The sequence below is a fragment of the Amblyomma maculatum genome, chromosome 7 (assembly GCF_055883805.1).
Source record: "Amblyomma maculatum isolate TAMU_Amacu chromosome 7, ASM5588380v1, whole genome shotgun sequence".
NCBI lineage: Eukaryota > Metazoa > Arthropoda > Arachnida > Ixodida > Ixodidae > Amblyomma > Amblyomma maculatum.
Genome location: NC_139350.1, coordinates 120,621,985 through 120,746,241, shown reverse-complemented (window position 1 = coordinate 120,746,241; position 124,257 = coordinate 120,621,985). Strand labels below are relative to the sequence as shown.

The window sequence follows — 124,257 nt, the reverse complement described above, 5'->3', positions numbered from 1 at the left end:
CCCTATGCTTCATTATCCCGGCATTTCTTCACCCTTTGGCCTTAAGTGGTTACTTGTGCTCTGCTCAAGGGCTGCGTTCTGCTTAAGGTCTGCGCACGCTACATGTCGGCAGTTTAACGTACTAGCCCCAATGGCACCCAACAATGTCCTTGCCGCCGTTGAGCCGGCATAAAAAGCTTGGACTTTTCTGCTCGAAATGGCAACCTAGCAAAGTGCATTTTTGCGCTTGCTTTTTAGGCTGGTTCTTTCCGTTGTTTTCGTGATTTTACTCTTTGGGTGGCGTTTTGATTACCGAGGAGTATCTGCATCATTCATGCCGCTCAGTTGTCGTCCTGAATGCAACGGAAATTAGAAAACAAGAACTGCGGTACAATGGTTTCTACACCTAGATTCACCCACTGCAGGAAGGCATGCGTGTTGTCGAAAGTTCCCATGGCATCCATACGCGAGGCACAGCACAAATGGGGCTGTCCGTAAAAAAACTGACGTGGTCCACTCTTTCCACTACGCCACTTGTAAGCACCTGTACTTGGCAGCAGCAATGACGTCTAGCATGTCTTACATGGGATCCTCGCCTGTTGTCGGCGCGAGGATTTGTTTTTGATTACGCATACTGTGCGATTGTGTGACGTGTTCAAGTGAGGCAGGTCCATGGTCTAGCGGATGTAAGCAAGAAGGGCGCAGTAGTGCTGGCACAGGCGTACTTTTCAGCATTTTATGCACGCGGCTATCCGACCTCGCACAGTAAGTGCTCACTTCAAGAAAACAAAACTTGGGCGGCGCCTGATCCTAGCCTTAGGAGTGGTACGCTAATATTCCTCGTCGACGCCTTTCCTACTTGTTGTTCCCCACCAACTGTTTCTCATGTTATTGGCTCAGACTTGTTTTGGTCCGCACATGGCTCCTTTTTTTTCTTTTTTGTTTACATTACCATTTGCTTTCGGTTTCAAAGCTGTTTTTCACGTTTATTAGGTCCTAATTATCACACTCTTAAAGTTAACATCCATATATAGGCACATTTGACACACAGTGTAGTGTTAGCGTTGCCCGAGCAACGGGAGACTCCCACCGGCAGTGCACACACGCTCCAACGCGACAGGCGTGCGCTCATAGCTGGCGGTCACCTGGCGACCTCAAGGCGCACTGCCGCGTGTCGGGACCAGTCAGCGCATGCGCAGTGGCGGTGGGCAAGCACACGATACCATTGTAGCGCTAACGGTATTATGGAACACGGTATGTTAAATGCGTCTGATACCTTAAAACATGCCACAAAGGTAAAGACCGCAAAGCATTCAAAAAGTCCCATTCTAGCACCTCTGAACCAGCCTGCGTGGCCTCCGCGTGGCTGCTCGTCTCGCAGCCACAGGTTTTGGCCCCCAGTAAACCCCAATACATTTTTCTATATTATTTTTTCGTCTATTACGCAGGAACTTCCTCACCAATGTTGGATTCATTTGGACCTTTCTCTGAATTCTCTTCAAGGCTCCTCGGAACATTCGGTCATGAACGCCACCGCATACGCTGCCAGGTTTCCCGCGAAACTGATTGGTCCCTATCAGTGCGCAGAAAATTCACCCTTTTATCGTATTTTAATACACTTTATCATAGTAGCACTCCGTTCACCCGGTCGCATATTTTTGCACCCCCTCGTAAGCCACATCGCGTTGATCATGCCCATAAAGTTAACCCCGTTTTTACCCCGACGGAAAAGTACAAACATTCACCATTAATCTTATCAATAAAAGAATGAAACGAACTACCACCCAGAATCGCCACGATAATGGAATCTATTTCAATCAGCTACAAACTTACCTTGAATCATTACATTTCCGGTCAACATATTGGATCACTTTACCAACTCTTTCTCTACCGCTGTATTCTTTCTTATGCATGCATTTCACCGCAATTGCATTGTACTCAATTTCAAGGATATAGTGCTATGGCATCTCTGGGTGCGTTGTTAATGAAGGCTACTTCACCATCAGCATTGCTTTTCTTGTTTTTTGTTTGATTGTATAACAAAGAATTGCATACTGGCTTGCCCCCCCCCCCTCCCTATATAATGCCCAAGGTATCAGAATAAATAAATAAAATAAATGGCGCCCTTACGCTACTCGTAATCCCCTTAAAACAACCTTCACCTCTTTACCTGCTCAGGGCACCCATCTGTCGCGTCCGGCAGGTCGCTCGCTTGCATCGGCGCAAAATGTGTTGGACGACGTCCAGTGGCACACCTCATCATCCTCACTCTTTCATTGAAATCCCAAGTTGGGCAGCGATCATTCATATAATGTCACATTGGACAGGTAGGAGAAATTTTGTGAATCGAACGGTGAATGATCGTTAGTCAGCCCCATGTGATCGTTATAACTATTAAAACGACGTCACCCATTGCGCGGAAACCAGTTGCAATGAACAAGCCACCATACTTGGCAAAATTGCTCCTATTACGCGGATAGCAGGCTTCACTTTACACCACGGTATTTCTAATTACACTGCATCATTACACGGTACGCGAACACCAAAACTAAAGGACGACAACCAAAGGTCACGTGATAGCCTTCCTAACAGCGCTGCTGATGCAAGACGCCAACGATCACAATCAAACCAGGAGGTTCGCTGTGCTCAACTTTGCCTTGAGTCGGCACGTCATATAGAGAGTTGGAAGCGGAAGCCCAGCGTAAATTTTACTGAGGGCAGCATTTAATGTGTACTCCAAAATTTTATTTACATTATTTGATTTTGTGCTCACCGCTTTCTGTAGTTTTTGCGCCTGCGAATCTCAGAGAGATTAAAAAGTCATTGAGGGCATAATCAGCATCACCGCGAAGCGTATTTCACATCTCCTTTAAGGGTACAAAAATAAAGAGCAGGGAGTCTTAACGTTTTCTGAAAGTCTTTTTTATTAACAATGTTTGCTCAACGTTTAACAGTGCCACCGGATACCATTTCCAGCGGCTCCAGTGTGGCAGAAGCTTCGTGTCTTGATTTTGTAGAAGGTACTATAAGAAAAGCATAGCTGTATAGCGTTCTTGTTAAGCCGCTTTGCAAGCTGCGTGTGCTATGCACACAAAGCTGAACCAAACATGTTGCATCATTCCAAACCTGGATTCCAAAGTGCGCACGAATAAATACGTTAAGTATAGAGGCACGCTTAAAAACCACCGGAGACAATGACGCATGCATCAATGGTGACTGTGGGTAACGATACCATATGGCGAGAGTATTGTACAACAACAGTCCGGCAAGTGCACGCAGAAAACAGTGGGCTTCACTTTTTCTTAAGAGCGAAAAGTGCGACGAACTACAAGGAGAAAACAAAGCAAGCGACGCACTAAAAACAACAGGAAGTATGGTACAACAGGAAAAAAAAAAAAAAAAGCAACAAAGAAACTGGTCAGTCCACCGGGCGGTGATCGCAGAAAGCATGTTCGTCATTTCCTAACATTTCAGGTGATTTGATTTGTTAATAAAACAAAAACTCTTTTAATCACGCGCATAATTACATTAAACGGCTATAAAGAAAGTTTATTCAATTTAAGGAATCTTTCGTTATAATCTGTGAAGAACCTAAGAAACTTCTGGCATCTTTTCGCGTCTACAATGCTAAGGTTTCTTAACGAAGCCACTCGATTAGCTTCAATGTGTACAACTTACTGGCCCTGAAGCTCGAAAAGTATAAATTTAGAAACCCCAAGCGCCTAGCTGTTGAAAAAAAAAAAACCAGAAACAAAATTACAATTCCCATTCATTAAGACATCGTTCCCTTATAAAACGAAAATTCGAAATAAAACAGCCCTTTCGAAACAGCAGACGAGTGTCTCGTTTGTGCATAAATCGAGGCAAGCTCGCTTCTGTACAAATTGGAAAGCACAGACGCGTCCACGTACGCTCTGACTCTTCAGAAGCAGCCAAGCGCGCATAGAGCACGTTATTTCATTTCCTCAAGCAAAGGCGTCGACGCCCGAAATTCCTAAAAATGTCCTCGTTCTAGACTTCTTGAAAACCTTCGAATCCCTATGCAGTTCAGTGCCACAGTGGTGTTCCGAACATTCCGCGCGCATTAAAAGCTCTAGAAAGCATTCAAAATCTCTCATTGTCATTCATCTCCACGAAATAAGCCACTACTAGAGGTTATGTTATGGGGCAAATTGGGTAGTACATATTACACGTGCTTTGAAAGGTAAGCATTCTGTCTGTTGTCACGCGTGTGGCTTACGACTCACTGAGTACTGCGACGCCTCAATTCCTGCGCTAATGGCAGAAGAAAAAAAAAAGCTGATTTCCCTTCTCGTGCGCCAACATGGTTAGTTGAGGATATGGCGTGCAGGACGCGAGTCTTTCCCTACTCAGTCGCTGAACGGGGACATCTTCCGGAGCTCTGGAAACAAGAACAAAAAAAGAAGGGAGGTTCTTCGCTCGAGGAGATGAAACCAGATCCATAAGCTGTTGGGCGCCTGTTGCTTGTCCTATAGGCATGTTGCTTCCTACTTCTTCTTGATGTACTGCAGCGTCGGAACGGACGGCACAGATGCCACAAGGCCCGTGTAGTATCGACCGTATGACTCCACCACAGTCGCCCTGCGATGCACCGAACAAGAAGGTAGCAGCGTTAGTCAAGGAGAAGTTTGTTCCACATCTCGCGCGCGTGTGTGCTCGACCCAATGCAAATAATTACTGAGAGAGATGTAAATGAACCGACCGCAAGGTTGCAAGTCAGTTTGGTTTCTTTCGGCAGCGCGCCCTAGCAGGAGTAAGTAGAGGAATAACAATCTGTTATGGCCTGTTCGAATACCCGTCAAGGAATAAATGGCAAATGTCCATCAAATGGGCAGTACGTCGCAATCAACACTCCTAAACCTGCTATTCTACTGTGATGCTACGCTAGCAGGTGCAAGGCGGTTGACCACGAAGTGGTAACGATAGGTAGACGCCATTGCTTGGCGGGCCGCGGGGCATTTGCCACTGCGCTCTTGGCACTGAGTTCGACTAGAGTTTTAGCATCTTCGAGCCACCACAGCACAGTGAGCAGAATGCGCCACAGAACATTAAATTTCAAACCCAGTTTTGAGGCTACCACTTCTGGAATGGGACCGTGTGCAAATGAAGCGGCACCCGACTCAATTTCGTTTCGTAGTTCCAATATAGCAGTGTAGCTCAATCACTCACTCGGGGATACTTGTCTGGAAGCGAGAATTGCCGCCTTAGCGGGAACGATTTCTGACATATACCACTAAACAGAAGTCAAGCATTGCAATCTACGAATAGGGGCGCTTGTATTTCGAGAAGCATCCATAGATGCTGAAGAGACTGTGTTCCCAGATCGACTGAAATGAAACGCTAGGCCCCTTTAATCCCGCTGTGACAATTGTCTCTTAACTCAGGGCAAGGCGATACCCTGTGGCACAGTCATGCCATTGATTCTTGTTCTTTTTTATTCGGTCTAAACGGGGTCTAATTCCCCTGCAGGCGACTGCGCACAGCCTCTTCGTAGCTACAAGCCGCGTTGTGTCGTTTTTACGTTGGTGACGTTCCAGAAGATACTCGCAGCTGCATAAAACAACTAATACCAAATAAGCAGCATTCGCAGCAGCAACTCAAACACGAGTCGTGAGTTTCCTACTCCCTCTCTCTAGAGAATTGTCACCGATTGCCGTGCCGACCGGCCGATGCTATCGATGGCGTAAGCCTGCCTAGCTTCTGCTATCGAAGAGGGGCGGGAAAAATATCGAAGCGCGTAGCAACTAAAAATAAAAAGATGACCATTCCCATTGATATGTGCAGAATCCTGCTTGGTGTTCCAACGCTTTACAAACATCCTGAAAAAGTGGGTTCAAATTATTAAAAAAAAAAATTTTTGCCGGAACAAAACCTCCTCCAAGTTTTCAGCTAACTATCATTTTAATTGCGTAATTTGGGTGGTTAGTCCCAAAGAGGAGTTCGAAACCGTGAACAAGACAATACGAAATCAGTTTTTGAAACGAAGAACTCAATTTCAAAAGCCCTGAAACGCGAAGAAATCTGATGCTTTTTTTTTTTCTTTTTTTTTCAGGATGACACTGACTAAACGCAAGAGATGCGCTGGATGATCGGTACACACGTGACGTCAGGTGATGAAGAGTGCAGTGGCTACGGCATTCAGTTCGAACTGCTACCTTTATTGCGTCACGTCAAGGACTTTATTTTGCCTCTCAACTTGGTGCATGGTAAAGGTCAGTCACAGCCAACTATACGTGGTCGTTATCACTGAGAGCGACGAAGCTAAATTAAATGCATGACAGGCCAGAGTAGGGCAGGCAGTTCGAATTCGGTGCCTTTGACACTGCATCATGTCATCGCCGGACGTCGTGTCGAGCAGAGCTTCCTGCGCACCTCCCGCGGTCAGCTTCGGTTCAGTGCGGAAAAAAAGCGCCCGACCTCTTCGCGCTGCAAGGTTTCAGAAAACGATTTTTTCGTTGCACGAAAAAAAGATAGTAATAAAAGTGTAAGCGTTGTTTCTGCTGCTGTAGCGACACTAGACGTCGTCATTGCTTTTTTGTTTCCATTTTCCTTTTATGTTTAGCTTAATTTTGTATTTAAATTACATTTTTACTTTTATGTTTTATTGTTATTTTCCCCAATGCCCTCCAGCGTCCTTACGCTAGACAAGGAGAATTTTGGACATGTTCGTATGAAGTCAACGCAGAGTACAAAGAAGTAATAAAGCAGGCGCAGAGTAGTGGTTAGCGCATTTGTGTGGTACACGGAAGGTTGGTGATTCGAGTCCTGACGTTCGCACTTTTTATTCTTTATGTCAGTTCGTGGGAACACGTGACATGCTCCCATGACACGTTCTGACGCTCTGATGACCCCCCTCATGAAACAAGAAATGCATTTGCATTAGAACTGATATAGCATTGTCTTATTGACAGCTTCGAAGTCCCCAATAGGACTAACCACCATCCTCCTATAATTAAAAAGTTCATTAGTAGATTTTAGTTAATTACCTGTATTAGCAGAAGAGTTTTATACACACTTTGTCCACTGCGACACAGACCTTGGTCCTGCAAATATTCTATTTTTTTTTTTCTATTCTGAACCCACTCGGAGGAATTTCGAAGGTGTTCGCTGGAACACCGGGTACACTCCAGGCGCAGCCTATAGTGCAGAAAACGGCACGATTCTCCAACAGTCATGGGTCACTTTGCTATGGCTCCATTTTAATTCCATAAAATACTGTCGATCTTTCTCAAAATCCTGTATCATACAAAAAGGGCATTCTGAATTCATCGAATAAGCATACGTCACCCTAACGTCCCATCAGGAGCGACCAAACGATAAGGCCAATGTACTATCGGTCCCTATGAAACGGTGAACTGGCGTATGCGTCTTTCGTACATGGTTCTGGTAAGCACAAAGATGAATTACACTGCAGTCGGATTTTATCGGTGAGAGTAGAAAAAAATATTTTTTTTTTTGTTCACCCGCACATTCGAATTTCATTTCAGCTTGATGGTAATAGCAAAAGTTTACGGAATGGTCGATAGCCGAAAAATGTGTTCGGTGCAACATCACTAGCCAGTCTCCTAAAATGTCTATAACATGCGGGCCCCACCTGTTCAAGTCAATAGTATAAGAATGGTTTGCGAGGCACCGTTACAGTTAATTCATGCCCGAGCATATGGTCCCATAAACCTTTACAGTAGACTGTACTTTTTTTTTTTTCAGGGGTCTCGCAAGCTCCGACGTTCCCTGGGACCTGTTCACACATTGCACATGCGCATGCAGCCCAGCGACGGCCCCGCTGGGGTGGCTCAGGGGTTAGAGCGCTTGACTACTGTGCCCAAGGATAGGGGATCGGATCCCTGCCTCGGCGGCCGCTTTTCACTCTAGGCGAAAAGCAAGGCGCCCCTGTACTGTGCGATGTCAGTGCACGCTAAAGAACCGGAGCCCTCCACTATGGCGTCTCACATAGCCTGAGTCGATTTGAGACGTTAAACCCCACAAACAACAACAGCAGCAGCCCACGACACCACGGACGGCTGGGTGTGACTCACATGAAGGCGACCTCTCCCTCAGGCCGGTTCTGGGGCGGCAGCCAAAGCAGAGACACGTGACTCTTGGGGTGAGCGTCGTTGTGCGTCACGGCGCTGCAGCTGACCGGGTGGGTGCCTTTCACTTTGAGGAAGGAGCCGATGCGCTTCTGGGTGCGCGGGTCCATGGCGGCGATGAAGAAGCCCTTGAAAGGGGCGCCGCCCAGCTCAACTGCGAGGAAAATGAAAAAAAAGGCCATGAAGCCAGGAACAAGTGTCATAGAAGCGCCACGAGAACTCGAAGCCAAAAAAAGATTTTAGCAAGTACTAATGCTCGAAACACGACCCAAATACTCTCCTTAGTGTGCAAAGAACTCGTCGCGGAGAATGCAGGTTAGAAAGCAAAACCTACCCGCTCTTAGAGGCGGAAATACAGCTAGCGCATCGAGTGCTAATAACAAAATAGCATGTCTCCCACAAATATCCCCTAGATTTTTATTCCGAAGCGTAGATTCAGTGGTTCCAGCCGATATGTATGATCGAGAGCCCCCCTCACATTTTATCTCTGTTCAGTTTTGTAGTTTTGTCACTTCGTGTACGGATTGTGGTTACCATTTCATAGCCAACGAAAACCGCTGCGGCAGCCATAACAGAAAACTCTACCAATTTTCCCATTCGCGATCAACGCGCTACTTTTTCATTCTTTCGGCTGTGTGGGTAGCGTGAAAGCAAATACGCGACGGCGAAGCGTCTGGTGCTTAATGCCACTCATTTAGGTCAGACAGAAGGTTTTGATTGTATAGGACTGCAGCGTCTTGTGTACCACGTCACCAAAACCGGTCAGTAACATATGACGATAGTGCTACGCAAGTTACCGGTTCGGTTGTTGTTGTTTCTTTTCTTTTTTTTTCTTTTTTTTTTTTTTTTGACGATGGCCAACATAGAGGCAAAACGAACGGCAATGCCCTGTTGGATTATTTGTGTCGATGCATCTTTTTAGGGTTGGGGCACAACATTTCGGAATAACATTGTCTCTTCAAATGCGCTCTACACACTAAAGCGCGCCTCTTAGCAAAAGAAAACTCTTCGACAACGGTCACACTGAACGAACGCCGCGAGATTAAGACCATTTCAAAAGTACACTTGCCACCGCTATCAAAATGCCGTTAATATCTCCCGAAGATTATTGCTCAAAACAAAACAAACAAAAAAAAAGCACGCGTGATCGGAGTACCCGACCAATATATAGCCTTCCTTTACGGTCCCCATCAGAGCCGAGTGAGGTATATCTACACGATGTAACTGCCCTAAAAGGGACCTAAATTTACTCCGTCGGGTTGTGACTGCAATTGATACACTGCCCCGACGACTCCACGCTGGGAAGCGTCGTCAAAAGTCGAAGCACGTCGCGACGCTCTCGGCAAGTACGGGACGTTCCGAGAAGCGCCGCAGGACTTCGCACTGCAGCGAGCCAGAAGGAGGAAAAAAAAAAACAATACCGGCGAAGCGCTTCGACATCCTGATCGCACGTTCTAACTGAGCTTCCAAACTTCGTGACCGCTCGGTTAAACAAGCTACGAAACCCGGAACAGCGTTCGGCCTGCTCTCGGTGACTCTTCGCTGCGAGACTTATATTCCTCGTGATCGAAATGGCCCGTATGCTATAGTTCGTCCTCACGGAGCACCCCCGCGGATAAGAAGCCTGACGGCAGAAGCAGGCAGTGTCGGAAGACGTCGAACGTGGTCTGGACAGATTGCACTTGCACGAGCGAGGAACGAGGACGAGCGGTTGTTTGCATTCGCTTGCGATTACCTGCTTAAGGTGTTCTTTTTTCTCCATTCGCTATATCTCGCTACCGTCTCTAGACAGGCAGCAGATGGGACGAGAGGTAGCTCTTGCGCGAAGGCAGGCGTGCATACTTTCACCCACGCTCGCCTTTTTAGCTTATGTCCGATGTTCAGAGTCCAGAAACGACCCACTGAATTTGCTCTTGCTTATGCGTTGCTGAACTGCGGGGAAAAAGTCTGCAAAGAGCGTCACTGATAGATCCGCGCTTTGGCTGTTTCGCGCAATACTCTCAAGAACATTAATATTGCGATTGTGGGACTGCAGAGCCAGCAGAAAACCCAGAAGGAAGAGCCCGCAGAGTTCTGTATTCTCAACTATCGTACAGAAATGCCGACTCGTCATGTTTGGGTACATATTGAACTCAGTATCAGGTAGCTAACACCTAGTATACTGTAAAATATTCGAGGACACTTTGGTGACTAAAGTGGTGAAACGCACATCTTTCTTTAAGCTAAGCGAAATCCTTTTGAGGAGTTCCTTCATGACGAAATAATCTTTAGCAGACCGTGTTGCGTATGGCCGCCTCCTTTACTGGAGTTGCGGAATCCTTCCCACCGGCCGTGCGCACGCACTTCATTGGTTCCGACGCGTGGCAGCTTGCCTTCAGGCCGCCAGATGGTGCTAGTTGCCTGTCAGCTTAGCGCATGCCCATTGTGTTGGGACCAATCAGTGCGGGGGCAATGCCGGTGGGAGGGACTCCCCAACTCCAGTAAAGACGAACTGCTAAAGGTGTCTAATTTCGCGCGGATCGGTCCGACGTAAATGATGTTTAGCATTGCATAATTGAAGCAAATATTCGTCATCCTTAGCATCGAAAATCCTAGCCATCCCACTACGGTGACGATGTCTGTGTTTCCAGTGATCATGCAAGACGCACTCGATGCAACACTGTTCCGAGAACGCAGCCTGCGCAGTAAGCAAATCTTCGCTAAGAGCGCTGGTCATCACCGGAAGGTGACAACTTACAGTCTCTTATACTTGCTTTTGAGTCTAACGCTTTTTTATGGCTTATATGGCAGTTGTGCTCTAAAAGAAATGTGGCACAATTTTGTATGAGAACTTCCCGATAGCGCCATAGCGCTCCTTAGCCATCTTACTCACGCCGTACAGCAGCAAATCATCAGGGCGGCGGAGCTCGCTTTTAACTCATACAGGTGCAAGGTATTCGGTATTAAACTTTCCCCATGTTTTCTTTTTTGTTTAAGCACAGTCTGACCAGTCACAAAAGCTAGCATCGCACACGGAGTACCCGTTCATGCGCACAAAAAGTGACTGGATATGTGTTCCCGCAAAATTTTTCATTAACAAAACTAATAAACGACTAGTTGCTGCCGCCACCATGCAACTTACATTGGAAACTGAAGCGGTAGTCCCTTTGATTATTACATTTCGTAGTCATCTTCAAATACACCAATGATCCGAATTTCCAACAAGACCTACGTGACTGCGCAATCATGTTGACGACACGTTCAAGACTGCTAACTGGCGCAGCGCAGCTATTGTTCATGGCGTCTGAACAGTTTCGGAATCGGAAAATAAAACGGGGATAGGTTTAACAGAAATACTAAAAAGGGGCAGATCGGGGAGAGGCGAACATCACTGACTTGGCATGTGTAATTATCCGGGTTAAGTTTGACATTTGGAAGTGAATATATGGGGACAATGGAGTGTGGGGTCGGGGTTCTACAAATAAAATAGTCTAGGAGTAGCAGCACTATGTTTCTAGCATCAACACGAGCACTAACTGCATGTTGTGACTGAATCTTTTGTTAGATGATTTTTCTTGATTTAAAGATTGATGAGGACAGTTATACTCTCCCGCTGTCTCCTCCGTGACCGCATAAGAAGCTGTGTACAAACCCGGCTCGCGTCTACTCACATTAATTCTCTGTTCAAAGACTCTGAGAGCCTAGTTTTGAGCCTCCCACACACCAGAATAAGTTTCTGAAATATTAGGCACCTGCTTCACTTTTATGTTTTATTTTTTGACGTCCGAATTTCAACTAGCGAGGCTCGCGGTGAGATACAGCCAGAGCGCTCACGGTTTCGCAGTGTATAACTGACCCGCTTCTTTAGCCATCGCAGCCATTTTTCCAGATCCAGGTGAAAAACACAAAGCGCCTTCTTCTGCGATGGCGGCCGTCGCATAATCCCATTATTCTCACGCCGCGCGCTCTCTGGCTTTTGTAAACACCGGCGTTGCCCGTCGAAAGCTCTCGTCCCGCGGCGCATCCAGCGAGTAATGAGCTGCCCCGAGGCGGCACATTTTCCGCGCTCTGGCGTAAGCAGCGTTGATGACGATCTCGAGCGTAGCTGCCCTGCTTTTCTCGCCGCCTTTGCGGCTCGCCGTATAGCGCATCCGCGTATGAGGCCGCCGCAGCAAATGACGACGCCGAGATGGAGCTTTGCCGGCGAAACGACGGTGCGCTGAGGGAAAAGAAAGGCGCGTTCTCATACACGACCAGAGCTTCGACGGCCCACCAAGGAACAGACAAAGCCGTCGCCGAGACGCGAACGGCTACGGCAACAATGCTGAGGTGTTCTGCCCGCTATACCCGGAGCCATCTATCTATCATCTAAGCCACGGCGCGTTCCCTTTCGCTGCACGCGCCCAGCGGCGGACGGCGCGTATGCAAATCTTCCCGACCGAGGTCCCGTGTGAACTGGTCCGAAGAATCAGAATCGGCCAGCAGCCGACAAACATGAAGGCGGGACCGCAGCGCGTGAAGTCTTCGGCTTCGCTTCGGCGCTTATGTTCGCGAATAGCCTGCGCGTCTGCAGCGGCGTGCTATTGTCGTCGCCTGCGCGATGCACTGGAATATAAATGCAGTACGCCTCGATCAGCCCGTCCTGCTTGTTGATGAATGTCAGCGAATAGCTAGCAGCGTTTTCGTTATCAGGTTTCTTGCCCCCCCCCCCCCCCCCCCCCCGTTGTTCCTGTTTCCCTGTCGGCACTAGCGCTGTGTACCAACGTTCTGGTCATTCAAATTTCATCTGCGCGCATGCATTTAGCGATTTCCGCAAGCTATACACATGACGAACCACCCATCTGCTTAAACAGGGCGCCAAAAACAGGTTCTAGGGGCCATACGCATTAATTCAGTGAACTTTCGTTCTTCCTTTCTATTTTTTTATTCGGCTTGCCGAATAATGCCGCACACGAGAATATCTAAGCTTCTCGTTTTCTCTTCGGCGAGTCGCGGACATCACGGTGGAAAGGAAAGGTTCCAGAAGATCATCGTGGCCGCCGCGATGCCAGGAAACTGCTTGCTTTCATAACTTTTACTGGGCCCCGCCGCATTAACTAAGTGGTTAGAGCGCTCGACTGATGTTCCCAAGCATTCGGGACCGAATCCCGACCGCGGCAGCCGCTTTTCGACGGAGGCTGGCACCCGTGTGCTGTGCGATGTCAGTGTTCGTTAAAAAACGCAGCTGGTGGAAATTACCCAGAGCCCTCCACTAGGGCTTCCCTCACTGCTTGAGTCTCTTTCGAACGTTAAAGCCGATACACTAAGTGAAAGCATGATTTTCTTGCGCTGTCATCTTTGCTCGTACCTTCTAAAAGTAAGCGAGTCCATTTTGTAGCGGAATAATGTGTACGCTGTTGCTCGTCCAGCTATAGCTGGGCGAAGACAAAACTTGCGCGACCGCGGAAATCCGTTTCTCCTAACGAATTCATTTTTTTTTTCGAGTATCATTATTTTGTCTGCGTCATGATCACCGTAAAGACCAAACCTACCGACCAAAATAAACTGGGAATGCGCGCATATTCACGCACGGAAAGTAGCTGCCTGAAGCGTAACAAGTTTTTTTTTTTTTTTTTTTAAACAAGACATGCATCAAACGAATCAGCGAGAAACGTTTGCGCGTAAGTTTCGTCCCTCGCTTCCTCGTGATCCATGTTGGCATGTAGCTTTCCAGCGTGACTGCACACAGCCATGATGCAAGGAGACGATCATGCGTAGCCTCTCGACATAGCTGTAACGCAATATGTCCCCACGTATCACCCGCTCGCAAGTTTTATCAAAAAAAGCGAGAGACAATGCGCGACATTGCTTCCGAAAGTCGACAGGACGCCGCGTGGAGGAAGCAAGGCGAATAAGAATAAATCGCCACGGACAAGGGTGTCGCGCAATCTTTCCCGGAAATCGGAATGAACCACAAGGCATGCGAATGGTATGCGGGACATGCAAGCGGCGCCAGATTCCGACGGAGAGAAAAAAAAAAAAACGCGAGAAACTCAGTTTTTTCTTCTTTTTTTTTTTTTCTTTGCGGTTTTGTTTCACCGCGGCGCCTGATCCCACCTCGATAAGCAGTGGCGAAACAATGTCCCTAAGTGCGCTTTATCCTCGACGGCATCAAAGTGGCCGATGCAAATGACGTCCCGCTGAGTCCTTACCGCGGCAACAGTGTAACAATGCATGAGGAAACGGTTAATTGGCCAACATGCGCAACAGGGGGACATGCAAGTACCAAGCGAACGATAAAACCGCACTCCTCCTCGCAACAAAAACAAGAACAAGCCATGAGCGGGCGGCCTATCGACAGCGAACTGAACTAAAAAAAAAAAAAAGCGAGATGTGCAACTACTTCTTTTCGCTTACACAGCCTTTGGTCGCGTTCGGTTATATTTCTGTCCTCGAACTATGCTCTGCAAACCGTGATTTGTGATGCATGAATAAGCCCACCGGTAGCTTTCTCGCGAAACCAAAGCATATCTCTGGCCACTATAGTCCGAATGCCCAGTACAACACTTACGAATAACCTTTGTACACAGCCGCGACAAGGCACAAAGTGCGGAGTTTTGCTGGTTGGTTAGCGGTCATAACACGTTTAGCAAAACGTGTGCGAATCAGGATAAACGGACCTATGTCCGCTTCTTCTCTTCTCGCACCTTCTGTGACTCATATGTAATTTACCGTTTTTTAACACCCGAAGAGGGTGACGTCCTTGATGGTCAGAAACAAATGAACGCAGAAGCAGCACTGACTATTTAGTAGCCACACTGAATATAAATTTCAGGGCTCCAAAAGAGCTGGCTCCCACAACTGTTCTTTCCTCCCCTGTCAAATTTCTGTTTGAGCACCCGCGTTCTATTGTCGGTATAAGGCGACACATACAATGACAGTGAATCCGAGCAAACCAGGTAGAGTAACGACTGCTTTATGCAGCTGCGTATACCTTACCTTGATGCCACAACACTAAGAAAACCCTATTATCCTGTTTCGCTTCGCCTTTTTTTTTTCTTGCATCGTCAGTAAGTCGACGTCATGTGCAATACAACGTACTGACGCTTGTTTTGATGTACGTCATGCGAAACCTCACTAGCCATTGTTGAGGCTCAAGAGTGTTTTCGCATGGGTCGATGCGTCTGACCGAGGCATCTGACCAGCGAGAATGTTAAGTCGGCAACAGGCCTTCAGGAACTTTGATGAAGAAAACTGTAGCAGCGCTTTCATGTTAAATCCAATCTCAAATGCGGAGACTCATCTTCTTCGTTACCACCACCACCACTACCAAACAGGCTGCAGCAACTACACAGCAAAGTCGCACCCTTTGATCTCAAGTGTTTCAGCACTGGTCTCTCACAACCGTAGCCCTTCTGATTATTAGGTAACTCCATCGGTAATTTCAGACACTTCCCTCCCTCAGAATGCAATCTACGCTACGCTAAGTCGACATCGCTTGTCTCTGTTGAAGGTTTACAAAAGCGCCCGCTGCCAAATTTGCATTTTCTTTTTCCGCCTGCAATTAAGGAGTTCAAAAGTTTGTGCCGCCTTGAAGTTCCGGAATGATGCAACCATTCCCCCTGCTGCGCTGAGCAGCTCGCTCAAGTCGTGTCCACCAAAAGCAGACTTCAGCCAAGGTACGGCGTCGAGGTACTTACGATTACACCAAGCACCCTGACACGGCAGAAAAGCCCCGAGCGCGGTTAACGCAATCCAGTTTTTAGCACCCAAGCCATTCTTTGAGCTGACTTTCTCGCATTACGTGCGTATTTCCATTTCGCGAAAGTTCCCATTACCTGCACACTACTGCGGCAAAAGACACGGAATGAAACAATGAATGCACTTTTTAATTTTGTTTATTTTTCCTGAACGCGGCCGTGCCGTTACGTCAGGCCGCTCCTCGCAGTGCGCCCATATAACACTCGAAGGCCGCCTGCCGAAACAACACTCGCTTCTCTTTCTCGGCCCCCCTTCTTGGGCGCGCACGAGCGGACGCGTGTAACAGGGTGCATGCGACCGCGAGCCGACGCCCATGCACGCGCGCGTGTCATCAAGAGCAACCTTGCAGCGGTCGGCCAGTAACAACGGAAGCACGTATGCAGCTCGTGGAGTGGCGCGGTGGCGCCGAAAAAGCGCGGCGCCCCCAATCTGCATGTGTACCTCCTTGCGTCGTAGGCGGCCACGAGACGCTCTCCAAGCACTTGTGTGCGAAGTACTGCTACTCCGTTTGGACGCCGGTTTGCACGTCGCAGCGAAGCGACGGTCGCCGGCAGACAGCCAGGGGCAGTTGAAAGGAAAGGCGAAGACAATAAAAATAAATAAATAAATATCCCCCTCGCCCCCCTTCGAGCAAGAAGGCAATTCAGGTGGCGTTTCTTCGCGTTCCGGTCACGAGACAGGTGCGCAGGAATGAACGCCGCCGACACTCGATGGCGGCGCCTTCGCTCGCGTCGCGCGCTATGTGGGCTGAGTTTTCTCGACATGTGGGCTGGACGCACCGAAAGCAAGGAAAGTGGCTGAGACACAGCAGACCGGAAGGGTTGCATCGTCACCCGTCGAGCTGTGTGTGCGCAAGAACGAGTGAGAGGAGAAGAGCATAAACAAGGCCACCTAGGGAGACAGCAGCCGGAGCCGAGGATTCCTGAATGCTTAACTGCGCTGGATACGAAAGAAGTATCTGCTCTGCCGAGTTCCTCACAAGTTGAGTGATGGGGTAGCGTAGTGGAGCACCTCGCGAATTGTGCAGATGGAGTACCGTGGGAAATTATAGGCCGACGATTACGGGCTTAGAGCAGAGAAATGTTTCAATTTGTTTACCTCTACTTCCACTTTATTTTTTTACGTGATAGAGTAAGGAACCCGTTTCGCAAAAAAAAAAAGAAAAAGAACCCAGCATCGGTGATGTTTGTAACGCGACGATCAGCAGAAAGCAAAGAAATAAAATCAAACCTATGAAATCGACATCGGTTATGGGCTTGTGATTTCGTAGAGATATAGTGACATAACCGTTATTCGCACAGCGTTCAAGCTGGTGTCATACAATTTACTGTCTGATTCAGGATTCATCTGATAGTAAATTTGGAGGATTATTTGTAATAGGGATTCAAAACGACGACTCGTGTTTTTCCTACTTTATGCCATTCATTTTAATTGTAGGTGTCCACCAAGAAGGGAGACAGATATTGCGCCTTTTCCTTTTCCCAAAACCTAATTTTCACTCGAACCTTCCTTCCCTTTCTTTGCGGGGCGGGTCAGATGTCCAGAAAACAATCGTGACAGTTACTGCGCCTTTCCTTACCGGTGAACCAATTATATAACGTTCAAAAGAACAAAGAATCGCGGAATGATGAGCCAGTATTAAATGCGCTGTCACGTGTATACTGCTAAGACAAATCTCGAGCGGACCCCTAATTGTTTCTTCTTCTCTTTTTTTTCTGTCGTGCGGGCACACACCATATATGCTACGCCAGAATTTTGATGCTATGTTTTCTGACCTCGCGGTCGAATAAGCTCCGCCTTGTACCCACGCAGCCTCATAGAATTTGTCTGTGCTGTCACGGCATTTCCCCTCAGTGTGGTTTTGAATTTATCTGCCAGGTGTGGAATGTTCAGCGTCTCGTTGCTTTGTGCAAATTAGGAGACATGTCAAATTGTGCTGACGTTTCGCAGCCATATTTCTCTGCCACTCTACGCCTGCCCACTCTCATCCCCAGCACACACACGCGCACTGCCTTTATTTCCATCGGTTTATTGTTTTTTTTTTTTTTTTATGGCACGTACTACGCGATCCTTTCGCACGCTGCACCCAAAGTGTGTCTTTTCTGCGACCAGCAGTAAAGGGCAACCCTGTTTCCCAAGGGGGACGACTTCACCCTTGGAAAGCGGAAGGCAGGTCCTGAAGCAAATAGCACCACTCAGGTCGCTCACCCGTGAAGACAGAGCAGGTTGCGTTACCGAAATATGAACACTATAGTGCCGAGACAGTGGGAAAGAAAGAACCAAGAAAAAAGCCAACGACCCCAGTAGTGTAAATGTACACTTCTAAGAAAAAAAAAAATACGAAGGAAAGAAAAAAATGTGTTTTGTATCTCGTCTATATATAACCAGGAATTTCTTTTTTTTTTTTCTTGAAACTGCCACTTATTTTTTTCCTAACGGGGAAACCGCCACTACACTAACAGCTGCTCAGGGAGTGCAAGCAGCTGTCGGTGGTTGCACGATTCGCGTCCTACTTGTCGCAGCGGTGTTTTGCAGAGAAAATAGAGCACGGTCTATTCTTAGCGGCTCGAATTGTGACACCACTAAAAGTACATTTCCGATAACATGAGCATACTGCAGTTTTACCGACGATAATAACGCACTTTAAACCAATAAACTGCAGCCCATTTCCGCCATGTTCGCCGGACGATAGGAGCGCTCACGTGATTCAAGCTGATATTTCACAAAGTGTACTCACCGCCGCAATCGGCTAAACTCTGGCTCGAACGCCTGACTGAATATGATTATTTTATATTTTTTCTCGTTCAATCCGGCTTATGATCGAGTGATTTCAACTTTTTCTACCATCTCGGGATAACGCTCAGATTTCGTGGAGAATGAAAAAATAATAGCACAATGTTTCTGAGCAGCCGCGGCGCGGCGTACACGGAAAGAAAAACGGAGGAACCGAAGCTTTTGCCTCCTAACCGTTAATTTCTGCTACCAAACTCAGCTGAATAAGCAGCTACATTTCCCCCAGCGATGCGTATTCCGTTGTCCATAGCGGATGCTATACAGTCGATGCTGTTATTCTTGAATGTATATAGTTAACGCCAGTTCCACGCAACACGGTAAGAAACTCGAGCCTTCGATGACTCCGTGTTTGGCTCCTCATTTCCTTGTGGAGTACTCAGTTCTACTCAGACTTCGCTTTCTGTCTTCATCGAAAAGAAATATTTTCCGCATAAATGTATTTTCGCGGTGCCATGCGGAAGGTACCTTCTTGCTTGTCCAGTGGAAATTACCACCGGTCTACGATTCTTTTGTGGGGATATGCAGAATTTCGCGCAAATGTCCATATTTGAAGGAAATATCAATATCAAAATTCAGCTAGTTATCAACTAAACGCACAAAGTATCGTGGAAATAATTTCTATTCTGATGATTCCCCCTACGCTCAAGGATGCGAAAAAAAAAAAAAAAAAAAAGAGCGATGTTACAAACCTGCGGTCAAATGTATGTCTGCATGAAAACGGCAGACGACGTGCTACTACAACGCCGCCTTATCTGCGACATGAGAGCTGCCAAATTACCCTGAAGCGAACAAATCACAGCACTGGCTGCAGCATATTCTCTGAAAACGCCGCGAGTTCGCTTCGTGTACCGTTGTGCTTACTGCGCACGAAAGGGACAACCTCCGTTCAGTTTCTTCCTTTCGGCTCCTGCGCTTTCTCTCCCTTGCTATGCTGGCACAGAGCTTTTTAAGCAGCACATCTAGATATCAGAACGCCACCACATTAAGTGACTGGTCTCAGTTTACCTCAGCTTTAACTAAAGTATTTAGAAGGAAACATTGCGCCCCGCAGAACCTGTTAGGCGGGGGAATGCCGACAAGAACGTGCACTCTTCAGTCTACACATTTTTCTCACGTCATTTCTTTTGACCTACTGCACGGACCGGCCTTCGAATGTGAAAAGAAAGAAAGAAAGAAAGAGGAATCTCTCACGGTGGGAATAGCACCAGTCTTCGTCATCCTTTCCGTTCTTCGTGTTCCTTTTTGCGCTATTGTTTTCATCGTGGACTTCAAAGCGTTCCCATTCACGGCGCCAGTGTGCCATTGAACACGAATTCGGCGCATTTTAATTGTCTCCTCTTCGTTTCAAGACGCAGGCTTTCCTTATACAGCGGTGACGGCGCATTAGCGCCTCACGCTATGGAGATGAGCACGCGTACATCACGCTTTGCTGTGTGCCTCCGAATCACTCCGAATGAGCACTCCCGGCGTCAAGGGCGCGTATATAGGATGGGAGCGATCTCGCCGTTTGCTATGCAGATGAATTTCGCACGCCACCTCGCGAGAAGCGGCTGTGCGATTGATTCGCGCTCAACCCTCTGCGCTACGAACAAACTCCCACGATTCAGACCAAGCGCCTATAGCACAGTCATTTCTCATTTTGCCCGAGATGCTCGTGCGAACGTCTGACGCGCCACTTGGCACACAGTCTAAAAAGGAATGGTTCCATGCGCAGCTTCACCAATGTCTGGCCATAACGAGCACCCACGCTACGAACAGCTCGCAACGTGCTGACTCATCTCAAGTGGGTCAATTACTGACGACGCGCCATACCCGCAGAGTTTGCGCATAGCATTCATGGTATGGTGGCTGCAACGGCTTCATGGTATGGTGGCTGCAACAAGCCATGTCATCGCCAGCAATGATCTCGCTATAATCAACACGACTCGCGCGAAATCACAGCCGTGGCTTTAGTCACTCAGATGTCCATCCTGTCGAGGTCGTGGGCTTCGTGAGGCTATCCGGAATTTTACAAGAGAGCAGCTACTGCGTTAAACAAGCCGCATAGCTGTGCATGAGGTTATTACTGCTAAACAATCGAGTGTCCATACTTGAGTGTGCAGCTTGTAGTCAACTGTCTGTTTTGTCAGCTTTTTTGTTAGATTTTGTTACACTACAGTCCAATAACATTCAGTCAACGCCTTCTTTACTGGTGGCCACGCCTAACCTCTGAACGACGACAGCAGCGCACTGTTAGGTTCATGTGTTGTCGCGTCCATAAAAGCTGTTCCAGTGAGTATTTGCCCTCTGCGTATGTATGGCACCACTAGAATGAATTAAGAAACCTCCGTCTCACACCTACCTGTACATTCTCATCTGCGCCTATTCACGGCAAAATTACGGAACTTATTTTTATTATAGAAAGTCACAGTGCAGCATTTAAACACGCAAGAGACGAGAGGAAAACGGAACTCTACAAAGAAGACTGCCATGAATTAAAAGTGCTATCGATGTCTGTGCCGCAAACAATAAAATGCAATTAACCCGTCGTGTACAGCACAGCAACGTATTTTTCAAAGTACTTAAATTATGCTGCAGCCGACAGAAAATGATGAAGTGGAAATGTTTAAGCAAATAGTGGCTGGAACATTGCTGAGATATCTTTCGGCTTCCAAGCATTCGGGGAACTCGCGCGGCGACCTGGAACGACACCACGGTATTGTATGACAGCGGGTGTGCGGCCAGTTGCGTGTAATTGCCACGGCCTTGTTTTGTATGCGCATTCATTAATAACTGCGTGCCGCGGTTGCCTGCTTCGTTTCAAGGAACCGGGCACCCGTGCCATGCCCTCGAGAACACTGGCGCCCTTGAAAAGGAATTAGACGCTTCGGCCACGTCCAGCAATCACACGGAAAAGGGGGGCGGACACTGCTTGCCTCGCATACGTCACATATTTCTGCCCTCTCGCTAAGTGTTTTTCTTCTCCACTACAGATAAAGTTATGCTTTTCTTTGCCAGACAGTTTGACATATCTCGCGGGCAGCGAGAACAGTGCGGAAAGCAGTGGGTTGTGTGGTTTTGGAGCATGGTATTGCAGCGTTGCAAAAGAGAAAATCGCTATCTTCATCAGAGTCCTTTACGCGTTGTCAACATTTCGGTTTTTTTTTCTTGTTGTTTTTCTTTTCTTTCCACAGGACAGCCAAACAATGAACGAAACTGCCTCACGAGCATGTGCATGTTTGCTAGCAGTGCGCCGCGAAAATCAGCAGTGCATATACAGCCTGCTTTGATTTCTGGGTAGCAACCGTTCGCACGTTCGAGAGCACGCAAAGGGAAGCAACAGGAGCAACGAAACCGACGCGTATAGGCGTTGAGTGGGCTGAGGCGTTACGTGCAAGCCTAAATCCCGTATTTTGGACTCGGCTGGAAGAAATGGTCTTCGCGAGCCTGCAATTAGTGCGACGCGCCTTTGGCAAGCCTATGTAAACCTACGGCTGCGCAATCACCCTCGGCTGTACGCACACCGGCCCCGCGGCTAAACTACGCCAGGACCATCGTCACCCAATTACACAGCGCCCCTTATTAAACAAATGATCAGATATGTTTATGTATAGTTCTCCCGTCCACCCACAGTGAGCGCTGCTGCGGAGCTAGGAGTGACAAGAGGCCCCAGCAGTCGGTGCGCAAGCTGGCAGGCGTGTAAGCAAAGCCGGCGGCGCTTTCGTCAGCCAGGGCGTGATCACCATACAATACGCGTTATCGCGAGCCAACCAGTGCTCCGCAGGGGGAAAAGCGTACAGCCAGGCTTTACCCTTCCCACCCAACAAATCATGCAATGCCAACTCGCTCGTGGCCTCGGACAGGTTCACCACCCCCCTCCTCGCTTCGTGCGGCAGCGAGAGGCCATTTCTAAAGGCTCGCGTATCGCGGCGCCCGAGACACGGGTGCGTATGCACGGCTGAGTGCGGCGCATAACAGCCGGGGCGTGAGTACGCCCGTGCCAGAGCGAAGGAGCGCCGGATTGCTCGCCGTGCTGGTGGCCCATTGTGCGACGTGTTGTTTTTTGCTGTCAGTCCAATGCGTGGCATGGCACCCTGTGTGCAGCCGCCGCCTGTTGTGAAAACAAGCCGACAGGTATCGAAGAAAGCGTGAGGCGGTATTTAAGGTAATTTCGAATAGGGGCCTCAGCCCTCCCTCTCTCTTGCTCCCTCTGTCTGCTTCCGCGAGTTAATAATAAGCCGATCGGGCATATGAGGCAAAATCGAAAGCACGGACCGCCGCCTCGCTGTAAAAGGCCGCCATTGTCTTCGGCGTCGTAAGCTGCTGGACACGTGCACCGCGAGGGCGTGTCTCGTTAAAGGCCATCATTTGTTTTTCGTGCGTTCGTTTCTCGCCGCTAAAGTGAGCGCCTCGCTTCGGCTTTACTCTGGTTCTTTATTTTCTTAATTCTCCCGTGATCGGTAGACAAAGGCGTCTCAGTGTAACAATGGCCTTGAGGAACCACGCCTGCCGACGTTGTCCTTTGTGCAGGAATATACTTGGCCTCCTTCGCGGTTCGCTACGTGCTCTCGGCGTCTAAAGGCTGAGTGAAGTAGCACCCTGTTTTGCGTAGAGAGATTCGCGCCCCTTGATTTGAAACGAATAGACGCGCAAGATACAGCGCCCCACCCGTGTTACACCGATCGGCTGAGAGACGAGATGTTTGACTAATATTTGTTTTGTTGAAAGTTGAAACAGTGAGTTTAGTCGTCCAGAATAAGCGATTCATGTGTTCAACCCTCTGAGCCAGGGTTCCTTTCTTTTGTCTCACTTGACTTCAGTTTTTTTTTTTTTTTTTTCATATGTCGGTGACACCCGTTTAAAAACCATAACCGACATGCTTAGCTTAATAAGTGGGGAGGTTTCAACCGGTTCTGGATAAAAAACGCAACTTCCGCGGTGGCTCGGCTGTTAGCGCACTCGGCTACTCAGTCTGAATACCCGGGATCGAACTCGCTGCGGTAGGCGCGTTTTGCTTTGGGCGGGCATCTCCGTGTGCTGTGTGATGTCAGTGCAGGTTAAAAATTCGCAGCTGCTTGAAACCGCTCCAAAGCCCACCAATGCGGCCGCACTTCCTTCTTTCCCGCCCACCTTCCTTCCATCGTTCGCCGAAAGATGAGACAGTTGCTGCGATATTCACTTCGTCAAAACGAGCTTTCATTTTCATAAAAACACAAGCGTGCTCCGTCCGTGATGTTCCATGATGGAGCCGAAGAATCCCTTCCAGGCCCAAAATTTCCCATTTCAGGGCAGTCTGCCCCGCAGCAGCTTTTTAACCCCACAAGTTTGGGAAAAAGTGGGAACCTTGGTTCTAAAGTGCCTAAATGTTCACGAAAATTCCCTTTTCGCCATCTTTTACGCACAAAATTCTTTGACAAGAGGAAAAACTCAGTGAATTAATTTTTGCAGTATAGCCGCAATTGTAACAGAACAGATTATACATCTTCGTAAGCGATTCAAGGGCGGAAAATAGAGCAGAATAGCTTCAATAGCAGTCGTAAAAGGACCGTTTACTATAATAAAAGAGCATAGAGAAGACGGGGCGAGCGCATTTTTGTGTGGTGTATGCTTCTAATGATGAACTTGATTAATCACGTCAATTTCTGATATGGTATTAGAAAGGTCACTCTTTGGTTAGCTCAAAACCTTTTCAATGTCGAAGAAACAACACTTAATATCATCTAGGGTCGCGTCCCTTGGAATACAAAATACACTTTTTGTTGTTTTTCTTTAACAGCGCCGTTTACGGGCCAGGTTCTGTGCGCGGCTGTATTAATGACACGGATGGGCAGTGTCATGAAATCTGAGCACACTCCAGCCAAACGAAACGTCGTTTTTTAGACGCTCATATACACATGTAATACCAGGGTCTGCTAACTGCATCAAAATACAGACAGTTCCCATCGTCAAATCGCCTCCCCGATGGGTACACCTCAAAATCCGATCTGTGAAATCCCAAGTGGTGCTAGTTTTCTTGTTTGTTCTGTCTTAAAGGCCAACAGGAGCGAGGCTGCTGTATGTCTCGCGATTTATGGTTAATTACTAACAGAGTTAGCAGCCCGCGTGTCTGAGGGGATTTTCGCTCTTGGATTTTTGAAACTTCCTGAAATTCTGGAAATTACGTGCACACTTCCCATTGCAAGCAAACGCTCGAATTCCTACAATTCGTCCGAACGGAGCGATCCGACCTTCGTGTTGTGTAAAAATTCTATCCTTTTCCAATTCATGTTTTGGTGTCTTGGTCATTAATTAAGAAGTACAGTCTTTGTCAGAAGTGTAGAGCGCGCGGGGGGGGGGGGGGAGGGGGGGTATGCTTCTGAGCAATTTCGTGTGGCTTGCAATGTATTTACAGTGTTCCGATTCTCTGGAGATTTTTCGTCCTACCATCTACAATGGGAAGGACTCCTACTAATGCTAAATCAGCGGCCCTACATGGCTCAGAAGCAGACCCCTTGGGTCTCTACACTTTTGACAAAGGCTGTACATATCTCCTTCGGCAACTTCGTCACCAGTCATGGCGTCATAGCGGGTAGTACCTAATAATGGTGTGAAAAAAAGAAGACAAAATGGACAGAAGTTCGATGGAGGGTGTTTGCGGAAGCAAACGCCTTTCTCTTTTGTTGTCGTACGTACATCCTTGTTTCCAACTTGTTCTCAAATAGGCGCCGAGAATTGGGTTCGCCAAGAACAGGAAATTAAAGACTCGTTTCATCAGCCAGGGCAAACTATCAGACGTCGTTAGCATGCGGCCCAGGGGTACGATAGGCAGCGTTACTCGTCCAGGAGCAAACGAGAGGCTGGCTATAAGCATGTTCACAGCGAACTTACCACTCCAGTCACCGCTCGCATCTTGCTATGCTTGATCACACGAGAGAGGGTTGCTCATTCTTATCGCTTTCCGTCCTCCATATTATCGACCAATCTACAGCCTCCAAAAAACGCTGCAAACGGGCGAACGAATATAAATCCGCGCGCAAGCTTTTCGGCGCTTGACAGAGCATGACCGACACTCTTCGATCTCTATGGCAAGTAGCGTCATTTTCTGTCATCGAAAATAAACGAGGTTAACCCAGCCGTCCCCAGTAACCCTGCCGGCCTCCGTACGAAAACAATGGCCCTCAACGTAGTCGCACGGCCTTTGCGTCGCAAGCTTATATGTATATCTCGCCCGCCCGTGCTTTGTCTCGTCCGGTGCACTGCCCTCGGCATACGGCCGCTACACTGGCACTCGTGTAGTACACGTGTAATCTTTCGCCGCGTCGGCCAGTCGAGCGGGCGCGTGCGTGGGGTGGAAGAACTGAACGCGTCGCCCCGTGGCGGCGTTCCTGATCGTCGGACCGTGCACGCCAGGCGCGCGTCCTTGAAGTTGCAGCGGCCGCCGTGACGCTGGTATCTGATCCGCGGCAGGGTCGCGGCCGGACCGCTCTCTCGGACGGCGCCCGCGCACGGTGGGCTTAATGACAAACACACACACACCCCTCGCGTTGCGCCGCTACGTGCCGACTCCGGCGCGCTGCATGAGCTGCACTTCATTTGGACGGGGAGGAAAGCCGCGCCTTCTCTTTGGGGCGAAAAGGGAAAGCAGCGATAAAGTCCTCGAGAAAGATCGGAGAGGAGCGAAGACAACGGCGCGTGGAATCTTCGTTGCCCGCTTTATTTTCTGGATCGTGGCACTCGTCTGTCCTTGCGCCTCCTGTTGTACTACCTGCGTGGGTATGCAAGGCCGGCACGGGGCGCGAGGCATCGGTACCAGAATTCGTTAGGATTGGCTACAGAAATAAAACAAATATGTATAGTAATGGCCTACGCACGACTTCTTGAGATAACAGGTGGAACGTCTCTGCTGCCTACGCACGATGCACCAAAACTGCGCATTTTAAACAGCCTTTCTTGACAATGTATGCACATAACCGGCGGTTATACAGCACAAAAGAACTCGTTCCTGAGGTCAGAACGTTCGCAACCTAGTAAGCCGCAAACCCCACAGTTTCACATTATCACCTTAACAACAAGTGACGCTTCTTAGTGTTGTGTCTTGTGTAGATACGCCACGCGAAGCTAGGTGTATTCGCATTATTTCGTCCTCGAGCAATGGTGACTAGTATTCGGTAATATAGGCGCGGCTTTCAGTCGTCCGTGGAGATGTGACCACACAGTGTCGACTAGATTTCACCACTTACGGCCTATAAGAGCCAATACTGAGCCAGTGCACGGAGCGAGTGGCGAAGGCTATCTTCGACGCGGTTGCCCGCTCACTTGATACTTATGCGTCGGACATCTTGTCACTTAATTCCGGACACCTGCTACTTAGTCTGCCCCGTCACGCTGACATCGCGCCACGTCAAATAAGAAACTAATAATGGGTCCTTATGTAATAAAAGGTTACACAAGACGAAAGTGTACTGTGTGATGAGAAAGTGGCACGCTAAAGAACCCCAGGTGGTCAAACTTTTCGCGGCTCTCCGCTACGGCGTCCCACGTAGCCTTTGTCGTTTGAGGGACGTGAAATCCGGGTTAACCACGCCAATCCAGCCGTCCTTATAAAATATGGTCGGTGGGTGGGATTCTGAGCATACCGAAATACCGCCACTGCTCGGAATACGTCGGATATTTTTTTGCAACAGAGTTCTCTACACAGCAGTGCCGTCACTCGGTGAAATGGCAACGTTATAGTCCTTGAAAAGTTGAAAGCCTTTGGGATGCCTGCCTGTAAGAGGAATAGTAGCAATTCTGTTATCACTACGGGCCAACTATAAAAATACGAAGAATACGAAGAGAAATTAGTAGGAGGGACTTTTTAACAATGTCGAGGTACTTTAGACGTAGTTAAGATGAAACGTACTGTTTTAACTCTTTTTCGCTGAACAAAAGGAAGGTATCCGCTAAAGTGAGAAATGCAACCAAATATTTTGATCTGGATTTCACCTGTGTACGTCTGTCACAGCTCGTGGCCGGTGAAAAGCCCTGCATGATACTGATTGAAAGCGCTTGAACGGGTTGGGGGACTAAGTCGGCCGAACTCCCATTATGAGACCGCCCTTAACGTGACCGCCCTTAGCAACGCATGCAGCCCGATGCCCCAAGCTGCAACATGACGAGTAGTTCTTGCTGCGACATGTGAGAGATGTTTTCAGCTTCTAAACACGCCGTAGAAACAGCCAGCAGCGTTCAACAAGGGGCTGATGCAGCGGGGCAGCTGTTGCCAGAAGTCGAATACTAGAAGGCGAGGAGGAACATAAAACGTTTCCCAAATGCAGCCAAGGAACGCTAGATGAAACTGCTGCTGCTGAATTGATATGTAGCGTACGTGAGACAGCAGTATTTGTAAGTAAATAAATAATGTCACAGTTCCGTGTAGAAGTATTGCACTGGTAGCCTGAAATGCCAACTAACCCGGAAACATTTATTGCCGCATAATCGGGGAGCATCCTACCATTTCTTAGTCGTGTTCATTTTCCTCTCCATTTAAAATTACCTGTTCATCTCTTCCTCAACTCAATTCGACAGTACGGATAATTAATGTTGCTACATACATTGCTGCGACCCACGAAATATCATACATGCTTACAAACGTGTTCTTCATTCAAATAAGGCTTATTATTGTCCATGTGAGCTGCGGCGCAGACACTTCCGCCGCCAAAAACGTAATTCTGCACTGAAAAACTCACATGTGGCCACCGCGCTATGTAAGAGCCTGGCGCCGCTCGGCTGAGCCGTCTCACCGTCTGGATACCCGACGATTGGGAATCGGGCCCTCGGCTAGTGCCGCATCCGCAGTTTCAGAACTGAGAGAAGGTCGCCCAGAAGAGCTGCCCACACCGAGCCGCGAGGAATTCGGGTGTGTTCCCTTATTTTGTACAACGGTCGCTTCCTGATGGATTCGTGGATGCATCGAGGGACAGGCATATTTCGCATCTGCAGCAGATTATGCGTTTGTATCTTTTCGCACGCTTAATTCGGGTTTTGCGGTGCGGCCATTTACCTGCTTAGCTCTCAAATGTATTTTCTACGCATATCACAGCGAGCGTTATCACATTGCCTAACATTGTTTTGGTTCACTACTGGTTTATTCTTTATCATTTTTACGGATGCAGGTCTAGTTAGTGGTTTGTGCGTTTTCAAAACTTTAAATAGTCCTTATTTTAAGTCCGTAAAAGCAGCGAAAAGAATATTATCCACAAGACGGAAAATTTACTCATTTTAACGGTTTTCGTTGGTTTTGCTATGCCAGACACATAAACGAAATAGCACACCTGTATGGTGAGCACCTTATAATAATGGCAGCATCCGCCACTTCCCAAACTCTTTATAGTTATTTGTGCGCGCGTCGGTCAAAGTGTTTCTAGTGGCTCAAAGTTGGCCATTCTCGTCGTTTATATATGGCTTTTATTTTTATGGCTTTTATCCGGAAATTCATCCGTCGAAAACCGCTTGCTCAGTTGGCCTTTCATCTTTCTTTAGAAGAAAAAAAATTACAACAGGCCCTCCCTGTTGGTGGTGCTTCAGCAATAAATACGTATGTTCATAGTATTTTTTTTTTTTCAAGTATTTATCTTGAGGCACGGTCGCTAACGTGAAGAAAGAAAAAAAAAAATTAACGCTAGCACCAGGTCGTGGGATACGCAAGACTGCATATAAATCTGGAGATCGCAGGATTGTCCATTCTCAAACATTGGCGGAGGAGTAACCGTGGTTATGTACGCCTTGCTAGACAGCGTCAGACTGTGGGAGAAATGCCAGTGCTTTACACTTTCATTTTCCTGGAACTTGCTGCTCCACCCGCAGCATGCCCGCTTGACCTCCGTCAAACATGGTCCCTCGGGTGGATGTTTCTGGAAAATTACGGCAGAATTATTTAGCGCAGAACACCATTGAACTTTTCCCTTCTCTCGCCCATCCTTCATATTGGAATGAATGTTGCTTATAAAAGGAATGAACATGCTCGGCATGTTTCTTTCTTTTTCTTCTACTATAGAGCTCCCGCACAACAAATATCCCTCAAAGTAGTTGCTGCGCCACTGTTTCACATTATTGCCCAGACAGCCTATGGCGCGCAGAGAAGCGCAAGTCCACCTTGACGCTTACTTCAGCACCCTGGTCAGTTACTCGGCTGCTATCACTGGCCCAATTCTATACAAGAAGGAAGTAAACTTTGACCCGCAACCTGGTCGCAAAGCAGGGTTCCTGTGCTCTCATTAAAATATGACGGCTGGCGACCGCGAATAACTGCCTCAATTTTGAAACCATTGAACACTTTTCAATGGCCTGTGATGGCGCCTTGGAGATCATATTTATATACAGAGATGGTCAAGGCCAAAGACGCGAGCTAGATCCCGTGCTACCCCTGTGTTCGATAAGCCCTGAGATTTCCAACTCTGGCTGGCTAAGCCCAAAACATTTTCCGCGGTGCAGTCATCTTTCAGGGCGACGAATATAGTGCCGAAAAAGAAGACATTTATGGCCGCTACAGATGCATTATAGTGGAGGCGTGGTCCCAAATGCCCACTAGCACCCCATCCATACCAAGAGATAAGAGAATCATCATAACACCGCGTGAAATAGAGGTAAACGACCGACTGGCATTTATGGGTGACGCCGCTTGCGGGGCGATGAGATTGTGACGAGAATGTCACCGATAGAAACTGTCAACGCGCAGCTTGTTCAGGCGAGGCCATTCTTTGGGCACTCTCAGAAACATATCAGCGAAATAAAAGGAAGGGAGAAGAAAATGCAGCGCGGAAGAAAGAAATAGGCGGCTAATCCGCGAAAGGGGGAAAGTATTTCTGGTAGAATCATTACTCGAGCACCTCGGGCACGTACAAACAGCGCGCTGTTGCAGTCGCCGCCGCTCCCGCTATTTTCAGAAGCCCGCTGAGAAAGTACCCTGCGTACCGGCCGAACCGTGTTTCGTTTGGCGCTATTAATTTCAGACTGGGCGGCCGTGTCCCACGGTATGTGCACTTCGCGCTTGGATGCCTCGTCCAGCAACTTCGCTACAAGGAGGAATCGACAGGCCGTCGTTTGTCCGCTGCTTCGTTCTGCTTTTCCTATACGGTGACCCTCTCTTTTCCCATTTGCCCTGATCTCCTGCATACCAAAAGACACAAATGCAGATGAAACGCCCTAGTTTTTCTTTTTTTTTTTTTCGTCTCCATTGAAGCTGAATGTCTAAGAAAAAAAGAAATCGTTCTCTCTTCCTTGTTCCAAAATTGAAGCCAGAGCTGCAGAAACCGCATTATTCCGAAGGCCGCAGAGGTTTTTACACGTTTGTCGTCGCTGCTGAAGTGCCGACGCCACATATGAAGCTGTTTGGCACGCTTAAACTCCCTAGATATGTCTCTAGGTGGCCTACCTAGGGACATATCTGGAGATTTGAGGCACGCACAGCAGGGAATAAGAACATGAAACAAATGAATGTGGGTAACGCGTACAGCGTTTAACATACCATCACGTTGGCCTCGTGTTGCTGTTATTTTGGGGCAGAACTCACGGGCATACAGAATTATAAAATTCCATACGTCAGAGAAAGTGTGCGTGTTTTCTTTTGATTAATGGGCCAGACAAAACATTCAGCGTGAAAATTTTGGACAACTTTGACGCTTACATTTGATAGCAGACAAATGAAGGAAACACGAGGCGAGTTTGTGGCGTAATATTTTCTTTACGAAAGATAACGAAATACCAATAGAAGAAAAAAACAACCGGCCAGCACTGCCTCGCAAACTGTTTGCTTCTTTCATTTGTGGGTGCGTTTATATATGTATATATGTTTTACTGTGCCACAATGAAACATTTACTGAACGGCCATCTTCTGAGGCGCAGGGAGTAAGTTTTAAGCGCTTAGGTTTCCCATTCTCAAAATAGAGATGAAGTACTGAGGTGCAATTCTTCTCGTTGCTCTTGTTTATGTGCACCATGCTAGTAGGGACCTTTCCATGGCAAGAAGCACATTGCACATCGTCGCCACTGTGCCCGCAGGCGTTGCTTGTGCATGCCAAAATAGCTCGCGGTCGCGAGTAATATGCTTCCTTTCAAGCACTGTTTCCTTTGACAAAAGTCATAAACACTTCTGCTCTTATGGGCTACGCTAAAATACACTGGCCGCTTTCAGTTAGGGAAAGATATAAGAGCAATGACAAAACAACTTATCAATTATTTTTCTCTGTCTTTTATTTTTTTTTATATATTTTTTTTGTAATCAGTAAAGGGGCAACGCCCCGTCGCTCGATGATATATAGCCATGCACCGGCGCAAGAGGCACCGCTGTTGAATTAAATTTTAGCGTTTCGAACAAATATGGCAGAAAATAACAGGAGACCTTCATGACAGTTAAGTGGCGATATGTAGAAAATAATTTCTACGTCACCATGGGTAAACGCGAATGCCGTCAGGCTTTTTATTCGTCGTGTATGGGGCTTGCAGGGCGCAGGCAGCGTAAGAGCATTTATAGACACGAGTGGTTGGCTGTCATTGATAGTTCCCTATGCATTCTCCATGACACATCAACGCGCCTCTCCGCGCTACCTATACAAGTTCGATTACCGTCAAGACATCCATCACGCAAGGTGCAATCCATCTTAACGCTGCCATGAACGAAAAGTTGGGCTTCGTTGTTGTTGTTTTCGTTTTTTTTTTTGTTTTCTTTTTTTCTACGTTTCCCCGCGTGCCCGCCTTGGGTATCAAAAATGGAGCCCTAAACCGCACCATCGTTCATAGCATGACCATTCTCCAAGCGCACATAATAAAGTTTTTACCACCATCACAGCAGCGCTGTGCTTGAAGGCGCGGTTTGCTCAGTTCATATCTCATTGTTCTCCGTCTCGTTTGCAGAGGGCGCGACCTTGAGGCAGTCGCACTTGCCACTGAGAGAACTACGTCGTCATCCGTCACGCGCAAGGGCAGCACCGTCCAATGGGCCGCCAAAGAAAATTTATGCCGTCCTGCGCGCTCGCGGGTGCCACGCCAGAACAATGGCGCCATCTGTTATATGGTCCGCCGCAAAGGGCAAGTGCTCCGTGAGCGCACACGACCAGCGACCTTTTCCGCCCCTCGGACAAGTACTAGAGCAAGAGTTAATAAATGTGCACATACTGTAGTGGACCAAACTTGGTGGCAGAAAGGGCTACATTGGACACTATAGTCTGCCGCTTGTGCTGTCGAAGCCGCACCACATTACATCGTCTCCTTAAAAGCGGTAGCTTATACAGCTCGTTCAGTCGAAAAGCCGTCGGGGTCGTCGTAGTACTTGTCGCCGCCAAGTGTCAGAAATAATCGGGGGCTGCGTAAAAAGACCCTTATCATAGTAATTTGTGCTTTTTGTGATTGATGAATGATGCTGAGTGTTACTGGATGGCGAGTTAATGAAATCATTGTAATAAATCGATCAATTAGGGAAATTAAAATATCGAAAGATAAAAAAAAAGGAGGGTTTAAACGCGTAAAATTCCTTAGAATAAAAAGCCAATGCTTGATGATGCTAAATAAAAACATTTAAAGCGTGTAATTCATCAAATAAGTAAAATAAGTGAAAAATTACAAGTTTTAAAAGGGCGTTCGCAGGTGTCAAGATACTCAGATTGAAAAGGCAATGCTTGATGATGCTAATTAATAAAATTGAGAGTGTGTACTCGATCGATTGATTGAAATATTTAAAAAAAAAAGATGAAAAATATTTTGAAAGGTGTCAAACTGCTCAGAATGGAAATCCAATGTTTGCAGATGGTAAGTATCAGTGTACAAAAATTTAGAGATTAAAAATTTAAAAAAAAATGAAGAAACATAATCCGTGTGTATATGAAAAGCTATCGCACGTCATAACCGTAACGGCGGAGCTTAACTTTCCCCCTAATTTTTTTCTTCTCTGCTGCTATCGTTATCATTCTTCTTTTCTCCTTTCCTGTCAGAGTGCACCACTGTAAAATTCCCTTGGCTGCTGGTGGGAACATCTAATAAATAAATATTCATATATTTTGCGCGGCATATAAGGGCCGAAGAGTCCGAGCGTGTCGAGTAAGGCCTGCCCAGTTTCAAAGCACAACCTTAGCTCTTAGGGAGTCTTTGACGTACAAATTAGAGGCAGCGTATATCGAAAAGTTATATGCTTTTCTGATTTCAAGTTGGCTACGTTCACTAAAAAGACTTTGGTTTAGACGAAAAACACTAAAACAAAACAAAAACAAAAACCTAAATGCAGCCATCATCTCCACTGGTCGTTTCAACAACCGGCCTGCAGTGACGTGATGAGAGCTTTTTTTTTTTTTTTTTTTTTTCGCGGATTTTTAGAAATATTATCAGTAATTTCCAAATGATCTGTCTTGAAGTTGGCTTGCGCTTGACGTGAAAAGTTTCAGTTGACTGGAGATGAAGAACATACTTGCCCCTCCAAACCTAATCTAGTCAGCAATACATGGGTCCTTTGATCTCAAAAAACATAAGCCCCCAGAAAAGGCCAGAGTCCGCTTTTACTAGAAAAGTGACAAATTCGTGCTCAGTGTCCTTTTAAGAAGTGTTATATTGTCCATCGAGAGAGAAAAATGAGAGAAATGACGCTTATTCGCACCTCTGGGTTAGCGGCCTGGAGGAAAAAGCTTTATTCTAGCAGGGCTTAATATCCTCTAAATGCTTAAGGACTCGATGAGAGACGGGATTCGACGGGATGGTGGGGATGGAAATATGGCAACACTGTTCTGGGTCGCCACATTTAGATACTTGTAATGCACACGTGCCATCAACTAGGAAAAGCCACGAAAGAGAGGATCATCTCCCCTCTCTTCCCATTTTGCTCACAACAGTCGTAGTACAGCCGCAAGACAGTGGAAAGAAGTTCCACTGATGTTCTAATGCGCCATTTTTTTTTTTCCTTCAAAAAAGAAAAAGAAGGAAAAGTTTCTTCAAAAACACTTCGCACGCGCGCACACGGAGCGCTTTGTCGGTCCGCTCCATCCATCGCTCGTGAATCCGGCCGCGATGTTTACTTCCGTGATGCTCACCGTTCTCCATCTCCCCTCGCTAGTTTCACAAGAGGTGCATGACGAGACAAGTTACCCCGCCGGGGGAATGGAGGTTTATTACATCACCGACCCTCCGTGACCGAGGCAACGGATGGCAGGAGCCGACCTCAACGCTTAATTCCAGCGAGACAATCGTGAACGGCGGCATAGTGTCTGGCGCACGCGTGACGAAGACGGCAGCCGTTTGGCGACTGCATCGCGGCGGGGGTGTTAAACCGTATTCACCGGTGTTATCCGAATGCGTGTGCACCGCGTAAGTGCTTCGCGCTGTAAGGCTAACGAGTTTTCTTCCTTTTCATTTTCTTCCCGCTGAACCGTGTGGCGCTGAGATCGGTCATTAAAAGGCACGCGTTTGCACGGTGAAGGGACACCGCGTGTGCGCGTATAGGACTAGACCACCTTTCGAATACGCTCTGCTTGCGCCGTTTAAGCACCGGAGCCGATTGCCGAGCGCTGACTCGAAGGCCTGTGAGCCTGGGACGCCTTCTTCCTGCCATTGCTGCGGCGGTGGACCGTAGTGTAAAACTGCTAGCGTGCACCCTTGAACGGGACGTCCTCAAACTAAGCCCTGCCCAACCTTCTGCGCACGAATCAATGCGTGAATACAACAGTAATAGTCGAGAAGGCGCGAGACCAAGGACGACGCGAAATGCGGCGCTGACAACTGAGAACGGAGCAACCATGGCCGTCGCTAATGTCGAGCGGCGTTTTAACCACGCTGAAAGTAGGGAGCGAGAATTACGTAGCAAACATGCGTTCGTTGTGACTTCAGGCAATGACTGAAAGGAAATACGGCGTGCATACCAAACGAACAGCATATCGCTTGCAGTAGAGTTACGCAAGTCAGAGCACCTTCTCAATGCACCGCCTTGCATAGTGCAGAATAAACATCTTGAATTACTTTTTAAATAAACATTAATAAACAGCTTTTAATTACTCTTTTAAAATCATTAAAATGTATTGGAACATTTACAGCGCGTTCAGAAGCGCACAACTCAGTTATTTGCAGCAAGAGGGCATGCGCTGTATTTCAAGCAGGTAGGGGTCATGTCTCGGGGGTTTAGAGATTCAGACCCCATTGACGATTTACGTACAACCAGATATGTGAGCTTGACACTTTACGACGCCCTCTGCCACGAGGTCTCAGCGGTTTGTTATCTTAGGTAAAACAAGTGACAATATGAAACCACGCGCTGTCTAGAAAGCTGACTCTCAAGGTTGCCGTCGACGAACGAAGCTATTGTATTGTTTGTCGTGCATGATGAGTGGGGTGTGAGCGTAGTCTGTGCGGCGACAGAATTAATTGGAGCACATAATCTGAGTAGCAGACTCGCGAAGCCGCATTTGCACGTGTATGGGTGGGTAAATTCGATCCATGACAGGCTGGATTCCACAAAATGGGCAATCACGAATCAAGCACATCTCGACGTATACTGCTAACTTGTGTGCAAACACCTAGAACGAAACAGCTAAATAAGAAGTTCCGTTTTAGTCTACAAAAAATAAGATATAGTCATTAGCCGATCGCAATGAGCCCCCTATAAAACGACGTATGTTTGCGCCTCGACATTTTTGCTTTACGTTGCTAACGGAATGCAACATCCTCATCTCGCATGTATACCGTACGGAAACCCGCCCGCTTATGACAGACGGTGTCATAGAAGGAGAAGGTGCAGACAAAGAAATGATCTCCGTGTCCGCTCTCGTTCGTAATCCCCATTTGTGTGTGTGTGTGTGTGTGTGTGTGTGTGTGTGTGTGTGTGTGTGTGTGTGTGTGTGTGTGTGTGTGTGTGTGTGTGTGTGTGTGTGTGTGTGTGTGTGTGTGTGTGTGTGTGTGTGTGTGTGTGTGTGTGTGTGTGTGTGTGTGTGTGTGTGTGTGTGTGCGTGCGTGCGTGCGTGCGTGCGTGCGTGCGTGCGTGTGCGTGTGCGTGCGTGCATTTATTTCTGCTTTTAAAAAAGCGCTCACCATAGTTTTCTAGTGGACGTTTCCTTAGGCTATAGGCTCTGACAGCTCGTGCAGCTGCCAGCGTACGCGCGTGACGTGGCGACTCGCGATTCCTCAGCGTCGATCAGCGGCACGCGACCTGCGCGTGCCGGCCGAAAGTACACGCGACCAACGCACACACGCACGTGTGTGTCCGTGAGTGTGTGCGTGCGTGCGCCTGTTCTGCGTGTTTGGAGAGCCCCCAGCGCTGGCTAGTTCTGTTTCCCGCCTGTCCCCACCGTGATTTTTCCGCCGTTAAACTCAGCGGCCGTAGTGAGTTCTCGGAAATGGTTCCTTGAGGCGTCGTGTCAAGCCGCCGTGAACAAGCACAAGTGACGCGAGGATGGGTTCTAACACTCGAAGGTCTGGCCTGGCTTCCATACACAAACCGGTGTGACTCGCGCGAAAAGTAAGCGGAACCCGGCTTCGTGATTAAACTGCACTCGAGGCCGGAGGTGTTTGACAATCGCTGGCACTGCATGCTGACACAGATACGCGACGCTAGAGACGCTCACACTTTGAGCCAGACTATGGCCACTAAATTCCATAAAACCGTGTCTGCAGTGAGGCTACCCTTTCAGGACAGCGTTCCGTTTGCTTCTGACGCCACTTGGGAATCCTTCGTCCCGGTAACTATAAGCTCTTTGAGCACACGCCTCGCAGCGTAACTTAGCGATTGTACTCGGCCATGAACGTCCTCGTGAAGCATAGTTCTCGCTCATTCGTATATGGCCTTCTGCAGCGCTGCCATAATTTGGTTAGGTCCTCCTGCTGAAAAATCTTCTTTCCTTATTCGCTGCGATTGCGGTCTCTTCAATTAAGTTGCGGAAAGATTCTTAATGAAGATAACGGGAAGAAGGTTCCCCGTGTATGTATGCACGGAGTAAATTCGCGATCGGTAATGTCCATCCCTAACCATGCATCAGGCCTTTCGAATGACAGCACTGTGTGCGTAGTCATGCTGAATGCTGGAGTCGCATTTTGCAACGATTGTATGTTCCACCCCTGGAGTATGTCTGAGTGTTACTGGTCAACACAGTTTCAAAGTATGCAAGAGCCAACGGGTCGCACTGCTGGCTTGGTACCTGCTCTGAGGTCCCACCAGGCATGGCAACTGATGATATACGCGTAAATGATATACGCGCCCTTCGTTGTCTTGCCTCCACTACGCGTTATGGCGCTCAGCTCGGTTGCGCAACTTGGCTGGCGTCCGTGTGCTCATCGCGTCTCGGGGTACACAAGCGCGGGTGCCCGCATCGACTGAGTGACGTTTCGGCTCAAGGTGTTTGTCGACCCCGTTTCGGATGCCTGCGGCGCTACGCGGCTCTTTCGCAACTTGGTCGAACGAACGTCCAAACAGGCTCGCCTGCAGAGCAAGCAAGGTGGTCCATGTATCCTGAATGAAGTCCGGAAGGAATAAAAGGACACATCGCGTTAAAATATATACGAAAGCCTGCGCTCTATGTGGCACGTCAACATGATTCTGCGTGGCTTCATAATAGAGACTTTTAATATAGCGTATGGACGCTTTCGTACGATAAACGCCAGCAAATTAGAAGACGCTACTCTGTGTGTTGCATCGGCGCTTTTAGTTGACCGTAGGAAAGCGCGAATGCAAACTACGGTGGCGACATCTAGATTTAAAATAACAAAACAAATTTAGGTCTTTTTTTTTTTTTTTTTACTCCCAAGCCAAAACTAGCCAAGTCGCATCGGGATTTGAGCTAGTTTTTTTTCTGTGGCAGCTTCGTTGTACTCCCCAACGTTGGTATTCCCACGTTGAATACTTTTACCTTTTATAGCCGTCGTGGTGAGTACAGGCCTCCTTTCAGCCCCGTACTGCCAAGCATATTTTTATGGATACACACGTGTAAGCAGTCAAGCCAAGGCGATCCGCTTCATGGCGTTGCCACGTCAACAAAGCAATGCTACTCGACAGGCTTAGGGACTGCGCTGCCGCCGTTCAAAATAAAAACAAAGCAAATTATTCACTAAATATTTAAGCTGAATGCTACACAAGGCAAAGCGAAGTCCCCTTGTGCCATTTATAGGCAGCTCGCCCAAAAACGCGGTAACGAATAAAAATTCACTCTGAAGCGGGCGGCCTGGACGCCGCCATCTTGTCAACGCTGATCTCCCATCGTAACGTGAGGGCTGGGCACGATAAACTCAAGTTTCGGCGTACGCTGGCAGATCGTACGAAAGAGCTCGGTCTCGGGTATCGTATCTCGCATGCACAGTGTGCGTCACGATACTTTTGGCGTGCGCTATTCCTCTGCGTGTGTCTGTGTACGCTATACTAAATGTCTCTAATGTCTCCTACTCCACCTCTCTCAACACTTCGTGCGTGTGTGTGGGGGGGGAGGGGAGGAGGGCTGCAAATTCCAACAACACAGCGAGGATGGTATAATATACGTGTTTGTTTCCGGTTCTGGACGCATACCTTGCGCGCCACGGTTGATTATGAGCTGTGAACAGTTTAAAGCAGCAACAAGACAAAAAAGAAAAAGAAAAAAACAAAAAACCATCGGGTTCAAATCGCATACCACAGCACACTTCTGTTTGTCGGCTTTCAGATATACGTGGTATCAACGTCCACATAAAAACGTGTCCTACTTCGTGATTACTCACTTCTCTTAAATATGTTGGATCCTTTTCGACTCGAAAATCGGTCCCATACTTATCTTCCTCTTGCGGTTGAGTATAAACGGTCTCGCACCCCAGCCAAGTTCATTCCTCTGCAAGCTGTCCAGACTAGCCCCACCTTCAATTGCCATTCTTCGGCGTTTCTTTTGAACAGGCAGTTATTTATTAGCAGTACGCGCTGTAGCGTCACCTGGAGCCTAAGCTAGAAACCAAGAACAAATAGCGACATGAACCCTCACGTGCAGATTGTGCGCTGTCTAAGCATACAAAGCATTAAAACATGCAATTTTGTGTTTTTTCATTTGGTCTCGTCGGCTGAAGATTGCGGAGAGGCTCTAGACGAGAGCGTGATGGAGCTTCACACTCGATGGAACTCCGGGCACCAAACCACAGCGGTCGGCACGACTCAATTAAGAACAGCCGGGAGTGCGCAATAGGGACAGCGAAGCTAGAGGCGCCGACCACTGCAGAGAATCGCAGCGGTAGTTTTGTTGCGCCACGGAGCGAAATAAAGAGAAGCGCAACGGTGAATCAATTCGTGGCGATGCAGGCAACATTCCTCCACGTGGCGCCACGCGGGACCTCGGACGATTGGCGCAGCGCTGGCGGTGCATGGTGGGCAGAGCGCAGTAATGCAAAGCGGATGGTGGTGCCAGCCGCTGGCTGAGAGATGAAACAAAAAAAGAGAGCGTACGTGCGAGGAAGTGCAGGGTTCGAATGGCACAGCTGAAGTCACGCGTTCAGTTGGCCGCAACCAAGAAGTCGTTCACCCGTCTTATTCTCACAAAAAAAGGGGCACTCGATGGCTTTCTCTTTCACAGCAAACGCCTGATCTTGCGTCTTTTCGAAAACTTTCATTTTTGGAATGCTGTCACTCTGGATGCTACTTAGGACCCGTGTCTTTGCCCTCTTTCACGTGATTCTGCCTACTTTGAGCTAAGTTTGTGTATATATATATATATATATATATATATATATATATATATATATATATATATATATATATATATATACATACATATATATAAAGAGAGGCTTGTAGAGGCTTGAAGCGTTCGGCGGCTATGTTATAGTAAGAGAGAGAATAAACTTTATTTATATAAAATAATTACGCGGGTGGTTCACCCAGGTCCGGGAAACCATTGGCGAATACGGTCCTCCATACCTGACCGATCAGCTGGCGCTGATCGTATAAGCTGATAGTTCGAGTGCTCAACGTTTCTGTGCGGCAAATTTCACAGTGCCTGGCCTCGAGTTGAAACAACGCCAACAGGAAAGGATGAAACGGGCAGTTTTTCCGTACCAGAGACCGAACCGGGGCGATCCTTGTAACAGGAGTGTAGACTATACTGCACATTAATGCAACGCAGCGCACACGAATCGATATATCGTCAGGAAGTACTTTTCGAATGTGCCCCTTTCATGAACCGCTCTTCTCAGAAATGACGTCTGCAGGTTGCCTTTAGCGCGCCTTGCAGACGCTGCCGTTTGAACGTTGAATGTGCGACAACCAGCACGGCAGTATGAATTTCCGCAACACAAGAAAAGCCGGGTGGCAAAATCAACGATAGCACTTGAGCATGTTTGTGACGTTAGATATTGCTACGAAGCCAATGCATGCACAAAGATAAGTGAACCTTGGGAGGCCAAGGATGCAAGAGAAATTGAGATTTTACCAAATCGAAAATTTAGAAGAGAAACGAGAAAAAAAAAAAACCGAGAAAACTTGAACGCTGTGCGGTATGGACTGCCGAGTGCCATGCGGCGCCAAGGCCTATAGCGTCCCTCAGACGCGCAGAATTTGACTGCTTATGTAGCCTGTCATCACTGGGCTACATATGCATGTTGGAGAACCGCGCCGCATTTCCCACCAATAGTCAGGCCTATACTGTTCCTTTGTTGGAAGGCTTTCAAGGAGCCCGAAACTAAGTAAATAGAGAAAAGAATGCCAAGGACCCGAGTCTAGACTTAATAAATGTCTCGTGCCCCGTGGCGCAACTAGCCAGCCTGGGATACGCCAACTTCTCTCCATTAACTGCCTCTTTCCGCGTCTTACCGCCCAGCTTGCATATCGTGCAGGTGCGCGTGCCGTACGCCCAAAGCCGCTCCGAGCAGAGACCGTGCCCTCGATCTCATGCTTATTAGCTGCCGCAGTGGCTCAGGCCACACAGCCCAGCAACGCACCTTGCTCCCATTCCTATTCCCGCCGCAATTTCTCGTTCTTTTCCCCATTCGCGGGCAATTAAGTGGTGCGCTGAAAGCTTACCCGCGCGTGCACGCCTTTGGCGCAAATGCAGGCTGGCGAGAACATGACGGCGCCCGAATGAAAGCCAGACGCTGCAGGTATACTGAGCGGTAGGTCTTCATTATCTTTGTTCTCGTTTCTTTTTGTCGAGGACTTAGCGGTTGAATGCGCTTTGACTTAGCACAAGCCCATGGTATTCAATTAATGGTGACGGTTTCTTTCACTTAACTGATCTGCCGAGGCAATTGCTCTTCGTCAAAACCGACGGATTTAATGATATATCACGTGACACTTGTTTCATCACCCACTTCCTCGGCATCAGTTCAGCGTAGCTATATTCTGTCGCATGCATACTTCTGATGGGCTTATGTCTGGTCAGTGTCGAAAGCGATACGCCCTGAAAAACTGGATGATTCGGCACCTTGAATGCAAATCTGTCAGGGGCTGAAAAAACAAAGATGGAGGTTGAAATGTGAAAGGGCTCGCCTATAGCAGAGAATTAATAGACGTAAGTGGAAGGGAACGAAACGAAATTAAGATAATTGTACGGTATACAGTTGCTTGCCCTGGGGCGAGGCATAGCAGAAACTAAGAGACAAGTATACCAACTGGTGAACACACATTGACTTCACGGTTCCGCAGAATCTTACCCAGAGACATCTGTAGGATATCGATGGGTTTTTCTGATGGTATTAAGCTTAAACTCTGCTGCGCACACCGTCGTCGCGCAAGCGCGGCTGTCTTGCGCACGAAGCGAACGAAGGTGCAAAAGAAATGAAGGAGGAAAACATATTCCGAAAGAACAGCCTGCAAGTGGCCTGCAAGTCGTTAGGCATGGACTCGGCTGAGAAGTTGCCGACGATCGAGCAAGAAGTTTCGCAAATTCTACACAATTTTGCGTGCACTCAATGCTGCTGCGGCAGAAAAGTGGAAAAGAGATGCAACTGCGAGAGTTTCTTAAAATTTAGAGGATTATTTGTGCGATGACTTAGTTGTAATGTGTTCACAGCCAACCAGTAAATAATTATTTTTAGAACGATGAATGTCGATCCAATCGTTCTAGTCGCGCCAGAATCTAAGCTGTAAGGTATTTGCACGGTGACTGGGATGACGCTGTTTACGCATTTAATGTTGCCTCTGACTTTCTCGAAAGTCAAGGAGCACTTTCTCGTTCCCACCTCCGCAACAAAACTATCGTCCGGAGATTGCCGGAGCGCTGAGAACACTGCTAAACGCAGCGAACTCCTACAAAGTCTAGACGTTAAAAGCGGATACGCCGAAGTACCGGACCCTCGAGCCACAACGCGGCTCTCGTCCCCAGCGCAACGCGTCGCCCCAGCTGCTTATTGAAACTGGCCCCAATTTCTCGCGCCGGTCGACCGGCCACGACCAAGCGATGCGTGAAAATGGGCGGCTACTGAGACAGCAGGCAGGCAGACGCCGCCGTGTCGTCGTCGTCGTTACAGAAACACGGGCTCCTGTGGACCGGGGGAGTCGCATACGCGCCGCGCGCACGCACGCACACAGGAAGCTGTCAGTCGCGCGTGGGCAAATGCGGGCGCCACGGCCGATCGCTCGAGACAACGAGCCGCCCAGCGCCCTTCCGCCGCGCGCATGCAGTCACCCCACTACTCTGTCCGCGCTCATTCGCGCCCTGTTTGCCGTCTCCTCCGTGGCGCTTTTCCTTTTTCTGTGATGCCCCAGCGTGCCTGACTTTTTTATCCGGGTCGACGCGATGCCGCCTAACGAGAAAGCGGCCGCTCTCCCACGTACAGGAATGCTCCCGTGCCAGCTGGGAATACCCGAGTTCGCACTTCTCCGCGCTGTTCTCGCGTCCCACAAGTGTCTTCCGCGAGCGAGCGGACATGAGGGCAACGTTCTTAAAAATGAACCATTTCAGAACCTGCCTATGCGTTCACTCGCTATGGCACAAAGCGGTCTATGGCACAAAGCGGACAGAGAAGATGCGACTATGGTGTAGATAAAATTAAGCTGGCGATCACGCGTTCTTCTTCTTCTTGGTTCGGAGCTTTGAACGTCGCCTTGTCATACGATGTAGCGACCTTATTAGTAGATCACGGACTTTCTCATGCGGTGATGGCTACATGGCAAGTGTTTCTTTTTTGATGCGCTCTTTTATGAACTTCGTTGTTCTAGTGCAACCCATGGGTTGTGCTCACATTTTCCCCATCCTGGCACACTGCGGACAGCCTGTCGAAAGAAACCAGACGGAGTTATCGTGTTTTGTGACCTTGCTGCGCGTCGCAGACAGGATTCGTACAGCGCGGTAAATACTACAAATACTAAGTATACGTATTACACTGTATCTGTGACCTACTGTAAGCACGCAGTAAGCGTATTCCTCGCACATCCGCATTATGTTCTACTATCGCGAAAAATTGGAAGATTTGTGCGGGTATATTTCAACCTCCTATTAAGAGTACTGAAAAAGGGCTGACGGAGAGCCTCAGTCCGTAAGCCGAGGCAACGTTTCGACAGGGAGACTTGCCCAGACGAAGACAAGTCCCATAGTCGCAACGTTGGCTCCCGTTGCGAAACTCCATTAACCTTTTTTCAGTTCTCTTACGCACTACGTAGCCATCTTCTTCTCCTCGCTCTACCTCATGTCCGCACTTGGAAATTTGTAGTCCTTCTTGGCAAAACGAAATGTTTGCACAAATAATGAGGCATTTTCTTTATCATCCGAAGTTGTTCTTACGATGAAAACATCAGTGTTCTTTAGTAAAACATCTCACCGCAGAACAAATGAAAAGCCTTACAGCGCCACAGCTTCCCATGACTACCTCGGCGCACTATAGAACTCCACGAGGTCAGTATTTTTTTTTTCTCCTTTAAAAGCGATCCTAGGCATCTTAATCTTTTTTTCCAGTTATCAAACGTCTGCCATTCTCTTCGCCAGGAACTTCAAAACTACCCCGTATCATTGACGATAGCGGAAACACCCCAAAACGCTGCCAACAAAAGCTTAAAAAGCCGCATCCGCAATCGTATAGACTCAGAAATATTCCAGGAAGACGCTGCTTGCATTTCGCCACCAAAAACCGCCAGCAACGAGTATGGGGCAAAAAAAAAAATAGAACAAAAAAAAAAACACGCTTTGTTCTGTAAGCTTGCGGAGTTCAGCGACCGCATTCCGATGCATTAATTAAAATGGTCTGTGCAGCTCACAACATCTCCACACTTCGTCGCGCGGAAGCGTGTTTTGGTCGGAGCACTGAGCTCCTTTCTCTTTGAGGCTCGTATCTTGCGCTCCAATATCTCGCTCAGAGACCGGTCACAGGTTCAGAGCATTTCCCTTGCCTATGCTGCTTTCATCTGTCTGGTTTTCCCCCGCGGAACAGACTCGCGCGTACGAGTTTGATGGCGACCACCAAGGAGGCATAGAGAATGGATTTAAAACAAGGATAAGAGAGGGGAAGAGGTTTCTTGAGAAGTCCGATTCATAAAACAATCGGAATTCGAAACGGTTCTATGCACTATAGGCCAGTTTCTTTTGTGCTGCATGCGTCCCTGTTCGAAGTTCACTCGGGGTTGCAAAACACCGCCTTTACCGCTTGTACAGCAATCTGCTCCGTAAGAAAGAAAGGATGAACTGCTCTGAAGCATTACTATCTACGACTTGCGCTAGTTTTCGGAATGCGCTCTCGCACGGGTTCCAATACCGCGAGGACTAAAACCATGCCGAGGAATGCCAGCTCGTTCGCGCACCTCCGCATTTCTAAGGCCCCGCGCGCTCCACTCTCGCAACTGATCGTTGAAAGGGAGGGGGGGGGGGGGGGATATAGTGAGCTAACTTTCTCAGTCTCCCTCATCTGCAGCCGCCGGCGCAATGCGTTACGGGGTGGGTAAGGGGAGGGGAGCCTTTTTTTTTTTTTGCTCCGCTTTCGCCGTATATATTAGGACAAGCCACTTGGACGGAAGAAATAAGCCACTTTCCTTTCTTTCCTTCTAACCGCGCCACCTCCATCATTTCCTTCAAAAGAGTCCTTCCCTTTGCTTTTTTTTTCCCCCTTAACGTTCACGAGGGCTAAAGGCACGAGCAGGTGATTCAAAAGCTGTAAAATAAAACCCCTTCATCCGGCACGCAAGCAGACGCCCTGAGCGGAATACGGGTCGACAAATAAGCAATGCGAAGCATGAGAGGCTCTAAAACCACGAAAACCGGGCGGGGTGGAAGGAGCGACTTTAATGACTGCCACGGAATGACACTCCCGCGTGGCTTACAAGCCAACGAAACCAGGTTGATAACGAAAACGAGGACTGCTGTAACAGGCGGTGATTCACCCGTGCTGCACGCACGCTGCTCCGCCCGCTTCCGGTCGCTTTAACCGCTTCAGTAAGAGCCGCGGTATACCTTTGCATGCTCCGGCAGCAAACCCAAATACGCGGCGGGTGCTATATCCGGACTTTTTCGTGCCTCTCAAGTAGGTTCTTAACGCGATCACGTGCGTTCTAGCGTCGCGCGCCGTCGTACTTTACGCGGTAGCCCAGCTCTGACCCCCCCCCCCCCCCCCCCTCCACACACACACACACACATAGAGCCTTCTACAGCAAGGTAGATCTGAATGTGGGTGGGAAAGCGCAGAAAGCCGAAATTGATTTTTTTTTTTCTCCACTGAACGGCGCAACTCTTGGAAAGCATTCGCGCCATTTGAGAAAGAAGGAACGAAAGGACGTTGAAAGAAGTGTTGCTAGGGTTTGCGCTGCTTTCAGCGAGGAGCTTGGGAATCAGGGCGTCTGAATTGGCAGCTCTGTAGATTTAGGTGAAGCAATGATCCAGTACTGCACAAAACACAATGAGAACAGAAATAACCGAAAATAGAGACGCTCGGGGCTTCCAATCCTCACTCTCGTCTTTGCGTATTGAAAATTGCTCTGCATTTTAGTACATTATAATTACAAATAACCAATAAGTTGGCGAACAAGTAGCTGCCGTGGTTATTGAAAGCCAAAAGTTGCAGTGACCGCTATAAGATACCTCGCACTGTAGGCCCCCGGATTAGTTACGACGTTGCATAAGATGCGATGAATTTTGAGCGCACCTGCGTGCTTTTGCATTCCGACCTGCAATCGTGATGCATCCTTCGCAGCCTGAAGCAAGTCTGTCGACCAGACTTCGTGTGACTCTACTACCACTCTTTACAATTCAGAGTTTGCTTTAGCTCGTTAACGGTATCTTTGTGCGTGACAATATTAGAGTTATCGCGAATCAATTGCTCATTGTGCGTGAAGTCGAAAGCTGGACGAAACCTCGTGCTGTGTGGGACAGTCGTATTATAATGCAAAAAAAAAAAAAAAAAAAGCAGACGCAGGTGGGGACTAAATAACAACAAGAACATGAGGTTTGTGACACGCACGGGACTCCTGCTTACTGAGCCCAATTACGGGGGCCGTATCGTATAGCTGCGTGCCTCTACGACAAAATGTTTTTTTTTTTTTTTTTATTCTCCAGGTGCCCGCATGCCGCAGCCGTTATATTATCTTTCGATGTTAACTCGTATCATTTATTCTCTCCAGTGTACCCATGCAGCTGTCTGCAATTAAAGACCGAGTCTTTGACGTCCAGGAGAAAGTGAAGGACAGGGAATTTGCGCTATCAGCGTTCGCACATTTCTCACTCACGTTTAGAACGAGAGAACAGTACAAGACGAGCGTTTTCACTGTCTTTCGCACAAGTTTTTCCATTTATCCTGCATACGCTACAGGTATATACAGCGAAGGGTGCCTCGCGCACTTTGCCTTCAGCACCACAATTAATCACACGCCCCATTCGCAAGGCAGTCTCTCTTTTCCTCACAATCGCGTCGCTTCCTTGCCGCTGCAATTTTCTCTCTGCTTACTCTGCCGCGAATTTCGACGCTGCTGGGCTGGCAATGGGTAAGCAGTCTGAAGATAATATTCCGGGTTGATTGTATCGCCGCGCATTCGAGAGAGACGACTTCGATTCCGCCCGCCCCTCCTGGTCGATGTAACTGTTTGATACGGTCTACTTAGCACGATGACCGAGGCCTCTCGGTCTGCCTTTCGCTGTTATATCCCACAAAAGCCGTGCGGGCCGAATATCATTTCCCAAAGCCCACGGGCTTGCAATCCCTTCAGGGGCACGGCGCGGCTTGACGCTATTCTTTCGCTCACTTAACAGTTCACTTCGCAGAAGACTACCCGAGGCGTATGGTTGAGCAGTGCGTCGGGTAAGCTCCGATGATCAGCCGAACGGCGCGAGAAAGTAGCCCAAGAGAAACAACCAAATTTCAGATGCCCGTTTTCTTAGTCAGACTGGTACGGTACACACGCTCCAATGCCGACAATGCGGGTATCTTCACTGTTACTGATCTCCTTGTCTTCTTTCGACGCCAGCTCACATAGGACAGGTTACGCGTGTGTGTTGGGCGGGAGGGGGGTACGGTTGAGTGTGTGTGTGTGTGTGTGTGTGTGTGTGTGTGTGTGTGTGTGTGTGTGTGTGTGTGTGTGTGTGCTGCGACAAGTTCGTCGGTCGCCACAAGGAAAACGATAACGGAGAGGAAGACATGGAAAAAGAAACGAGACAGGAAAGAAATGAAAAAAAAAAAAAAAAAAAAAAACGAAACGCATCTTTTTTTGCTGTCTCTGCGTGTTCTCCCTTCTAACCTGGTTCTCGCGGCTCCGACACTTTAGTAAAACCGACGTTTCCGGGAAGACAACAGCGGCAACGCGACACGGCGGCCAGATTGTGCGCGCACAGCACGGCTGGCGACTGCCCGGAAAGGTGCCTGCGCGGCCGCACGGTATTGGCCAGTAAAGCGAAAAGGAAATAAGCGGAATAAAAGAAGTACATAAACGCCAGACTTATGGTGCACTCGAAAAGGCAGACATAGCGTGTCGATCTCCAGTGCTGATCGTACGACTTCCTGTCAATGGCGAGCAGGACCGGACAGGCATGCAACCGCCCTCGCGAGTTGGCGCTCGAAACGCGACTGCTGTTCAATAAGCAGCGAAAGGGAAGCTAATTACTCGGAGATCAATCGCGTGGGCGGGCGCTGGCGCACGGCCGGCGGATGGAACGGGGCCTGATATGTTATTAGTTTATTACCTTTTTATGGTATTTTCTTTTTTTGTTTGTTTCTTCGGCATCGACTTATGTTTTAATAATCACCGCAGAGCAGAGCGTGGTTGCCAAAAATTAGCACCTGGCCTCAGTGGCCAATGAAAATATTACCTAGGGGTGGATCGTGGACTAAGAGCTGCGACTTCCATAACTCTCACATAATACGCAAATTTCTCCTAATTTTTGAGCACATTAATTCTTGTTCCGCGCGCTGTCGTCTTCAGTCAGCTCAGCGCCGATGACTCATTTTACAGGCTTTGCTTTTGCTGCCTGCTGTGTCCTCTTTAAAACGCTAAAGGCGCCCGTGTCGCTTGCTTCTGCTGTCAGCCAACGTTAGGGTAACCTAGGTGGCCTATCGCAATCTTCCGCTACGGCGTTCCTCATAGCCCATGTGTTGCATCACTAAGTTATTCAAGCCCCCCAATTCGTTCATTCTTTACTCAATCGATAAATTTGACCACCATCTCGATCCCTGTTTCCCTTCTGGAATGTACTTCTCCACCGCAGCATTCGGTCGTTTTCTACGTTGCCGAGATTATATCTCGCACGACAAACGCACCGCAACCGGAAAAGTATTGAAGATATGGAATAATTTGATGATTTTAGTCATAAATTCAATTTCTCGTCCAACGCCCCATATACGACAACAGAAGGATACACGAGGCAGTAACTAATGGCAGATTTGCGTGGTCGATTCGCCACAGCGATTTCGATCTCACCCGCATAACACGCAATACACCAACCACTCTCGCTTATTCGGCTTCCTCCGAGCTAGTTGGGACTTGTACTAAAGAACGCAAAATAAAACCTCTCACCATCCAGTCGAACTACAACAGGTCTGATACTATAGAACCCACGAGGAGAACAGTAAAATGTGCTGCTAAGCTGTAACGTCTCTGCACGGTACAAGAACGCGTCCTAAAAACGTGCTAACTGCTGGATCGAAGTCTGTTTCCACTGATCTTATCGTCTTAATCTGATATTCTTCCGTCGCGCCTACCCTGCTCAAATGCTCAAAAATCTAGTTTACACTTTACTCGATCTTGCACTCTGCCTAGCGTGTGACCATATACATTATCATCCAGTCGAAATTTTAATTTAGACCTTCTTTTATATACGCTGAGTTAGAATAAAGGTAAGGCTTGCTTTTAATGTTCGTTGATGGTATACAGGTCTCAACACTCGCGATACAATTCGCTGCAAGCTTCTGCAACTTACTTGCGCGCAGAGATTCCCTGCCGCGCAATAGGGGCGAAGAGCGAAAGGAAATAGAAGCAACCTTGTATGGGCTATGAAATGAACTACTTAGACTTCTTTTAGCTCCAAGTTGCGGGAAAAAAAAAAAAAAAAAACATGGTCGGAATTTGCCTCGCTTACTTCTGCAGTTAGAGCTTAGTTGAATTGGCTTTTCGTTAACATTCCTAGTCTGGTGCTTGAGACCAAGAGAACTGCTTTACTCTTGATAACAGGGCCACTTTTAACCTACACCAGCTACACTAGTGTAGCAATACACCTTTGGAGGTTTGGAGATTTGCTACATCGGTGTAGCTTTTGTAGGGTAAAAAAATCAAATGGCCCTAACAATTGTTCCGATGTTATCGCGCTTTCAGGGACATGCGTACACGGAGACGTACAGGCAATCAAGTCCCCCTCCCTTTTCTGTTTTTGCACATAGGCAGACCATCAGTAGTCTCAACCGTGTTTGGAGAGGAGGTGAAAATGTCTTGCTATAGGCACCTTATATTGATTGCAGCACTCATTTATATAGTATGGGCGCCGTACAGTCGTGAGAAAAAGTGGTATACAACACTCAGCCGGGGGCGGAGCTCTGGAAAATCGCATTGCAAGGCCATCTAGCAATAGCTATCTGGGATCAAGACAATAGTGGTGGTGCCCCATTTTATGCATATGCATGTGCCACTGTCGCTGTCCCCTTCGCTTTCGCTAGGTGGCATTTAGATGCAGTTTTTCTGAGCTCCGTCACCGGCTGAGTGTTATATACCACTTTTGCTCACGACTGTACATGTGTTTCAGCGGCTCGACTTATTAACTTCACCTAAATTTACTTCAAGAAATAACTAGCCTCACCGCGTCTCTCAACTTCTGGATCTGGTCATAAACCATGCTCCGGATAAAGTACAGCCACTCATAATCTTTGAACGCTTTTTGCAGATATCTCCTAATATTCTTAAATTCATTAATATTCTGTACTGTTGTACAGCAGCACCATAGACAGAAATATTTTTCCAAACGGCGTTAGACGCTGTCGGCAAAAAGAAAAAGTTAGAAAAGAGATCCTGCGAGCAAACAATATATTAGACATTTTTCTGCCTTAATAAAGCCGATGGGTTGTTATGTTCGCTTCAATATCGGCACACAAATATCCACCGAGTCTGGCCACAACGCGTGCAGCCTGTCTTTAGTCTTCCCACTGTGTTTTGGGGCGATCGTTGAGCAGATTTTCGAATCTTTATTTTTCCGGACTGCCCCAATGGCATTATGGGTGCATAAAAGAGTGCACGAATCAAGAGCTCCAAGTTCTGACAGTGATTAGCAGCTGTATACTCTTGTTGAATCACTGCCTGAACTCCATGCAGAAGAGCAGCCATGTTGGGTTTGTTGGCAGTCCCGAAAAGAAGTGCAGGATAGGAGGGGGGGGGGGGGGGGGGGCAGCACACATAATTTAGGCGGGAAAAGGGGTTCTGACACTGAAACACCCCTCCGCATACGCCCCTGTTGTACAGAATCACAAGTAAACTAGGGTAAGAAAAGAAATTAAAGCCATCCAAGGCGACGAGAACGAAACGAGATTTCCTGAATCGAACACTTCTCCTGTTTCTCACTTAGTTCACTGAGAATCATCATCATCATCAGCCTGATTATACCCACTGCAGGGCGAAGGCCTCTCCCATATTTCTCCACTTAACCCGGTTCTGTGCTAGCTGCATCCACTTGACCCCTGCGAACTTCTTAATCTCATCCGCCCACCTAACTTTCTGCCGCCCCCTGCTACGCTTTCCTTCCCTTGGAATCCAGTTTGTTACCCTCAGCGACCATCGGTTATCCTCTCTTCGCACTACATGTCCTGCCCATGTCCATTTCTTCTTCTTAATTTCGACTAGAATGTCGGTAACTTGAGTTATTTCTCTGACCCACTCTGCACGCTTTCTATCTCTTAATGTTACCCCTACCATTTTTCGTTCCATAGCCCTCTGGGTTGTCCTCAACTTAAGTAGAACTCTCTTGGTTAGCCTCCAAGTTTCAGCCTCATAGGGCTGAAACTGGCTGCTAACCAGAAAGCTGGCTGCTATTGAAGATCAAAATATGTGAAAAAAAAAAAAACCCAAATATATGATGCTTAATCATATCTATTCTAATTATCAGTCGTAGAAGTATGTTTTATTGTAGGCGGTTAATTTGGGTACTGACCCACATTTTGGTGCGGAAATAGCTCTACAAATCAGCTGCATCGGACGTGATTTTCCCAATGTATATAACCACCTCGCTCACTTTCGCCAATTTTTTGACACCCTGTTCTGTGCTCTGACTCGCTTACTTTATCATGTCTCCTAACCTTTCGCGACTTCAATTTAGCTCACGTGGGGCGTTTTGGTATGCCAACAGAGTTTATAGCTATCCCTTGCCACATAGCGCTAAACAAACACGGACACAGCGAGACATACAGGACGGTCCGCTGTGTCCGTGTCTGTTTAGCGCTATGTGGCAAGTCAACAACCAACTCGCCCAAGCTTCCATTCTGGCTTATATCACTCCGTCGTAATTTGCAATAAACAGCGGAGTCTTAAGATTGACCTTAACCGTAACTAATGGTGGTTTAGTTGGCGATTACCTTTATATGTAATCACAAAATGATTCTTTATTTACTTTCTTCCATATAACAAGCTTAATTTTTCATTCCTGCGCCTATCGCGAATACTCTCCCGCTAAACCAGTCCTGCGGTTGTCCTATAATAGGACTCCGCACCAGGGATTCTGGAACACAAGGCAGGAGCGTGAAAATCGACACAATTCACCCAATAATGTCTGGAGAACGGCCTACCCAACTTCTGTGTCCGCCCCCAACTCGAGTTTCCATCGCCAGTCTGAGCCCCTAACCAGCTGTCGATTCACCTGATAGATGTCACTGTGAACCAAACCTGTGCATCCATATCTCGGAAGAAAAATCATAGATCTAGATGACATACAAAGCAGGTCACGCGCTTTACCACTCGTAGCTCACTAAGCGCATCCCTCCTCTTTAATGAACATATAGCCTGATGTGGAACAACTCGGGCATTCAAGTGACAGGCACTTCCTCGCGCCATATCCGTTTGTTAGACGTTTTCGATACCATCGTCTCGATAGATCACCGTGACATATGTCGCAAAGAGCATCCGGATACTTCTGAGGGGTCCGGCTAGCATAGGCAATAAACACATTCATTCTTCACGTTTATTTCTTGCCTCGTTCGCATTGCCTTTTATTTCTGTTATCGCAGTTGGATTTTCGTGCTTCGTTACTTTAGTATATTCTCCCTTTGAATAGTCTTCTCCAGCTACTGAGCTCTATTTCTTTTTACAGGTTTGTTCACTTGCTGCGTTAAACATTTTTATTCGAGTAAAACTTCGCCGCACAGTTTCTATGGTGTGGCGGTAAACGTTTTGCAAGTCCCTCTGTTCAGTGCTCCGCTTAGGATGCTGCAGAACGAGTAAATGAAATCGCGATAGGGAACCGAGCTGAACAACTTCGCAGAGACCATTAGAACAAAATAATGCATACGGAAGCATGACTGCGAACCACGAAAGACACGGCATCGTCGCAACGCCTGGCGGGCAAGGCACCCGGTGGCAGTGCGCATAAAGCACTGGCTGCCCTAATAGCTGCCGCTTCTTCCCAGCCGAGGAATATTAAGCGATGCATTCCGAGGACTCATTTGCAGAAAACTGCATACGCTCCAAGCTGCGCATTTCTTCCTGGAGCAGGGCGGCACCGCTTTCGCCTTGGTAGCAATTGTTCCTTTTTTTTTCTCCCTCTCTTTCCATTCCTGCCGCACATATTCTCGTGTGCCCCGGGCAGCGACTTCCGTCACTTCATTTATCTGACAGTCGGCGCGGAACGCATTTATCTGACAGTCGGGCCGAAACAAAGCGCTAAGGCCGAAATTCTGACACGCGTTGTGTGCCCATTCCAGCACCGACACGTTCCGCGCGCGCATATACTTTCCAATCCGCTCCAATCGCCCGTATCTGCTCTCCCGCCTTCTGGTTCGATAGAGACATTTATTTCTTGCTCATTTTTCCCCTCCATGCGAATGACCGCCCTGTTGCTTCGGGCACCGAATCCCATGGCGATACGCGTGGCATTCTCGAATTTCGCTGGGCACGCAAATACACATTATATTTACACGCACGCACGAACGCACGCACGCGCGTTTTTTCTTTCTTTTTTTTTTTTTTTTTACTTTTCACCTGCAGCAACGCTCTTCTACCGGCTGATTATCTGCAGGGCAAAGTAATGTGTACCCCGAAGGCATGGCCGAAGTGCGCGTTTGTAAAGAGCCGTTTTCCGTACAACTTCCTTTTTTTCTCTTCTTTCCTTCCTTCATTCGCCTTCACCGTTGCAGCGCTGCCTTAGGGTGGTGCCCGCCAGCTGTGGCGGCTGCGTAGTACGCGCGCACTATACACGTAAATGCCCCGCAGGAATGCACTGCAAATCGTTTATCGGCTTGAACACTGTAGGCCACTTTTTCCCCCTCCGCACAATATCGCATGGTATTGTTATATATTTTTTTCTCCTCTCTCCCTCCCGATCCTTGTCTCCCGATGCTTCGATCTGGCGTTTTGAACGTAACAGTACGCTGTCCCGTCGAGCAGGTTGTCTGTCATTGCTCACTATGCCCCCGAAGGCCGGCCGAGGCACGCGGGTGGCGCCGTGCGCTCGGTCGAGCCCACGTCAAGCCAAGGCGAGTGCGCGCCTGCGGACAGGGAGGTCAAATTGATTGTGCGCCGGTGGCCCACTGCCAGCGCTAGGGGCAAATGGGACAAGAACGCGAATCCGATTACAATCTCCGTCGCTACCCTCGTTACAAGTGCGCGGCCCGTTAATGGGAAAACGTGTTGTGCGCAATGAGCGCCGTCGTCGCGCCAAGCGCTGGCGGCACCACTGGAGAGCGTATACGGTGCGGGCCTTCACCCGAACATGCAGACCAGCTATTAAGAAAAAGGCGACATTTTTATCTTACAATATAAAACTGTATCAGAATCCGAACACTACCAGACGTCGATAACACAACATCGAGAAACGGGCCGGTGGAATTAAACGATGACGAAACGACGCACCCGCGTTTTATATCTTGTATATCCTTCAAAAACAAGTAGCCCATGCCTTACGACTAAAATGTTTGTGAGGAGCGAGGTTTGGCCACCCCTTGCACAAATGATTTAGCTGAACCTTGTCACAGTTTGTAATAATAATCTCAAATAAATTGATGACTATACAACGACCTTATATCTAACGTAAACGCTAGCGTTCCTCTACGTATAGGGCAGCGAGAAAAAGACGCACGCTCGTCTCACGGTACGGCCGACGCGCGAAACGCGGTCACTGCGGGCTCCCCCGACAGCTTCGGGCTCCAACGTAGCGATGTGTACGTGAAAGATTGGAAGAATTCTAGAAACACCGGAGGGGCCGGATCGATCAACTGCAACGGTGCTTACAGCGCTCTGACGCAACAAGCAGTGCGTGGCGCATTTGGGCCCAACGCTCCGGCATCATCGTTAGCCCCTCGAGCCAGTACATGGTGCGTAGATAGATACCCACGACGCCTCCATTCTCTTCGGCGGTTCTCCTTTCCTGTGGAGACTCCTCTTGCTTTTCACCTAGAGAGTTGCTTTTTCACGCGGAATCCTTCCCTCCTCCGTCACCCCTGGCTGTGTCGCTACCCGAAAGCAGGCAAATGAGCTGTGTTGCCGCGAGTATACGGCGCGCACGACTTCTCGTCACGGGCAAAATGACAACGGCGTCGCTGCGCCCAGAGCAGCGCGGAATGGGAGCAGCCGGGGCAGCGGCTCGCACGCACGCCGCCCAGGGATCGCTTCGTTCAAGGCACCGGAGAGCGACTGAGTGCGCGCAGTACGCTGGTGCACGCACCGCAGGGACGAGGAACCCGGGGCCACCGTACGCGATATGCCGCGGCGTGCGCTGGACCAAGGAAAAGAGCAAAACGGTGTCGCGCGGGCGCAGAGAGATGGAGACGCTGCGAGAAACGACGACGCTTCTATCGGCGGCGGTGAGCCGTCGTCGCGTCTCACGTCGTGCGGCCCTCCCGTGCCGGCCAATGCCCAACGCACGAACGAGCTTGTGTGCGCTACGAGACCAGTTCGCTCCGCTTGTTTGTTTGTGCGCACGCCTGTTTACCCGCTCGGCGAGGACGCCGCACTCAACCACGGAACTGTTCCTGGTGAGCAATGCGGCGTGATCGCGCTTTCTTCAAAGGGCCCGATGCAGATCTAGCTTGGCCATCACCTCCGCGTTTCTAGGCAGGGAAAATAAAACACGCACGCAGCAGTCAGGCCAGCTCCTCTCTCTCTCGGCGCCTATTAGCGCCACGGACCGGCCCCAGTGCATGCACAACGACGCACGCACTTTCGTGTATCTCTTCTGCTGCACCCGACGCGGCGTTCGACCCCGGCGGTTTGTTCTGTTGCTTCCTAACCAGTCGGCCACCGCTGAGCCAGAAGGAGTGTCGACGCGAATATCGAAAGCGAATGCGGTGAGCCGAGGACGTGGCACCGAGGCTCCCTCTCTACCTGTCCCAAAACAAACGACGCTGTGCTGTAGACAAATCCGGGTTCCTGACTCGGCCGAGTCTTCGTTAAGCGAAGCAGCCGCACGCATTTCACGCGACGCTATAGTCTGCGCGCTTTCGCGAGGTCCGAAATTGAGATGCGTGACCCGTCGCCGCCGGACGGCAAATTGTATACAGCGCCTTATCGCCGCCCCAGCGAGGGATGCACGCAGCGATATCGAACAGAGGCCCACACGACATACATATATATCGCCGCGAACAGCTCCCGATAATGGCACGCTTCGCACGCCTGGTAGCAGACGAAGATATGGCGTTAGCCTACATTGTCTACGATGGTCGTACAATATGCTAAGAACGTTTACCCCTGTGGACCAAATGGTAGATAAGGCGCTGTCCCCTCTAGAGTTGCATATGCTCCACAAATGATCCGGGAAGCGAAAGGCGATTTGCTGAAAGCCACGCCTCTTCGCTTAGGACTCATTTAGCACGAAGCGGCCATTGGACGGTTAGGGAGCCTGCTTGCCTCATCTGGTTATGAGAGGTTTTTCCGTGACAGTTACTATCGGTACAGCAACAAAGAAAAAGTCAAGAACCGCTTGCCGCCAGGGCGGAAAACTGCTTGGAATGCAGCCGTAAAAATAGAGCTCCTGACATCAAATTCGGTGAAACATTAATTAGCCTCTAGCTTTCCTGTACACAAATCATTTGCAAACAATCGCAAGGTGTGCTGCGGCTACAAAAAGCCTTTTTTTTTGCATTTTTATTCTTGCTTTTTGGAAACTTTGCTTTTCACCAGTCTACGTCGTGCCTGTAGACTGCTGTTCAGCCAGGGCTGCACGTATATAACAAACCAAGAAATGTGTAGAAAACACGTGCTGCATAATAATGTTTCAGTGCCATGGAAGCACATCAAACGTAACCAGGCACCTACACAATACCAGCAAATTTTAGAACGAGAACAAAAGTCAGAGTGACACGCATTGATTATGCCGCGAGCGATTCTTAAAAAAAAAACGAAAAAAAAAAGGAAATGTGTTCTGAGGGAACTGGTGCACAGGGAAGGCAGGGGAGACACAGAGCTTTCGCCTTTTGTTATATTCTAATACCCGAGTTCCTTTCGTGCTCACAGGCATATGTCGCCGTGCGAACTCCGCCCCGATAGCCGCCATACATAGACCCTACTACGCAGTATGTATTCAGTTCCTGTGCCACCTACGCCTTCAAGCGTTTACGAGAGCATGGACTGCCTTCGACATGCTCCTTCTACGACTTTGTTTTGCCATAATCCTCCAGCACCAACAGTGTCAGCGACCATGTAGCTGGTGTCATTCGGCGGTCAGCCACTAGTTGCGCTCTAGAAAGCACCATGTAAGAGGAAACGTCAAGCGTCGGTCCCGAATCACGTCATGCCCTGGAGTGTGCCGAGTCCGAGAGTGTTACATGACGAAAGAAAGCAACAAATGGGAACTGTAAGATACTGCTTTAATTTTCACGATTCTTGTTTTATTTTTTCCCCCATTATTTTGCGGTAATTCGAATAAGTTTTAGTGCTGCGAACGATATAAACTTGTCGAACTGGCTTTCTTCTTTTTTTTTCTTTTTTTTTGGAGGGGGGGGGGGTGGCATTGTTTTTACGTGTATTTTAGCACTCTGCCGCTCTAGTCGCGACGTCAGCGTACAAGTCCCGGACCTATAAATTGAACTCTAATAGCCTCAAACATAGAGTGAAAGGCGCACGTTGTATAAAGCACGCCGGTGGGCTTCTGTAGAGATACGTTGGCCTGTTCTGAGGCTCGAAGACTGCGATGGATTACCGAAACGTTCGTAGACCGGGGAAGAACGTAAGCAGATTGTTAGTTGTAGTCGTTCTGATACAAAGCGCTCTATCCGCCTCCCGCCCTTGAAAAAAAATAATAATAAATAAATAAAAGCGACGTTAAGAAAAGGCCAGGCGACGCTTACAGCACCCTTGCTCGCCCTCTCACTGTCGTCCTTGCCATTCAGTGTCTATAAAAAAAAATATCATCGTACCCAGCCTCTGAGTCAACGCTGTTGCACACACCCATCGAGAAAAATTCCTAGCAGCGCACGGTGTCGGTGAAGCGCCTGCGATAAACACAGCGCCACGAGCGCCCGCGCCACCTCCTCGCATTTAAACGGCAGTGCTGTGGGAAGGCACTGTGGGCAGAAGGAGAGCCTACGCCAACTACCGACGACGTGGCAGGCGTTTGCAAAGCAGGAACCAGCCGAAACATGCCGCTGTAGCGAGCTGTGCTTATCAGCTCAAAGGCGACCGGCCCACGGCGCGCTTCTTTGGGTACGCAACAAATAATCTTGAAGCGCAACCGTCAAACTCAACGGACGCAAGACATTATACTGCAAACAACCTGCACAAGAATGCCTAGAAGATATTTTTATTCTCTTCACCCTGTGCCTACTTGGAAGTTATTGAACTGGCGCCGATTCAATTTATTACCACTTCGACGCCGAACGAAACTTGCTCTTAGCAAATCTTCGGTCACGCTAGTAGGCTTGCTCGCAAGTAGTTGTGTGAAGCTAACAGCGCAGGCACACAATGACGAAATAGATAGAACGAAGACGAGCACGGCACCGCTATTACCCGATTCCTGTCACGCAACTACACGTGCGTTCTCTAGCATTCACGGCTGCGAGATATTTCCCGCACACGAAAGCAAATAGTCCGGGCACGAATCGAAGCACCGTTCAGTGCGCAGCGGGCGTTTTCAATAAAACGCAGTTTGTGGCACGAAGCTTCGCTTTTGCAAAATATTATTCATTTCCGGATGCGCGGCAAGGTTCCGAGAATGAAAGCTTCTTCATCGCGTTTCTGATGCTGCTAACCTCGTTCGGATGTTGAATACACCCGGCGTGACGCTCATCGCATTGTTCAGAGTATGAGAAAAGCAGACATGCTCGCTACCTCCTTTAACACGGGCCACCCACGGAGGGCTGCTGTACCACTTGACGAAACATCAGAACGCAAGTCGAAGGCGCTGACGCTCGCGTTAGATACAGCGCTAATAGAGCGGAGGGAGGCAGCAATATCTCAACAGTGAGAAAGAAGACAAGACTGCTAATACGTGGGACGCAGCAGGTCGTGAAAGGCTTTTCGTGCTGTCGGCACTCGCTACACGAAGCCCGAGCCCGTCGTATTCGTACAAACTGTATCTTGCACGTTAAAACTGTACATTGAAGTTTCTCGTGGGATATGAGCCGTAATGACTACGGCAAATCCCAACCGCTATGAGTGTCGTAATTTCGAAAAATTGACCTATAGTGACCGAAAGAGGCAGCGATGCACAAGTAACTGACGAAAGTCATGTTGGGGACTGTAAATGCAGGTGCATTAAGGCTCAATCGCATGCACGCGAAAACTCACGCGAACGCGACGGCGGCACGCGTCGCGCGAACAGAAATGCATGTGTCGCTTGGCTCGTCGCTCGGATCTGCCGAAATAGAAAATATAGCTCGTTCGCTCGGAATTAACCGTACGTCACTGCCGCTCATTTTGTGCGCTTTCTTTATTTTGCTGTGTTGCATTGTGATTGTGCACTACCGCGTAAAGTTTTCGCTTTGTACGAACACTGGTGAATCGTCAAGGATTCAAAGAACGCCTAATCGCAACCGAGGGGTCACGTGACTACTCGTACAGACTACAGTGCAAGTTAACACACATTCGATGCGGTTTGTTGTAAATACATTTTGCTTTGCCATGTTGTCGCAAAATAACTTGCAACTGTTGTTGCATTTGGCAGTAGTTTAGCGGTGTGCCAAGCCACTATGCCAGCCACACAACCTACCCAGAGCGTCGTCGCCGTTTCTCTCTGTTCGCGCTGTCGCGTGCATGCGTCTTCCCCAGTAGGCGACGGAGCGAACCATGATCGCTTTCGCCACGCCGCCTTGTCGCGTCGCTCACTTTTTCGCTCACATGTGATTCCCGCTTTACCCTGGAAGGCGACTGTTCAGGAAACGTTCTCCAGAAGACAGCATCATTGTGTTTGAAACAAAGTCTTTTCATAAGAATATTACGCATCCCCAAAGAGTTCATGCGCACTGTGTGCCCCCCCCCCCCCCCCCCCCGAAAAAAAGTCTGGTTAGCGCCAAACTATTTTGGCAGAGATTTTCCATATATTTAAAATTTCTTTCATGTTGGTCACAAAACGCAGCGAGTCCCATGACTGTTCATTTGATCAGCAACGTTGCTGTCTGCTTGATAAATACGGCTGATCGTTATAGTCGCTCCGGTACAAATACTAGCTCACAAGTCCACGCGCTTTCTTTGCGCGCAGAGTTGTAGAAAGTACATTTCGTTGAACTAGTGCGCAGAAGATATTAACATTGGAACCATATATAAGATTCAGCGTTTTGCGAGACGATGTTCTAAAGCACTGCAACTCAAGAAAGCAGTGCGATTAATGATGCTGTGCTCGCGACGTACTAACACTTGAAAAACGTATTGAGCCGAGTACGAGAGGCTTTTTTTTCTGTTATTTATCATCAGAAATAAAAATCAACATTGAAAAAACGCGTGTAGGGCAAATGAGCATGCTAAACGCTGAGGTAAGTAACTCGCAAAGCTAGACGAAACTTAAGGGAAGAGTATATGCATCTAGATCGCAGAACACTAAGGTCCCATACATTGTAAGGACGCCATTGGTCCGATATTGGCCATTTTCACTGCCAATATTGGTCCAACACAGTCCTGATTGTTATGCTGTACTAAGGCAATATGGCAGGCTAAAAGCCACACTTCCAGGTTTCTTATGTCGTCGTGTTTTTAGGCGTAGCCCACTGCAGTGGGTGCACGTACACACGTTCCTACTGCCTGTTATGCGGGAACAGATAATACTGGCGCTAGACCGATTAACGTAAGAAGGTCACCATTGTTGTGAATTACGATTGAATCACAGCAAAAAAAAAAACAACAACAACAAACAAACAAGAAAGACGCTCCCTTATCTATAAAACAGCGGTGAATTATGTCGACACAGATAATTATCAAACTAAAACTAAACTACAAGGCGAAACCGCGGCACCGCATTCACCCGAAACGCCAGGAAAGAAACGATCGCGGCTCCGAATGTGGTAACAAACACGACTTTCCACAACAGCTCTCAACTCAATGTAGTGCCACTAGAACAGTGCAATCGCTCACCCTGGATGCCATCGACGTTCTGGAAGGAGTAACGGTTGGCAGACGCCACGAATGTGTAGGGCGACTCGTGCGCAGGCTTGGGCGCCGTGTAGACGTGCCTGGGCAGCAGCGAGTCGCAAGACTCGGCAGGGCCCCCTTGCGGGAAGGCCTCTACGCTCCAGTGCGAGAGCGCCGTAGCCAGCAAGAGGGCCAGGGGCGCACAGGCCAGCGCCGAGCAGACTCCAGCGCTGTTCTTCATGGCTGAATCGATGCACCGGCGGGCAAGACGAGTACGTTGGAGAAGACGGCAGCGGAGCAGCAGAACCAAAAACAGAAAATCCGAGAGTTTTCTGTCCTCTGCGTCTTTGGTGTGCCGCAGTAGCTTGCAGGCCTGCTGGAAGGGGCGCCAAATCCTGCTTCTGCTCGCGAGGATGGTTCGTTCCTGGACTGCTGGGATGCTGGCTGTCCCTCTGGCCGCTGACGGAAGAGAGGAGACTACTCTCTCTTTCTCTCTCTCCGAAAGTGAGGCTCCCCTTGCCGCTCCACCTTCTTCCGTCACTTCTGGAGCAACAGTTTCCCTTTTCAACCGCTGCCTCCGTTCCTTCTCCGCCGGCTTTCTCTCTCATCCTCTCGGCTGGACCCGCTTTCCTCGGGAAACGGCGGCCGCGGTGGTCACCTAGCGGCCCCCGCCCTTGCGAAGTCGCCGGCTGCCTGTCGACGCTGCCCTCCGGCCTCCCGCCTTGAAGTCTCGTTTGCTTTTAGTTTTCGCCTGTCGCCAGAATTCGCACGCAACTGCATGCACGCCACGCAGGGAGAATTGCTCCGTCGGTTGGACGTGGTCATTTTTTCTTCCTTCTTCAGTGCAGAGATCTGTAACCGAGAAAAAGAGGACAGAAACCTTTCATGAAAAGAAGGATAGCTCGTCGAGCTACAGGCTAAGCCCGCACAGGCTGAGAGCTTCGACGATCGAGCGCCGTCGTGACCCGCTGTTGACAGTGCATGTCGGCGACCGGTCGCTTTTCTTTGGTGCGCCATTTTCTGGGCTCGCACGATTCGGCAAGGCCAGTTTTGGAGGGGTTTGAAATACTCAATATGCGATGACAAAGAAAATAATCGAAAATAAAAGAACTCCGAGCATAAATGCCAGTCTCTAGGGAGCAAAATCAGGTCAACGAGCGTTATTGATTGTCATTTTTTACTTGCCACGTTATCGGTCTTCGTGCACTTCGTCACACCATCAAAGTATTCATGCTCACTTTTGAGCAGTGCTGGCGGTAACGCGTTAAATATAACTGTTTTACTGTTAACGCGTTACTTGGTAACGCATTACTTAGTAACGTACTCTTACACATTTCGGAACTGTAAAGGGTAACGCACTCACGTTAATATTTTTCGGTAACGTGAGGTGTCACGTTACTAGTTACTTTTTATTACAATTGTCCCTTTCCCTCCCTATTTTTCAGAAAAAAGAAAAAGCGCGGATCATCTAAAGTTACGTTGCAACTAAACAAAATGTGCAGGTGCTCTCGACCACCCTTGTTGCGGCTCGCATTCATGCCAGAAAAAACTGCCCTTGACAACGAACCCCCACCCCCCCCCCCCCAAAAAAAAAAAAAAAAAAAAAGAAAAGACATAATGCCCATAAAGCACGAAACACGTGCCCGAACAGGCATTCACACACTTGTCCTATCTACCTTCTGTTGCCAAACCACTCACACAACAACTTTCTAAAGAGTGGAAGCATGGTGAGCCTCCAGTTCTGGGGAAACAGCAAGTTGCAGTTATTAGAAGTTATCCCTGCGATTCCCTAGCGCTGTCTATCAACTGCGTTTTGAAAATAAATTTAGCTTTTTTTTCTATCTGCAGCTGCGGCTACCTTTGTGGTTGCTAAATTCTCGAGCGAGCCAGGCTGACTTTGCTTCACGCAAACACTTTCGTTTTTTTTTTTTGTTTTGTTTTTGCGTAATCATACAGGTTCAGGTAAAAAAAATTTGTTTATGTGCCCAAATATATTTCTTTCGAAAGTATCTGATCTCTGAATTTCTTTCCTGCTACACAATTAGCGCGTCTATTTTGTTAGAAGCACGTCGGCATTTTGAAACACGGCATTTTTCAGAATTACTGTAAATTTTTTGAGAGTTCAGTGACGTTCTTTTATTTTTTTTGTGAACTTAGAATTGGTAATGAAGGGTCCTTCCATGTCACATTCTGGAAATGGCTTCACCATGTGCCACAAAGTGAGAAGCCATCACATGTAACTCTACAAGTAACTTTAGGCGACTGTAAAATTGCCAAGGTCCTGCTCGTTATATCAGACGATCACGTAAAAGCATTGTTTAGGCAAGATCTCTTACGAGAAATATGAACTTCACAAAACTTTTATTGCGCAGAGAAGACGCCCTGATCAAAATCTAAGACCATGCAGTAACGAAAAAGTAAAGTGCGGCATTGTCCTCGGTGCCTTAAACGCGTCACCTTTTTTTTTTTTTTTTTTTTTTTTTGTTGCTAACGCAGAGGGGTAACGCGTTCCTTGTTCTGTGGCCTAACGAGTAACGTAATAAGTTACTTTTTTCTCCAACGGCGACTTTAGAGTCAGCCGAACGAGACAGTTGTACACTTAATTCATTTAATCGCTTAAGTAAATCAAAACAAAGCTGTCGTGAAGAATTCGCCCTTTCCTGCATTACGGAATGTAATTAATACAGTTCTCGCCTCGCCGTCCTTAGTAACAGCCGGCAGGAGCCCAAAGCCCATTCGTGTATGTGATACGCGCAAGTGCAGCTGGTGCCTGAAGATGAGGGCGCCAGCGCGCTCAATTGTTCGCATAAAACGTGTGCCGTAACATAACGAACTTGATTAAGCTGTCTCTCATAACTATTGGAAAGTGTAAAACTTGAATTAAAAAAATTACTGGTGACACTTTCACATTTAAGGATATGACGCGATGGCGAGAGTGGCTCTCGTCTGCGGTTGCTCTCGCCGTTCATCGTTGGCATGCATGTGTAGTCACATGCACGCGAAACAAGAACCGCAAGAGCTTGTTTATCTGCCATTGTCTTCAGTTGCTCCTCTAATATATGTCACACATTATTATTAGCATACAGGCCTAGTAGCCACGATATTCAGCTACTGCAGGTCCTAAGCCACCACCCGACTTTATAATAAAGACTCGCTTTAACTGCCGTGCGAGCAAACTTGAAATGAGCAACCCCTGGTGGCGGCTGCATCGTTAGTGAAGAGTCAGTGCTGGGCTACGTCACATGGGAAACCACCTGCCGCAGCTATGCCGGCGAGATTTCGTTCATAACACCAACTACGCAGAACGGGTCCTTTCAACTCTGTCGTGTTAAGATACGTTGCTGAGGAAAAGGCAACATCTAAGATATTTTGTGTTTTATGAAGAAAATTTGCGGCAGTTATCTACCTCAGTTTTTTCGGAGTGATCAGAAAAGGCGTCCGCGCCATGTACATAAGTCGTGACCTGTCGCCTAAGTGGGTTCCAGCACGGCAAACAATATTCCAGACATAATACCTATTAGAATATTACCGTCTATCGCCCTTAGAATGGGGTATGACGGGATATATTTAATGGTACACACAATGGCTCGCACTGCGTGGAGTAATGGTGAATATTAGCGGTCTTACCAAAGTTCATGACTCCTGTTTATAGGAACGCCTTCTTTACACACGCTTCATTTACCGATGCATGATAGACAGGGTCCGTTACCGCTGGAGGTGCCACTGCAGGTGCAGCTCTAAGGGTGCTTTTTTTTTAAAGCATGGCATTCTCAGCCGTACATGCATCAGAAGAGAGTTCGAAACATTTTAATTAGCTGATCGGGCAACTAATTACAAATATTTAGTCATTTAATACTTCAGGTTAGATTAAGAGTGGTTTTATGAGTGGCTTGTATAGCCCTCAGTAAATAATACACATACCTGTTTTTAGATTTCCAAAAATGCCAATCTCGTCGCCATTGCAGCGAAATGAACTTGGGTGCCGCACTGGCAAAACCAAAACTCGCAGTCACTCGCAAGGGGCACTGCAAGAGAAACCCGGAGTTAGAAGCAGCAGAGCAGCAGTGCCGGAAAAAAAAGTCAAATCTAGAATACACCACCTTCAATTAAAATAACGAGCGAGAGACAGAGCCAGACTGGCTACTTATCGACAGAAGCTGTCAAACCAGCTCTACTCTCAAACAAAGTTCTGCAGTGAGATCTTTTCGGGCAATGAATTCAGTAATCATACAGAAGCGATTTGGTCTTTGGAGACTGTTAAGACTACTTTCGCCGTCATGTATATGAACCGTTTGCCCACGCAGTAAAACGCCAGACTATCGACTAGCCAAATGACCTACGATTAGAGACATAGTTTCTTCGAAAGGACTGCCTGCAGTCTTTGATGCGAAAGCATCTCTTGCCTCATGCGTAACGGGTGCACGAGAATTCACCACGGCGTGTTCTCACGAAGAATAAAATAAAAAAAATCGGCGAATCCTTTTTTATTGTCATCGTAAGGACGCCGGAGGGCGCTTGGGAAAACAACAGAGGCAGTAAGAAAACCTAAGAAAGAAATGATAGCTATAAAAGTAAAAAAAAAAAAAAAATAAATAAAAGTTCAGAAAAACAGGCAAAAGTAAAATATAAACGATAAAAACGCAAACTGATGCAAACAAGCGGATTTATACGCGTCGGAAAAGCTACGAAACGCACAAGCCCATAACGAAACTATAGCACACAACTCGCAATGCCTTTGCGCTTTCCGTACGCAAGGAGACTCAAATGCGCCCCTGAAAATTTTTGTTCCTTTGAACAAAGCTAATGATACAAGTCAGCAACTGGAAATACGCGTAAAGCAGCAGTGCCTTTCATTTACAGCGGCGCAGCAACATAAGTTCGTCACAAACCTTTGGTATACACGCATCGAGCGCCTTAGATGTTTAGGCCGAGAGAGCTTGGACTACTGTACACCACGTACTTCTAATCACATGTAAATGCTAGAGCTTGTTTGAATGTAACTGGCAAAACGACAACAACAACAACAACAACAACAACAACATCAAAAAAAAAAAAAAACATCAGCTTTGATACACGGGGATGTCCTTGAACTGCACTGTGCCAGGTAAATTGTTTTCGAAAAGAAGAACATATGCATACTGTAATTGGAGCAATCAGTTTTTCGCATCTAGGAAATGCGCTGGGACTTCCTGCAGCTTTTTTCAGTTGCCACTGTTCTATTGCTTGCACTGTCCTCTTCGTGCTAAAATATTTCATGGGAAGCTTCGAACTGTGACTAATGTCATCCTGGATCGCATTCAAAAATAGGATAAGAATATTTCGTATACACATGATGCTAGCGACGTTGAACTAGTACTTTTAATGAAGCCTGACTTAAACTGCCACGTATTAAACCCGTTCAGATATTGTACGTAGATGAAAGACTACTCCACCTCCGCCGCTGTGGTCACGACGCCCGAATGCTGAATCCAAGGGCCCGGTCGCGGCGGCCTCTTTCAGTGCGCGTTAAAACCCCATACAGTCGAAATTTCAGCAATCATGAACTACGGAGTCTCTCATAGACTAAGAAGCTTTATGACGTTAAACTCTATAAGCCAAACTAAACGAAAGACTATACTCCCATACTACAGTGATGTGCGAATACAGAAGCTGAGTTTGGAATGTTCAAAAAACACCTGTAATACTTAAAACGTCCGACGCATTTTTTTTTTCATCTGCTGACGATTAACTTGGCTGTATAGACCACATACTTTTTTTCCTAAGCCGCTCTGTTGAAATACAATCTCCAGCTTTTGAGTGGCGGCACTATTCAAGCGCGCTGTCGCAGTATTTGTCAGAACGAAATGTTCGCTTTTCGTTCTGGGGAGCAGAAAAGGTACATTTATACTTGCTCTTTTTTTTTTCAATTTTGTTATTTTTATTTTATTTTATTTGTTTATTTTTTGCGGAGATCAACCTAACGCGTGCTGCAAGCCGGCCTCTCGCAGCGGGTGAAATTACGGGTGCAGGTCGGTTTCTTCCTCTAAGCATTCACACCCATATTTCTTGGCCTCAGCTGAGGTGCCCACTAAGACATTTGGATGCAGAGAAGCAGCTTTCTCATTGGTGATGCCATATTGAAGAAATTGCGACCTCTTTCGGCTGCTCCGTTCACGAAAGCGCCATGCGACCGGCTGCAGCTGCGTTCAGCAATAGCGGCAGTAGTCGTCGGCTCCGGTGTACGTGTAATCGTGTTATCTTCAGCTTATTTGAATAAGAAGTGCGTCTGTTGGAAATATTCTTGCTTTACAAGGCTCTTGCGTCGCTTAATTGAAGCCGTTATCTTTACTAATTAACGCTACAGGCGCGGCGTACACCTGCGAACGGAAATGTCCGCCGGGTATGGTAAAACGAGCGATTAAATATTAATAAACTACGCGGATTGAAATCAAGGTACCCTTGAAGCTGAATTGGGGGCAGAAACTCTGTGAATGTATGTCGGTAGTTCGCAGCTCTGTACGCGGTACACCGGAAACAAGTAAACAGTGTTCATGCATGCAAAGAACATTATTTGTAATTTCTTGTGAATACGTGCGCGTAACTCTTAGGATTAGTGGTTCTCTGAACGGGTAGCGTACAGGCTATTCGCCTGTCGGTGAACGGTGGTGAGTTGGGGTATCCAGATAAAAGCTGCCCGTATCATCCTCACAGTCCAATTACGGCAGGTACAGCTCGAATTCGCGATATCTTTGTGCACATAATTACAACTTGTGACAAAAACAACTTGGTACGTGAATGTGATAAACGATTGTTTCCATCTTTTCAAGTAAAGCGTCCAGGCAATAGAGAGTGTCTTAAGATGAAACAATGAGATATTGCTTGACGTGTATTATGTTTTATGACGAGAATATTCTTCTAGAGCGTGGACAGAACTGCAGGTGTTTTGCACTCCCCCTGACTTACGTTAAGAGGACGGAACAGCCAGCAGAGTGCTTATTTTAAATGCGCAAACATATTTCTCACGTTTGGCGATTTCTGTAGGTCTGTCGGCGGCTTCAAATTCTAGATAGGGGATGTGTCACGTGTCGATTAAGGGCTTTAGTTATAAATTTCTCTAAGTCCAAAGCAGTTTGCCACCTCAGCAATCCAAGATCAATCAAATGACGTCATCACCAACCGATGAGTGACTCTTAAGAAAAAAAAAAAAATTTACACCGGGAATCGAACTCCTGCCTCTCTGATCACCAGGCGAGCACTTTCAGCGACGAACTACGCCACACAGGGAATGTGGAGAAGGATATCTTATGGCGATTTCCACTGGTCGCTACGGAGCACGTTTTCTTGCTCCGGCACGACAATTTCGAATTCCACTGATCGACCAGGATAGGTTGCGCGTGTTCCGCTGGTCGTTTGGGGCAGTTCGGGACGCTCCAGCTCGATCCGCCGATCGAAAATCAGATCTCGCCGGAAGTCCTAGTCGCTGACGCGGTCACTTCCGGATGCTGCTGGATTCTTTTGGCTGTTTTTTGACCGTTTCAGCGGCATCGACAGAGGACACTGGGCATCACAGTTTTTTGCGCGAATATGTCGAAGTGCGTCTACCGAAAAACGTCTGCAGCGTTGAAAAATAAGAAAGCAAGTTGTTGAGGGCCGCACTCCTGGCTATTTATCAACCTAAAACATTTTGGCGCTGGGATATGCGGCTACAGCTTTCGAAACCGGCTCAGCTTTACTTCCGCCGCGCGCTCTACACGTTCCGCTGGTCGACCAAGGCTGATTCGCTCTGCAGCTCTTTAGGTCGGCTCGGGCGCCCAGCTCCGATCGACCAGTGGAAATCGCCATTAGTTCTCCTTGTCTAGCATTCCTGCCGTCTCCATAGCCACTTAAGAAAAATTCCGAAGCAGCGTTCACCATGGTGGTTTGCCATCCTAGTAACCCATGACGGCTTCCGGCCAAAGATACACCATATGTGTAACGTGGTGCCATCCAAGATGGCGGCCACCCTAAGGTCCGCCCTAGGTCGCGTGCTGTCGGCAAAGATGGCGGGGTTTTAAAGAGCGGCGTTACAGAGACATCACAGCAACACTCACATATTGCTCTCTATCACTATAGGTTCAAGCCTTGCTTAAACCCCCTTAATATTTCTTTTCGCTTTTCTTTTTCTCAGCATGATTAGGCCGGTATGTCCTTGATACACAATCACCTGGAGCCTATGCACGATACCAAGAATCCCGCTGAGCTAGGATGCAATAAAATGTGGAGGAAAGTAACTGGTTTCAAAGCGCAGCACAGGTGCAGTGCAGCTCGCCGCTCGGTTTCTGCGCCAGCCAGCGAGAGGAGGAAAGGGCCTCTCGCCGATCTCTTTCTAGCCCGTCCAATTAGTCTATGCGTTATCGAGCTCATTACTCAGCGGCCGGTGCACGCGTGCTGCAGCGCAGGGGTGACATTGGCACAGGGGCCTGCAGCAGCACCTTCAAAAACGCACTGATCCGATCTACATCTATCATTTTGCCTTCAGTTTCGGAAGCAGGGAATGGGGTGCGCCCGGTTGGGAGAGAGGGTGTGGGCACTTACGGCCGCAGGTGTTCGCCTCACGGCCACCCCCCTTGGGATTTCCTCCATTAGTGTCGACTTGTCCTCAGCTCAGAAGCTGGACGTTCGCAATTTGGATATCGTGCTCGTCGAGTTAAGCGTACCGAACAAATGCCACGGCTCCTCTATAGGGTTGTGCGGCTAAGCTCGCGGGTGTTTCGATTTTTGGCTGCAGCAGCGTAAAATAATGGCGCGGATTTCGAAAACGCCTTTATAAATGTTTTCGACGACACTTTAGGGCATTGAAATTAAAACTTTGCTCACCTTTCTATCTCTCGCTGTCTATCCTTGTCTCGAGGATGGCATACCACTGCTGTCACCAAGATCTGCGACTGAAAAAGAAGTGACCGTTAATTACTTTGACCAGCCCTCATAATTTATAGTAGTCCACTAAAGTGCGCCTCAAGGGCCCGATGCAGATTGTTAGGAGCAAAAGAAAAAAAAATGCAGCCACCGCCGACAGGCGTTGAAATTCAAGAGCGTAAACTGTTATGTTTGAATGATCAAAGGATGTATTATATGTATGACACCTTTTATATTCGGCCATATTCTAGGTTCCATGTTCGTGTACCAACGTGCTGAGAGCGTAACGACGATTCGTTTTGTACCATCCGAGTCCACCTGCTACTACTCGTTCGCCCGCCATACTTGCTACGGTGGCTCCGGGGTTAAAATGCCCGGCTACTGAAGCGTAGTGCCCGGGTTCGATCCCGACAACGGTGGCCGCGTTTCGATGGAGGCGAAACGCAAAAGCGACCATGAGCTGTGCGATGTCAGTGCACGTTAAAGATCCACAGGGGATCGAAATTATTCCGGAGCCCTTTACTACGGCACCCCTTTCTCCCTTTCGTCTTTGATTATACCACCTCCCCCCCTTCCATTCCTTTACGGCGCGGTTCAGATGTTCACAGAGCCTGTAACAGATATTGCGCCTTTCTTTTCCTCTAAACCAATTTGACAATTTATCGCCACGGCCGCCGGAAGTTACACCTCCCTTACTGTTTCAGTGAGCAGAGGTCGTCGGTAGGACTCCCCTCACACATTTTAAAGGTCGACTCGACTAGCAATTTTGTGGGAATTAATGCAACGAAAGGTTTAACTAGGATCTTGGTCTGGGCTAGTTGAATTATCAGGAAATAAACACAGCGCGAAGAAACAGGACACAGGAAGAAGACACATACAAGACAGGACAGGACATGGCGCTGCCAGCGCCAGTCCTGTCTTGGTATTTCGTGATAGAAAGGTTTAACACCGGTCCGAACCTAGAGTGACCAGCAATTAGACCACAATTTTGAACCAAATGCCGCGTAATTCGTAGGCCTTAGCAAAGATATGACCGGCTTGATCAGTGATGGCGGCATCACGGGCTTGTAAGTCCGCAATTACAGCTATTCAGCGGTTTGCACGGGTACTCTGGATGACATATAGCGATAGATTTTTACATGTACTGTAGCTAATTCGCAACGTGTTTTGATTTCAGCGTCCAAACCTTCGCATAATATTCGCCCTTTTGTTTACTCTCGAGCAGAAAAGTTATAGTGAATAAAAAAAAAAGTTAGTAAAATAGATGTTCCTTCTGGCAAATTAGCCGAAACACCCCCTGCTTGCAGGGGAAAAGGGGAAAAAAAGAAGAGCACCAAGCAACTCTGCAGAGAGACTTAATAGTACTTATCTCCACATAAATGAGTTAAAATGAGTTAAAAACAGTCTTGCTTGTAACTAATATGCTGCTCCACCCTGTTACGAAAAAAAAACAAAAAACTCTGAGAGCAGTGTGGAATCTACACGGCTGAAATGCGAAAGCCTAAGGGTTGCTGGTGCACATGGTGAATCACGTTTGCTCTCATTATCATCTAAATGCACCGTCATTATCACTGTCATCATTGTCATTATTAATAATTGCAGCGTCATTGTCATCGCTACTATCATCCTAACGGTAGATAAGGAGAATTATGACGTGCGTTTCACGATCCCGGGGCGTGGCGCAGTTGGTTATAGCGCTCGGTTGGGAATCCGAGGGATGGAGGTTCGATTTGCGGTGGAGACAGGACTGTTTATTTAACCTTTTTATCACATTAGCTATAGTGTGACGGAGGTGTGTGACCGAAGTGTGCGACAGAATCGTATGAGCCTTAAAACATAAAGAGCGCTTCCTGTGTCGTGACGCTGGGGCTATGTCGACCCGGCCTTCACTTGGTAGCGTGCAGAGACTCGGGGTTGAAGAAGGACTGAATCTTCGAAGTTGGTAAAATATGTACAAGCAGGTTTACTGGCACTTTGAGAAAACGTATTTACAAGAATATTTACATGAAAAAGAAGGGTACATCAGCAAAATGACAAGCGTTAAGAGTTCATAGCGAGAAGCGACTGGATGAGCCGTTTACCCAGGGCCCAGAGCGACATTTCGTGCTCTGCAGCGTCCTTAAAACCCCCCTATGTCCAGCCCCTCTCTGAAGATGTTGACCAACCAAATCCAGGGCACGCCCCTCAGGTATCGGCATCCAATCGAACACATCACTGCACTGATGGTCTGAAGCACTGACTGGTCCGGCATTCATTCGTTGGGCGTGATCACTTGTTGGCGGGAAAAGCTTGGGAACGGCGAGGAGAGGAGGTACATTTCTATTCTTCAGCAAAGAAACCACAGGCTGGTTCTGACAAGGGGTTTTACTTCTCAGAAACCCGAGTGCACGTGGCGCCGCATAGGGCTCCCAACATGGTCCCTTTTCGACAATTGCAAATCTTTCCTGCATTCCCGGGAAATCACTTAATGGCCGTATGAGTCATGCTCCTTTCTTGTCCTGCACGTCAGCGGACATGTCACTCTGTCGTCTCCTTTGGATAGGAGGCATTCATCACTGGAGGATAGCACTTCTCGACTGGAAGGGTGAACAAAAGAAAGAAAGCACTTCCTGCTATTTCCCGCAGGGGGACGTTTCTTTGTGTTTTTCCAGACGTTCTCTTGACAGGGTCAATTTGGCATTTGCAGGTTGTCCACAAAGCAAAACATGCTTACAAAACAGGATTCCTGGAAACAGGCTCACTTAGAGCCATTGGACCATCACCACATATTCACAAAACTTATCCATGCCCACAGGCGAACAATAGAGCGCGCAATTGCGGATGCTTGGTCGTAACAGCCTCCTCCCCCGCCAGAAGAGTCTCGGAGGGCAGCAGTCCCAGCTGCTGCATGAAGAGACGACTTAATGGCCTGCACGTGAACGCTTGAAGCTCGCTGTTGCTTGTCGCGTTGTCTTGATTGTTGTAGGCCAAATTGCTCGAGCTGTCTGAAACTCAACCACATGTCGAAGCAAGCACTCGGCTCCCGTCTGAAGAGACCAGGTCAAAAGAAAACTGCCATTGTTGTTCGAGAAAAGCCCACACTCAAGACGTTAGGACCTACGTATTCCTAGAAAACCAAACGTGCTGCTTTACATAGTCACACATATACAAGCGCACGAAAAAAAAAAAACCTGATTATCAATTTGGATACATGGTGAGGAACATCTCGGACCGCTTAGAAAGAGCGGCTAAGCGCGTCCGCATTCCCATTTAACTTCCCCTTTTTGTATCTTATTTCAAAATTGTACTGCTGTAAAATCAAGCTCCACCTAAGAAGGCGACTGTTCTTCGATGTCGCAGTTTGCAGCCAAGCTAGGGGACAATGGTCCGTCTCTACGGTGAATTTGGCCCCTCCAAGATAGCACTCCAATTTTTGAATGGCCCATACAATGCAAGCGCACTCTTTCTCTGACGCGCAATAAGCCCTCTCTCTAGAACTCAGTTTTCTGCTCAAGTAGAGCACGGGGTGCTCATTACCGTCGTCATCTCTCTGGCAGAGAACAGCACCTAGCCCTCGATCACTGGCATCACACTGGACCGTGAATTCTCGGTCATAGTCTGGAGCTCGCAATACCGGACGGCTAATCAGCACAGCCTTCAGGTTTACGAAGGAGGCTTCCTTTTGTTCGTCCCAGACTACATTTGTCGGTTCTGTCTTGCGGAGAGCGTCGGTCAGAGGGCTAGCCAAAGATGAATAGTTAGGGATGTAGTGATTGGAGTATCCCGTCAGACCCAGGAATGCTCGAATTTCCGTCTTCGTGCTCGGCCGCGGGTAGTCTGCTACCGCAGAAATCTTAATCTCGCTGGGTTTCCTGAAACCTTGACCTACATTGTGACCCAAGTAGTCCACGGTCGCCCTTGCCAGGCAACATTTCTCGGCCTTTACGGTTAGTCCAGCTTGACGCAAAAGGCTCAGTACAGCTCTTAGATGTACCATATGGTCCGCCCATGAGTCGGAAAAAACCGCAATGTCGTCTAAATAAGGCACCGCGAATGTTTCACACCCCTTTAAAACCCTATCCATGAGTCGGGAAAAACAAAATGGAGCATTTTTGAGCCCGAAACTCATCATTGTTGGCTGGTAGCTGCCCGTCGGAGTGACGAAAGCCGCGTATCTGCTGGCGCGTTCAGTGAGCGGTACTTGCCAGTATCCTCGAGTAAGGTCCAGCGTAGTCACATATGCCGCTCTACTGACCTGTTCTACTCTCTCCTCAATATTCGGAATAGGATACACTTGATCCCTGGTGAGAGAATTTAGCTTTCGGTAGTCTACCACAGGCCTAGGGTCTTTACCTGGAGCTTCTACTAAGATCATAGGCGAAGCATAATCGCTTTCCGAGGGTTTTATTACTCCCAATTCCAGCATGCGAGTTACTTCCCTATCCAGAATTTCTCTTTGCCTTGGAGAAAATCGGTAGCACCTTGATCGCACTGGCACGTCTGAAGTCAGCTCAATATCGTGCTCAGTCAAATCAGTTCTGCCTGGCCTGTCCACGAAGCAGGCCTCAAACTCTGTTATTATCTCGCCCAGATCGGACAGCTGGGATTTCTTTAGTTCTCCTCTCTGCTCCGTCTTTTTGAGAAGCTCCTGAGCGTTGCTTCCTTTTCCGCTGAGGCAAATCAAGTTGTCCCCCATCTCCTCGGGAAGGTTTAACGTTAGATTTACCACGGCTTCCCTCTGCACATAAGGCTTCATAAGATTGCAATGATAAATGCGCACTTCTTTACGCCTACCGGGAATTTTCACTGCGTAGTTAGTGTTAGAAAGTTTTGCAACGACTTCAGCCGGTCCTTCCCACTGTACTTCGAGCTTATTCTGCCTTGAACTTCTCAGCAACATCACCTGGTCCCCGATACCAAACGTCCTTTGACGGGCTGTCTTATCATAGTACACCTTGGAACGAGCCTGGGCTGACTTCATGCTGGCCTCAACGAGTTCCTTAGTGTTATGTAAGCGATTCAAGAGGTTCAGAATGAATTCTACTACTGTTGGGTCTTCTCCGCGCCCCTCCCAGGCTTCGCGCACCATTCGCAAAGGTGAGCGCAGTGACCTTCCGTACACCAACTCGGCTGGGCTAAATCCAGTGGATTCGTGCGGCACTGACCGCAAAGCGAAAAGCGCTGCAGGCAGGCAGGTATCCCATTCGCGCTTGTTTTCATAGCACAGTCCCCTCAGGACTCGTTTGAGAACAGAGTGCCATCTTTCTACGCTGTTGCTCTGCGGATGATGGATCGAGCTATGCACTACCTTAATGCCGCATCGCTCGAGAAATGAGGTGGTGAGGACACTCGTGAAAACGCTACCCTGATCACTTTGGACCTCGGAAGGGAATCCAACTCGTGCAAACACTGACAGCAGCGAATCCACTACACTCTCGGACGTCACCTCGCGCAGCGGAACAGCCTCTGGAAACTTTGTGGCTGGGCATAAAATAGTGAGGATATAACGGTACCCTGACTCTGTCACAGGAAGTGGCCCAACTACATCTATTACTAACCGGTGAAACGGCTCGGTAATGATTGGTACTAACACCATCGGAGCTTTCCACTTATCTTGCGCCTTTCCAACCCGCTGGCACGTGTCGCATGACCGTACAAAATTTTCCGTGTCCTTAAAACATCCAGGCCAATAGTATTCTTGCAACAGCCTCTGCTTTGTTTTCTTTATTCCAAGGTGACATGACCACGAGCTGCCATGGGAAAGTCGCAGTAAGTCTCCGCGGTACTTTTGGGGAACGACTAATTGGTCCCGCTCTACTCCGCGCTTATCCTTGAATAAGCGATACAGCACTCCCTTTCTCATCTCGAAAGAAATATTGTTTGCTGTCTTAGTGGCGCGGTGGCGCTCCCTTATCTCCTGTATCTTGGGATCATTGGCTTGCTCTATAGCTAAGTCCTCTCGGGTTCCACTTAAAAGTCTCGTGAGATTACTAGACACTGGCGGCAAGAGGTTACTCTCAAGAACGTCCTCATTCCGCGTCTCATCAAGCTCACTTTCAAGTTGACATATCTGAGATGCCTCGCTCTCAAAGTTTTCTGACCTGCTATCTTCCACATCGACCACTGTTTTAACTGCCGTTTCTTCCGCTGTGGAATTTTCTGGTATGAGCAGTGTAGCTAGTTCTCGCGCCCTTGAACGTGTTAAGGCTTGCACAACTCTGTCTCCGAACAGGATGCCCCTCTTTCGCAGTAGCATGTCCGATTTGTTGGAGAACAAATACGGATAGCACTTAGGAAGCTTTCCTGAAACGGCAGCCTCGGTTGTTAATTCGCCGAAAGGGCCCTCGATGACCACGTTCGCGATCGGCAAGCACACACTCTGTTCCTCAACTACCTGTCGGATCCATGCACACTGTCCTGTATAGTCGGAAGGCGATACATACGCCGGATGGACAACATCCATCGTTGCGGCCGAATCGCGCAGTACCTTGCAAGGCTTCCCGTTGACTACTAGGTCATGCAGGTAGGGTTCTAAAAGCTGCATATTTTCATCGCAGTCCCTGACATACGAGAAAGCAATCTTTTCTTTCCGGCAGTTGACGGCAATGTGACCCTGCTCATTACACCTAAAGCATGTGAGCGGCTTCCTAGCCTCAAGCTTATTCTTTGTGTTCTGCACGTTGGTCACTTCCCCACTTTTCTCACTGCCGTCCGTTCTAGGGAATTTGCCTGAAGAAACCTTCATTTCTTCGTTTCCAACTCTAGCAAAGTGCCTTTCCTGACGGTTTTTCACACTGAACTTGGGATTGCGGGGCCTATCCACTGCTGGGTTGCTGAATTGTCGGCGCGAAGCATACTCCTCAATAAGTTCGGCAGCTTCAGTTGCCGACTTAATTTCGCCTCTGTCCTGTAACCAATTTCTTTCTTTTTCTGGGAGGCAGTTATAAAACTGCTCCAAAAGAATTCGCTCCACTACAGCGTCCCTATCACTGTAGGAATCTGTGCTCTTTAGCCACTCGCCCAAATTTACTCTTAAATTGTACAGGAATTCAGGGTAACTCTCGTCCCTGGACTTAGTAGCGTTCCGAAAACGTTGTCTGAACGCCTCGGCGCTAAGCCTATACTTTCTCAGAAGGCAAGCTTTGACCTTCTCGTAGTTGTCCGCGTCCTCCTTGCTTAGCCGCGCGACAACCTCCGCTGCCTCGCTGGGCAGAACCGTCAATAATCTCTGAGACCAAGTGTCTCGCTGGAAGGACAGTTTTTCGCAGGTTCGCTCAAAGTTAGCCAGATACAGACCGATATCCCCTGATATCACATATGGCTGCATGTACTTTGACATCTTGAAATCTGCCTCCTTGTTGAGACGAGGTACCGCTAGCTGGGGACAATCGCCCGACCTCTTGCTCAACTCTAGTTCTAATTTCCGGAGCTCAATTTCTTGGTCCAGCTTTTTTGCTTCTCTTTCAAGCTTCTCACGTTCGTGCTCCCTTTCCTCTTTTTCCCTCTCAAGTTCACGCTCCCTTTCCTCTTTTTCCCTCTGACGTTCGCGCTCACGCCTCTTTTCCTGTCTGAGTTGTTCCTCCTTGTTTTGGGCGATGAGGTTCCATGCTTCACTGAGCTCCTCATCATCGGCTCCCAAATCAGTGATTGCCTTTAAAATCAAGGGTTTTCGTGCCAAACCACTTGTATCAATTCCCAATTCCTCACACAATAGCAACAGGTCCGGTTTCTGCAGCTTTTGTAGGTCCATGATCGCTCCGAGTGTCGGCTACTTCCAAAACAACTGTGCAAACTACCAACCTAAAGGCGTTTCCACACTCTCTTTACCAGTTCTAAAATCTAACCCTGTTCTAGAACCTGGTCCACATCAGAAGAAAAGCCAAGCACTCACCCACACATGCGATCGATGTTCCGAGCTGCCCTCTTGGCCGATTGTTGCTCCTGCTTGTTGCTTGAGATGCCACCTCCGATCACAAGGTGTTGTGGCTTGTAGCTTCAGATCCACCTCCAATCACCAGATGTTGTGGCTTATAGATTCAGATCCCAACGCTGGGCACCAGTCGTTGTGCTTGTAGATTCAGATCCCACCGCTGATCACCAGTTGTCGTGACGCTGGGGCTATGTCGACCCGGCCTTCACTTGGTAGCGTGCAGAGACTCGGGGTTGAAGAAGGACTGAATCTTCGAAGTTGGTAAAATATGTGCCGTTGTCAGGTTTACTGGCACTTTGAGAAAACGTATTTACAAGAATATTTACATGAAAAAGAAGGGTACATCAGCAAAATGACAAGCGTTAAGAGTTCATAGCGAGAAGCGACTGGATGAGCCGTTTACCCAGGGCCCAGAGCGACATTTCGTGCTCTGCAGCGTCCTTAAAACCCCCCTATGTCCAGCCCCTCTCTGAAGATGTTGACCAACCAAATCCAGGGCACGCCCCTCAGGTATCGGCATCCAATCGAACACATCACTGCACTGATGGTCTGAAGCACTGACTGGTCCGGCATTCATTCGTTGGGCGTGATCACTTGTTGGCGGGAAAAGCTTGGGAACGGCGAGGAGAGGAGGTACATTTCTATTCTTCAGCAAAGAAACCACAGGCTGGTTCTGACAAGGGGTTTTACTTCTCAGAAACCCGAGTGCACGTGGCGCCGCATAGGGCTCCCAACATGGTCCCTTTTCGACAATTGCAAATCTTTCCTGCATTCCCGGGAAATCACTTAATGGCCGTATGAGTCATGCTCCTTTCTTGTCCTGCACGTCAGCGGACATGTCACTCTGTCGTCTCCTTTGGATAGGAGGCATTCATCACTGGAGGATAGCACTTCTCGACTGGAAGGGTGAACAAAAGAAAGAAAGCACTTCCTGCTATTTCCCGCAGGGGGACGTTTCTTTGTGTTTTTCCAGACGTTCTCTTGACAGGGTCAATTTGGCATTTGCAGGTTGTCCACAAAGCAAAACATGCTTACAAAACAGGATTCCTGGAAACAGGCTCACTTAGAGCCATTGGACCATCACCACATATTCACAAAACTTATCCATGCCCACAGGCGAACAATAGAGCGCGCAATTGCGGATGCTTGGTCGTAACACCTGCCCCACGCGATAACAATGTGACAATGATTGCTGCTGCGTCTCCCCCCCCCCCCTGCGTTTCTGAATTTACCAGCTGCTCTCACAGGAACGCATATTCTCATAACTGGAACGACACACATACAGTTTCAAAAAATTACCTTGAAAAAAAAAAAAATCTGCGTTGGTCTTAGTGAAGGAAGCGTATTTACAAGGTTAAGCAGAATATTCAATTGGGCAAGTTGGTAGGCGTTCATAATTGTGAAATTGCGCTCGTTCCGTGTCTTTCTCGCTCTTGTCTATTGTTGTTCACGCTGTTTTACAATTATGTATTTACAAGCTGACAGAAAAGCCACGGCGATCAGTACGAGCCTTGATACTAAAAAAAAAAAAAAAAAATGCGTAAAAATGGTAATATCTGAGGACAAAGGACCTTGGAATTCATCTGCGAGTTACAGTTGCGGTGTGATTATATGATTGAGCCACCATGTGAAATGAGATGCGCGACAGATGACGCGTTTAACTTTTCTGCAATGATTAAGACAGAAATATTATTGGAGGGCTTTGAAGAAAGCAAAGCGATGAATAAATTAACGAAGACAACGTATGAAAATGATCTAAAGCTATTATTTTTGCGGTGACAGGCTAAGTTTTCTAACTGAGCACGATGTTTTAAAAAAATGACAATGGAGTGGCGTAAGTGATCAAAAATTATGAAAGGAAAGGTACAGTTTTTCAAGACTTTGATTATACCACTTAAGTATGCTTATTCATGACCTCGAATGACTGGTGCGAACTCTAATTTGGGACATTTTAGTTTTATGCACGCAATGCGCTGCTTTACGTTCACAGGAGCCATTTTAAGCTATGCGTATACAGTGAAACTCAGGAAGCGGTCAGCAAGAGCTACACTTAAATTATGGGGTGATTCCACGCCCACTTCTAGTGAATGTGAACGTCAAGCTTTATATGTTATGGCAAGCTCTACGATTCTGAAATTTAAGACATAATCTATGGATATGAGGGCCCTGCGAGAGAATGACATTAGCTTAATTTTAGTGAAATCGAATGACGTCAACCAGGAAGAATACCGAGATATACTTTTGCTAAGGTTTGACACTGAAGGCCTGCTGTCCGTGTGAGTAGTTATGTTGCGGCGAATCGCACAGTTGTCAGCAAACAACACAAGAAATTGCGAGTTGTGGGGTTTAAAGTTTTCAAGCGATACGAGGACAGATGATGGAAGCCCCTAGAGGAGGGATCTGATCTGTTCAGGTTCAGAGAACCTGATGTCCTTTAACTTGTGCTGACATCGTAGAGTGCATGGCCCATTTTTGTTTTTTATTTCGCTTGCAGTGAAATACGACCGTCGCGGCATCGAACGCACCCACGACCTCTGGGTCAGCATCTAAGCGCTACAGCCACAGGGCCACCGCGGGAGGCCGTCAGCAAATTACGTAACTATAATTCAAGCAAATGAACGAATTGATAGTATAGTATAGTAGGGAACCTAACATCATCGTCTGGGGAGCTTTGAGTGTTATGAAGAGTGTTAAGGTCTCCGCCGGAGTTGCGCAGGGATCAGGACACTCGACTGCTGCGTCCAAGAATGCGGGATCGAATCCCGGCCTCGGTGGCCGCCTTTCTATGGACGAGAAAAGCAAAGCGCCTGCGTGCTGTGCGATGGCAGTGCACGTTTAAGAACCCCAGGTGGTCGAAATTTCCGGAGTCCTCCACTACGCCGTCTCTCATAGCCTGAGTCGCTTTGGGACGTTAAACCTAACAAACCAAACACTCTTAAGAGAAGTGAACTGAATCCGATATAATAAATAATATGGCGCCTATGCGGTAACGTTTGGTGAGTTGTTTACTACATAACATTACCTAGCAGCGTGTGCTGAGGCTAGCTTTGATTAAATTCCTTACAAAAAATTGTATATATGGGGTCAACTCGAAATAAGAAATCCAGAAGAATTCAATTAAAGTTCATAATATGAGTAAAGCCACAAATTTCCTCCGTTCCCCAAGAATGGCGCTAGATACCTTGCCGATACCTAAAAATGGAGTGATGGTTGTTAGGGTACCTATGTGATTCGAGAGTTTCCAGAGAGCGTAAGAAGTTTGAAAACGGTGCTTATTAATGGGTCGGAGTGACAGTGGAGATAAAGGATCAACAGGTCTGGAGATTTATCGAAGTACGATCACAGCTCCTCACGACGTAACCCCTCAGCCGGCCGCCATATCCCTCATTGCTCATGCTCACCTGAGAAGCGTTTCCTCAGTGCTGTTGGTGAAAGCGGTATAGTCCTCGCGCATGTATATTACGGCGCGGGCGCTGCTTCCGCTAGAGAATATTTTCCGCAAAGTTGTCGCTGCAGGGGAAGAAAAGAGCAGTGAGGTAAAAGCGGACGCCAGTCGTTTCCACTCATTCAGACTGCTCGGTTGACAAGAAACGTTTAAAGCGCAGTTTAAAATGGAGGTGCGCAACGCGCTTTCGCATAGTTCGATTAATTAAACGATAAATAGTTGTGCGGTAAACTGATATTTTATTTAGTTTTATCATGAATATTTTCGTCGTGGAAGCCAGCGGCAGCGATTCACCGACGTTCCTGTGGGCTTACTCCACTCCCTTTATTTTTTTTACCAATCGAATATCCTCTTTACCATGCCAAATGTAAGAGAAATGACAACGAATGAAAACATCACTTCTCATTAAAGGATGCATACGAACGGTAAAACAAAATTTTGCGATGTTTTAATGATTTTGTTCTTGTTTTTTTTATATAAATTTCACGCACCTTTCAGAGCTTATACTTCTAATGGAATAACATACTGAGTTGAAGATCACAATATTCCCTTCCGCCACCACTCTCTAACCTTCACATGCAAACAAGCGTTCCTCCACGATTACTTCCATTAAGTGACACCATGTCAAGTGCATGGAAGTATATTATATATATGTACATATACAGGGTGTTGGCTGGAGCTGCGAACAAAAGTTTTCTTGAAGGCACGTATCCTAAGCACTTCCCCAGAGAAGAAGAGTGGAGCACCAGGCCGAGGGATCTTGCACCCTATGGGAAACGGACGAGTACCTGGTGCCACCGGCAACCAAACTCAGCTCTTCCCGAACAGCGAATGTTTTAGCTGCTAAGGTGCCGCTGGAAAATGATTGGCGCAACAGGCAGGAAGAAAGCAGAGTCGGCCAGGAAGCAAACGCGAGTCTATGGCATCCAGGGCAAAATCTGGATAGAGAATTCTCAATGGGCAGGTAATGTATGCGAAAACATGATGATCCTTATACGGCATCAGAATAGATTCCAAGTGAATGCAAGCGTAGCAGGGGAGGCAGGAAGTTAGGTGGGCGGATGTGATAAGGAAGTTCGTGGGTGGCTGGAGCTGCCAGCGGACCGGATATAATTGAATAAAGATGTGGGAGAGGCCTTTGGACTGCTGTGAGCGTAATCAACAATTATGACGGTGACTGGTGCTTGATAGTTAGTGGTGCCGGCTACTCCTTGTCTACAGAGGTGGGCAAAATCGCGTAGCTACAAATATATTCGCCAAACCAGCAATTCTCTCGCACATTAACAACTCTCGCCTCATGATGCAGTGCACCGTATTATTCCATAGATAAAAAAAAATTGAAATTAAAGCGGAGTAACCTTAGACATTTGTTAACATAAGCAGGCGCTGAAAATAAATGCTAAAACTGAAGCATACAAGCCGCGTATATGCAGTCAGCTATATAGATGGCAGAAAGCCGGCACCATATCGTGCAAGGAACGTCGATATGTCACCGAGAAAGCATATGGCTGGTAGCATATAAGTTACTTGAACGTAGTCAACCAGGTATACCGGTCATTAATGAAAGTACTTTCCAGAAGCGCACTGAGTAAAATAGTTGCGCTGTTCTTAAGTGCCGGAACCGGCAACGGATGCAATAACTTTTTGACACAAAAATATTTCATCATGCGCAGTTTAGAAACACACCGCTGGATACCTGAAAGCATTCCTAAGATAATTAGGGCCGGGAGGTTTCGGGCGGCCTCATTAGCGAGCGTGAGCAGGTGCTTAGCATATCGAGACGAATTAAGCGACAGCGACAAAGAGCCTTCTATCTTCATTTTGCGCTGAAGGATTCAGCTTGCCCTTCGGTTGCGAAAAATTCCTCCCGTTAACATCCGTTCGGATTTGCCTAAAAAATTTCTTGGTCTCTTCTGCAGGGCAAAACCATTGCAAGTCCTCTTGACAAGTCACCACGTTCCTAGCATAACCAGATATTGCTCAAAGCTTTCTGTGATTCACTAATAGATGAGGAAAATGGCCGTGTTTGCTACCTCTTTTTTTCTTTAACCACACAGAGAGTTAGAATTCAGGTACAGCTCCGACATCAAAAGCCGCTATCACTGGCTTTTTCTTCTTTTTTTTTTTCGTGACGCGATGAGGTGGGATAGTGCACAGAAAGAGGACGGGTGCACTGACTCCATCCTGACACAGCGCTCATTGATCTCAGGGCGTCCGTATACATGCAGGGAACGTTTACTACCGTATTGAACCGCCGACCACCACGTTAGTGGCAGACGCGCTCAGTCGAAAATACAAGCTGCAGCCTACCTGGTGCCCGGCAGAGAAGCAAGCTCCTGAACTTGTGCTTAACTCCGGAAAACTGGCCTTGAGAGCAACTCGCATATAAACCGGGTTAAAGGGGCTGCAGATGAGGGACAGGGCACATACACTTCTTTCTCTTTTCTTTTGTTTAGGTGCGCCCTCCTGCGTCATTTGCACCAAGGGTAGGGGCTGAAGAAACCACTCCGTGTGCAACCTGCATAAGGCGAGTGTGTGTGGGGGGGGGGGGGGGGGGGGGGGGGGGTGCGGCAACGGCCTCATCAACAGAAGCTAATTGATGTGCCCTTGACAAAGTGACCATTGTTGGTTAACAGGATTTAAAAGCGTGCGATTTATGGCAAACATACTTGTTATGGTTATGGTGTACAGCCAATATTTGTTACCAAAGACTGCGACGAACACTACGCCGGCGGGATAACAGTACGACCGGATGTTTTTTTTTTATGCGTCTTCATATGTACCAAAAAAAAAAAAAAAAAAAAAAAACATCCGCCGTACTGTTATCCCGCCGGCGTAGTTTTTTCTTTTTTTTTTTTTTTATGCGTCTTCATATGTACCCCCGCCGGGGTGGCGCAGTGGTTACGGCGTTTGACTACTGTTCCCAAGGACGCGGGATCGAATCCCGGCCTCGGCGGCAGCTTTTCGATGCAGGCGAAAAGCAAGGCGCCCGTGTGCTGTGCGATGTCAGTGCACGTTAAAGAACCCTAGGTGGTCGAAATTTCCGGAGTCCTCCACTACGGCGTCTCTCATAGCCTGAGTTGCTTTGGGACGTTAAACCCCACAAACCAACCATCATATGTACCGTCTTAACCAAAAGTACCCAGGCTGCATGTTTTGCTTCTCGCTTGAATTCTAAAGCCAACATGGCTTCCCAGAGGATCACAACTTGTTAATAATTGTGAGGGCAGGAACTCGTCTTTACTTTGCACGTATTTACAGCTTCAGAAGTGGTACGAATTCTCTGCTGCCCGACTTAGAAGCGAAACTCGCCGCCTGGTTACTTTTGGCAAAGACGGTACGTTAGCATGCATTCGTGTAGTGTATAATAATTGCTGTTCACAGCCTGCTAGACTGAGTATTCGATGGTGGTCACAAAACGCTTGGCGTATCACAGCGCCGTTTGGTTCATGGCTCGGCTGGTGCTTATAATGAGGAGATGGAGGGCGCCCCAGCGTGCCATTTTCCTCGCTCGATTAGAATCAATAGCGTTATACTCCGTACCTTTCGGACGGAGTCCGAGGTGTATACTTAGTCGCTCCCACAACCATCGCGCATTGCCACGCTCGTGATAACGTTGCCAATTCTGGAACTAACTATATTATGTGGACGATTAAGGCGGCGTTGTTTGATAAGTGATTCCCTCGGTGCATTCTGCGAGTCCGCTCTGTGCCCAACCTAGCGATGCTGTACGGTGGATCGCCGGTTTTTAGTGGCTGAGTGAGGTGGTAAGACGAACGGGAAATAGCATTCAGACATATATATATATATATATATATATATATAATATATATATATATATATATATATATATATATATATATATATATATATATATATATATATATATATATATATATATATATATATATATGTACATATTTGTAGCTGTTAGTCAACATATCCGTCACCTATTTGAGATAATGGTGAAATGGTGCAATACAATAACTTGCAAGGCTTTTTTCGAGAGGAACGTGAAAGAAGGTTACGCTCGCTACCGCGCTTTGCATGGATGGATGGGTGGAATATAGGAGCGTCCCCTTTGAAACGGATACATGGGGTAGCAGCTGCTATCATGCTCGTTTTTTTCCTTATATCTTAATTGTTGTTTTAGATCGGTTAACTATATCATCATTCTATTTAGAGAATTTTTGATTCTACATTAGTAACATTATGTTACTGTTCTGCTTTTAAACCACCAATCTTCCAATCGTTTTTTTGCTAGCTTTCACCGCAGGTTCATTCACCCGGCCACTGGTATCTCTAAACCCCAGAGCTTCAGGAAGAGTGACTGCGCCTGCATCGACTTCCGGATGTATACCATTACATTCGAGTATAACATGGTCAACTGTTTCTGTGGATTTACCACATGTTGAACATGCGTCATCTTCATGATTAAATTTCTTTTTGTAGCTGCGTGTTGCAAGGCACCATGATCTAGCTTCAAAAAGTAGGGCACTGCCTCTTGAGTTATCAGAAAAAGCTTCCTTCCTGATCTACCTTTCCCACTTTCGGTATAGTTCCACACTCTGTTTCTTTTCAATAGAATTTATCCAATTTTCACCTTCTGTGTTTTTCACCTGTTGCTTAACGCTCTTTATGTCTTCGTATATATAGTGCAATGAGTGCTACACAGCGCCAAGGTATATAGTGCGCAGGAGAGGGTTCAAACGTCGAATGCTGCTCCTGAAAAAAAGCTCGCAAGGGCTGAAAGCGAAGGATGCCAAAATTGCTTAGTTCTACCCTCCACGAGCCATCCTCATAGCATTCCCAGCGCGTTGTCTTTTAAATTCATTGCATATCCCGTTCGGTGTCATGAGACTTGACGGACGGATGAGATTAGGAAGCTTGCGGGGCGGTCGCAGCTGCCATCTGACCGAACCTACACAGAAAGAAAAAGAAAAGAGAGACAGTTATTTTCGAGACGATGAGCACGGAGAGATAGATGCACATGCGCTTGTAAACATCAGCCCCGCTTCTCCTGATGCTGTCACCAGATTATTGCTCAATCCTCTCCTAGTCGTGACTTTCAAGCGTTGTGGACGCGAATTGAATGTAGTATAGTGTGAGCTAAGAAGACAGAGCCGGCGTCACCTTTGAATAGAGCGCTCCAGAGGTGCATCTTCCTGCAAAGAAAGCCAGACCTCGCCGCAGCTGTACGTTTGCAGAGGCAGCATTTGAGCGCAAGTAGAGCAACAGAGACCCACAAGCAATGTAGACACTAGCACGTTGTCCGGAAATCGGGGGCTGAAGTTTGATTTCAGCTTTTGTAGCCCGCTATGCCCTTCTCGAGCGCTGTACACAAGGGTGACGCCGACCGGTACGTTAGTGCAAGCTATGATGCAAACCAAGCATTTTATCTTCCCTTAAGACAAGTTCTGTCAGGCCTGAGCGCTTCAGCGAGCCAACCGTCGACGATAACGACGGTGCCCTTGGCTGTCCGCTTGGTCACGGCGTCAAGGCCCTTGCGTTCTCTCTGCTCGCCTCCTCAACTATGCATGGCGCGCTGCACCGCAAGTTTTTTTCCCTGGTGCGCTTTCCCTACTTCCGGTCAAAGGGTGCGCACCGCGGATCTCCGTCCCAGCCCACCGCATGTTTTTGGACTACACAAAGCGGTTTCGTCTCATAAAGCGTGTCGCCGAGACCCGAGGCTTCCTCGTACCGGACGCGGTGTACCTTTATACTCGCGCGTCGCGTGAGTACGCGCGCGTTTCAGCACGCACGCAAACAACGCATCTGCGGCGCTAAGGAGGTAACTCGTTTTCGCCGAAACAATGCGGCCACTGGCTCGCGGAGGTGAATGCGTGCGTGCGTGCCCTCTACGGGAAACGTGTTAAGCGCGACAACAGCGTCGCCAGCCGCTCTGTAGCTGTGCGCCAGTCTTTGTCACTGCGGTGCACCTTTTATTTCTGTTTTCCTGGCTCGTGCCTATGTGGACGATGCAGCGACGGTTCTTAACTGTGGCTTAGCTCCGCCTGGTTTCAACGCGGGCACGGGTCTCCAAATGTCAGCTCAAGGTCGAGTCCGACGCTATTGCACGGCTCTAAATAAAATTGCTCGTAAACGTGGGCTTCCTTGAGAGGAGAGTCGGTGGAAGTACTGTCGCTATGCTCTTCCATGATATGAGGTAAGAAGCAGAGAACAGAAATAGCAGATAGAACCTGTCTGCGACGTCCTTTGTTCCCCTTTCTCCCAAGATGTGCACTGCCAGATATGGTAGTGCTAGGTATCGTCGCAAACAAGTTAGTTGCAGTACGTTATTCTGGCAGACGCGAAATGATGAGGCAACTAGTGCCCAAGTAGGCACTATACTTGCCTCATCAGTGCGGCCGTCGTTCCACTTTGCGCCTGAAAACTTGCCACCAGCCACTTGGCTTGCGGAAAATACGAGACACCTTGCCAAACACTCAAAGGATAAATTTGGCTGGTAAGGTTCCTTGTCTCCGTGCTGATGTAGACCAGTTATTTGGGCTACGACGAGAGCACATCAAATGCGGCTTCGACAGAACCGGGAAGCTTATAACTGCAAGCGAAGTGAGGTGGCGTAGAAAGTCACTGTTCGAGTGAGCCTAAATTATCCTCCTCTCGCTAGCCTATATGGTATGCGCTATGACAGACGTTGCGAACTTCATCGCAGGCTGTCTATAGGAAAGGGACACAAACGCAAATTCTAAGCACAAAAACACTTGCATGCCGCGCAGTTAAGCACATTTTACAGCAAATGTCCGCCTTATTCCATCACAATTGCCGGTTTAAAACTCGTTCATATGTGGAAGGGTCTCCGCATGCTTTTCAATACATGATAGCGGCAAGGTGTTTTAGGGAGGTCCGCCGCGAGCTTTTAAACACACGATTTTCGATGTAATGACATTACTTCTGCGGGATAGCAATGTCAGTTCTGGCGAACATCAGACGACATCTAAAGAGTGCCAACTGGGCACCTGCAAGCTTAATTTCAATACTTTCGTTCTTAACTAGTCCCATCTGCGATTAGAGATTTGTAATTGGTCCCTACAGCAATAGTATCAAAAATTCTTTGAACGCTGTTAGCATTCGCGCTGTGGCTCAACTAAGTTTGACCCTTTCTATCCCAATGCGAAAACTACGCGTGGTATGAGCGCCTGCGCATGACGCATGTGATGGACATCGCTGAACGCACTACGTTTTAGAATTGCGCAAGAAAAGCACAAGACTAGTCGAGCCACAGCGAGAAGTATAGTTTCGTTTTTGGAATTCCGAAACATTTATGGCTGGATTGCTATAGTGGCCAGGCAAAGACTCTAACTTAAACTAGACGCGTATCTGTAATAGTTGTAAATCCAATTGAAATTTCATTGGATTTTAACAGTTACATTTAGCTGCGAAGTTAAGATGATTAATTCGATTTACGATGCCCGACTGCGCTGTTGTTACTACACTCCAAAATTCATCTTTTTACCTCTAAAATGGTATTTATGAAAACAGTAACGCCATTCCCTGAAACACCTGGTATATTTGGAGAGGTAAAAACGCCCCCCCCCCCCCCCCCCCCCCCCCATCGCGGCTGATTTTCACAGATACCGTGTTAATCATGGTAGGATGTGAGTACTCATCTTGACTTCGCAGTGGCGTCCCCCCGACAGTCATGCCCAGAAAAGGTATTTTTCGAGAGATCCTTTGCAACGCTGGAAGACACGTCTCCAGCACGATTTTCACCAGCCACGAAGTCGTCTTCAGGACAGTCGATTGTGTAAGTATCTAAATAGGTGCTTGCATAGTAAACAAAAGCAGCAGCCGCTGTGCATCTGAGACACTCGCAAAGAGTTCGCTCGAAGAAAATAGGGAATATGCGCGGGTGAGTTTCTGCACGCAGGTGCATGCTTCAAATCACCATCCGATTGCTCTGCATGCGAGCAAGAAAAAAAAAATAGCGAGGCGTAACATAACTACAACGGCGACTGCGTAGCAGAGGGGCAGAGCGGTGCAATAAAATAAAAGTATGAAGACGGTAGACAACAAGAGCTGTCACACTTGGCTATTGATAAACACACATATTGCCAGGATGACCCGGACAGAATTTCGCGCGGTAACGCACAACTGCACCTTTCCTCTTTTGTGCGCGCTCATGCTCATATGTGGCTGCGCGTGCCTCTTTCAAGATGGGATTAAGCAGACTATTGAAGGGGTATTGAGGGGCTCGTTATTATTATAGAATTTAAAGGAGTCCACGAGTCCAAGGCAAACGTTGGCGATACTTTTTTTCATGTTTTGTTGTTGGTATTGACAACAATTAGTCTTATGACGATTTTAGGGATAAAGAATATTAAATACAAAGCGAAAAGAAAGGCGCGTTGTTCTTAAGAAGCAGTGCTTTGACCAGTCGTTGCCATCTAATGCAAAACACTTGACTACCACAGTAATAAAGGGACACCTTGAAGATTATCTATTGCAATATCCACGACACGTAGCTATTTTCACAGATGCCTCACAACGAAATGAAAAAGCAGCAATAGGGATTTACTCCAAAGCACTTGATTGGAGTTTTTCTGTACGGATCCCTGATTACACACCAATATTTACTGCTGAATTGCTTGCAATTGGTTTGGCCCTTCAAAAAGTTCCCGGTAATGTTACTCACGTAATCATACTCTCTGACTGCCTGTCAGTCTTAGCAGCATTAGAAAGTCCGAAAATGCGTCTTTTGAAACAAACCCTGATGTTTTTCCTTCCGATACACTTACAGGAAGTACGTTTTCAGTGGGTTCCGGGACACTGCGGCATCGCTTCTAATACAATGGCGGATTATTTAGCAAATTCAGCTCTCAGTGGGCCTGTTGCCAATGTTGTACCCAATATTATCTTGCTAAATATATCCCGTTTTGAACGATTTCAAACGTTAAACTCCTTGAGCCATGAGCCACTCCTTGCGGCTACGGATTTTAACCATTTAAATTTCCATTGGAATGTCCGATGTTGTACCTCGAGGCAATGTGAGGTTTCCATGACGCTCATGTGTTGTAGAATTCCTTCCCTCAATCTTTAATTACGTCGCTCTGGATTCACGCCGTCGAATCTTTGTGCGTCATGTAATGATGTGGAAACAATTGAACATTACATCCTCTCCTGTCACAGGTATGCTATTCAGAGAAGACATTATCTAGAAATACCTCTTACTCGCCTAGGATTGCCATTTACAGTTCCTGTCCTCCTCTCCTTTGGTGCAACCGTCAAAGGGTATGCCCTAAAACCGGTGTGTGAATTACTTCATAATTATAATATTGCTACTGGAAGATTTGTGTGTTAGCGCTGATCTGTCTGAATTGTATTTTCCCTTCTTATTATTATTTTTAGTAATTTACAATTTTATTCCTTTTTTTCATTGCTCTCTATTGCTATCGCCTCAAAATTTCAAGTTATTTCAGCAACACTAGCTCCTAATTATTAGGTTATGTATATCATACAGTCAAATCGACATTATCAAAAATATTATGTCACCTACAACGAATTCTGGCCAATCCTCCACTGTGGGTATGTGCCATTACAACGAGGGAGAAGAAGAAGAAGACGAAGAAGAAGCATCGCTTTCATTCCTGCCACTTGCTTTTGCTGAGTAGGAGATCTCCTTTGCTAGGCTTGTGATTACCGCCCTGCAAGGCACCGGCACATTTCTCGTAGTTAGCAAGCAGCTGGATCAACAGCAACTTCCCCGACCAGAGAATTGAGGGGGAAGTGAGGGTCCATGATTTGGCCACTTATAGGTCGCCCGACCTGATTCTATTAGAAGGTTTATTCAGGCTTATAACAACAGCAACGTCCGCACGTCTCAAGCTAAAGATGTGGTAAAAATCCCCGAAAGGTTTTGCGGAGCGCGGAAGTGCTACAGTCAGAAAATGTCGGGGTGTGTTCTGATACCGATTCTTCCCCCCCCCCCCCCTCCAGCGCTTCCTACGCTACTGGTAACCACAGAAATTTGCGAGACCAGTGTTACAGTTCAAGAAGACGCGATTTATGGCATATGCGGCGATGGAACCCAAACGCTCTTAGCATTGCTTATTAATTCCGCTTCTATAGAAGAGGGGGTAAAAATACGAGGCGGCAGCCGTGATGTCTTTCACCCTGGACAGTTATGATCGGTGACAACGTAATAAATTTTAAGCCAACATTAAGCACGGCGTTTCTTTTATCCCCCAGGCAGCGAGGACAGCTAAAGTTTGATTCCCGTCGCCACCCAGCTGGTCGACGCCATCGACGACAAACGTCGTGCCTCCAAATACAACGTTCGTGGTCGGTGAAGACGGCAGAGACAGTACGCACCCTTTTTGTCGGAACCATTAGAGCCCCTGGGGTTTCCTCCCAGGTCATGCATTGAGGCTAACTGTGCGTCTGCAGAGCTTAAAATCCCCACATTGCTAGGAGATGAGAGCAATGCTCACGCTCGCACCTCCAGAACTTAGGAGTCCCAGGATGTCCCTAGGCTCTAAGGCTCTAATTGGTCTACAAGCCGCACTACACCCTGCCGCTACCGTGCTCCTCCATCCCTTGCATATTATCGTGGCAGGGACATCAGTGCACGCTGAGCGCCCATTTTCGGAATGAGGTGGGAAAAGCAAAAAACTGCTCGATGAATACAGCACAGCGGTAAGTTCTGTTAGAATAAATACAGTAATCAAAATTACGATTGCAACATGCCGCGTACAGGTATACACTTAACAATGCATCGCTAACAAATTTCTTCTCGTGAGCCACCTTGACCGCTACCTGGTTATTTTGTATCCGCCGAGCCTATCACAAGTTCAGGGTGGGGGGGGGGGGGGTGGGGGGCAGCATTAACGCCATCATCAACGTTATTCTTTTATGAAGCTGTAACAATTAAAAAAAAAACATCTTTTTCACCGAACCATGTCAAGTGACTCCCTGAACATACTGTAGCTGAGCTCCTGCAGTGCTGGTAAGTGCAATTTGTGTTTCACTGTGTATTGCTGCTGATGCAACCCCATTCGAAGAATAAGAATTATGTGATTTCATATGACGTAACAATTATTAATCCCAGCTTGCCTTGTCTTTTGCACTCCGCGAGTGTATAGGAGCATTTTTTATTGCGAAATTTCTTGCCATTGGTTTTGCCATCCCAAAAACGGGGGCCTTAGGTCAACCTCCTAAGCCCGCTTTTGTCGCACTGCTCTGCTTCGGTATCGTGTACAAAACAGGGCATTTGTGCCCGCACTGACGCCGACGACGACGACGTCGTGCGTGTGTAAGTGCAAAACGAGACGTGAGGTACGATCTGGAAGGTATTAATACCGTATTCCTATACCAACAAATTCTAGTTGTTATTCCACATCGACCGCATCCCGCGTCGTAAACGAGGCGTTGCACCCCTCGCTGATCCTTAAGTGCCCCAGCGCAGTTTATACAAGTTTCAAGAGCCAGCTGTTTTTTGGTAAAAGTTATCGTGGCGCGAAAGGACACGGAGACCAGACGGCGCTCGTCTTATTCATTCCACTCTAGCGCCCTATTGAGCCGCGTTAGCTTCCATCGCCGTTTATATCGTCGCTAAAAATATTGCAAGGCCCAGCACGGGAAGACAAGTGAGTCAGAGCGGCCTGACTGAGACATGGTAGCAAGGCTCACTGTTCTAAAGGCTCCCCGGCGGTTTTCCGTGCCGACGCGAAATCCTTGCCAAACGTAGTTAAAAATGGTAACTAAAGCGATGTAGCGGTCACGAAGAGCTTTGTGACAACCATCGGCAGGGCTCCGTTTTCGAGTGCAAGGCCGACGACATTACCACGGCAGTCCCCTGATCCTCGCGGTCGCAGCGCGGGCGTTCGAATTTGTTTCGGTGGTGAGAGGGGTCGGAGGATGGCTTTCGGTGCACCGCTGTGAAATAACCCAGAAAGCAGTGCGTTTTAAGCTTCCTAGATGCCAGCGCGTTTCGCAAAGGTCGTTTTAGCATTCGCGGACGCACGCACAGGCAGCGGTACGGGCGCATGCAAAACAAAGGACTCATAAATCTTGGCCGCTCCGTACTCCGAGGCATCCCGGCTGCCGCCAAAATAGATTTCGCTAGGTGAACCAAGTTCGGCGCAGTGACCCGCAGCTTGGCAAGTGAGCCTCAAGCACGGAAGAGTGCACAACCCGATTCTGCTTGCCGACCGACATATCGAAACGAAAATGCGACGGAAGGTTTCGATGCATAAAAAGGTTCCTACGGATACAACTTTCTTTGAGACAAAGCACGGGTTAGAAACTAGGAGAAAATACCAGTCTTCGCCCAATCGCTGCGCAGTGTTTTGAGCTTGAGGCGCCTATACTTGGCCTAGGTACCACTTCAGACCTTGCAAATACAGCTTAGCGACGCAGGTTTATTGATGCGAGCACGTTTCCAAGGAACGCTCACCTGGCTGCTTCTAAGTTTTGTAATCTCTTTGGGGTTTGTCGCGTCCTTGATCGCAACGACACACTGAAATGTGTCACCTGGTTGGTTTTATATTGATGGCGCTAAATAGCGCTCTAAAAGTGACATGGAGCATATAAAAAATTTCTGCTCGTGTCTTCCTTCACCTTTATCTTAATTCGGCTGCTTCTCACAAAATGGAACTTAGGAATTGGCTGTTAGTTTAGCTTGGAGAGGAAAATATATTATCTCGGCCGGCATATTCCATGCTTGATGTTGGCCCCATTATGTTAAGTCGGAAGCGCTTCTTGGCTCATGGTCTGCGGGAATGTTCGCAGGAAGTTTTCGGTAGAAATTCTCGCACGGAGTGTCACTTAAAGAACCGGGCGTGTTTCCAGAATCCCTCCGATCTCCAGCCGAACGCAAAAATCACTACTCCACGGCGGGATTTCCGGCCTTTTTTGTAACGTCGAATTAATTATACTCTTAATGTATATATTTACTTATACTATTTACAGAGATTGCATGAAACGTCACAGATGATACCTCAAAATACGAAGTAACAGCACTAGATATGAGAGGCCGAGCACTTTGCCAAGAGAGGAGGAGGAGGAAAAGCTTTTATTCCATATTTCCTTATCTTCCTGAGTGGAGCCCTCAGTCTAGGGTCCCATGTTCCGCCGCAATTCTGCAGGCCCGCCAGAACAGCTGTCGCTGGTCTTGCGGGTTGGTGCTAATGAAACGGTCTCAGAAAGGTTGGTTGGTTTGGTTGGTTTGTGGGGTTTAACGTCCCAAAGCGACTCAGGCTATGAGAGACGCCGTAGTGGAGGACTCCGGAAATTTCGACCACCTGGGGTTCTTTAACGTGCACTGACATCGCACAGCACACGGGCGCTTTGCTTTTCGCCTCCATCGAAAAGCTGCCGCCGAGGCCGGCATTCGATCCCGCGTCCTTGGGAACAGTAGTCGAGCGCCGTAACCACTGCGCCACCCCGGCGGGGTGGTCTCAGAAAGGAATAAACGCATGTCAGTACATAAGTCCCATGTCCAAGAGAGAGTAACTGTGGTTCAAAGTCGGTCTTTTCGTGCGCTTCCCTGAGTTAGACAATCGTTCCACACTGAGCTCGTGAGAAGCAGATTGCAATTCTCCATGTCTAGCGTAAGTATACTAGCAGAGATGACAATGACGATGCAGTTAGCGATAATGAAATGATGATAGCAGCGATGCTGATAATGACGGTTGGGGGGATTACAATGACGATGCAGTTAGTGAAAACCGTGGCTGTTACCGTTTCCGCTATTAATCAGGCTTAAGCGCTATCCTGCAAATATTTTTTTTTTGCACGGGGGAAAGTAATTTTGTTAATTTTTAGTGAAGCTTAGTGAAGTGAGGGAGGGATAGAAATTGCGTCTCTCTTATACGCCTCCTGTGGCACAAAAAATACGAACGTGGAAGACACCGACAAAAGAGGATGGACCGTATGCAGACAAAATTAAGAAGCCGGAAAACAGTGCTTTTTTTCACAAGACGTCGGCTAGAGTTTAACTGCCCGGAAGAATTTATCAGCATACAAGCTTCCAAGCTGGCCTGCGCTCGAGACAGGCTGAGCTTGCTCTGGAAAACAAATTGGAGAGGCCAATGCTATGCCACCAGGACAGATCCTCGGAACCCCCGAAATGTAAACAGGTTTGTAAAAAGAACCTGTCTTCCTACAAGCCAGAAAGGGCGAAAATTTCTGTTCTAGACATCGGCCTGAATTTCAACACCGTGATCCCGCTTCCGACACAGTGCTTACATGGGCTGCAGAAAGGGCTCTGAACCAAGTCGACAAGTCGTGCCGAGACGAAGCCCGTGCACGCGTTGTCAACCAGTTCTCTAAGCGGCGATCACATTCCTCAGTTTCTCCGCTGACACGTCAAGAAAAATAGAAGCTATTAAGTCTTCGCGCTGATCCAAATATTGTTATACTGACAACCGACAAGGGCCACCGTACTATTAGATAACTGCGACTGCAAAAAGAAGATGTTGACCCTCTTGGAAGACGGTGGCATGTACGCTCGACTGACTCGAGATCCCACGCCAAAGGCTCAGAGAGAACTGCAGAAGCTGCTGGTTGACGCTTTTCAAACAGGTCTGCCACAGCACTGTCCCTGTGCTACGCCCTGTTTTGAAACAATGGTTCAACCTGCGCAATCTACGGACTACCTAAGATTCACAAGCCTGATGTCCCATTGCCCCTATAGTAGATTTCACGCGTTCGCCACTGATAAAATTTCTACACCGTGTAATTTCTCCACTCGTTGGCAGGAGCCCTACACACATCCGCAACTCCAAAGACTTCATCGCAAAAGGTGCGGTGTCTGGAAATAAACAATGGAGAAACCATGCTTTCATTTGATGTAAAGTCCCATTTCACCAGCGTCCCAACACACCTTGTCGCAGGAGACTGTACCGCTGCCCTTGAGGCCGGCCCGACACAGCCAGAGAGAACTCCGATCGACGTGCACGACCTAGTCCGACTTCTCAGCTTCTGTCTGTCCAACGCATACCTCCCTTTTGAGGATGTCCTGTACAGGCAGTTCCACGGAGGGGCTATGGATGCTTTCATTTTCGTAACGGTCGCAAACATTAGAATAGAACAAATGGAAGATCGTAAATCGTTCAGGCCCGCCCCCAAAGTGTTCCTGAAATACGTGGGCGACTGTTACGTTCTTAAAAAAGGTTTGCACAATTTTGTTGTCTCCCTAAACAACTTGGAACCTGTTATATAGTTGTCCGCAGAAGAGGCGATCAATGGCCGCCTTCCCTTTTCAGATGTGCTTGTTTGCCTACAGTCCTTGCATCTAAATTTTAACCTTTTTCCGGAAACCCACGCGCACTGGCTGTTACCTTCGCTTCAACTCTATATACCCTGATTCCCAAAAGCGCTTTGTTCTTTCCTTACTCCTTCGCCGAAAAAACGTCTGTTCCAGACTGGAAAGCCAAGTGGCTGAATCGAGCACGTACGCCGCTATTTGTCCTCCTGTGGCAATCCTGGGTATGCGGCTCGCTACAACGCCAGCTTGGACGTCCGGCTGCGATCAACCTAAGGCACATGAAAACGAGCTGCCATTTCATATATTCCAGGCATCAGAGAAACGCTGGCCCGCATCTTTCGATCTTTTGACGTACATACCGCGCAAGTACCAGCTGAGAAACTGAGGAGTCAGCTGGTGCAAGTGAAGGATAAACTAAAGAAAGAAGCATTTTCCGGCATATATGTACGCAAATCCTTGTGCCAACTGCCAGTATATTGGCAAGTCGGGTGACTAAAAATGAAGATTGCATGATCACCAAAATGACTTCAGGAACCGGCGCGTAGATCAAAATTCACTTGCCGAGCACTCGATATCTGTCACATACAGCATAGACTGGGCAGAGGCACATGCAATCGCTAAAGAAAGGTTGGAGAAGTCGCGACTCTATCTTGAGTGATTGATCATCCAGACGTCTGTACATGCGCTTAATCAGAACGACGGGAATTTGCCCCAATCCACGCAAGATGTCTCGGCTCGTTAATTCAAGAGACTAGTGCATCTAACAAGAAAATGACAGGACGAGCCTAGCCTCCTGTCTTTTTCTACGTCTCTGTCCTTGTTACATGCGCTAGTATTTTTAATTAATGATGACACATTAACTAGCCCACCTTTCTGCCTTGACTGCCTCGGCTCGCTCATGAGCCATGTTTAAAAAAGCGACCCTACTTGCCTCGTTGTGAACAAGACTTCCGAGTGGGAGCCGAACCGTCTTCCATCCTTATTCATTTGGTCAGTGTCTTCCACTTCGTGATGCACTATCCCGACTAGAAGGAATTCCGTCTGACACAACAAGGCCTTCGTGAAGCAATGCTCCGCATGGCTTGGTTTACACAGAGCAACTGGAAGTAAAAACAAAACTACAACACTATCCTTCGTCTTCTTTTAGCCTTTTAGCCAGTAGATTTCAGGAAGTCGGCGGTATTCCTGTATTCTTTACGTGGCACTCACACGATTGTATTTGCGCCTTTTTTCACGCCCGCGACCAATGCGTTTTGGCAGCCGCTAGTGGTGGTGGAATGACTTTTTGCTTCTACGTGGCGTGGATCTCGTCATTTTGATCCTACCTTGTACCTGTTGTGACTTAGGGCCGAGTTATGTCGTCGTTGTCTTCTTAACCATCTTGTGTTGTCTCAGTGGTAGCACAACAGGTCAAACGCAATGTACCGTTTTTCAGAAACCAGGCATTGAGGCGTGCATCTCAGCAGTGTGGCGGAGTCTTTAAAGCACATAAAGAGCAAAAGGTCTTCAAAGGTGATGGTAAGCGGTCTCCTTGCACGGCACAGCCCTGCTGCACAGCTAGCGAAAAAAAAAAAAACAAAACAAAACAAGCCGCTGTGCCTGATTACTTCTGACAACCAAGTAGCCCCTGTCGCCGCTTTGTATGCTTGACTTGGGATCTTAACAAAAGTGGGTATATCAGTGAGCGATGGCGAGAGTCGGAGGAACCATTATGAAGCTGGGACGACGAGGCAATGACAAAGTGGGTGGTTCCTGTCAACAGGACAAAGCACATGGTGCATAGCAGAGCACATGGTGGCCCAAAGAAACTATCGCAGCCTGCTCGCGGTAGAGCGTTTACTGATGTAGCTGCAGAGTCGGTACGCGGAGGGCAGCAACTCCGGAGGCAAGCTCGACTGGGCGTGCGCCTAACCAATGGGCCAAACTAACCTGTATCGCCCAGTGCGCACGACGGCCAAATCTTTGAGACCGTCTGGCACAACGCAGAGACGCATCGCCGCGTGATATCAGCCTGTATGCACGCATAGCGCTGCGCCTGTGTCATCGATCAGCCGTTTGCACGACTGCTTCCGTATCCGTACTGGTAGTGCATCCGGCTTCCACTAGCGGAAAATCCTTGCAGTAAAGATGGTGTTTCCCATCCACTCCTAGTAATTCGGGCCAGTGTGAAATAGCGGTTTTGGACATTCAGATATTCATTGTCTACTTACCGCTAGCATGAAGGCTGGTGGCGGACTGGGTGGAAGGCAGTGTTTATCTGAGTAATACGTGTTTCACGATTGTCGAGGCCGACAATAAACGAATACCTGGCACAAGGCGGAATCTGTTCGCAGATAGGTTGGGTATGTGAATGCGTACTTCGCGGAATCTCGACAACGCGGATTTCGCTCATTGTGCGTTAAACAGCATCCGGGTCCTTACCTCAAGAAAAGCAATTTGACTGCCAACTTGATACCCAGCGGCGCACTTTTATTGTATTTCTTTAATAAGCAGACTCAGTCCTCGCTCTGCCATAGAAAAATGCTAGGCATACTGTTTTTAACTCGGAAACATCATTCGTATGCGTCAGACATCTTGCGGAGGGCTTATCCATGCCACGGAGTTTCCGGTGCCCACTTATGTGGGCATTTCTCATGGCGCGTGTTCTCCTTTAAGGTGATATTTTTTTATCCTTCTGTGCAACGATTGCTGCTCTTCTTTCTCAAGAATGTGCGCGCCAAAGTTTCGCTCAGAGTCACGTAGATTCGCTAATAATGGCATTCACTGTTTTCAAAACTCCTTACTCTCTACCACAGCGAGGTTTCATGCAAACGCGGTACACGCTAAAGGCTGACGTTAGCTCTCCACGACGGAAATGTTGCGTCGTTCGTGGGCGCATCTTGTACGCATACATACGGTGAAATGCCCCCTGACCACTAGAGTAGAAATGGCGTGGCATGACTGCTTTCAAAATGGCGCAGAGAGCTGTGATCAGCACGCAGCGCAATGCCACAGGCACATCAGCAGTTTCCCTTGTTCTCAGAATGCCATCACGCGACGCCTTGTCCAATCAAAGACGGCGGCGCGACCCCCAGCAGCCGCGTGTCGCCGGCAGCGTATTCCTGCTAAAACAAGGTTGCTTTTGCTTTTTTTCTACCAGATTTCAATTTCATATCTGAGTTTCCGACATGAAAAACGGTAGATTACTGCAGAAAGTATGATTTTTGCAAGACGTGCTGCAGTATCCGTTCAAGCATTCTCTTAATGATTGTCCTTAAAATGTTAGCACAGGTTTTGGCAGTGTTGAACATCTTCAGTTTATTTGGTGTTCGGGAAAGAAAGGTTTGGGAAAAGTTGGTCTCATTCCAGTGGAAACATACACTTATAATCAAAGGCATACAATTGGAGGTGCCTGAGATATACATATGTCGTCGGTGCCTGTGGCAAACTAGCCTACAACTTGGATCGCAGAGGGATGAAAAATGGGAAGCGAAATGTTATGACACAACCCTCAACGAGTCGCAAAAATGGCAGTGGCTTAACTCAGCTAAGACAAGATACAAAAAGCGAACGCAGTAGTAGTTGTGGATCATGCCGAATCGCTTCTACGTTTGTGTTCTTGTCGCACAGGTTTCTTCTCCACCGCGTTGCGTCGCCGCATTGCAAGTTCTTGTCTCACTCTTGGGGAGAGAGAGAGAAAACTTTTAATGAGCATATAATCAGTAAAAATTCGCAGGAGCTGGGTGGTCGGTGCCCCTAGTCCAGGGCTCCGCTGGCAGCAGGTGACTTGCGGACTAGCTGGATAATCCAGGCTTGCTGGTCCAGGTTGTCGCTGGTCAGGGCCACCTCCCACTGCTCGTGTGTCGGGCATGGTACTATTAACGTTGGGTCAGGTTTGTCCTGGCATTCCCAAGAGATGTGATAGAGTGTGGGGCTTGCACCGCACCAAGGACAGTAACTCGTGTATTTTGTTGGGCTTATCTTATTTAAAATTTGAAGATTAGGGAATGTGTTTGTTTGCATTTTTCTCCAGTCTATAGTGTCCGAGGAAGGAAGTTGTTTGTGTGGTGGTGAGAAAATTCTTCTTTCGAACCGTAGGTGTTCCAGGCTGTCGCCTTAGGGTCCTAGGAGAGGGGTGAGGTAGGGATGGGGATCCGCCCGGTTTGTGAGAGCTCGGGCTAGATCATTCGCTACCTCATTTCCTTCTAGGCCTTCGTGTCCAGGTGTCCATGTAATTGTGTGCGTCTGGGAGATTCCATCGCTCGGTTACCACTCTAAGCTTCATTTTTCCTAAGTGCCGATTCTATACGGCGAGCGAATTCTGCGGGATGAGTCGATTCGGCTTGTAGGAGAGAGTAGCGAGCGCTCGCAGTAAGCGTTGTTGCCTCATCCATGGCATAGCACTGCAGACTCGCCGCATTTCTCAGCGTATGCATGTCGCAAACGAGTGGCTTCTCCACGGCTTATATGGTCTGCTGCGGCGCAGCAGCTGAATAGCACCGCGCATGCGCAGTGAAGCTTAAAGCTAATTGAGACGTGACGTGCGGCAGACCGCGGAGACCGGCGATATTTACCACTATGAATGGAGCTTGGCAGTGTGTGAAGAAGCAGCAGCGGCTATGCGATGTAGAAGAAGAAGCGAAGCAGAAGCAGAAGCAGAAGAAATTCCATGTCACGTGTCGCACGTAATCATCCCCGCTTATTGTCTGTCAGCTTTAGTCTCGCTAGAAAGTTAAGAAAAAAAAGTATTATTTGCGCCGCTTCGTTCGACTTCCTATTACGTGCGATTTGAAAGAGGGCCGTATTGTCTCGGTCCCCGGTCATGCAGGTAGTCATTTAAGTTAGGTGGCTCATTTCCTAGATAGATCGACTCTTAATGCGTCAGTAACATATCCCGTCCCTAACTTCAGCCTGTTGGCGATTTTTAGGTTTCAGCGATTACAGCATATCAGCCAGGCTACGTGATCCGTTACTAAATACCACCGATTATCAACACTTAGCAGATGATTGGAACTTTCCGACATATAAAACCAGGATGTGTGACGTTTCAATGACGCTGCTGCGCTGCAGGATTTCCAGAAGTTATATCTATGCAGATGAGGGTCGACATCAAGAAATCTATGCGACTCATAGGGGGGAAGTTGAATCTATAGCACATTTCCTCCTCTCCTACCAGAATTTCGTACTTCAGAGAAAGGCTTACCTGGTGGTCCCTCTCTCCAGGTTAGGCCTTTCCTTGTATCTACCAGCGCTAGTATCGTTCGGTGCGGGTGCCAAATAATTTGCATTGTAGCAATATGCCTATTCTCCGTGATTATATAATATCAACTGGTAGGCTGATTGCTAACTGGTTAATTTTTTCGACATCTTTTCCCATCAAAATATTCTGTCTGTTACTTTACTTTCCATCGCTTTTCGTCAATACATATTTCAAAACTACAGATTGCTGCTAGCATTTAATCGAAATCGTCTGGCAATTTTACCTGTATATACCACTACACCTTGGCCATTCCCTTCCTGTGGGTATGTGTCATGTTTAAAAAGGACAAGATGAAGAAGAAAGATGTACCGCCACCCACTCCGTGTACCACAAGTGAGGAGGAGGAGGAGTAGGAGGAGTAGCAGGAGGCAGAAGAAGAACTTGGAAGAAGGAGAAGAAAAAGAAGAGGAGGAGGAATAGGAGGAGGAGGCAGAAGAAGAGGAAGAGGAAGAAGAAAGAGAAGAAGAGGAGGAGGAGAAGGAGGAAGAATAAGAAGCGGATGACCAGCAGGCCGCGCGGCGTAAGGCACGTGGCTGAATGTCAAACTGTGTCGTAAGCGAAACGCGCTGCAGCTAGCCCATTGAAACTTTCTCTTCAAAACGCTTGCGTCACAATTTTGACGTAAAATACACACGTGAGCTGTCATCGAAGTCACGTGCGTATTTGTTTCGGCACGTTTTCCTCAATTCAGGATAATGGCGAGAGCGCTTCGACGAACGATACGTATATGCTATCCAGATGCGGCATTGGCGCGGCAGTCGCCTGCAGCTCGCGAAGGGAGGGTGTGAGACAAAGCGCGGCGACTTCATCCCCAGCAAATTGCCAGGGCTAAGCGGCTTCTTTCGCCTGCAAATGAAGACTGAAGAAAACTAGCTTGCCATCTCATAAAAACCTCTCATAATCGCTTCAAGTGGCGAAACCAAGCTTCTCTCCGTTGAGGTGGCCTCACTTCTGTACGCGTCCAGCGCCTTCATCAAGCTCATGGACGCAATCCCCGACTAGTCGGCATCTTCGGCGTTGCAGGGGGAACACAGCTCTCTTTCGCTTCCAAAGCAAGGCAAGGCCCGTATAACTCGTCTCAAGGAGAAATAACTTACATTGAAACCAGAAAGGAACAAATATGCCTAGTTTGTTGAATAAACCTGTGCAGATATATTCAAGAACTATAATGTCTTTACAGTACGATCAATATTACCACACCTCTATGTCTTTGGAAAATCAATCTAAGCATTCAGCAGAATAATATCACGAAACATTATAAAACATTCTGTCTATATCGAGAGCAAGATGGCAGACTTTCTGGAGACGTCGTATAGTATTACTCGAGGTCTTGTCCCTGCTACTCCAAAAGTCAACTGAAAACAATCGGAGGCACATAAGTGCCATCAGCGTCTTGAAGCAGGTACATTATGAGAAGCATATTTCCGCCTGATCTCGCTGCCAAATTGAGGATCTTGAAAAATTCGTTACTCATCTGCCAGGACCATATGTAGTAGTCGGGGATTTTATTCTACACTTATTAGGGAATGGAGACGGGCTGACGTTAGGGGCAAAGCAGTTGTAGATTTCGTCCTCACGACCAATATATGCTTTTTAATAACGGAAAGCCACATAGCGCTGCCAAAACACAAGGAAAATGGGCCGTATTGATATTCTTCACATCACCGATTTTAACCAACTCAAATGGGATGCTCAAAACGACCACCGGAACAGTGATCCTGCAGAACCCATAGGCTCTTGTCATTTCCGGTGCCTTTCTTATCGAAGGGCATCGCCGGGAGTGGTGGCCCGCGAGAAAAAGAAAACAGCGCCCTCGTTTTTGGATATACTCTCCCCATTGCCACCACACCAGATGCTTCTTGCTGATCATCGCCCGTACACACCTCCTCACCTCCTGACCTGCAGGACACTTCAATGGTGCGCGGTTGTTCATGGCTTCTACCTTTTCTGATACAGCCAAGGCGTCAGCCCATGAAGCCGAGTGACCACATCACTCGTGAGTCCAATGGCTTGGGCACCGAAGTCGCTGAATCTGGGCGACCAGCCGATGCAGGTTGTCACTGGTGTTCGGCGGAGACTTCATTCCTCTGTCTGTTGGGAGCTCATGGCTGAGCTCACCAATAGCTTCCACAACTTCCGTAGCGTCCACAACATGCTCGGACGCCACGTTATCGTCAAGTGTCCCATGGTCCTGATGCAACCTATCAGCATATCTCAGTACGCAGCCCTCCACCGTATGTCCAAAGCGTCGGCATTGGGTGCACTGAGGCGTGCGGCACTGGCGCCGAACGTTGCAAAGCCGGCTGCGCCGAATACGCAGCGGAGGCCTTTCTAGGAATGGGAAGGCTCCACACCCTCTACAATCTGCCTATTCTGCATATAGCTCGTGAGAAAGCAGCTTAACCATGATGTTTTTGTTATCCGGATCAAACACCATGCACTTTAGATACATTGGCTAGATGAGTACGTGTCCTGTCTGCAGTAGTTCACTGCTTCTCCGCTTCATGGCGACAAACTTTTTGCTGTGACCAGTCTCCTAATAGGGGGCCTTGATGCGCACCCCCCTCCGCCGATCCGCAGAGGGCAAAGACATTCTTTGAAAGGGTCGGCCATGGAGGTAAAAAAACAAAGGAGAGAGCGAGAGGTCACGCAGCCAACCTTCCCAAGCTAAGTGCCGAGGAAGCCGTTCCTTCCTCGTTTTTTCGCTCTCCGAGTCGGTCCGCAATGTTTTGATAAGGGTATGTTTTAGTGCGCGCGTCTGCCCTGGCGAGGGCACGCGGCTGTCTGCTGTGGTGAGCATGGGTCACCGCATCGATTCCCGGGTGCTGCGCGAGGGGCGTACCCCGCGCGGCGCAATTCGCGCATGCGCGAGCGCAGCGGTAGTAGATATCACCGCACGCTATCATGTGGCCTAATCACGTGGGGACCGACTTGCTCCCTTCTAGGTTTTATGACTAGGCTTTAAGGGCATTGCCGCGCGCTCCTTCCCTAGTTTTTTTTTACCTCCATGGGGTTGGTGCCGTCTTCGCGAAGGCGCGCGCCATATTAGAGAGATTTAGCTTACCGTGATCCGCGATCCGCTATCATGGCTCTACCGCGCGTGAGCGGGGCGCTCAAATTGATTGGTCTCGACGCGGCAGGTCTCGTCTTGTCTTTTCCTATGTCTGTGTCTGTGTTATTTGCGCTAGTCTTTTTATTTATGATGACACACCAACTAGCCCAACTTTCTTCTTTGAAGGTCTGTGTGCCGACATCCAGTATGTGGCGCCATCTGTCGGCGTTAAGGGAGGTCTGGGCATGCGCAGTGGAACGCGCGGTGGTGAATCACGGTAGCGGATTGCGGATCACGGGAAGCTATAACTCTCTATTTGCTCCCACTCCGTGTTCCGCCTCTGTCAGTTGCATGTGCGGTGTCGTGTTTCCCGTCGACGCATGCCCGGGTTTCGCAAGCCTGTGTGCACGAGTGCGCGCATCACTCTCAAAATGGCTGAAGGAAGTTTGGATTTCCAAGAGCTGCAAAGAGAAGGCTCCCGTGCGTTGTAAATATGCGAAACGGGACACGTGGCAGCTCAGCAAGAGTGGACGCAAATGCAGTGTTAATACAGTATCCCAATTCCATGCCTAACCCGATATACATAAATCCGTACCAAACAATGCTCACTAAAGGCTCCCCTAGCAAAGCGATGATGCACTATGTACCTCCAAGAAAAAAAAAACACGACAGCAGGCTTTGGTTATATGAAGCAACACCAACGCCGGTGTTTGACAACACGGAAGTGCTTACTCGACCACAAGAAATATTTCTCAACAAAGTAATAACAAACGCCGCCTACACACCACGCATACTTGATATGTGGTTTCTCGGCAGACACGAAACACTCAAACAGAGCATATGCACCCACTTTCAGGAACAGTGTACAGTACCTAAAACACCTCATATGGTAATGTTCATCGTTTTCACGAGGAACACACAAAATTACGCATATTCCACACGACGATATGCCCACCCTAGCAGATCAGATTCTATCAAGCACCTCAATACAACATTCCATTGCTACATACGGCAGTGAGAGCGGCCTGGTTCGAGTAGTGTGGGAGAGGTCGACTTACAGCGCGCAGATCGGCAGCATGGCAAGCAACGAGCAACAGCTTGAAGAGCCATGAAGACGAAGCTACACTCCCATCCCTCCTAACTCCCTAATTACCCAAACAGCGGCCCAGAGCCATCCTTTAATTCAAATAAAGGCTTCATTCATTCATTCATTCATTCATTCATTCATTCACTCATTCATTCATTGCTTGTTTCGTTTCCTTGCTTTCCCTCGCATAGTTGCATGCACACTTTTAAATTATTCTCCAAAGTGTGTCTTAAGAAACAACGTTGCCGATTTTGCAAGCATACAGTTCACGCATGATATTTGCTACGGTCGTTTATACCAGCATAAATAGCGGAATCATGTACTGTATTTCAAAGGGGGTGGTGGTGGTAATAACTTTATTAAAACAGAGGAGTTTGGGGCATGCATGCCCCTGGGCCCCCGTACGGCCCCACTACACTCATACGACGTCGGCAGCCCAGTCTGTGGTGATCTACTGCCGAACCGGGTCCTCAGAGTGCAGCAGGGTCTCCCAGTCCTCCCAGGTGGTAAGGTGCTCTAGACCCCGCGGGGGAGGATCCGCCGGGCATTGGAACAGGATGTGGGCGAGGGTGGCGATGGGGTGATTGCAAAGGGAGCAGGAGGGATTGGTGAGAGTGTGGTGGTAGCGAGACGCACTGTAAGAGGACGGGAGGGTGCGCGTTTGTAGTCGTCGCCAGAGCGTCTGATGGTAGTTGTCTAAAGATGGGTGAGGTGGAGGATAGAGTAGTCGCTCGGCCCGATAGGTCTGCGTTAGCTCACTGAAGGAGTGCATGCGATCGCGCGTGAATCCCGGATCGGAGCCCGCCGGCGCCCGGTTTAAAGAACCTCGGGCTAACGCATTGGCGGCCTCGTTACCGGGATTCCCGGAGTGCGCAGGCACCCATATCAGCTCCACATTGCGGATTGGGTTAGCGGCGGGCGAGCTCAGTATGCTGAACGCAGAAATGTGAACTCTACCACGCGCAAAATTTGAGTAGCGCAGTTTTCGAGTCGGAAATTATGTAGCGTGCTTCCGTGTGTGCAAGCGCGTAGGCGATGGCTGCTTCCTCGGCTGCCTCCGAGGAGGTGACCGAGGGGAGGGGGACAGTAGCAACAGGCTGCAGGAAGGAATTGGTGACGGCCAATACCGCTCCCTCATTCGTGCATGCGGCGTCCACCCATACGGCGTCCGTTTCGGAGCCGTAGTATTTGTGGAGCGCCGCTGCTCGGGCTCGGTGGCGTTGCTCGAGATACAGGGGGTGCATGTTGCGATGGAGAGGCTTGATGAGAAGGTCTTGGTGGAGGGGGCGAGGTATGGGAAGGAGGGTAGGGTCATTCGCTGGGACACGAATGTGTAAAGTCTCCAGGATATGGCGACCGGTGGAGGTCTTGGTGAGACGCAAGTATTGGGCTTGGCGATGGGCCTCCACAAGCTCCCCAATTGTGTTGGGGAGGCCAAGCTGTAGAAGGCGTTCTGTAGAAGTATTAATTGGGAGATGTAGGGCCGTCTTGAACGCCGTGCGCAACATGACGTCCAAGGCGTCCGTTTCCTGCCTGTTGAGTCGGAGATAGGGGACTGTGTATAAGAAACGGCTGAGGACGAAGGCGTCAATTAGACGACATAGGTCGTTCTCCTTCATGCCTCTGTGATGGCCCGAAACTCGTCGGATGAGGTGCGATATCGCGCCTGTCACCCGCTTTAGTTTCTTGAGAGTTAATGTGTTTTTGCCATTGTTCTGGATGTGAAGTCCCAGAACCCGGAGCGTATTCACCTCTGGGACGGGACGGCCATCGACTTCGATGACAATCGGTGTGGTGGGGCATCCGCGGGTCGTGGGGCGAAGTATAAGTAGCTCAGGCTTCCCTGGGGAGCATGAGAGTCCGATGCTCTGGGCGTGTTCTTGTGTGAGGGATGCGGCGCTTTGCAAGGTACCCTCTATGTCGCCATCACTACCGTGTGTGGTCCATAGTGTGATGTCGTCCGCATAAAGGGTATGTCTAAGATGAGGTATCGTGGACAGTTTCCGGGCGAGTGGAATGAGCGTGGCGTTGAATAGGAAAGGAGAGAGGACGGAACCCTGTGGAGTACTGACGCTCCTGAGGGTTAGGGTTGGGAGGTAAGGGGGCCGAAATGAACATCAGCCATGCGGTCCGTTAAAAAAGCCTGGATATAAGTGCACATCCGTACACCTATGTTCAGAGGAGAGAGGGCAGTCATAATCGCCTGATGTTCGACGCGATAAAAAGCTTTAGACAGATCAAAAACCAGGACTGCCTTTGTGTGGCCCGGGATAGCCGGGTCGAAGATGTCGTGAGTGAGCTGCAGCATGGCGTCCTGAGCGGAGAGATGGGGGCGGCATCCCACCATGCTGTGTGGGTAAAGGTCGTTGTCCGCCATGTGAAGTGTCAATCTCGCAAGTGCCACGTGCTCGAAAAGTTTTCCGAGACACGAGGTGAGCGAGATTGGGCGCAGGTTTTCTAGTTTAAGAAGCTTGTTCGGTTTTGGTATAAATATTACCTTGGCGTGTCGCCAGGACTGGGGGAGGGTGCCCTCCGCCCTGCATTTGTAGAAGTAGTCTGTAATCTGTGTGATTGATTTGTCATCAAGGTTGCGGAGTATAGAATTGGAGATTTTGTGCAGTCCCGGTGCTGAATTTGTGCGGAGCGTCAGGAGGGCCGCTCTTACCTCCGTTTCCGAAATTATCAGCGTCTAATTCCGGGTTAGGTTTTCCTGAGTAGGGGGGCATGGAGTCCGATGTGCCGGGTGAGGTGTATGTTCGCTGAAGTGTGTCAATGAGAGCGTCCGGGTCGCTGTAGTGTGTGTGTACGAGGCGTGTAACATGGTGTTGTGTAACGGATTTGGACTGTGTTGGATCTATGAGATGTCTCAGAAGTTGCCAAGCTCGCTTGGTGGACAGTTTTTCGGCGAGTCCGTCGCAAACCTGCCTCCAATTAGAGCGGCAGACCTCCTCTGCGTGTTGTTGTATCTGCGTCTGCAGTGCGGCCAGTCGCTTTTTAAGCGTTCTGTTTAACTTGTTGCGTTTCAAACTCTCTAGTAAGCTGTGGTACGCCTCCCAGAGGTGGGCGAGGCGGGAATCTAGAGTGGGGGTGTCCTGTGTGGTTGTAATTAGCAGGGTATTGTGTTGGACATCGGTCATAAGTAATTCTACCCACTCTTCGATGTCCGTGATAGTTGTGTTTGTGTTCCGCAATGCGCGGATGGCGTCCCAGTTCACCAGTTTGTGGGTGATATGTGTGTGGCGGGATTGTTTAAAGGGAAGCGAGATGTTAATGATGTAGTGATCGCTTCCCAGTGTGTTGTGTTCTTGTCCAGGTGACGCCACCGAGAGCGACTAAGCGTCAGGTCCGGACTGGTGTCCATGCTGACGCTTGTGCCGATCCGCGTGGGTGTGTGCAAATTGTTGTGTGTAGTGAGGCGCAGCTCCTGGACTAAGGACCAGAGGCGTCGACCACGGCCCGTAGTATAATTGTACCCCCAGTCGGTGTGTTGGCAGTTGAAGTCCCCTCCGATGAGGAGAGGGTGCTTGCCAGCGAGTCGGTGGAGGTCCCGCAAGAGCGTCTCCAGGGAAGACATTGGATGAGAGGGGGGTTGGTATATATTAGCAATGAAGATGAAGGGCACTGTGTGTGGGTGATGCATTATTTCCGTGATAACGCAGGGTGTCTCTGACGTAATAGTGTGTGTTTGGTGGGTGATTGAGCGGTGAATAAGATTGGACACCCTGGGTTTGTCCGTGGTATCTGAGTGATAGGGCATAAAACCAGACAGTGATGCTCTAGTGGCCGTATCCTGGAGAAGGATGATTTGGGGTGGCGGGGTGAGGATGGGAACGAGTAATTGGAAAGGCGCACGCTTGCCCCGGAAGCCGCGGCAATTCCACTGGAGAATGGGTAAATTTAGTTGCTGCCCCGCCATAGTGGAGAGATTGGGAGCCAAGTGCGCTAGGCGTTGAAGAGGGTGGTAGTTGCGAGGGATGAAGAGGAGGTAGTTGGATATTGATGTGCTTCAGGATAACGGTTTGTGTGTGCTCTAAGGTTTGAATGCGGGTGTCTAGCTGGTCATTCTCATGTCGAGCATATGAACCAAGCGTGAGAACATGGAGTCAATTTTGTTCTCGAGTTGGGTGAAGAGGGAGTAGATTTTGGAATCTATCCGGGCTTCTAAAGCCTTTAGCTTTGATTCAAATTTTGCCTCAAATTGCTCAAGAGCATCATGTGTGACAGGTTGGGGTTCTGATGTACGTTTCTTTTTGGGCGGTGGTTGCGTGGCTGGGGATGTTGGAGAAAAGGCAGGAGGTACAGCTTGGGAAGGGAGGGTGGATGAGTAGGGTTGGTGTGGGGTCTGTATAGTCTGTATAAGGGAGGAAAGGCGGCTTACCTCTTCCCGCAGGGCCTTGAGCTCCTTGTCGCGTGAATCCTCCTGATGTGGCTGGGGTGGCTGGGTTTGTTTAGAGATGACTTCAGCTGCTCGGTCGGCCCATGACATCTTTTGTGGGTCCTTTGCGCGTTCGCCTTTGCGAAGCGACGTGAAGCGAGTGGCATCGAGTGCTATCTTCTGAGTAGCGTCTCCGGGCGGCTTGTCCTCACGAGAGAGGTGTTGAGTTGCAGGGTTGGTTGCAGGTCTTCGCCCTTTAGCCTTGCATCTCCCCGTACCCGTCATGTGTGCTTCTCCGCATAATATACATTCAGGAGTGCAGGAAGGGATATTCTCTTTGGGATGTGGTTTCCCACACCTCGGGCAGTTATTCGTACGTGGCAGCGTGCACACATCAGTCCTGTGGCCTGGCTGTCTGCAGTTGATACAAGCGTCCAAGTGGCCTCTGTAAGGGGTGCACCTTTGGAGTCCCTCGCCGTAAAGAACTGTGCGAGGAACTAGTCCTTCTCTAAAAGTAATTAATATTGATCGAGTGGAACCCATGCGTCGAGCGTCCACTATTGGAGCACGGGGATTGCTGTTCATGAGATCCTCCAGTAGCTCCCTGGGGGTTTCATTCCAGTAAGCGTTCGAGATTACTCCTCTCACCGCGCCGTCCGGGGGAGCAATGTAGGCTGCTACGGCGTAGTCGGTGTCTTGGTAATTAATTTTAGTGATTTGCACCAGCATAAGTGCGTCGGTCTGATGTGGCGTGCTCATTGTACACGTGTTATTGGTGGGATGAACGCGTAGCTGGGTGCGGGTGGGCTCCTCGAGTGAAGCGGTGGCATTCAAGATTGAGACGCGCAGCTGTCGTGGCGGTACTGAGGTGAGGTGAAGCCCTCCACGGGAGCGGAAAATCACCTTGTAATCTTCAATCGGTAGTGGCGGCTGCTGTCGTGACCTTTGTGCGGCAGCGCGGGCGGCGCGCAGCTGCTCGGATGCCTGGGCCTTGGTAGTATTTGGGGTGGCAGATGATGCCGTTCCAGCGTCTGTGGTAGGCTTGTCTGCCTGATCGGTCTGCATGGCGGAGATCTGGTGAATCTGCTGTTGCTCCTGGGTGCGGGCGGGAACGCTGAGGATGTGAGTCCAGTCCCGCGGATTGAAGTCCCGAGGGTCAATAGCTTCGCCTGGCACTTGCACCTTCATGATGGCTTTGTGCTTGGAGGTCGCGTTCGGAGTAGGCCTAGCTCCCAGCGAGAAGTGAGGCCTAGCTCGGGCGACGCGGCGGCTCAAGGCGAAATGGGCCATGGGGGCCCGAAAACTGTCCAGATCGGGCCGAAAATTGGTATGGGCGTGGCGCTCACCTTCACAGGGCTCTTGTTGGTGAAAAATAGGCCACTGGTTCGGGCTACTGGCGAATTTCGCCGTTTTCGCACGGAGCCGACGTGAAGCGCGTCCGCACTCCACGCAAGGCGGAACCGGAAGTCATTTCAAAGGCTTAGTCAACGTACAGTTGAGGACGCGCAGCTGCAGAAATGAATCGCAAAGTTGAAAGGAATCAGGCACCTTTATCTAAACAGAACAAATGAAATTCAAGTGTGCGTTGCAGGGGTGCAGGGATCTTTATGCTCTAGCCCTCTGCCGTTCGTAATCTGTGCCTAAGACTGCAAATGCCTTTGTTCACGATTGAAATGTATATGAAAGCGAACTCATAAGAGATCGTTAATATAGAACTTTTAGCCGAATTCCTGAAGAAACAAGTATGTGCGCCAAGGTTGCTTGGCAAAATAGTCATGTTTCAGCTAAACTAGTACGTAGCTGGCGGTGTAATGAAGAGGTGAATTCACTTAAAGCGAATCATTAAAATGTGTAAAACAACGAATAATGACTCTGACATTTAGCAATGCTTAAGAATCAGAAAAAAAAAATTAGTATGGATTAAAATTATTCAGCGGAATAGACGTTGGTTTAGAACGGCGTAGAAAAATAACTTTAGCTAAAATAACGCCGCAAAATTAACGCTTCCCACAAAAACTATTTCAAATAAAGTTACTCTGCAACATATGACTTACAACGACTGAGAAAAACAAACGGTCACTCAAATGACCTAGGAAAACTAGTTGTAAAGGTCTTTAATGTTTTAATCCTTCGTTGTTGAGTGCAGGTCTTTAATGTATTGATCCTTCGTTGTTGAGTGCAGTCGGAAGGTACATACATTCGCACTTCTTCCGAATAAATTGTCTCTAAATATTATCTTGAATAATAATAATAATAATCATTGGTTCACAGGAAAGGAAAGGCGCAGTATCTGTCACACCTGTTCTATGGGCCCCTGAACTGCGCCGTAATGGAAGGAAGGAAGGTGGAAGTGAAAGCGGAGAGAGAGAAAGGGGGCCGTATTTGGATGGCTTCGGAGTAATTTCGACCACCTGGGGATCTTTAACATGCTCTGACATCGCATAGCTTACGGACGTCTCTGCGTTTCGCCTCCATCTAAAAGCAGCCGGCGGAGATTGGGTTCAAACACGGGAACTCCGGCCCAGTAGTCGGGCATCTTAAACACTGCACCACCGCAACGTGGCCATTTATTTTGTCCATACTGCTACCGCGCCTAAATTGGTACCGAAGTAAGTCGCAAAGACAAACGAACCCAGCAGGTTGACAGTATATCGTCTTTGCGTACGAAACTGGTGAAAAAGCAGCATGATTTGTTTTTTGCCCACACTGCTTTTTCACCCGTTTCGTGTGAAATGACAATATTCGCGCGTTTCACAACCTATAGATGGCCCCACCAGGCGTGCAATATGGCGGGCAATTGGATGATCGCGGTCGCCTCACAGCTCCTACGCATCCAATTTTGAAAGGCTTTCTGGCTTTCTATGAAATATTCTTAAAATTTGTCCAGTATATCTAAAGGTATACTGAACAAATATCCAAGAATATTTAAAAAGCGCCACAGTTGCATTCTTTAGACACGATTGCGTTAGTACAGACACATAATTCGTGTTAGTTTTGAGCAGATGGCTTTATTTTGGACTTTTTTCTGAGCGGCTACCGGATCAGAGGCAGCGGGCTCCGGACTGTGAGCCGGCAGATGTGACGTCACATTTACCCTCAACAACGTCATGGCTATGCGGCCCCAACCACCTGAGTGAGTTGACCGGCTACGCGTCAACCCACTCCCCGCATCGCGAAGTGTACAATGCGCCAAACACAAGGACAAGCGCGCCTGCCCTTGCGTTCTCTCCTTCACTGTGGATTGTCTTCTGTTTGCGCTCTTCAGTTCCGTAGAAAACCACTCAGGTTATACCTGTCACACGGACACGGCTGAACTTCTTCCAACTCCCTTCAACCAAGGTATAGTCATTACCTCGAGGGAGATACATGCCGTGTCACACGGCAGTCCATTATGGAAGTTAAAAGGAGTTCTGAAGCAAAGGAGATCGACGATCTTCATTGAAGGGCGAAGGGAGTACTCTCGTTTCCCAATGTGCTTAGCTTCCGAGTCATTAAATAACATATTTCTTCAATAATGTAATTTTTACTCGTAAACATATTAGTTTTTATTGCATAAATTTGTATTCCAACTCGGTTAGTTGTGTTTAATTGTCGCGACTGCAGCATAGTCACAAACTAGGCGCTTGAATACGCTAGCGTCACTTCTCTTCCTCCGTGCTTCACAAGTTGTTTTGGTCTATCGCTGGAACGCTCGAGCTGGGCCGCACTTCGTTGGACAACGCACATTTACCAACCTCACAGCCTTCGGTAGCGAAGCGTCAGCCGGCGTTCCAACCAAGAAAGACGTGAAATGAAGCGGAGACATGGGAACTGATACGGCTGTGGGAAGATAATTTGGACTTACTGAGGGGCGAAAAGCACAATGCCAAAGTGTATGACGCAATCGTGCATGCGCTCCGTGTAAATGGCATAGTCAGGACGCGGAAGCAGGTTTAAGCGAAAATTAACTATTTGACCCAACAGTACAGGTGAGCATCGTTTTTTTTACCCATGCACGCATACCATTCAGAGAAAGGAGTTGGCAATGGTGAAGGCAAAAAACAATATGGTTTGTTGTTTTCAGATCCCGACAGTTGAAAATGATAAAAAAAAATGGTCTGCTGTTATATTCCGTACCTCACAATAGCAAAATGTGCGTGTAACATTTGACTACCAGTGTTCACTTTGTCACCATGATGATCGACAGTGGCGATCGTATGCACATGTGGGCGAAGTATGTTGTCTGATATCAAGCACGAGTGATTTTGCCATAATGGTGCAGTGGGAACTAATTTTCCTCGTGCTATGAATTCAATGTGAAGCCTTGTTTTGAGGAAAGAGGCACGCCGTAACACAACGGATGCGAGAGCAACAACATGGGTGTTCTTTAGAGAACTACTGCTAAATGGTCGCTCACTTGTTCAAGAAAGTGTCCGGTTGCCGGATGAGGCGGTTGAACAGGTGGGACGCATTTTCTTTCTGCTTTCGCAGCATCATTAGGCAGAGAAAATATTGTAGGCAGCATCGCCCGCGTTTCCACCCACCTGATCACGTTCGAAAATCTGAGAAATGATATGGCTCATTGTGTTCTATAATCGGGCATCGGACACTATATGCATGACCTGCTATGTCGACCACTTGCAGTGTTGTGCAGACAAATATGTTCAGATTCCATGCAAGCGTTTTCCTCTGAAATCAAGCTTTGAGCATAATTAGCCTTTGTCATTCAAGTCACATCCTTTGTTGTTTCTATAGAAATACAAATTTACTGAATGTTGCTCGTTAATACAACAGACCCTGTATGTATCCCAAAGTAAAATCACCAGTAATTCTTCGCGACATCTTTATTTCAGATTATTTTGAACATGGGAGTCAACCAGCCCGCCATCACCATCACATGATGATCTGGCCAGCTTTTCACAGCAGCCCTTCACGGGTCAGGAAAACACAGATCCCGAAGGCATGCCATCTCCTGTGGCAGCTTCCCCTCAGTCAGAACACAGCAGAAGTGGTACTGCCCAGGAAAGCTATTCAAGGAAAAGAAAAAGGGTCTCCCCCCAAAAAAAATTCCAGGATTCACTTCTTGAAAACCAACGACAGCTCATCGTAGCCTTTGATGAAGCCTCAAGGCATGAGTGCACGCTTAGGGAGAGGCAAGTAAAAGCTCAAGAAAAACTAGTGGACCTGCTAAGAAAATTTTTGAATAAACAATGAGTGTCTGCTTTCATTGTGTAGTATCGGCTTCATTTAGTGCACTCCAGTTTGCTCGAAATACCGAACAAGAGCAGCTCGCACCTCTTTTCCACTTGCAACTTCCATGTCCGTAGAACGCGTTGGTTGCGGATTCACGAAGTCAAGCTGCTGAGCTTCGTTCATCCACTATGGTAATATTGGGTCGTTGAAGTGTTCACAAATGTTTTTGAGCACACGACATGCACGCACAAGAACTGGCACACTCTTTACCTTGCACTACAACCGCTTCATCACGTATCTGTAACTTGCTTTCAGTCTTCCGAATGCTTTTTCAACTATTCTTCTCGATTTGGAAAGTTGGTAATTAAATGTTATCTCTGCTTCGGTGTTTCCACGAGGAAATGGTTTCATCAGGTTAGGTGTTAGGATGAATGCCTGGTCGCACAAGATCAGCGGCGGCACGTCAGTGCCTCCAACCGTGAGGCTTGGGCGCATAAATGTTGGTCCTTCAATTATTCTTGGCAATGTTGAACTCTGGAGCACATGGGAGTTGTGGCATATACCCGGGGAGCCGGCGTTGCCGTACCGAAGCCGTTACTTGTGATCTACTACAGCAAGGAGGATGACACTGAACCTAAAAATGAATGAATAAATGAAGCCTTTATTTACGACGGGATGGCTCTCGGCCACTGTTGGGGTAATTAGGGAGTTAGGAGGGATGGGAGTGTAGCTTCGTCTTCAAGCTGCTGCTTACTGTTTGCCATGCATGTGGCTGATCTTCGCGCTGTAAGTCGACCTCTCTCACACTACTCGAAGCAGGCCGCTCTCACTGTTGTATGTAGCAATGGAATGTTGTGTTGCGGTGCTTGATAGAATCTGATCTGCTAGGGTGGGTATAAAATTGACATCACAGTCAGTTACCAAACGTACAAGCACATCAACTTTATAAAGGCAGTAAGCACATTCGAACAATGCAAAGCCTTGCCATTTGATAGTTTTGATGACAAGCTCATATCTTATTTGTTATTTTCAGCTATAATTTCAGGCTGTATTATATAATTGTGATGCTTTCCTTATAATAAAGATGATACCAATGTCTCTATAAAAATCTATTCTACAGAAGCTTAAACGTTTCATACAAGCCTGTGCAAGTAAATTTGTGATGAGGATCATGAAACATGCCGGGCATTTCTTGATTTGTTGCCGGGCAGGCATGAGTAGTATGCAGCAATAAATATTCCATAAATAGTTCAGTAAGTGCATAACCAATTACTGTGCGTTGTCCGCTGTGATGGCTGCAAACAAGTCCGCATTAGGCAGGGCCATCATGACAAATGGTAGACATAATTTGACGAATGCATGCTCATAAAATTTACTTCTGTGACAGTGTCCAGACTTGCACAAAGTGATAAACCAGGAAGTTAAAATGCAATTATTCACATCATGCACCAAGGTAATCTAGCGGCACTTGTGCTGGTCTACCATAGCAACACTGTTTAAATACGACGCATGACAACACGGATTTAAATTCATAACCTCATCAAATACACTCCTGTTTTAGATGTGTATACATATATTTTATAGCCAAGCATGACTATAAGGCAAATTTTCCTTAAAATTAGAATACCACTCAATAAATCTTGTGCACGCACTTTCTATTACGTGAAGGGGCAAATTCTTCATGCAACATATATTAGCGGGCATTAACACTCGTCTCATTGTTTGCGTACTTACCATCCCTTATAGTTATAATAATCACTGGCATGATTTTTCGGTGGGGAAACTCGAAGATGGCAGCCGTTCAGTGCGCCCACTGCTTGCGGGAACCCACGGACGGCTTGGAATTCGCGGATGTAGTCCGCGATGTCACCAGGAGACATTTTCACCCACTGTTCTTCTAGCACTTCCACAACTGTCTCACAGAATTCCCTGTATATAGTGTTCACAGTTGATCTTCCTAAGTCAAACAAATGTGCGATTGTTCTTTTTCCAGCGGAAGAACAAAGTTTATACAGGCCCACGGTGACACGTTTCTCAATTGAAACGGCCTCCCGCATGTTCGTCGCTTGTCGCTCCATTAGGGAGCGGCAGGAATCCACTATATACTTGAAAGTCGTCTCCGACACCCGAAACGATTGTTTTAAACTCTGTTCTCCCAAGTTTGGCACTGTATTTTCAAATCATCGTCCATCGCGATGGTAGGCCTAAACTTGCCTCCGTGCACGGCGTGGGGATGAAGACACTGCAACGAACGTGTCGTGGCAGATCAAGAGCTGTTGTCTAATCGAACGTACCATATCCGCAGCTGCTTGAACCTCGAGTTCCATCGACGAAATCTTCTTCTTTTTCTTCTTCTGCCTTGATATATGGCACATACCCACGAAGGAGATTGGCCAGGGTTCAGTGTGGACTGTCAAATGTCCTACACAAACTGAATTAGTGCATTAAAGTAATTGTCAACTAAACAAACACAAGATTTAAGATCACAAAATTGATTGAAATAAAAAATACGAAGCCAAAATTTGGAATACAATTAGCAAGGGAATTTGTCTGTAGCTGTGATGTAGTTATGTAAGTACTGACAAATTTAAGGCAACACAAATCCTTTCGAACTCGCAGGAAATCACCACCATAGCGAAGGCGATCTCGCACTTCTTCACGTGTTGAGTCTCGTCACTCATGTTGGGGCGGTTGGGGCACCAAACACGCGCAAAACATTCAAAAAACGCTAACACGGCGGGGCAGAACAGTAGCACATGGTTATCACTAGACCTAAAGGACTACGGAGAACGACTAGAACAGAAACACAGAATAACGAACGCAGTACTCAGTCAATCACGGCGGTTGCAATTCATTGCGCAGGTATTTCACAACGCCGCGCATGGTGTCCAGCAGAGCGAAAAAGATGGCTATGTTGAGAGCATGCTTGTTGTTTTCAGCGAATGTGTGTTTTTTGTAATCATATGACTAGCTAATTGCATTTTAAGAGGAGAAAAGTAGTATAAAAATATTTCAGTTTCTTTTGAATATTATTTTTTATATGTTTGTACATAATAAGCAGCGCCTAATGGCCCCCTGGCGGCTTCTCCGAGAAGCGTGTTGCAAGCCGTCTGACACGGGACGACTCCTTTGAGGCGAAGCTACTGTGACTTCCTTGCGCTCCTTTAGGCCAAGGAAGTTCAAGGTAGTTCCGAGTCGGCCGTGTGACAGGGATATTAGTACGAGTGGATGCAGGTCTAGAGTGCACTAAAGGCCGCCGTACGGTCGTTTTTAGAGGCGCTGCGACCATCCGCCTTTCGCCAGCTGGCGGATGCGTTCGTCACGGGAGGCGCATATAGGGTGCAATACGGTCACTTTTGGGATGTGGATTTCTCCAGAGCTCTGTTTGGCGCACCTGGCGCGCTCTGCTTCGAACGTCGAAACTGCATATGGCGGCTACGATGCTGATTTGGGAAACTTTTCCTCTTCACGGTGGCACTCGATGGTCGGCTATCAAATTAATTTGCACCCTAGCTGTACAGTTATTGAGCCATCACATATACAACACAAACAGTATGAACTAACCATTAGTATAGCGATTAAGCCCCCGGCGATGCAATCGTCCAGCAACAGCGTAGACGCACGTATGCCCCAGCGGCGCCTGCTTTCGCTGTCTACCTGGTGTGTTTATGTTAGTATGAGGAGAAGACGGCACGAATGTTTTCAAGTACTCCCGGACGTATACATGGAAAGGTAAAGTGGATATATTCATATCTCCCCTGCCTGTGTTCGCGCGTTCTCTTCGGTATAGCACTTGCGGCAAAGATGCAGGAGCTGGTTATTTAATGTTTTCATCCGAAATTACAACTTAAACGCATTTTACAACAAGCCTGTTTGACTGTGAGAAAATAGACAGCAAAGCATAAAAAGATACACATCATTTGTAACAAGTACAGAAGTACTATCTGCCGTGCGGTTCTCCCCGGTGGTAGCAATCTCTTAGTGGCGTACATTGCGCCACGTAATCCTCATTTTTGGCTGCAACGTACAGCTGTGGTGTTGCATGTGAGATGCATTTGCATGCAGAAATGTGTCGAGGTTCATGACAGTAACAAATCTTCAAAAATGTATGGAATCATTTGCTATGGTATCCATGCCATAGCAAATGATTCAAACAGTGCATGTTCAAATTATCTCTAAAATTCAATGTGTTTACTTCTTCAAAGACATTTAAAATAGCTTCTCGAATTGTTTATTTGTATTCAGTTTGGTTTTCAGCACTATTCATATTTGATTCAGCAGCAAGACTATGCTATTCATAATCACTTCGGTTGGCAAAACTACAATTTGCATGCACCCCAGTACGTAATACCAGTTTCTCGATCTCTGTGCTCAGTGCTGCCTATAATAATGAGTGCCTTCATGTCAAGTGCAGCATAAACTTCCTTTTCTTGACCTATGCCATTTGGTCTTCCTAGATTTCATGTGTGTGCACTGATTTTGTCATTTCAGACACTGAAAGCAGCAAATTAGATCTGGCAATTGAGTGCTAACGTGCAGCACAGCTCAAGCTACTCAGGTGCGGCATGTACTGAAAATAATTGTTACCAATTGAGACAGCCTCTACCAGCCAAATTTGAAGTGAAATATTTGTACAGTTAGAGTTGAGCACAAATAAACAAGAATTATGGCACAACTGTGCTGCCGCTGAGGAAGAGTTCATAAAATTTTCGAAACATTGCATGACATGCAATGACTATTCTAAGTACAAATATGTAAATATTGGATATTTTGTGTGGATTGAGTGTTTTATTCTTCTGTTGTGTTTCTTTTTGAGTGTTTGTCATACTTAAAACTTTACAGTAAGAGTAAACACTGAAAAGTTGTGACACTGCACGACAGAATAATAGTGCATGGCCGTAGCGGTCAGTTGGCACCAAGAAATACTAAGCCCCCACTGCTTTGCATCAGCTAAGGATTCTCACATGTAGAGAAAAACTCTCTAGGGGCTAATTGTAAAACAGTGACCAAGTGTAATGGCATGTCACTTAGATGCCAGGCCGGCATGCAGACTTGATGGAATTTTGACTTGACTGAGAACATGAAATGCTATACTTCTATGACGTGTGTACTTACCTACCCGAGTCCTTTGCATTGTTTACATAACCATACTGCAAGCCCATACATCAAGTTCATCGTGGAGTGAATACACGGATCCTCAATACAATTCAAAGAACAGAAATTAATTTTGGTGGCATGTAAACACAGTGCAGTTCTCCAAAAGAGTGATGACAAAAATGTACCTTGAGGTATCAAATATCTCCTCTGAGAATTCAATACTCTTCTGAGAAAGAAAACTGTGCTTGGAACTCTGAACTGTCAAATAAAAGAAATATGGAAGAAATCGAGTGTGTGTGGATGTTAGGAGTCCTTGCCACAGGAGGCTAAATGCCGTGCCAACCCAGATGTTTTGTACTCAGTGGCTGGTGTAACAAGTAACGAATGCTAAGACAGAGAGGCAAACAAAGCAGCACTGAGCAGCAAGAGGTTTGCTAGGTCAATATTATAATTGCATATAATGACAAAGCTGCTGGATAATCTACTCAGTCCAAGAAAAATGCTCTTATTGGCTGCTTACGATCACCTGGCCTGTTTGAGACTGATTAAAAAAATGCTGGCGATGCCCACCATCGAACCGTTTGAAATTACGGCTGCATTTTGTACTTACACTTATACCCTTAATCAACTGAAACTGGCAGTGCCTTTGTTCCTCAATGCCACCTGTGCTTTAAAAACCCATCTAATGTAGCTTTGTGTTTTGGATTGCTCATCTCACTGAATTTTGTGTATTTGCAGGCACATGTAGGCTTCTCAGTCATTTTACAATATCCCCAAGCTGCAGGTGTACCATAAAGAACACATTTCATGCTTTGGCCGACCGCTGCAGGATCCTTCATCTGAAAACCTGTCTCTACAAAAGCATTGAATGTAAATGTGTGGACCAGTGAGGCTTTACATAACTGACAGAGGACACATTCATATGTAATAGTCATTTGCAACTCATCCATATGTGCCAGTTAGTAACTCAAATAGAATCTGCCTTGCAATGGAAACATGGCGCTAGGATGCTACACGTGCTGACCATCTTATGCTTGCAGAAGTACTTGCAGTAGGGCTAGTTGGTTCACCCTGACCATTGGAGCGGCGCAAGGACATGATCACAGGAAAAGAAGATGGAAAGAAAGAGCGCCTTTTCATTCCTCTTCTTTTCCTGTGATCGTGCTCTTGTGCCGTTTTTTGATAATGTTGTGCTGGGTTACAATTTCTTGAATGCGTAACAGCGCCCTCCCTTTACTGCCACTGGAAGGTTCTAGTCTGTGCTTGGTTCAATAGCCCTGGGTTTAGATTGCCCCAACAGATTCTGCTCGCCTGTAGAGCTCATGCTGCTTGATATGTCATCCTGTCACGTGTTAGATGTGTGTAGGTTTCTAAATGCATTCCTGATGGCATTCTTTTTTTGCCTGTGTTTCAATGTTACTTTTTAGATGTTTCCAGGATCATGCACAAATTCCTGTTAAGCTTTGTGGATGCGTTCCTACCTGCTCTGTAGTGTGTTCAGTTCCTTCTCTGCAATTGTCATTTCCCTTCATTCACTCTCCAGGCTTTTGGGCTGCATCGAATAACATTGGCCAGCACTACTGCTTCTTGTGTGCCTTGTTTTTGTGCTTTTCGTTTCCACTTTGTTCCCCTTAAAACTGGATAGAAACTAGTTCATGCAGTTTCACACCTGGGAGAACCTGTCCGCTTTACTGCGTAGTCCACAAGTAGACGAGGGGGGGGGGGGAGTGTTGTAATGCAGCAGTGATACATAGTGATATGCATAACACATATAATAGTGATGGTCGCACCTTGTAAACTAGCAGAGAATGCCGTTTCGCCTTTGAGCAGTGTGGATGACCATATTGCTGGGTTCTTTTCTATCACAAATTGAATAAATAGATAAGTTGGCAAAGCACTACTCTTGCTCATTCATTGAAATTGTGTTTTCTTCACGCATGCAGCCTTGTACTGTAGTCTCACTTCTTCACACTTGTGCAGTGTTGCATGTGCAGACAGGCTCTGTGGAATTTTCCATACAAAGGGGTCATTGCAATGGGTGTATACAGTGACAGCTTCATTTAGGGAGACATTATAAAAATAGCAAGTGAGTTCAAGAGGGAAAGAAAAATACATTGCTCTGAGAGGACACATAACATGCTGTAAGGTGCTGTGTTCCGGAGTCGTAAAGCGCACTAAGCTTTCGGTCAGTCAGAAATTGCTAATTAGGTACATGCTGACGCAATTGCATAAATAGTCACTTGACAACCACATCTCTGGAGTACTTAGAAGAACTCCAGTGATTTTAGGTGTTTGTAACATGGCTTTTCTGAGATTTCAGGCTGTTTGTGTTGCCTGATAGTAAAGCTGCACTGCTCTGGTTGATGCCAGGAAATTCAACAAAGCGCAGGATATTTTATCCAGATTTCTGCATGCTACACCATGAAAAAAAAAATGAATGCTGCCTGCCTGTAGCAGCAAGCTTAAGCTGTTATATGCATATCCCCAGTTGTAGCACCTCGCGTCTGTTACCAGTATAGTGGCCTTTGAAGCCAGAAAATAAATGTTTATTCTCCCCATTCTGGTTCTCCTCAATATTTGGTTCTTGCCAAGTAAGTTACATTTTTCTGCTACAATAAGCCGCAGCATTTAACATTCTCAAGAAGCACCTGCTTATGCAGCTAAATGTAATGAAAGGCAATGCAGTTGTGCAACGGGACTCTACCCGAATTATCATGCTGTAGAGGGTTGACACTATTGAACCTTCACGGTTTAGTCTCAAGGGAAGTTGCAGCTCATTATTTGAATTCGTCTTCCCCTCAGTGTGATCAAGGGCTCTGCCCTGATAAAAGTGTGCAAGTACCTGTATGCAGTGGTACTATTGCAACTGGAAGAATATTTAGCCAGGTTAAAAATTCTTTTCAGATTGTACATTTTTTTTTTTCATTCTGCACCATAATACTGCCCAATTCATTTCAGTCTTATGATGGGCCTTATCGTCTTTCTTTCCCATTCATTTGGTGGCATCTTGCTCTGTTGGGCCAAGGATAGAATGACAAAAAGAAGTTGATTACATGGCATGTGGTCTTTCGGGACACGAATCTCGCCTCTTGATTTTGGCTCAGCACCAAACTCTTGGTACCCATAGTAGATATGTACCCTTTTCAGAGAGACAAAAAAATTAACAGTGATGTCGGCACACCATCATG

General features: G+C 47.8%; 1 protein-coding gene and 1 pseudogene across 1 annotated transcript; both read right to left on the bottom strand.

The window, feature by feature from the left end:
- Positions 1–2,879: 2,879 nt before the first annotated feature.
- Positions 2,880–62,039, bottom strand: LOC146184572 (defense protein l(2)34Fc-like). The gene is made up of 3 exons (XM_084608814.1): positions 61,594–62,039; positions 8,037–8,244; positions 2,880–4,581 (listed from the first exon to the last, which is right to left on the bottom strand). Exons 1-3 carry the CDS (start codon positions 61,829–61,831, stop codon positions 4,488–4,490), a joined length of 540 nt encoding a protein of 179 aa, XP_084464940.1. The 5' UTR covers positions 61,832–62,039; the 3' UTR covers positions 2,880–4,487.
- A 53,987-nt stretch (positions 62,040–116,026) lies between these two features.
- On the bottom strand, positions 116,027–118,050 carry LOC146184571 (uncharacterized; annotated as a pseudogene).
- Positions 118,051–124,257: the final 6,207 nt, after the last annotated feature.

Excerpts from the sequence above, each read along its gene's own strand:
- LOC146184572 (XM_084608814.1), bottom strand. The coding sequence starts at position 61,831 with ATGAAGAACAGCGCTGGAGTCTGCTCGGCGCTGGCCTGTGCGCCCCTG. Across the intron at positions 8,245-61,593 it reads GAACGTCGATGGCATCCAGG|TTGAGCTGGGCGGCGCCCCT; the intron begins GTGAGCGATTGC and ends TTTTCCTCGCAG. Across the intron at positions 4,582-8,036 it reads GAGGGAGAGGTCGCCTTCAT|GGCGACTGTGGTGGAGTCAT; the intron begins GTGAGTCACACC and ends GGTGCATCGCAG.